The 139,173-nt window shown below is 42.5% G+C and overlaps 2 protein-coding genes across 3 annotated transcripts; one reads left to right on the top strand and one right to left on the bottom strand.

The window, feature by feature from the left end:
- The first annotated feature begins 17,748 nt into the window (after positions 1–17,748).
- On the top strand, positions 17,749–80,973 carry CRMP (Collapsin Response Mediator Protein). The gene is given in 14 exon segments (XM_070104519.1): positions 17,749–17,767; positions 39,169–39,191; positions 39,194–39,236; positions 39,239–39,263; positions 46,471–46,544; positions 46,742–46,852; positions 50,176–50,303; positions 50,817–50,996; positions 52,484–52,597; positions 59,300–59,532; positions 63,410–63,635; positions 65,822–65,932; positions 79,629–79,742; positions 79,744–80,973. Coding segments are annotated over 14 exon segments (1,416 nt in total). The 3' UTR covers positions 79,759–80,973.
- A 4,216-nt stretch (positions 80,974–85,189) lies between these two features.
- fy (fuzzy planar cell polarity protein-like protein) lies at positions 85,190–121,952 on the bottom strand. Of its 2 annotated transcripts, XM_070104423.1 has the most exons (10): positions 121,869–121,952; positions 118,937–119,058; positions 114,556–114,709; positions 111,400–111,522; positions 108,053–108,250; positions 106,495–106,700; positions 103,702–103,882; positions 101,487–101,614; positions 97,840–97,915; positions 85,190–85,217 (listed from the first exon to the last, which is right to left on the bottom strand). In XM_070104423.1, the coding sequence occupies exons 1-9, from the start codon at positions 121,950–121,952 to the stop codon at positions 97,858–97,860; spliced, it is 1,254 nt and encodes a 417-aa protein (XP_069960524.1). In that variant the 3' UTR covers positions 85,190–85,217; positions 97,840–97,857. The 2 variants fall into 2 exon arrangements, with proteins under 2 accessions (XP_069960524.1, XP_069960523.1); XM_070104422.1 differs by lacking the exon at positions 85,190–85,217 and having other exon boundaries at positions 97,447–97,915.
- Positions 121,953–139,173: the final 17,221 nt, after the last annotated feature.

The following is a 139,173-nucleotide window of genomic DNA, read 5'->3' as shown; positions in this document are numbered from 1 at the left end:
TGGTCCAGACCGAGGGACTCACCACCTCATAACTATTACAAGACTGAGGGTCTGACCACAGAGCATAGATGAGTGCGGTGTGCGGATTACAGAGTGTGTGTGTGTGAGGGGGCATCGTTCAATACTCATGTTGTGTACTGTGTAGCCTGGCCACTCTCATAGGACCTCCTCCCCTCTGATGCTGTCTTTCTTCTTCTTTCTCCTCTTCTCCTCCTCTTATCTCTGTCTTTTTCTTCTGTAGATGAAACTGGAGTTGAGAAACCCGTAGAGTTTCTCTCTCTCTGTCTCTCTCTCTCTCTCTCTCTCTCTCTGGGCAATAGTTGACTGGTGTGGGCGGTATCCTTGGGGAGGGGGGAGACAGGAGCTGAGCACCACTAACACAGGATAAGAGGATAGTATCCACAAAGGATAGGATTTATACTACCTTCACGGGGAAGCGCTAAACCTGTAGGGAATGGAAGACAATCGGGTCTTATCCGAGGAAAAGGGAAGCTCCAGTCCCCTAGATCAGGACGAAACAAAAATAGCATATTCGTAAGATAATTGAGTTAGGGTTATAATCCATCGGAGATGAGGGAGGGGAAACTATGATAAAACCTGATAGCTGGCAGGACGTGTCATATATACCAGGAAAATGAAAATTTGTAGCACAGGGACTTAAAGTGGATGTGTGCAGGTGAGTGTGTGTACTCGCCTATTTGTGGTTGCAGGGGGCGAGTCATTGCTCCTGGTCCTACCTCATCGTTGGTCGCTACTAGGTCCACTCTCTTCCTGCTCCATGAGGTTTATCATACCTCTTCCTAAAGTTGTGTATGAATCCTGCCTCCACTACATCACTTTCCAGACTGTTCCACTTCCTGACAACTCTGTGGCTGAAGAAATAATTCCTAACATCCCTGTGACTCATCTGAGTCTTCAACTTCCAGATGTGTCCCCTTGTCGATGTGTCCCCTTGTTGCTGTGTCCCCTTGTTGCTGTGTCTCCTTGTTGCCGTGTCCCCTTGTTGCTGTGTCCCCTTGTTGCTGTGTCCCCTTGTTGCTGTGTCCCCTTGTTGTTGTGTCCCCTTGTTGCTGTGTCCCCTTGTTGCTGTGTCCCCTTGTTGCTGTGTCCCCTTGTTGCTGTGTCCCCTTGTTGCTGTGTCCCCTTGTTGCTGTGTCCCCTTGTTGCTGTGTCCCCTTGTTGCTGTGTCCCCTTGTTGCTGTGTCCCTTTGTTGCTGTGTCCCCTTGTTGCTGTGTCCCCTTGTTGCTGTGTCCCCTTGTTGCTGTGTCCTCTTGTTGCTGTGTCCCCTTGTTGCTGTGTCCCCTTGTTGCTGTGTCCCCTTGTTGCTGTGTCCCCTTGTTGTTGTGTCCCCTTGTTGCTGTGTCCCCTTGTTGCTGTGTCCCCTTGTTGCTGTGTCACATCTCTTAAACATCCTGTCTCTATCCACCTTATCAATTCATCTTAGTATTTCATATGTTATCTTTCCCCCCTATCCTATGTGTGTCAGTGCGTGCCACACATAGGAAAGGAGAGGTGAAGGTGGTTTTAATTGGTATGGGCTTGAACATCCAACAGGCTTCTTTGACCGCGTTAAGTCAGAGTGGAAGCAAGTGGTTTTTATGACTTGACGAGTTGTTGGAGTGTAAGGTAACATTTATGAAGGGATTTAGGGAAATTGGCTAGCAGGACTTGGGAAGGGAGATGGGAAGTACAGTGCCTGTACTCTGAAGGATGAGTGAGGATGTTACAGTCCTGGAGATGGGAAGTACAGTGCCTGTACTCTGAAGGATGAGTGAGGATGTTACAGTCCTGGAGATGGGAAGTACAGTGCCTGTACTCTGAAGGATGAGTGAGGATGTTACAGTCCTGGAGGTGGGAAGTACAGTACCTGTACTCTAAGGGATTAGTGAGGATGTTACAGTCCTGGAGGTGGGAAGTACACTGCCTGTACTCTGAAGGATGAGTGAGGATGTTACACTCCTGGAAGTGGGAAGTACACTGCCTGTACTCTGAAGGATGAGTGAGGGTGTTACAGTCCTGGAGGTGGGAAGTACAGTACCTGTACTCTGAAGGATGAGTGAGGATGTTACAGTCCTGGAAGTGGGAAGTACACTGCCTGTACTCTGAAGGATGAGTGAGGATGTTACAGTCCTGGGGGTGGGAAGTACAGTACCTGTACTCTGAAGGATGAGTGAGGATGTTACAGTCCTGGAGGTGGGAAGTACAGTACCAGCACTCTGAAGGATGAGTGAGGATGTTACAGTCCTGGAGGTGGGAAGTACAGTACCTGTACTCTGAAGGATGAGTGAGGATGTTACAGTCCTGGAAGTGGGAAGTACACTGCCTGTACTCTGAAGGATGAGTGAGGATGTTACAGTCTTGGAGGTGGGAAGTACTGTATCTGTACTCTGAAGGATGAGTGAGGATGTTACACTCCTGGAGGTGGGAAGTACAGTAACTGTACTCTGAAGGATGAGTGAGGATGTTACAGTCCTGGAGGTAGGAAGTACAGTAACTGTACTCTGAAGGATGAGTGAGGATGTTACAGTCCTGGAGGTGGGAAGTACAGTACCAGCACTCTGAAGGATGACTGAGGATGTTACAGTCCTGGAGGTGGGAAGTACAGTACCTGTACTCTGAAGGATGAGTGAGGATGTTACAGTCCTGGAGGTGGGAAGTGCAGTACCAGCACTCTGAAGGATGAGTGAGGATGTTACAGTCCTGGAGGTGGGAAGTACAGTACCTGTACTCTGAAGGATGAGTGAGGATGTTACAGTTCTGGAGGTGGGAAGTACAGTGCCTGTACTCTGAAGGATGAGTGAGGATGTTACAGTCCTGGAGGTGGGAAGTACAGTACCTGTACTCTGAAGGATGAGTGAGGATGACTGAAGGATGCTATGACATTAGTTCTAACATAGCAAGAGGCGGAGCTACATCACACCGAGGGGCGGAGCTACATCACACCGAGGGGCGGAGCTACATCACACCGAGGGGCGGAGCTACATCACACCGAGGGGCGGAGCTACATAACATCACACCGAGGGGCGGAGCTACATAACATCACACCGAGGGGCGGGGCTACATATCATCACACCGAGGGGCGAGGCTACATAACATCACACCGAGGGGCGAGGCTACATAACATCACACCGAGGGGCAGAGCTACATAACATCACACCGAGGGGCGGGGCTACATAACATCACACCGAGGGGCGGGGCTACATGTCATCAGACCGAGGGGCGGGGCTACATATCAGACCGAGGGGCGGAGCTACATATCATCAGACCGAGGGGCGGAGCTACATATCATCACACCGAGGGGCGGAGCTACATATCATCACACCGAGGGGCGGAGCTACATAACATCACACCGAGGGGCGAGGCTACATAACATCACACCGAGGGGCGGGGCTACATAACATCACACCGAGGGGCGAGGCTACATAACATCACACCGAGGGGCGGGGCTACATAACATCACACCGAGGGGCGAGGCTACATAACATCACACCGAGGGGCGGGGCTACATATCATCAGACCGAGGGGCGGGGCTACATATCATCAGACCGAGGGGCGGAGCTACATATCATCACACCGAGGGGCGGAGCAACATGACGTCACACCAAGGGGCGGAGCAACATGACGTCACACCAAGGGGCGGAGCAACATGACGTCACACCAAGGGGCGGAGCAACATGACGTCACACCAAGGGGCGGAGCAACATGACGTCACACCAAGGGGCGGGGCCTGGACGGCCACTACGCTCGTCCAGGGGCGCCACCAAAACACCCGTCAGTTCGTTCGTTCGTCGCAGTGTGTCGCGGAGGGTCGTGCTGGCAGTACGGTTGCGCACGGTCGTCCGCAGCCACATGCGTAGTGCACCTTGCAGACAGCAACAAACTGGTTGCAAGGAGTTAAGTTAGCGCTCCTGACGCTGCCACAACCATCATGAACGGCAACTATGTCAAGAAGATTCCTATCCACCTTCAGGTATGCTAATTATAGCTCAATTATTATTATTACAATCAAGGGGGAAGCGCTAAACCCGGAGGATTATACAGCGCCTGGGGGGGATGTGGAAGGCATTCAGGCTTAATTCGGGGAACTGGAGCATAGATCCAATTCCCTAAATCAAGAGCCCCTCACCAACATCAAGGAACCTTCCTTGAGGGGAATTATAGCTCAAACAACTAATTAGGTAGTTCAGGTCTCACCTAATGACTTAAATAATATATTTAAGATTTATTTACATTATTAATAATTAAAAAATTGTAATAATTATATTAAATATAATTCTACTATTATATTTAATATTTCATAAATTATTATTATCATTATTAGCAGTGGAGAGAGGTAAAGCCGTAGGGGTTATACAGTGGTTAGGGAACGGCAGGTAATAGGTTTGATCCAAGGGAATCATGTCTCTGTTCTATTGTTAAACTCTTCGGGGAAACTACCTTGATGTTGGTGAAGAGCTCTTGATCCAAGGAATTAGATGGAGGGTATGTAGTGGAGGGAGGGAGGGGAGAGTGAAGTATTAATGGAGGTAATGGGAGGACGATGGTAATGGAGGGGTAGTGGAGGAGGCAGTGTAGTGGTCATCGTGATGGAGGAGGTGTGGTACTCGTGGGAGATAGTGAGGGAGAGAGGGAGGGAGGGAGGGAGGGAGAGAGGAAGAGAGAGAGGGAGGGAGAGAGGGAGAGAGAGAGGGAGGGAGAATATTAGATAAAGTAGCAGTTGAAATGTTGAGAATATATAGTCAACTACACCAGCAGTGTACTGCCACCCTTAACTAATGGAAGTACTAGCTTGGTTACTAGCATAGTTACTAGCATAGTTACTAGCATAGTTACTTGTTTAGTTACTAGCATAGTTACTTGCTTAGTTACTAGCTTAGTTACTAGCATAGTTACTTGTTTAGTTACTTGTTTAGTTACTAGCATAGTTACTAGCATAGTTACTTGTTTAGTTACTTGTTTAGTTACTAGCATAGTTACTAGCATAGTTACTTGTTTAGTTACTTGCTTAGTTACTTGCCTAGTTACTAGCTTAGTTACTTGCTTAGTTACTAGCTTAGTTACTAGCATAGTTACTAGCATAGTTACTTGTTTAGTTACTTGCTTAGTTACTTGCTTAGTTACTAGCTTAGTTACTTGCTTAGTTACTAGCTTAGTTACTTGCTTAGTTACTAGCTTAGTTACTAGCTTAGTTACTAGCTTAGTTACTAGCTTAGTTACTAGCTTAGTTACTAGCTTAGTTACTTGCTTAGTTACTAGCATAGTTACTTGTTTAGTTACTTGCTTAGTTACTAGCATAGTTACTTGTTTAGTTACTTGCTTAGTTACTAGCATAGTTACTAGCATAGTTACTAGCTTAGTTACTAGCTTAGTTACTAGCTTAGTTACTAGCTTAGTTACTTGCTTAGTTACTAGCATAGTTACTAGCATAGTTACTTGCTTAGTTACTAGCATAGTTACTAGCTTAGTTACTAGCATAGTTACTAACCTAGTTACTAGCATAGTTACTAGCATAGTTACTAGCATAGTTACTTGTTTAGTTACTTGCTTAGTTACTAGCATAGTTACTAGCATAGTTACTAGCTTAGTTACTAGCTTAGTTACTTGCTTAGTTACTAGCATAGTTACTAGCATAGTTACTAGCTTAGTTACTAGCTTAGTTACTAGCATAGTTACTAGCATAGTTACTAGCATAGTTACTTGTTTAGTTACTTGCTTAGTTACTAGCATAGTTACTAGCATAGTTACTAGCTTAGTTACTAGCATAGTTGTTTAGTTACTTGCTTAGTTACTAGCATAGTTACTAGCATAGTTACTAGCATAGTTACTAGCATAGTTACTAGCATAGTTACTAGCATAGTTACTAGCATAGTTACTAGCATAGTTACTAAGTAAGTGTGTTTAGATACAGATACATATAATCACACTTATGATACAGTATAACTCGGTAAGAATTACTCACTAAGATAACCCAAGAAAGTCAGAGTGTGTGTATATTTACGTATATAAACAGGTGTTTGTGTATATACACTGAGAGGTGTATATCTCAGTAAATATACACTGATAAGTGCATGTTTATCAGTATATATAACACTGGTTTATAATAATAATTAGTATTTTAGGTATTAAAGTATTCTTGACTGGTGGTGTAACAGGTGACCTGCAGCCTTAATGACCCTCGTGTAGTAGATAGACTTTAAACCCCATAACCAACCAACCTTAATGACCCTCGGTAGTAGATAGACTTTAAACCCCATTAACCAACCAACCTTAATGACCCTCGTGTAGTAGATAGACTTTAAACCCATCAACTTTCTCTTATATTCCGCCACACAGGAAGGGTTGGTATACGTGATCCGTACAGATTTAGCTCTCTCTCGTGAATATAACTACTCACTGTGAAGGTAACTAGCAAGACTGGTAATCGCCGATTTATTGCAATAAACTGTACAGTTCTTAACTACAGAACAATAGAACGAATGTTCCTCAAACTTGGTTAAGTAGCATTTGTCTAGTATAGACCAGTAGACCTATGCAGTGCTCCTCCGTATGATGCTAAAGTGTTCTTGATCTTAGGAATGGTGGTGCTGGTGGTGGGTGTAAGGCTGCTGGATGGTGAGGTGGGGAGGGTGTCAGTATGGTAGAGGGTGGGGAGGGTGTCAGTATGGTAGAGGGTGGGGAGGGTGTCAGTATGGTAGAGGGTGGGAGAGGTGTCAGTATGGTAGAGGGTGGGAGAGGTGTCAGTATGGTAAGAGGGTGGAGGTATGAGCATGGTAGAGGTGGAAAAAGGTGTCATATGGTAGAGGGTGGAGAGGGGTTCAGTATGGTAGGGGTGGAGAGGGTGTCAGTATGGTAGAGGGTGGGAGAGGGTGTCGTATGGTAGAGGGTGGGGTGTCAGTATGGTAGAGGGTGGGAGAGGGTGTCATATGGTAGAGGGTGGGAGAGGGCGTCAGTATGGTAGAGGGTGGGGGTGTCAGTATGGTAGAGGGTGGAGAGGTGTCAGTATGGTGAGGGTGGTGTCAGTATGTAGAGGGTGAGGAGGGTGTCAGATGGTAGAGGGTGGAGAGGGTGTCAGTATGGTAAAAAGGGTGGGGGGGTGTCGGGATGGGTAGAGGGGGGGGTGTCAATTTTGGTGAGGGTGGGAGGGGGTCAGTATGGGGAGGGGTATAAGGTAGAGGGTGGGGTGTCAGATGGTAGAGGGGTGGGGGTTCAGTATGGTAAAGGGGGGGGAGGGGCCCCTGGTAGAGGGGGGGAGGGTGTCAGATGGTAAAAGGGGGGGGGTGTCGATGGGGAGGGTGGGAAAATTTCAGTATGGTATAGGGTGGGAGAAGGGGGGGGTTGGTGGGGGGTGGGAGGGTGTCAGATGGTAGAGGGGGAGAGGGGGTCCCGTATGGTATAGGGGGGGGAGATGGTGTCAGTATGGTAGAGGGCGGAGGGGTCAGTATGGAGAGGGGGGGAGGGTTTTAGTATGGTAGAGGGTGGGGAGGGGTGTCAGTATGGAGAGGGTGGGAGAGGGTGTCAGATGGAGAGGGTGGAGAGGGTGTCAGTATGGTAGAGGGGGGGAGAGGGGGGTCAGTTGGGAGGGGGTGGGAGATTTTCAGTATGGTAGAGGGTGGGGGGGGTTCCCCCCAAAGGTGGGGGGTGGGGAGGGTGTCAACATGGGAGAGGGTGGGGAGGGTTCAGATGGAGAAAGGGTTTGGGGGAGGGGGTCAGTTTTGGTAAAGGGGGGGAGAGGGGGGTCAAAGGTATAGGGGGGACCATCCCGGACTCAGGTAAGGGGGCCTGGGACTCTTAAAAATTTAAATTTATCAATTAAAATGCCACTGATATTGACATTCCAGAACACAAAAAAAAAAAAGAGAGAGAAGGCTTGGAGTGATAAATTGTATATTATCATGTTTAAAGCTAAAAGGAGAAACAGGTTAAGTAATTTCTGTGTGTGGCTTCCAGTACAGGTGATTAAAAAAAGCCTGGGTGTGGGGTTAAAAGCTGGGTTGGGGGGGATGCTGGGGTGTGTTGGGGGATGCTGGAATATGGGGGGGATGGAAAGTGGGGGGATTGGGAAAGTGGGTTTTATGCTGGAATTGGGGGGGATTTGGGAAAGTGGGGGGGATGCTGGGGGGGGGGGTGATGCTGGAGTGTGGGGGGGATGCTGGAGTGTGGGGGTGATGTTTGGGGGGGTGATGCTGGAGGTGGGGGGATGCTGGAGGGGGGGGGTGATGGGAATGTGGGGTTTTATGCTGGAATGTGGGGGGGATGCTGGAATGTGGGGGGATGCTGGAATGTGGGGGGGATGCTGGAATGTGGGGGGGATGCTGGGAAAGTGGGGGGGATGCTGGGGTGGGGGGGATTTGGGGGGGGGTGATTTGGGGTGTGTGGGGGGATGCTGGGTGTGGGGGGGATGCTGGAATGTGGGGTGATGCTGGGGTGTGGGGGGGATGCTGGAGTGGGGTGATGCTGGGGGTGTGGGGGGGATGCTGGAGTGTTGGGGGTGCTGGTGTGGGGGATGCTGGAAAAGTGGGGGATTGGGGTGTGGGGGGGATGCTGGAGGGGGGGATGCTGGGGGTGGGTGGGTAAGGGGTGGGGGTGATGCGGGAAAGTGGGGTGATGTGGAATGTGGGGTGATGTTGGGAAAGTGGGGGGATGCTGGAATGTGGGGGTGCTGGAGTTGGGGGGGGATCTTTGGGGGTGGGGGGGATGCTGGAGTGTGGGGGGGATGCTGGAGGTGGGGGGGATGCTGGAGGGGGGGGATGCTGGGGTGTGTGGGGGATGCCAGGTGGGTGATGCTGGAGTGTGTGGGGGATGCTGGAATGTGGGGGTGATGCTGGGGGGGGGATGCTGGAGTGTGGGGGGGATCTTTTGGGGGGGAAGTGGGGTGTGGGGGGGATGCTGGAGGTGGGAGGGTGCTGGGGTGTGGGGTGATGCTGGGGTGTGGGGTTTATGCTGGAGGTGGGGTGTGTGGAGTGGGGTGATGCTGGAGGTGGGGGCTGTGGAGTGTGGGGGGGATGCTGGGGGAGGGGGATTAAGGGAAAGGGGTGGGGTTGGGGGTGATGCTGGGGTGTTTGGGGGGATGCTGGGGGTGGGGGGGATGCTGGGGGGTGTGGGTGATGCCCGGAATGTGGGGGTGATGCTGGAGTGTGGGGGTGATGCTGGAGTGGGGGGTGATGCCCGGAGGGGGGGGGTGATGCTGGGTGGGAGGGGATGCTGGGGGGGGGATGTGCTGGAGGTGGGGGGGTGCTGGAATTTTGGGGTGATGCTGGGTGTGGGGTGATGCTGGGGGGTGGGGGGGTGGGGGGTGGGGTGATGCTGGAGGGGGGGTGATGTTGGGGGTTGGGGGGATTGGAGTGTAAGGGGTGCTGGAGGTGGGGTGATGTTGGGGGTAAAGTTGCTGGGGTGTGGGGTTTTATGCTGGAGTGTGGGGGGGATGCTGAGTGTGGGGGGGATGCTGGAGTGTGTTGGGGTGCTGGGTGTGGGTGATGCTGGGGTGTGTGGGTGATGCTGGAATGGGAGTGATGCCAAAGGGGGGGGTGATGCTGGAGGGGGGGGTGATGCTGGAGTGTGGGGGGGGGTGCTGGAGTGTGGGGGGGGGGGATGCTGGGGTTTGGGGGGATGCTGGAGGTGGGATGATGCTGGAGGTGGGGTGATGCTGGGGTTGGGGTGATGCTGGAAAAGTGGGGGATGCTGGAGTGTGGGGTGATGCTGGGGAGTGATGCTGGAGGGGGGTGATGCTGGAGGGGGTGTGGAGGTGGGGGGGATGGGTTTTGGGGGGTGAAAACTGGAGTGTGGGTGGTGCTGGGAAAGTGGGGGGAAGCATGCTGGGGGGGTGTGGGGTGGGGGTGTTTGGGTGTGGGGGGGGATGCTGGGGGGGGTTGGGGTGTGGGGATGAGCCGGGGGTGGGGGACCAAAGGGGGGGATGCTGGAGGGGGGGTGATGCTGGAGTGTGGGGGGAGTGGAGTGTGGGGGGGATGCTGGAGGGGGGGGGAGCTGGGGGGTGGGGGGGATGCTGGGCCCGGGGGATGCTGGGAAGTGGGAGGATGCCCGGGGTGGGGGTGATGCCGGAGGTGGGGGGATGCTGGAGGTAGGGGGATGCTGGGTTGGGGCTTTTTGTGTGGGGGGGGCTGGAGGTGGGGGGATGCCAAATGTGGGGTTTATGCTGGGTGTGGGGTGATGCTAAGGGGTGGGGGATGCCGGGTGGAGTGGGGTGGGGGATTGGAATGTGGGGTGATGCCGGTGTGGGGGGATGCTGGAGGTGGGGTTTATGCTGGAGTGTGGGGGTGATGCTGGAATGGGGGTGATGCTGGAGTGTGGGGGTGATGCTGGAGTGTGGGGTGATGCTGGAGTGTGGGGGGGATGGTGGAGTGTGGGGGGGATGGTGGAGTGTGGGGGGGATGCTGGAGTGTGGGGGGGATGCTGGGTGGTGGGGGGGATGCAATTGGGGGGGATGCTGGAGGGGGTGATGCTGGAGGGGGGGGTGATGCTGAAGTGTGGGGGTGATGCTGGGGGTGGGGTGATTTCTGGGGTGTGGGGGTTTTATGCTGGAGGTGGGGGTGTTTCTGGAGTGTGGGGGGGGATGCTGGGTGTGGGATGCTGGGAAAGTGGGGGGGGATGCTGGGTGTGGGGGTGATGCTAAGGGGTGGGGGGGATGCTGGAGGGGGGGTGATGCGGAGGGGTGGGGGATGCTGGAATGTGGGGTGATGCTGGAGTGTGGGGAAAAGGGGGGTGGGGGTGGTGGAGGTGGGGGGTGATGCTGGGAGGGGGGGTGATGCTGGAGTGTGGGGGGTGATGCTGGAGTGTGGGGGTGATCTGGAGGGGGGGGGTGATGCTGGGGGGTGGGGGGGGATGCTGGGGTGTGGGGGGAATGCTGGAGTGTGGGGGTGATGCTGGAGTGTGGGGGGGATGTGGGCAGGGGGGGATGGTTGGGGGGGAAAGGGGATGCTTGAGTGTGGGGTGATGCTTGGGTGGGGGTGATGTTGGGGTGTGGGGGATGCTGGAGTGTAAAAGGGTGCTGGAATGTGGGGGTGATGCTGGAATGGGGGGATGCTGGGGGGTGGGGGATGCTGGGGGTAAAGGGTGCTGGAGTGTGGGGGGGATGCTGGTGTGGGGGGATGCTGGAAGTGGGGGGATGCTGGAGTGGGGTGGGTGGGGGGTGATGCTGGAGTGTGGGGGGGATGGTGTGGGGGGGATGCTAGGTTGGGGGGGGTGCTGGGAAAATGTGGGGGGGTGGGGGGGTGGGGGATGCTGGAGTGTGGGGGGGATGCTGGAGTGGGGGTGTGCTGGAGTGTGGGGGGGATGCTGGGGGGGGGGGGTGATGCTGGGTGTGGGGGGGATGCTGGAGGGGGAGGATGCTGGAGGGGGGGGATTTGGGGTGTGGGGGGATGCTGGGGTAGGGTGATGCTGGGTGTGGGGGGATGCGGATGGGGGGTTTTTAGGTTGGGGGGGATGGAATGTGGGGGATGCTGGAGTGTGGGGTGATGCTGGAGGTTGGGGGTGCTGGAGTGTGGGGTTGTCTGGGTGTGGGGGGGATGCTAAAGGGGAAAGGTGCTTATGTGGGGGTGCTGGAGGGGGGGTTTTGCTGGAGGGGGGGTGATGCTGGGAATTTGGGGGGATGCTGGAGGTGGGGTGATGCTGGGGTGGGGTGATGTTTGGGTGTGGGGGGTGATGGTGGGGTGGGGGTGATGGTGGAGTGTGGGGGTGATGCTTTTGGAAGTGTGGGGGGGTGATGCTTGGGGGTGTGGGGTGGGGGGGTGGAAGGGGGGGTGATGCAAATGTGGGGGATGCTGGAGTGTGGGGGGGATGCTGAAATTGGGGGGGGATGCTGGTTGGGAGTGAAACTTTTGGGGTGAAGGTGGAGTGTGGGGTGATGCTGGAATGTGGGGGGGATGCTAAAGGGGGGATCGGGGGTGGGGGTGATGCTGGGGGGGAGTGATGCCCCGGGGTGGGGGTGATGCTGGAAGGGGGGTGCTGGGGGTGGGGGGATGTGTGGAGTTGGGGGGGTGATGCTGGGTGTGGGGGGGATGCTGGAGTGGGGGGGGTGATGCTTGGGGTGGGGTGATGCTGGAGTGTGGGGGGGGGGATGCAGTGTGGGGGTGATGCTGGGGGTGGGGGATGGAGTGGGGGTGATGCTGGGTGGGGTATGCTGGAGTGTGGGGGTAAAGCTGGAGTGTGGGGGGTGATGCTGGGGGGGGGTGTCTTAAATGTGGGGTGATGCTTGAGTGTGGGGGTGATGCTTGAGTGTGGGGGGTGATGTTTTGTGGGGGTTTATAAAGGGGGGATGTGGGAAAGTGGTGATGCTGGGGTGGGGGATGCTGGGTGTGGGGTGATGCCGGTGTGGGGGTGATGCTGGGGGTGGTGTGGAATTGGGGGGATGCTGGGGTGGGGTGATTGGGGGGTATGCTGGGTGTGGGGTGATGCTGGGGTGGGGGGGATGCCGGAGGGGGGTGGGGGTGATTTCTGGAGTGTGGGGGGATGGGGGTGGGGGGATGCTGGAGTGTCGAGGGGCGTGGAGGTGGGGGATGCTGGGGGGGGTGATTTGGGGGTGGGGGGGATGCTGGAGTGTGGGGGATGCTGGGTGTGGGGGGGATGCTGGAGGTGGGGGTGATGGGGGGGGTGTGGGGTGGGGGGGATGCTGGGGTGTGGGGGGTGATGTGGGGAAATTTTATGCTGGAAGGGGGGATGCTGGGTGTGGGGGTGATGCTTTGGGGTGTGGGGGGGGATGCTGGAGTGGGGTGTGCAAAAATGGGGGATGCTGGAAGTGGGAAATGATGCTGGAGTGTGGGGGATGCTGAGGGGTGGGGGGGTGGAGGTGGGGGGATGCTGGGTGGGTGTGGAGTGTGGGGGGGTGCTGGAGGTGGGGGATTGGGGGTGGGGGGGATGCTGGAGTGTGGGGGATGCTGGGGGGGAAGGGGTGCTGGGGGGGGTGATGCTATGTGGGGGGGGATGGGAGGTGGGGGGTGCTGGTGTGGGGGAGAGGGGTTGGGGGTGTGGGGGTGGGGGTGCTTGAGTGTGGGGGTTTATGCTGGAGTGTGGGGGGGATGCTGGGGAAAGTGGGGGTGATGTGGGCGGGGGTGATGCTGGGTGTGGGGTGGGTCCCGGGGTGTGGGGTGATCTGGGGGGGGGGGGATGCGGAATTGGGGGGATGCTGGAGGTGGGGGGGATGCTGGAGTGTGGGGGGGATGCTGGAGGGGGGGATGATGCTGGAGTGTTGGGGGTGCTGGAGTGTGGGGGGGGATGCTGGGTGGGGGTGATGCTGGAAGTGTGGGGGTGATGGAGGTGGGGGGGATGGAGTGTGGGGGGGATGCTGGAGGTGGGGTGATGCTGGAGGTGGGGGGGATGCTTTTGGGTGTGGGGGGGATGCTGGAGTGTGGGGTGATGCTGGGGGGGAGGATGCTGGAGGTGGGGGGGATGCTGGGGTGTTGGGGGTGCTGGGTGTTGGGGGTGGGAGGGAAAGGGTGCTGGAATGTGGGAGGTGCTGGAGGTGGGGGGGGATGGGAGGGGGGGGTGCCGGAGTGTGGGGGGATGCTGGAGGTGGGGTGATGCTGGAAAGTGGGGGGATGCTGGGGTGGGGTGATGCTGGAGTGTGGGGGATGCTGGAGTGTGGGGGGGTGCTGGAGTGGGGGGTGATGCTGGGGGGTGATGCTGGGGGGGTGATGCGGGGTGTGGGGTGATGCTGGGTGGGGGTGATGCTGGAGTGTGGGGGGGATGCTGGAGTGTGGGGGGATGCTGGGGGGTGGGAGTGATGCTGGAGTGTGGGGGTGATGCTGGAGTGTGGGGTGATGGATGTGGGGTGATGCTGGGAGCAGTGGGGAGAGAGAGAGAGAGAAGAAGTCCTTTTCCTACCCTCTTCCCCCACCATTTTCTAAAAACCATGAAGAATGATCCTGTTTACGCCCACTCCTGTCATTCCCCCATCTACGGGACCACTAGTGTAAAAGCTTCCTCTTGACAAAACCCCCTTTTAAAATATCTGTAACTTGAACCCATGGCCAGACAAGGGAAATGCCTAGGGCCCCCCCCTGGGGGTGTCGCCTTAGCCCCGAAACCCTCCCAATTGCATGTAGCCCCCAGAACCATCCCAAATAATTTTTGTAACCCCCAAAAAATTGGGCATGGTTGGCCCCCCAAACATCCAAATCATGCATGTAGCTCCACAGAACCAACCAAGTCATCCCTGTAGCCCCATAGAAAACCAAAAAAGTTTTGTGGGTCCACAGAACCAGCCAAAATTGTGGCCCCCAGGTTCCCGTTTTATGTGGGTCCCGAACCAGGAAAATTTTGTGCCCCAAAAGCCAATCCAAATCATGCATTGGCCCCAAAAAACCCTTCAAGTCATGCATGTAGCCCCAAAAACCCTCCAAGTCATGCATGTAGCTCCACAGAACCAGCCAAGTCATGCATGTAGCCCCATAGAACCTCCAAATTGCATGTGGGCCCCCCAGAACCATCCAAGCCTTTCATGTAGCTCCACAGAACCAGCCAAGCCTGGCCCTGGCCCCCAAGAAAAAGCCCCAAATCATCATGTAAGGGTCCCCAGAACCAGCCAAGCCCTGATGTAGCCCCACAGAACCAGCCAAACCGCTGTAGCCCACAGAAACCAAACCATGCATGTGCCCCACAGAAACAGCCAAGTCATGCATGTAGCCCCACAGAAAGCCAATCTTTAACACATCTTTAAACTGGCAAGACTGTGGCAGACATGACTTCCACACAAAAATGACTTAAAAGACAACAAAAATCCTTTACATCATCTCCATTTCCAGATTTGTTAAGGTTCTTAACTCCCAGATAAAAAACGACACTAGGGAAATTCACCCTTGATTCAGGCCCCACGGGGCGATCGCCCCAAACACCCCCCAGGATACTGGGCCTGGGGCTAACCCAAAAGCACCCTCCGGGTATCTGGGCCACGGGGCGTCGCCCCAAAAGCACCCTCCAGGTATACTCCACGAGGGGCCCTGATTCCTGTATAATCTTAACTAATACAAACATTACTGGTTCCTGATGTAAGAAATATAAACATTATATTTGTAAACTAAGATTATTAAGGGTTCGTTGGTTAATGGTTTAAATCTCATACACGATTGTTATATAGGTGTAATGTGCATGTATACCACCAGCCAAGTACATTTTAACCCCAGAAGGGGATTCAGGAACTCTGGATACATACAGAGATGTATAAAATTATATACCCCCAGCATGGGGTGAACCATACCCCGTGCTGGGGTATATATTTTAGATCTATGATAGTTAAATATATCCTCCTATCTAATATTTAAAAATCTGTGTTCTCGGTGGTAAAACACCTCTGGCCTGGTTTTAATGACTCTACCTGTGGGCGCCAGTGATGGTCACTGTCTGATGCACGGTGTCAATCACCGCAGTGGTTACGTAGTTACAGTAGCTGTAGTGGTTACAATAGCCGACGTAGTCCCTCAGGATGTAATGCGTTTTCTGCAATTTTCTGGACAATAAGACTGTGTGTCTGTGGCAGTATATTCATTTTTTTTTTTGGCCTGGTATTTGAGGTTGTTGCTCGATGATGGAGGATGGAGTAGGGAGGAGGTGATGGAGGAGGTGATGGAGGAGGTGATGGAAGTCATACGTGAGAGGCAGTATGTTACTTGTATGCGGCAGTATGTTATTTGCGTTAGGAAGTATTAGGTGAAAGTTACCGACTAGTTGGAAATACGCAAGCGAGAGAGTGTATGACCGGAATATACCTGTGGGTATACCCCTTTACACTCTCCATGCGTATTTCAGTGTTTGACACAAGTAAGAGTGTATGACGAAAGTGAGGTATGTAATTGCTCAAGTAGCACTGTTGTAGCACTGTTGTAGCACTGTTGTAGCACTGTTAGAATGTAGAGGTGAATAAGCTCAGTGACATCCCGCCTGTCACTACACTACATTTCTCCTCTGCTGTAACCATTCAAGGTGAACACCAGGTTAAGTCTTGCCGGTTCCTCTCACTCATGTTGTGCACTCAACATGTTGATACAAAACTTCAGATACAGTCACCAGTGTTGCTGTCCTCTTCTGCAGTCCTCTGTAAGGGGCCACAATTGTCCCTTCTGCAGTCCTCTGAAGGGCCAGTTGTCCCTTCTGCAGTCTTGTAAGGGCCACAGTTGTCCCCTTCTGCAGTCCTCTGTAAGGGCCACAGTTGTCCCCTTCTGCAGTCCTCTGTAAGGGCCACAGTTGTCCCCTTCTGCAGCCCTTTTAAGGGCCACAGTTGTCCCCTTCTGCAGTCCTCTGAAAGGGGCCCACATTGTCCCTTCTCAGGCCCCTCTGTAAGGGCCCCGTTGTCCCCTTCTTGCAGTCCTCTGTAAGGGCCACAGTTGCCCCCTTCCCCAGTCCTCTGTAAGGGCCACAGTTGTCCCCTTTGCAGTCCTCTGTGGGCCACAGTTGCCCCCTTCTGCAGTCCTCTGAAGGGCCACAGTTGTCCCTGCAGTCCTCTGAAAGGGCCACAGTTGTCCCTTCTGCAGCCCTCTGTAAGGGCCACAGTTGTCCCCTTCTGCAGTCCTCTGTAAGGGCACAGTTGTCCCCTTCTGCAGTCTCTGTGGGGCCACAGTTGTCCTTCCTGCAGTCCTCTGAAGGGCCACAGTTGTCCCCTTCTGCAGTCTCTGTAAGGGCAACGTTGCCCCTTCCAGTCCTCTGTAAGGGCCACAGTTGTCCCCTTCTGCAGTCCTCTGTAGGGCCACAGTTGTCCCCTTCTGCAGTCCTCTGAAAGGGCCAGTTGTCCTTTTCTGCAGCCCTCTGTAGGGCCACAGTTGCCTCTTCTGCAGTCCTCTGTAAGGGCCACGGTTGCCCTCTTCTGCAGTCCTCTGTAGGGCCACAGTTGCCCTCTCTGCAGTCCTCTGAGAGGCCACAGTTCTCCAAGTTAATTTGGGCCTCTAAATGTTCTGTAATCAGTAATTCAGCTATTATCCCCTATTTTCTCTGCTAGTTCCACCCGGTTACTATTTTTTGTGCCATTTATCCCTGTTGTGTACTCACCTATTTGTACTCGCCTGTATGTAGTTTGTGAGGTCGATTCATAGTTCCTGGCCCCCGCCTCTTAGTTGATCACTACTAGGTTCACTCTCTCATTGCTCCATGAGCTTTGAATATATGTGTGTGTGTGTGTGTGTGTGTGTGTGTGTGTGTGTGGTAGTAGTAGTAGTAGTAGTCACTGAGGTTAGACTTAAATGTATCTCAACACAGCTGTCGTGTGTGTCACACACCTGTATTAGTCACCCCCTTACACACACACACACACACACACACACACACACACACACACACACACACACACACACACAGTATATTAGTACAGAAGACATCTTCAGATAGTTTCTAGAGACACGTTGTATACTAGAGGAAAAACTGTATACCAGAAGATTGTACCTGAAGATTCTACCAGAAGATTCTACAGAAGATTCTACCAGAAGATTCTACCAGAAGATTTACCATTGTATCAAAAGACTGTACCAGAGATTGTATCAGGAGTGTATCAGATTGTACCAGAGATTGTACCATTGTACCAGAGATTGTACCAGAGATTGTACACCATAGTCTAGGTTAAGTATCACCTCAGCATTACGTTTAAGAGTCAAAATTTGTCTGGCTCCTTGGTAACCTCACAGACATTGTAATTGATTCTCTTCACTGGAATTGAATGGAAGGAAGGTGGTGGGCAGCAGGGCTTATTGAGGGGTAATTGGATAGTTGTGGGCGGATGGGAGATAGTGGAGAGGGGATAAATGAGGTTTAGAGGAATGGATGAAGAGGTGGATGGTAAATAAGACGGATTATGTGATTTGGTTAAAATGGATGAATCTGGGGTGTGCGGTTTTGTTGTATGGGGTGGGGTAGGGAGGGGTTATTGTATGAGGAATGGTGGTAGGTAGAGTGGGGAGGGGTGAGAGTATTGGAACTGTGTCCACTATTTGTGGTTGCAGGGGGTCGAGTCAACTGGTTGTCAGCCTCGTAATTCCTGTCGACTGGTTGTTGATGGTAATGATAGTGGTAACAGTTGTTGATTATAATAGTGGTAGTAGTTGTTGATGCTTAATGATGGTAGTAATAGCTGCATGACCCTGCGGGTTTACCGCCTAATTTTGATCGCGATAATTTTAAACCAAAATCGTAGTCACATCTCAAAACACACACACACACACACACACACACACACACAATATATATATATATATATATATATATATATATATATATATATATATATATATATATATATATATATATATATATAAGAAATAATTCTGAAAATTTTTAGGACGTTCCTTTAGAGTGGGAGGCCGTGAGCTGTAGGTCGTCTAGCCTATGCCTAAATCTGAGCCTAGGGGAAATGTCACCTTTAAGGCGTATAAAGAATTTTGTATGGGCGTGAGTGTGTCCAGCTGGTGACTCAGACGAGGGAGGGTGAGAGGGGAGGGATGGTGAGAGGGAGAGAGGAAGGACTAGATGGTGAGAGGAGAAGAGAATGTTGGAAGTGAGATAGGGTCAGAGGAAGATAAGAATTGAGGAAGTGTGACAGGGCCAAAAGGAGAAACGAGGAGGAAGAGAGAGAGAGAGAGAGAGAGAGAGAGAGAGAGCGCAGCGGATTAAAGGAAGAGGTGATGGTGAGTGAGGCTGGTGGTTGGTTGGAAGGTAAGGCTGTGTTCCCTTACCTGCTGCTGCTTACTGCTGTTGCTACTACTGCTGCTGTTGCTCCTGGTACTACTACTGCTGTATTGTGCTACTGCTGTTACTTCTGTGTTGCTACTGTCCCTTACTCGAGACATTCAGTACTACCACAGCAGACATTACTCCAGACCACAAGAGACACGCAGTTACACGAGTGTCATCCTGGAGGTGAGTACACGAGGTACTAACCCCAGTAACACTTCCTGACACAAGCCCCACTACCACCACCTGACACAACCCCTCCACCTCCTGACACAACCACTACCACCACCTGACACAACCCCACTACCACCTCTGCTAGCCCCACTACCACCTGACAACCCCACTACCACCACTGACACAACCCCACTACCACCACCTGACACAACCCACTACCACCACCTGACACAACACCACCACCACCTGACACAACCCCTCCACCACCTGACACAGCCCCACTACCACCACCTGACACAACCCCACACCACCTGCTACACACCTGACCAACCCACTACCACCACCTGACACAACCCACTCACCACCTGACACAACCCTACCACCACCTGACACAACCCCTGCCACCACCTGACACAACCCCACTACCACCACCTGACACAACCCACTACCACCTGACACACCTACCACCACCTGCCCCACTACCACCACTGACACAACCCACTACCACACACCCTGCACTACCTCTGGCACTCCACCACCTGACACAACCCCACTACCACCACCTGACTACAGCCCATTACCACCACCTGACACAACCCCATGACCACCTGACACAACCCCACTACCACCTGACAGCCCACTACCATCTGACACAACCCCACTACCACCCTGACACACCCACCACTGACACAACCCACTACCACTGACTAGCCCCACTACACCTCCTGACACAACCCCACTACCACCTGACACACCCACTACCTGACACAGCCCCACTACCACCTCTGACACAACCCACCACCACCTGACACAACCCCACTACCACCACCTGCACAACCCCACTACCACCACCACACAACCCACTACCACCACCTGACACAACCCACTACCACCTGCACAACCACTACACTCTGACCAACCCCTACCACCTGCACAACCCCACTACCACCTCTGCAGCACCCACTCCACCTGGCACAACCCCACTACCACCTGACACCCCACTCCACCTGACCTGCCCACTACCACCACCTGACACAACCCCAACCACCTCCTGACACAACCCTACACCACCTGACACACCCACTACCACCTCCTGACACAACCCCTACCACTTCTGACAGAACCCACTACCACCACCTGACACAACCCCACTACCACCACCTGACACAACCCCTCCACCTGACACAACCACTACCACTTGACACAACCACCACCTCCTGCCTAACCCCACTACCACCACCTGACACAACCCCACTACCACCTCCTGAGACCCCCACTACCACCTCCTGACACAACCCCACTACCACTTCCTGCAGAACCCACTACCACCTGACACAACCCTACCACCACCTGACACAACCCACTACCACCTGACACAACCCACTACCACCACCTGACACACCTACCACCACCTGACACCCCACCACCACCTGACACACCCCTACCCTGACACACCCCACTACCACACCTGACAACCCTACCACCACCTGACACAACCCCACTACACCACCTGACAGAACCCCAGTGGAAATAAGTCACTGACCTATTTGGGTGTTGTGATGGGTACTTTCCACACGTTACTATGTATGATAATGGCACTTATGTGTACCCGAAATGCATGTTTCTGGTTTTATTCTGTACCTAACAATATTAAGGCAGGTGTCCATAAGACACCTGCTGTCCTGCTCACCCATCAGTATAATAGGTACCTGGGTGTTAGTGGACTGGTGTGGGTCCCATCCTGAGTGTTAGTGGACTGGTGTGGGTCACATCCTGTGTGTTAGTGGACTGGTGTAGTCACATCTTGGGTGTTAGTGTACTGGTGTGGTCACATCCTGAGTATTAGTGGACTGGTGTGGGTCACATCCTGAGCGTTAGTGGACTGGTGTGGGTCCATCCTAGGTGTTAGTGGACTGGTGTGGTCACATCCTGAGTGTTAGTGGACTGGTGTGAGTCACATCCTGAGTGTTAGTGGACTGGTGTGAGTCACATCTTGGGTGTTAGTGTACTGGTGTGGGTCACATCCTGAGTAAGTGGACTGGTGTGGGTCACATCCGGGAGTGTTAGTGGACTGGTGTGGGTCACATCCTGGTGTTAGTGGACTGGTGTGGGTCGCATCCTGGGTGTTAGGTGGACTGGTGTGGGTCACATCTTGGGTGTTAGTGGACTGGTGTGGGTCACATCCTGGGTGTTAGTGGACTGGTGTGGGTGCATCCTGGTGTTGTGGACGGTGTGGTCCATCTGGGTGTTAGTGGACTGGTGTGGGTCCATCCTGGTGTTAGTGGACTGGTGTGGGTCACATCTTGGTTTTAGTGGCCCCAGTGGGTAAATCTTGTTATGGACTGGTGTGGGTCCCATCCTGGGTGTTGTGGACGGGTGGGTCCATCCGGGGTGTTGGTTCGGTTTGGGGGGTCGCATCCGGGGTGTTAGTGGACTGGTGGATCACATCCCTTGGGTGTTATGTGTTATCCATCCAGGAAAAACTGCCTAATCCGGAAATATCTTTAACAAGGTTTTCCCTATTAGTATGTCATTTTTGACAGGGTTTTGGGTTATCATTTAAAAATAGACATAGGGGTATAATTACATCTTAAAAAGGGGTTACCTGTATCAAAAATTTTTATCGTTTTTAATGCCCCCCAATTTATTATACTGAAAATTAATGAAAAATCTGGGGGGTCCCGTTAAAAATTTAAAAAAAAAACTGATCTTTTAACCCGGGCGGATTTTGGCTTAAGCGTGGCCCCTAATCCTATGGCCCCTAATCCTGGGGGGAAAAGACTGTACCCACATTGTTTAAAGTTTTGGGCCCTTTTGTATGAAGGCCCCCCAGTTAAAACTGGGGCCCCAAAATTGAGGTCCCCCGTAAATGGTTTATAGCAGTGGTCTGCGGGTATAATTTCGTACCCGTAGGTATCAGGAAGTATCATGGTATCGGTGTTTTTGGTTCTGGTATCCCCACTGTTTAACTTTTATATCGGTAAAAATTTTTTTGATTTCTTGGGACGGGCCACGGGGCGTTGCCCCCGGGAAAAACCTCCAGGCTGCAGGTGGTCCAGTTACAGATCATTATAATAATTGCAGATGCAAGATGCTTTGCATTTTGCATCAGACTCGTCCCCTGGCGGTTGTCAACCTCTGGCCTCCCCACTGAGTGTCCTGGTTTGACCCCCGGCGGTGGAAACATTCACCTTTTTCCTGTTCCAACAAGTAGGTCCCCTGGCTTTGGGTTAATGGTTTATACATGGGGGGGCCCGGGTTGAAAAAAACCCCGGGGAATCAGTCCAAACCCCAGGTCCCCTGGGGGGTCCCCCCTACCCAGGTGAATTTCTGTCAATATTATCTGTCGACCCACCAGTGACCTTCGATCACCAGTGCCCTATAAACCCCATCCATGTCGACCTCACAATGACCTGGGACCTCACCAGTTACCCCATCACCGTGACCTGTGGGCCTCACCGTGACCTATCAACCTCACCGTCACATTCGGCCTCACCAGTCACATGTCGACCCCCCAAATGACCTTGGACCTCAGTTATCTGTCGACCTCCCCCCTGACCTGTGGACCCCCCCAGTTATCTGTGACCTCCCCCGTGACCTTCAACCTCAAGCCCATTGTTCACCGCCCTTGCCTCCCGCCCATGGCCTCCCCGGGGCCCTTCGCCTCCCGGTTATCTGTCGCCTCATGCCTTCGCCTCACCAGTGACCTATCACCTCACCAGTCACATGTCGACCTAAAGTCCTGTGCCCCCAATCACCTGTCACCTCACCAGAAGGATTTGAATAAATTCTTTGAAACCTGAAGGTTGTTAAAAAAGCCTTTGAAACATCTGTATTCTGGAACGTTTCCCCCAGCCAGTGGCTTCATCGTCCAAATGGGAAGTGGGATAAATCCCCTAATAGCCCCGGATGGGGCGATTCCCGTGTTTTTGACCGACAAATTAAATTTAATTATTTTGGTTAATGGAAGTTCAGGAACGTTTCGAATGGAAAAATAATGAAAAACCCAAAAAATTAGCATCGATTATTATTTAAAAACGCCCCGGGGGCCTGGTGGCTAAAGCTCCTTAAAGAGGGGGGTTTGATTCCCCCGGGGATGAAACATTCGACACATTTCCTTACACCTGTTGTCCTGTTCACCTAGCCAAAATGGTACCTGGGTGTTAGTCATGGTTTTGGGGGGGGATCCTGGGGACAAATTAAAGGGCCCCAATGGGAAAAAAGTTAGACAATCCTCGATGACCCCTGCCTTGGGGTTTTCTGGGTGGTAACCCCCCGGGTTAAATCCGAAAAATCTTTCTTTCTTTCTTAAAAAGGGTTATAAACATTGCATCATAATTTATTTTTTTAATTTCGAATAAAATTTTTAATACTAAAACATATAAAATTTCTAAATATATTTTATATTCTATAAAATATATATGGTTTTTTTTATAAAAAATCTGATTTCGTTTAAATTTTAAAATGTCTTTATTTTTAAAAGAAATATGATAAAAATCATATTTTTTTTTTTTATGATTATATTTTCTAGTGTATAAACAACGTAATAACAAAGTCAAAATTTTCTAGAAGATTCATATTTGCTAAAAAAAAAAAATTTTTGGGTCAGTGTTGAAGTGAAGGAGGGGGGCTGCTGGGCCCTGCTCTTCACTTATCTCTTTTTATCCTTATCATCACTTGTTTATATATTTTGTGGTCTCTGGTTTTGAAGACTTGTGAGGTGCACGCCAGATATGGAAGATAAATTTCAATGTTAATGGAGAAATTGAGAAAAATGTGGAATTTTTGGCCTCGGCGCCGATATTGTCAGCCATGTTTGCAAATTTTGAAATTATCCGGAAAAATACATTCCCTAGTCTAATACATGCTTCTACTATAACTAGTATAGATACTAGATTTATCTACACTAGTTACACTAACTACAACGAAAAATTCTGACAAAATAAGTAAAAATTGATTGATTTCCAAATTTCTGATTTTCAACTAGGCTGAAAAATTTTGATTTTTCTTTTTATGTAAGTCAGGATATTTTACATGTTATGACTTTACAAATAATATATATCAGCAAGACTGAGAAACAATGTTGTCAGTCACCAGTTACCTGAGGAGATACAAGAAGTCGTATATACAGGTTATTTAGCCTCTCTGATACAGTATATTCTTGTATATATCCCCTTTTATCCAGTTTTATTCCTGGTAATCTAATATATCTGGGAATCCCATATATCCATATATATTATATCCCTGGTAATTCATTATGTGTATCTGGTAATTCATTACATAAATCCTGTAATCCTTTACATGAATCCCTGGTAATTCTTATATGTATCCCCGGTAATCCATTACATATATACCTGGTAATCCTTTACTGAATCCCCGTAATTATTATGATCCCTAGTAATCCATTACATATATACCTGGGAATCCTTTACATGAATCCCCGGTAATTCATTATATGTATCCCTTAATCCATTTCATATATCCTGGTAATCCTTTACATAAATCCTAGTAATTATTATATGTATCCCGTAATCCCTTACATATATCCCTGGTAATCCCCTTTTCCGATCTGGTAATTCATTATATGTATCCCCGGTAATCCATTACATATATACCTGGTAATCCTTCTGAATCCTGGTAATTCATTATATGTATCTAGTAATCCATTTCATATATCCCCGTAATCCTTTACATAATCCCTGGTAATTCATTATATGTATCCTGTAATCCATTACATATATCCCTGGGAATCCTTTACATGAATCCCTGGTAATTCATTATATGTATCCCGTAATCTATTATATATCCCTTTAATCCATTACATAAATCCTGTAATCCCATACATAAATCCCCGTAATCACATAAATCCCCGGTAATTCATTACATAAATCCCCATAATCCCATAAATCCCTGGTAATCCTTTACAAATTCCTGGTAATCCTTTACAAAATCCTGTAATCCTTTACAATCCCTGGTAATCCGTTACATAAATCCCTGGTAATCCGTTACATAAATCCTGTAATCCATTACATAAATTCCTGGTAATCCATATATCCCTTTTAATCCTAATCCCTCAGGAGGTCCTTGATGCTAGCAGAAGCTCTTGATCAAGGAATTTGAACTTTTCTCCCTTGGATCAAAACTGATTCCCCCAAATCCGTCCCCAGGATTAGCGCTTCCTGTAATAATAACAGATTTTAAACCTAACAAAGCAACTTGCTAGTAGATGAGTTTTAAACCCAACAAACCAGCCCTCGTGTGGTAGATGGCTCCATTTCTCAAAATCAGAAGTCCGTCAGCATCATCAAGGTTCTCTGGCCCTGATGACCCGCCGATATTATAAATATTTTAAGGCAGGTACATATATCGTAGACGCGAGGCATGTTAGCCAGTTAGGCTCGATATTTAAGGTGATACAGCCTACTGCTGTGACAATACTATCCTCATCTCCCAGGGTGCAGACGAGTATTGTACTCGTCTATTTATGGTTGCAGGGGTCGATTCATAGCTCCTGGCCACCTTTTACTCCTATACAGTACCGACACACGATAGACATATTCCCAACACCTAGTTTATTTAGGCACAGGTATACATAAGTAATCATACATGTTAAATAAAACCTGAGTGCTTTCATGTGTTTACACACACACACCACACACACACACACACACACACACACACAGTGAAGAGGCGGGCCAGGAGCTGAGTCTCGACCCTGCAACCACATTAGGTGAGTCACACAGGACCTAGTAGCAATCAGTGAAGAGGCGGGGCCAGGAGCTTGGACTCGACCCTGCAGCCTCAACTAGGTGAGTACACACACACACACAGTGAAGAGGCGGGCCAGGGCTGAGTCTCGACCCTGCAGCACAATTAGGTGAGTACACACAGGACCTAGTAGCAATCAGTGAAGAGGCGGCCAGGAGCTTGGACTCGACCCTGCAACCTCAACTAGGTAGTACCACACACACACACACACACACACACACCACACACACAAAAGTGGTGGGCCCAAACCCAGGCTCCGAGGATCTTAGTGCTTTTGGGGGTTTTTTGAGCTAAACATCCAGTTTGGCCGTCATGAACAACCAAAAATGTCCCAATGTTTGAAAAATAAATAAAGTTAGGGGCCCTGAATTCAACAAAATTTCAAAGTGCCAGTTCTTTGAGTAGGGGCACCTGTTGCCAATTTCTATATACAAAGTAAAAAACAGTATAAAAAAAAAGGAAAAATAGTTGGGGTTGGAAGAAAAAATGTGATGTTCACACAGCGTGAAAAACTGCCAGGGGATATATATTGTACATAAATATATATAACAAGGGGTGGCAGCAGTGGCCCTGGGGGGTAGCGATAACGGGTTGGGTCTCACAAAAAAGAAAGGGTCCAAAAGTGGAGTAAATTAAAAAAGTGATACAAGTGTAATTGGTAATAAACCCAAAGGGAAGAGATAAGTATCAAAAAGTCAGAGGCGGAAGGGCGGTGTCGGTCATCAAAAAATTCCCGGGGGCATCGACATCAGGCATCTGGATGGACCCCCCTCTGATCGGCAAATCAGTCTGTGGGGGGGGAATCAGGTGAAGGCCCGGGGCCTTTTTGGGCACAACCTTTTCCAGGGCGATTATCATCCCAAAAACCCCCTACAGTGTGGAAATAAAATTTGTGGACAGGACTAAGGGGACACACCCCTGACAACATTTGAAAAATTTTTTTAGGCCCAAAAGAAAATAAATCAAAACAAGTTTGGGTCACATGTAGAAAAGGTAGTAAAAAGGGGCTTTTAAACACGCTAGTATTAAAATTATTAGAACTATTCAGTTTAATTTCCATTATATTGGTCAAAAGTGGTTGATTCTGGGACATATAAAAAAGATCCCCCCCCAAAAAACCGGCACAAAATCATGGGGCCGGGGCTGGGCCCATACCACATCGGAGTCCCAACCTGCCTTGGAATCGCCCCCCCCCAAAACAGCCCTCCTCCCACTTTTTTTCCTTTCCCCCCCTATATATATATACTTTTCCTCCTCTCTCTCTCTCCTTCCCCCCCCCTCTCTCTTCTCTTTTCTTTCTCTTTCCTTTCTCTCCTTTTTTTCTCTTTTTCCCCCTTTTTCTTTTTTTCTCTCTCTTTTTTCTTTTTTCTCTTCTTTTTTTTTTCTCTTTTCTCTTTCTCTTCCCCCTTCCCCCTTCTTCCTCTTCTTCTTTCCCTCTTTCCCCCTTTTCTCTCCCCTCTTTCCCTTCTCCCTCTTTTTTTTCTTTTCTTCTGCCCTCTCTTTTTTTTTTTTCTTTTCCTTTCTCTCTCCCCCCTTCCCCCCTTTTCCCCCCCCCCCTTTTCTCCCCTTCTCCCCTCCTTCCCCCTTTTTCCTTTCCCTCCCCTTTCTTTTTTTTCTCCCCCCTTTTCCCCCCTTCCCCCTTTTCCCTCTTTTTTTCCCCCTTTTTTTTCCTTTCCCCTTTTTCTTTCTTTTTTTTTCTTCCTTTTCTTTTTTCTTTTTTTTTTTTTCTTTTTTTTTTTTTCTTCTTTTTTCCTCTTTTTTTTTTTTCCCTTTTCCTCTTTTTTTTTTTTTTTTTTGTTTTTTTTTTTTTAAAAGTTTTGTTTTTTTTTTTTTTTGTTTTTTTTTTTTTTTTTGTTTTTTTTTTTTTTGTTTTTTTTTTTTATTTTTTTTTTTTTTTTTGTTTTTTTTCCCCTTTTTTTTCTTTTTTTTATTTTTTTTCCTCCTCTTCCTTTTCCTTTCCCTCTCTCTCCCCTCTCTTCTTTCTTCCTCCCTTCCCTCCTTCTTCCTCCTTCTCTCCCCTCTCTTTCCCCCTCTTCCTCCCCCTTTTCCTCCCCCCCCTTTTCCCCCCTTTCCCTTCCCCTCTCTCCCCCTCCTCTCTCCCCCCTCTCCCCCTCTCCCTCTTCCCTCCCTCTCTCTCTCCCCCCCCCCTCCTTCTCTCTCCCCCTCCCTCAAAAAAAAAAAAAAAAAAAATTGGGTGGTAGAGGGGAAAAAAGAATCTGGTGAAAACCCCAGGAAAGACTGGGGTTGAGCTAAAAAGGGGGAAGAGTGGGAAGGAAGATTGATTTGGAAAGAAAAGGGGGGCGGATGCTGAAGGGAGGAAGGGGAATACAGGCCTTACGCAGGCTGGATCAGTCTTGAAGAGAAACTGAAAGCCTGAAACAGATTAGAGAAAATGAAAATTTAAAAGGGACATGGAAAATTTAAAAGTGGCGCAAAAAAGGGGGGGTGCCAGACATGCCCAGGAACCCCTATCAGAAGTGGGGGGAAAAAACAACACTGAGTAAAGGGGTCAAAAAATGATAAAATTAAGTCAGGCGCAGACAGGGGTGTGAAAAAGGAGCATCTCAGGGGATATCAGACCCCATAAGGAAGGAAAAAGAAGACCAGAATCAAGCAAGCCCGAAGAAAATGGGTTTTTTATGCAGGGCCCTCCCAACTGCATTAAAAGGGGCCGGAAAGGCCCAAAAAAGGGATGCAATATAAGGGACTGGGGCTGTTGGAAGAAAAAAAAATCCTCAGAAAGCAGAGGGAGCTCAGGGGGAGGGGGAAAAAGGGGGAAGTCATTTTTATTAGGGAAAAACCCAAAAGGGCCCTTTGAAAAATAAAACGGGAAGAAAAAAAGTTGACTCATAAAAACAATGGGGGGGCAATATAAGGTAAAATTTTAAAATTGGGTGGTTTTGATGGAAAGGTCGCCTGAGGAAACCCAAGGAAGAATCAGTTCGATCAGTTCTGCAAGAAAAGCAAGGAAGAAACAAAAAAATAAGAGTATCCTCGGGGGAACACAAAAAAAGACTCCTAAAAGAGGGGAAAAACAGGAGGCAGAAAAAAATGGCAGGACCAGACACAGGGGGAAAACAACCCACAAAATCCCCCAAAACCCCCACCCGCTTTCCCCCGCCCCGGCACCTCTCCCCCCCTCCTGTTCCTCTCCCAAAATTCCCAAAAACCTCCCCCCAAACGCTGCCCCATATGGGTTTTTCCCCCCCCATAACACATCCCCCCCACCCACAAAAAGGCCCCCCACAGGCTCTCCTCCCCCCCCAATATCTTGCATGAACAAGATGAAAAAAAATAAAGGTTTGTAAAAAACGGATGGAATAATGAATAAAATGAAGTGGGAAAGAAAAATCATGAAAAAACCCCAACAATTGAGTCACAGAAACAAAACTGTGAGATTAAAAACAATCTTCCCCAAAAGTATGATCCCGAAAGATAGAAGGGGTAGAGGGGGGGAGGGGGTTACTCTTAAAACACCTGGGGTTTAGGGAAAAAGGAACATGGACGTTGGGGAAAGGCTTTGAGTACAATTCAGTCCGGGGGAACATAAAGTACATTGGGTGATTATAACCCCCCACAGAAACCCGGAGGCCAAAAAGGAGAAAAAAAAAGGGTGATGGTGGAAAATTAGGGGGCAGAAACCACTAGGGAGGCCCCAATTACTGGGTTTGGGGTTTCAACCACAGGGGGTCCCCAAACCCAGCCATGGGGTCCCAAACATGAGCAAAGTGTGGGTTGGTCGAAAAACCCCTTCAAAGCGGGCCCAACCCGAAGGGGGGATGAACAAGACTGGATCTTGTTTCACCTGAGTTCAACTTGAGGAAACATTGAAGGCCCCTTGGGGGCGATCATGTGGGTTTTGATTTTATATGTAGAGTTACAAGTGGGAAAATAAGGGGAAATGAAGGGGGCAAAATTAAAAGGGGATCACAGGGTTTAAAACTTCCCCGGGGGGTTCAGTGGGACAAAAAAGGGAGGGAAAATCAAAACGAGATGATGGAATTGGGAACAAAAATCAAGGCAGAGAAATTTTTTCCCAAGGCAAAATAAAAGGGAAAACCCAAAAAGTCCTTGGTTTGAAGGGGTGAGAAAATAAATGCCGAGAATGGAAAAGTCAGGAGGGATGGAAGAAAAAAAAGGGTGTGAAAACCAGAAAACGTATCGATGGAGGGGGGCCCAAAACAATTTAAAACGGCATAGAAAACAAATCAGAAATCTTTAGCCCATTAGGAAAAGAAACAGTCAGGACAGGGGTAAAGGGGAGGGGAAGAGGGGGGGCCCACAAAAACGTCAAAGGGATGTGGGGGCTCCCGGTTTAAAGTATTTCAGTAAAACAGGGAAGGGTCTGGGGGGCAGACCAGATGGGGGCACCAACAAAAAATCCCCAAAAAGTGTTGAAGCTCATACAGTGAGGAGGGGGTGGAAAACTGTGGGACCCGATATCAAAAGGGAATGGGGGCGGACAACATCTCCCTGGGTTTAGAAAGGACAGATATTTGTGCGTCCATTTTAAAAATCTTCAACACATCCCGGAAACTGGGCAAAACCAGGGGTTTGGAAAACCAAAAGTGTTATTTCAAAAAAAAAAACAAAAAAAAGGCCTAAACTGACCCGTTTTCGTGTTGTTGCAAAATTTTGGGAAATTTCGGAAGTGGTGGGGCACCTGGGCGAACAGGGTATAAATGCCACCAGCAGGGGGGAGAAAATCCTGTTCCCCAAAATTTGGGTTTTTGTAAAAAAAAAGTAAAAAGAGAAGAGGGGGGGTTTATTTATCTCGGACTAAGAAAGGGCCCTTTTAAAAATTCCCCAAGTTGTGCAAGCTGGCATCAAATAAAGGAAGGGGCTGCAATGGATCGAGAAATACAAGGGAACCGAGTCATGGAAAGTAATGATTTTCACATCCCCTTAAAGGCGAAATCCCGGGGGCGTCCCCAGGACCATGCTTTTTTTTATATGTGAACGCAGCGGAAGGGGTTAACTCAAAATGTCCCCGTTTCGATGATGTAAATTTGGGAAAATTAAAACTGATGAGGACCAGGGAGGACCAAAGACCTGGACGATGGAATTGAAATTTTAATTTAACCCCAAATCAAATCTGAAGATGGGGAAGGGGGCAAAGCCAAGAAAAGGGGTTGGCTTAAAGATTTTCAAACCTCACTCAAAAAAAGATCTTGGGGGGGTATAACACCGACATGTCTCGGCCACATAATCGTCCTTTTCGCTTAGGCCCTAAACCTGAGCGCATTACCCAGTAAATTTCAAAACACTGTACCGTGTTTTCGGGGGCCCTACATATCAGCACCTTTTGAACCCGCATTTATAAAACGTCAAAAAAAGAAAGTAAAATTTCAACAGGTTGTTCCCGGCTAAGGGGAATTTTAGAAGAAGATTAAGGAAAACGACGACATAGGGCAGGGGGGTCGGGGGAAAATATAACGACATATAAAATCTCGTGGAATAACAAGTGGAAAAGGGGATGTTTCCCGGAGGGGCACAGAAACAAAGGCCCCAATTGGAAGTTGAAGCACGAGTGAAGATTAAGGAATTTTCTTCAGTCAAAGGTTGTAAGGCGTGGAAAACCTAAAATGACGTAGTGGGGCAGGGAAACCCTACACAGTTTTAAAAGGGGGTTTGATAAAACTCATGGGCAGGGGGAGAGGGTCTATCAACCGGGGAAGAGGCGGGAGGGCAGGACTCGACCCTGCAACCAAATAGGTGAGTACAAATAAATGAAAAACAGTGAAGAGGCGGGGCCAGGGGTGAGTCTATAAAAATCGACGGTGAGAAAAAAAACACACACACACACACACACACACACACACACACACACACACACACACACACACACACACTGCCCTTTTCCCGTTATGTGTGGACCAGGCACACATAAAGGGAAAGCCTGCAATGGGGCAAAAATATCTGACGGGGGGAAAAAACAGTCATGGTGCGACGAGGGGTCAGAGTGGGGGCCTGTGACAAGCGGGGGTTCCCAGGGAATCCCAGGACCTGCTGTTCTTGGTATACGTGAACGACATAACGGAAGGATAGACTCAAAATTCCTTTTTGCAGCGATGTGGTTAAAGAAAATCGAAACGGGCGAGATCACGGGCTACAAAGATCTGGGCGGCTAAAACCCGTCACAACCTCCTTAAATTTTAACCCCGCCAAACAAAATCTGAAAAAGGGGGAAGGGGGAAAAAAGGTTTCCCCTTTTTTAATGGCCCAAAATGCAAACCTCACTAAAAGGAAAAAAATCGGGGGTAGGGAGCAGAGCATTCTCTGGCGATAATGCTGCTGCCTCGGGCGCCTGGAAACACGGATAGCGTTCCGATACCTCAAAGGATTCGTTTAAAACCTGTCCCATCTATCGGCCCCATGGAGTATGCGCCCAGTTTTGGGAAACACACCTAGTCAAGCACCCGAAATTAAAAAATAAAAAGGGTTTTCAACAAGACTGTCCCAGGCTGGGGGTTGTCCTTGAAGAAAAGGGTTTAGGGGGAAAACGGCCTGACGACACTGGAGGCCAGGAGGTCAGGAACATATCGACATATAAAAACTGCCGGAATAGACGAGGTGGACAAGGGGGGGATTTCGGTGGGAACAGAAAGGGGCAATTGGAAGTTGAAAACTCAGATGAATCAAAGGGGTGTTAGGAAGTATTTCTTCAGTCATAGAGTAGTCAGGCCATGGAATAATCTAGAAAGCGATGTGGTGGAGGCAGGAACCATACATAGTTTTAAGGCGAGGTATGATAGAGCTCATGGGGCAGGGAGAGAGGACCTAGTAGCAATCAGCGAAGAGGCGGGCCAGAGCTGTGACTCGACCCCTGCAACCACAAATAGGTGAGTGAAGAGATGGGGCCAGGAGCTGAGTCTCGACCCCTGCAACCACAATTAGGTGAGTACACACAGGACCTAGTAGCAATCAGTGAAGAGGCGGGGCCAGGAGCTTGGACTCGACCCTGCAACCTCGACAGTGAGTACACACACACACACACAGTGAAGAGACGGGCCAGAGGCTGAGTCTCGACCCCTGCAACCACAATTAGGTGAGTACACACAGGACCTAGTAGCAATCAGTGAAGAGGCGGGGCCAGGAGCTGGACTCGACCCCTGCAACCTCAACTAGGTGAGTACACACACACACACCACATGGAAGATATGTGTAAGCTCTTCTCTTGTGTAACAATAATAATTATTTTATTAACATGGCGTCTCCCACCAAGGCAGGGTGGCTGAAAGAAAAACTTTCACCATCATTCACTCCATCACTGTCTTGTCAGAGCGATGTTTTACTACAGTTATAAACTGGAACATTAACACCGTCCTTCAGAGTGCAGGCACTGTACTTCCCATCTCAGGACTCAAGTCCGGCCTGCCAGTGTCACACTCCAACAGCACCTCAGGTCCTAAAACCATTTGTCTCCTAATAATAATTCATTTCAGCATGATACGATGTTTGTACATAGGAGAATGACAGTTGGTGTACCTGCCAGCCCCTATACAGGAAGACAGCCGGGGTCTTGAAGACAGCCAGGGGGTCTGGAAGACAGCCAGGATCTTGAAGACAGCCAGGGGTCTGGAAGACAGCCAGGGATCTTGAATACAGCCAGGGGGTCTGGAAGACAGCCAGGGGATCTTGAATACAGCCAGGGGTCTTGAAGACAGCCAGGGGTCTGAAAGACAGCCAGGGGTCTTGAAGACAGCCAGGGGTCTGGAAGACACCCAGAGATCTTGAAGACAGCCAGGGGGTCTGGAAGCAGCCAGGGGTCTGGAAGACAGCCAGGGATCTTGAAGGACAGCCAGGGGGCCCTGGAGAGACAGCCAGGGTGTATTGTATCCCCTTATATATGCTGGGAGGCAGTTGAACAGTCTTGGGTCCTGACACTTATTGTGTTGTCTCCCAGTGTACTCGTGGTGCCCCTGCTTGTCACTGGGGAATGTTGCACCGCCTGCCCGATCAGATAAGATTTCGTTCGGATTTTTAACCCCGGAGGTTAGCCACCCAGGATAACCCAAGAAAGTCAGTGCGTCATCGAGGACTGTCTAACTTATTTCCATTGGGGTCCTTAATCTTGTCCCAGATGCCACCCACCAGTCCACTAACACCCAGGTACCTATTGCTGCTGGTGAACAGGACAACAGGTGTAAGAAACGTGTCGAAATGTTTCCACCCGCCGGAATCGAACCCGGACCCTCCGTGTGTGAAGCGGGAGCTTTAGCCACCAGGCCACCGGCCACCCTCTGCTTCTTCCGGATCAACCAAATCATCTTCCAGTCCTCCGGTTTAGCTGTGTAACTATAAAACCGATATCTCGGGATCAGTAAAAAATTCATCTCGGTCGTAACATTTCGTAAAAATTTAAGCGCAAACACGCCACTAATTAATCCTCTCCTCTTAGCTAATTTTATATCCGTCTGGGTTTAGCGCTTGCTTTTGATTATATAATAATTATATGATTTTCATGTTTGGTCAGTGTAAATAAACAGTTTTATATCTGTATATATATACACTGAGTGTATATATATACACTGAGGTATGTGTATACACTGAGGTATAGATTTATATACGCTGGGGTATATATCTGCATATATACCCTGGGTATATATCTGCATATATACCCTCGGGTATATATCTGCTTATATACTCTCGGTATATATCTGCATATATACCGTGGGGTATATATCTGCATATATATACACTGGGAGTGTATATCTGCGTATATACACCGAGTTGTATGTGTAGCTATATACACCAGGAGGGATATCTTCATATTCCAAGGTATATATGTAGTTATATACACCGAGAGTGTATATACAGAACTGTCAAGACCTTCAGTATATTTTATTACAATTATATACTGGTGGTGCACAGGTGTAGTAGATAGACTTTAAATCGAACAAACCAGCCATCGTGTAGTCGATAGGCTTTAAACCTAACAAAGACTTTAGTGCCGGTGTTGGAAGAATGCTGACTCAGGGAGTGAGGTGTCTGCTTTAGATTTTAGGCCTGAGGGACCATCAAAGGCATATAATATAGGCCTTGGGTCCACCTTTCCTGAGGACCTATGCATTGGCCTTTTGGGAGTGGGGCAGTGCACAGGTACTGTAACTCGGTTAGAGTGCACAGGTACTGTAACTCGGTTAGAGTGCACAGTACGGTACCTCGGTTAGAGTGCAGGTACGGTACCTCGGTTAGAGTGCACAGGTACTGTAACTCGGTTAGAGTGCACAGGTACTGTAACTCGGTTAGAGTGCTGAGTGCATCCCTCGGTTAGAGTGCACAGGTACTGTAACTCGGTTAGAGTGCACAGGTACTGTGCCCCGGTTAGAGTGCACAGGTACTGTAACTCGGTTAGAGTGCACAGGTACTGTAACTCGGTTAGAGTGCCCGGTATTGTCTGGGTTAGAGTGCACAGGTACTGTAACTCGGCTAAAGTGCACAGGTATTGTAACTGAGGCTAGGTGCACAGGTACTGTAACTCGGCTGAGTGCCTGTACGTAACTCGGTTAGAGTGCACAGGTACTGTAACTGTTAGAGTGCACAGGTACTGTAACTCGGTTAGAGTGCCAGTACTGTAACTCGGTTAGAGTGCAATACTGTAACTAGGTTAGTGCACAGTACTGTAACAAGGTTAGAAATGCACAGGTACTGTAACTAGGTTAGAGTGCACAGGTACTGTAACTAGGTTAGAGTGCACAGGTACTGTAACTAAGGTGCACAGGTACTGTAACTAGGTTAGAGTGCACGGTACTGTAACTAGGTTAGAGTGCACAGGTACTGAACTTTTAGAGGAAAGGAGATGGATCTAAAATTTTCCCCACTAACAGAACAAAAAGAGAGTAGTAGTCAACAGAGAAAGTCCAGGAAGGCTACGGTGGCTCTGTTCCACAAACAGACTCGCCCCCCACCCTTGTTCCTCACCCCATATCCGACATAGAAAGGATGTCAGCCAAAACCCCGTGTTTTCCCCTTTGCAGAACCCCCGAATCTGAAATGACAGTGTTTTCCCATTGCAGACCTGAAAGGGGCTCCAGGCAGACATCAACCAAATTTTTTCAGGGGGCTTGAAAAAATATGAAGTTCAACAGAGAAATTTAAATTACCCCAGATATGGAAAAACATGAAAATTAAATCTTCATCAGGTACAAAAAAAATTCTGGCCACAAAATAGAGCGAAACCAACCCTCAAAGACCCCGGGGGTGATCATGTCGGAGGGTCTCACCTTCAAGGACCATAACATTGTATCAATCCCTCTGCTAGAAAAAAACAGGATGGATTGGAACCCCAAAACTAGGGAGGCCGCCCCTTTATGACACTTTCAGGTCACTTGTTCTATCTAGGCTGGAATATTTCTGCCTCTAAACAGCACCTTTCAAGGCAGGTGAAAATTTCCGACCTAGAAAATGTACAGAGAACTTTTACAAAGGGGCATAACGGGGATAAAACACCCCAATTACTGGGGGGCGCTTGAGGTTTCTAAACCTGTATTCCCCGGAAAAGCAGGAGGGGGAGATACATGATTATATACACCTGGAAAACCCAGAGGGACTAGTACCGAACCTTTTACATGAAAAACCCACTGAAAACAAAAGACTTGGCAGACGATGCACCATCCCCCCAAAGGCAGGGGGGTCACTAGCACGTTAAGAGACCATACAATAAGTGTCAGGGGCCGAGACTGTTCCTGCCTCCCAGCAAAATAGGGTTACCAAAAATGGCAGTCTTCAAGCTGGCACTGGACAAACCCTAAAATCAGTTCCATCGCCGGGCTGTGGCTCTACGTTGGTTTGCGGGAGCCAGAGCAACAGCCTGGTTGATCAGGCGGTTTTACCCGGAGGCCGGGCCCGACCGGGCCCGGGGGCCCCCGAAACTCTCTCCAGGGACTGTAACTGGATGCACAGGTCTGTAAAGGGTTAGGCAATCTTTTAAATGGTTAGAGTGCCATCTGTAACAAGGGTTTGAGTGCCGGGGGCTGTAACTGGTTAGAGTGCACAGGTACTGAACTGGGGTTTGAGGCCGGTATTGTACCAAGGTTGGTGCGGCTGAACCCAAAATGCCAAGGGATGAATAGGGTAAGTGCACAGGGACTGTAACTGGCTAGTGACAGGTCTGCTCGGTTAGAGGCAAAAACTGTAACTCGGGTTTGAGTGCACAGGGTTTTGTAACCCCGGTTAAATGCACAGATACCCAACAGGTTTGCAATCTTAACAAGGTTAGGGAAACTGTAATAGGGAGAGGCGGGTATGTAACAGGTTAGAGGCCCGGGATTAACTTTAGGTGCACGGACAACTCGGTTAGAGGCCGGTCTGTAACTATTAGTGCACAGGTTTTAACAAGGTTAAAGGGACGGTACTGTAACTAGGGTTTGATGCACAGGGCTGTAATGGTTGGTGAAGGTTTTAACGGGAGTGCTTTTTGTAACTGGTTAGAGGGACAGGGACTGTAACTGGGGTTGGTCAGGGACTTAACAGGTTAGAGTGCACAGGGCTGAACTAGGTTAGAGGGGGAGTAACTGGTTAGAGGCCCGGTACTGTAACTAGGTTAATGCCCAGGTCTGTAACTAGGTTAGAGTGCGGGACTGTAACTGGTTAAGGGACAGGTACTGTAACTAGGTTAAGTGCACAGGACTGCTAGGTTGAGTCGGTCTGTAACTGGTTAGGTGCGGTCTGTAACTGGGTTAGGTGCACGGGGCTGTAACTAGGTTGAGTGCCCAGGTACAAACTGGGTTGGTCCCGGTACTGTAACTAGGTTAGTCCCCATACTTAACTAGGTTAGAGTCCCGGTTAACTGGTTAGAGTCCCAAGTCTGTAACTGGTTAGGTGCGGTACTGTAACTAAGGTTAAAAGTGCACAGGTCTTAACAGGTTAGAGTGCGGAGTACTGTAACTAGGTTAATACTTGCTATAATAATGTAAGTAAGTTTAAGTACAGGTACACAAAAGTACAGGTCCTCAAATAATCATACATAGTAACATATATTAAAACCCCCAACCAGAATAACCTAAAAAAAAGTCAAGGTGAAATTTTTCCCAGACTGACATAGGTTATTGTTGTTTTTAATGTATAGGTTATTGATTGTTTTTAATGTATAGGTTATTGATTGTTTTTAAGTGTATAGGTTATTGATTTTTTTAAAATGTATAGGTTATTGATTGTTTTTAAGTGTATGGTTATTGATTTTTTTTTAAGTGTATGGTTATTGATTGTTTTTTTAAAGGGTTATTGATTGTTTTTAAGTGAACAATTGTACTCTTAAAATTAGTAGGGATCCTTCCTACCACTTTCACTGTCGTTTTCCCCTTCCTTACCTGCTTATAGTCCTTGTTGCCTTTTTTTTTGATTATAATAATAATAAACCTTCCTTACCATCCTAAAGCTGAAAATATTTCCTAACATCCTGTGACTTGGAGATAAGCCTCTGACTTTTGGGGTTATTCTAGGTTCTCTACACTATGCTGCTATGTATGATAATCTATGTAACTATATTTTTTATACCGGGAATAAACTTACTTCCAGCAGTGCCTCTGTGTACCTGAGATCTGTCTCTCTAACAGACTCCTCCATGATCCCTCTGTCTTCTATTGTCATCAAGTTTAGCTCCTTGCTTCTCATAGCTCACCCCCTTTACACTTTTGCCAGATCAACCAGGCTGTGATGGATATGTGGGGCTGCAGGCCACCAGCAGCAACAGCCTGGTCGCCCAAAACAAGCACCAGCAAGCCTGGTCCATGGCTGGGCTCAGGAATTAGAAAAAACTCACAACTCATCAAAGTATATCAAAGTTATTCAGTTAAAGGTTGATACTCAAGATGGGCCTGACATAAAATCATGATGGGTTTAAATAATTCCTTACTAAGCCTACAAAAATTACCACAATAGGCCAGTCTTACAATTTTAGGGCATTATTTGGTTAATGTCAACCTCAGATTAAATGTAGATGAATGGTTCGAAAACGACAGTTGATAATTTAGACCTGTGCACTTTGGTTCTTTGGGGAACGTTTCCCACACAGTGGCTTCATAATCCTACAAGGGAACGGAAGAACAGGAGGAGAATGATTGAGGACGGGTTGCCTCTTTCTCCTCCTGTTCTTCAAGATTCTCCTTTGTATGGACTGATAAAATCGCTGTGTGGCTATTCTCAATAAGAACAGAGTGCACACGTGTTTATCAGATAAAATAGTGAAACTTATGTTCACCTCGGGGCCCTTCTCTTCAGGGGGGGACATTGCTCCCCAGTCGTACTCCGTTTCTGGTCTTCTTTCCATCTAGATTTCACAACTTTGCTGGGTTAAATTCTAAGCCCCCCTTTTTTCAGGGTTTGTCAAAGGGTTACCAGACCAATTGGGCATTATTACTCTCGTTTATCTTGCCAATGGGAAGTTGCTTTATTATCCCAGTTTTTTATATTTAGTCTATTATTTCCAAGCTTTATTAGGGCAATATTCTTCCTGAACCCCGGAAAAAGGTTTATTGTACTATCTAAAATACTTTACTAATAATTTTTTCATTTTATTGTAATAAAGTTAGCTGATTACTGCAGTTTGTTTATTTTTTGTGTTGCAGAGTGCCAGAACCGGCTCTTGATCCAAAAGGGGGCAGAGTCGTCAACGATGACATGATGCAAGATGCTGACGGGACATCGAGGATGGTCTTATTAAGTGGCACTTCAAATATTTATCTTTATCATCTTTAATTCCATCGTCATCATTTTCATTATCTTACTATCTTCTTTTACCTATCTTATCTTCATTTTCTCTGCACCATTTATATTATTATTATTTTTAGTTTTTATTTCTGTATTATGAGAACTGTCATATCTGAGTGCCTCTGTAAAGACAGTGATTGGAATGATAGTGAGTGGTTTTTTTTTTTTTTTTTTTTGGGGTTTACCTGCCTTGGTGGGAGATGGCCCACTTGTTAAAAAAAACCATTATAATAACACGGCGTGTTGTTATATTCATATTTACTAGTAATCATAATTTAGTTTTAAGACTGTCCAGAATGTCTTCATAGCAAGGACTTTCTATAGATTTACATATGTCAGTCATCCCAATTGTATAATACATACTGTACGCTATGAAGTAAAGTTTTAAATATATTTATACATACATAACATTGTGGAGGCAACTTTCCTCAACATGAATTCTTCCAGATAGTCTGGAGTTGTCTTACACACTTGTGTTTTTCTCCAGAATGCAACATTAAACATTACTGGCATTGTCTTATACAATTGTGTTTTCTGCAGAATACAACATTCCCGCAGCACTGGAGTTATCTTACATTTGCATTGCAAAATTCCCAGATCGACCCAGGGGAACACCCAGGTACCTCGTTTTACTGCTAAGTGAGCTGGGAGCAGGTGTAAGGCAAACCATCTTCATAATGGCCGAACATCTTATAGCTGGATCATGACATTGTGGAAACTGAAAAAAGCCATTTTGGCAAAATGGGTGTTCGTTGCTGGGTTGGTAGTGCACTCAGCTCCACACTGAGGTCCGTGGTTCGACCCCAGTCGGGGGGAAACATTAGGCGTGTTTCCTTAAGACACCTGCTGTCACTGTTCACCTAGCAGTAGTAGGCCTGGGTTTAGTTGCCTCAGGAAAGTAAAGATAAGTGTTGAGTCACAAGATATAAACAAACCATGGAATGAGTGGGTTTGTACCCCTGGCCAGTCGTTAACCATGACCAGCTGGCTGTGAGTTTAGGTAACTTGCACGTGGGTTCAGACCCCCGCGGCTCCATAATAAGAGTGTATTGGTGAAAGTAGAAGTGTCTGTGATTTACCTGCCATCTTGCATGTTCATGAAACAACAGAAGACTAGAAACCCTGCCAGAGTGACAAATATTTAACAAGCTTCAGTTTGCCAGTTGTATAAGAAGAGATGGTACCTCCTGTGGGTCCATGGTCTACCCTCCTGTAGGTCTGCAGTCTGTCCTCCTGTAGGTCCACAGTCTACCCTCCTGTAGGTTCACAGCCTACCTTGTGAGTCACAGCTTACTTCCTGTAGGTCCACAGCCTGTTCCAGTGCCTGGCCTGGTGACCACATGTAGTCTCCTATTAAAAAATCCAAAATGAGTACAGGTGCTCCTCAGCCGCGATCGTTGGACATGATATTCAACTTTATGATGGTGCGGCAGCGTTACTTTGGAGATGAAACTTAAGATAATTACCCAGCATGAGGAGGCAAGACCCTAACTTGTATTCATTTATTAACTTTTGAATACTGGTAGTATTTAGTTAGTCACAGTAATTATTTATTTATTTATTCAGTGACAGTACTGTAGTTACTTATTTTTTTATCATTCATATTAGACTTACGATATTTTGGCTTATGATATTTTTACTTATCAAATTTTTGTTCACTTTGTTATGGATAAACCATGAAAATCAAGTATTGTGTCTATATTCCACTGAGCAATTCCTGACCTTTGAGATAGAGGAAGATTTATATAGGTATGTATATATACTTTATATAAATCCTTAGGATTAACAAGAAATTCTCTCTGTATAAAGTTGGACTGCACTGTGTGAGTTCTGAAAAGATCTGTATATTTTCTCAAAATAACATTATATATATATACATATATATATATATATATATATATATATATATATATATATATATATATATATATATATATGTATGTAGGTAGTAGGTTGGTAGACAGCAACCACCCAGGGAGGTACTACCGTCCTGCCAAGTGAGTGTAAAACGAAAGCCTGTGATTGTTTTACATGATGGTAGGATTGCTGATGTCTTTTGTCTGTCTCATAAATATGCAAGATTACAGGCATGTCTTGCTACTTCTACTTACACTTAGGTCACACTACACATACATGTACACATTTATTTATACACACTCATCTGAGTTTTCTTTGATTTTATCTTAATAGTTCTTGGTCTTATTAATTTTCCTTTTATATCCATGGGGAAGTGGAATAAGAATCTTTCCTCCGTAAGCCATGCGTGTTGTAAAAGTCAACTAAAATGCCGGGAAACAATGGGCTAGTAACCCCTTTTCCTGTAAAGATTACTAAAAGAATAAGAAGAAGAAAATTGTCAAAGTGGGAAGTCTGAATGTGCGTGGATGTTGTGCAGATGATAAGAAAGAGATGATTGTGGATGTTATGAATGAGAAGCTGGATGTCCTGGCTTTAAGTGAAACAAAGCTGAAGGGGGTGGGAGAGTTTCAGTGGAGAGGAATAAATGGGATTAGGTCAGGGGTTTCAAATAGAGTTAGAGCTAAAGAAGGAGTAGCAATAATGTTGAAGGATAAGCTATGGCAGGAAAAGAGGGACTATAAATGTATTAATTCAAGGATTATGTGGAGTAAAATAAAGATTGGATGTGAAAAGTGGGTTATAATAAGCGTGTATGCACCTGGAGAAGAGAGAAGTGTAGAGGAGAGAGATTTTGGGAAATGTTGAGTGAATGCGTGGGGAGTTTTGAATCAAGTGTGAGAGTAATGGTGGTTGGGGATTTCAATGCTAAAGTGGGTAAAAATGTTATGGAGGGAGTAGTGGTAAATTTGGGGTGCCAGGGGTAAATGTAAATGGGGAGCCTTTAATTGAGCTATGTGTAGAAAGAAATTTGGTAATAAGTAATACATATTTTATGAAAAAGAGGGTAAATAAATATACAAGGTATGATGTAGCACGTAATGAAAGTAGTTTATTAGATTATGTATTGGTGGATAAAAGGTTGATGGGTAGGCTCCAGGATGTACATGTTTATAGAGGGGCAACTGATATATCGGATCATTATTTAGTTGTAGCTACAGTTAGATTAAGAGGTAGATGGGAAAAGGGGAAGGTAGCAACAACAAGTAAGAGGGAGGTGAAAGTGTATAAACTAAGGAAGTTCGGGCGAGATATAAGCGACTATTGGCAGAAAGGTGGGCCAATGCAAAGATGAGTAGTGGGGGGGTTGAAGAGGGTTGGAATAGTTTTAAAAATGCAGTATTAGAATGTGGGGCAGAAGTTTGTGGTTATAGGAGGGTGGGAGCAGGAGGAAAGAGGAGTGATTGGTGGAATGATGAAGTAAAGGGTGTGATAAAAGAGAAAAAGGTAGCTTATGAGAGGTTTTTACAAAGCAGAAGTGTTATAAGAAGAGCAGAGTATATGGAGAGTAAAAGAAAGGTAAAGAGAGTGGTGAGAGAGTGCAAAAGGAGAGCAGATGATAGAGTGGGAGAGGCACTGTCAAGAAATTTTAATGAAAATAAGAAAAAGTTTTGGAGTGAGATTAACAAGTTAAGGAAGACTAGAGAACAAATGGATTTGTCAGTTAAAAATAGGAGTAGGAGAGTTATTAAATGGAGAGTTAGAGGTATTGGGAAGATGGAGGGAATATTTTGAGGAATCTTTTAAATGTTGATGAAGATAGGGAAGCTGTGATTTCGTGTATAGGGCAAGGAGGAATAACATCTTGTAGGAGTGAGGAAGAGCCAGTTGTGAGTGTGGGGGAAGTTCGTGAGGCAGTAGGTAAAATGAAAGGGGGTAAAGCAGCTGGAACTGATGGGATCATGACAGAAATGTTAAAAGCAGGGGGGGATATAGTGTTGGAGTGGTTGGTACTTTTGTTTAATAAATGTATGAAAGAGGGGAAGGTACCTAGGGATTGGCAGAGAGCATGTATAGTCCCTTTATATAAAGGGAAAGGGGACAAAAGAGACTGTAAAAATTATAGAGGAATAAGCTTACTGAGTATACCAGGAAAAGTGTACGGTAGGGTTATAATTGAAAGAATTAGAGGTAAGACAGAATGTAGGATTGCGGATGAGCAAGGAGGTTTCAGAGTGGGTAGGGGATGTGTAGATCAAGTGTTTACATTGAAGCATATAAGTGAACAGTATTTAGATAAGGCTAAAGAGGTCTTTGTGGCATTTATGGATTTGGAAAAGGCGTATGACAAGGTGGATAGGGGGGCAATGTGGCAGATGTTGCAAGTGTATGGTGTAGGAGGTAGGTTACTGAAAGCAGTGAAGAGTTTTTACGAGGATAGTGAGGCTCAAGTTAGAGTATGTAGGAAAGAGGGAAATTATTTCCCAGTAAAAGTAGGCCTTAGACAAGGATGTGTGATGTCACCGTGGTTGTTTAATATACAGTGGACCCCCGGTTAACGATTTTAATCCGTGCAAGAGGGCTCATCGTTATGCGAAATAATCGTTATGCGAATGAATTTTCCCCATAAGAAATAATGGAAATAAAATTAATCCGTGCAAGACGCCCAAAAGTATGAAAAAAATTTTTTTTTACCACATGAAATGTTAATTTTAATACACACAAACTGAAAAAGGCATGCACAATTACATGACACTTACTTTTATTGAAGATCTGGTGATGATTGATGGGATGGGAGGAGGGGAGAGCATTATCTTCTTACTGTTTAGAAGGGGAATCCCCTTCCATTAGGACTTGAGGTAGCAAGTCCTTTTCTGGGGTTACTTCCCTTCTTCTTTTAATGCCACTAGGACCAGCTTGAGAGTCACTGGACCTCTGTCGCACAACAAATCTGTCCATAGAGCTCTGTACCTCCCGTTCCTTCAAGACTTTCCTAAAATGGGCCATAACATTGTCATTGAAATAGTCACAAGCACGGCTTGCAACAGCTGTGTCAGGGTGATTTTCATCTATAAAGGTTTGCAGTTCAACCCACTCTGCACACATTTCCTTAATCTTTGAAGTAGGCACAATGGATTCCACAACTGGCATAGGCTTCTCAGGGTTAGCCCCAAACCCTTCAAAATCTTTCTTAATTTCCATACTAATTCTCACCCTTTTTACCACAGGGTTGGCACTAGAAGCTTTCTTGGGGCCCATGGTCACTTATTTTCCAGAAACAGCACCGAAAATACTGTAATAATACGAAATATTCCGAGTGTATGCTTGGATGTTACCGCGGAGGCTGGCTGGTAAACAATGGGACGGAGCGGCACATGTGAGGCTGGCTGAGGGCACATTGGACGCGTCTCGGACGAAAATCGGTATGCGGGTTTTTAATCGGTATGCGGGGCAAAAATTTTGCGATAAAAGTAATCGTTATGCGGAAAAATCGCTATGCGATGCCATCGTTATGCGGGGGTCCACTGTATTTATAGATGGGGTTGTAAGAGAAGTAAATGCGAGGGTCTTGGCAAGAGGCGTGGAGTTAAAAGATAAAGAATCACACACAAAATGGGAGTTGTCACAGCTGCTCTTTGCTGATGACACTGTGCTCTTGGGAGATTCTGAAGAGAAGTTGCAAAGGTTAGTGGATGAGTTTGGGAATGTGTGTAAAGGTAGAAAGTTGAAAGTGAACATAGAAAAGAGTAAGGTGATGAGGGTAACAAAAAGATTTAGATAAAGAAAGATTGAATATCAGATTGGAGAGGAGAGAGTATGGAAGAGGTGAATGTTTTCAGATACTTGGGAGTGGACGTGTCAGCGGATGGATTTATGAAGGATGAGGTTAATCATAGAATTGATGAGGGAAAAAGAGTGAGTGGTGCACTTGAGGTATCTGTGGAGACAAAGAAACTTTATCCTATGGAGGCAAAGAGGGGAATGTATGAGAGTATAGTAGTACCAACACTCTTATATGGGTGTGAAGCTTGGGTGATAAATGTTGCAGCGAGGAGACGGTTGGAGGCAGTGGAGATGTCATGTTTGAGGGCAATGTGTGGTGTAAATATTATGCAGAAAATTCGGAGTGTGGAAGTTAGGAGAAGGTGCGGGATTAATAAAAGTATTAGTCAGAGGGCAGAAGAGGGGTTGTTGAGGTGGTTCGGTCATTTAGAGAGAATGGATCGAAAGTAGAATGACATGGAAAGCATATAAGTCTGTAGGGGAAGGAAGGCGGGGTAGGGGTCGGCCTAGGAAAGGGTTGGAGAGAGGGGGTAAAGGAGGTTTTGTGGGCAAGGGGCTTGGACTTCCAGCAAGCGTGCGTGAGCATGTTAGATAGGAGTGAATGGAGACGAATGGTACTTGGGACCTGACGATCTGTTGGAGTGTGAGCAGGGTAATATTTAGTGAAGGGATTCAGGGAAACCGGTTATTTTCATATAGTCGGACTTGAGTCCTGGAAATGGGAAGTACAATGCCTGCACTTTAAAGGAGGGGTTTGGGATATTGGCAGTTTGGAGGGATATGTTGTGTATCTTTATATGTGTATGCTTCTAAACTGTTGTATTCTGAGCACCTCTGCAAAAACAGTGATAATGTGCGAGTGTGGTGAAAGTGTTGAATGATGATGAAAGTATTTTCTTTTTGGGGATTTTCTTTCTTTTTTTTGGGTCACCCTGCCTCGGTGGGAGACGGCCGACTTGTTAAAAAAAAAAGAAAACATACATACATATACACAGTTTGCTTTTTGAGTTTTGAGATGGTGGTAGCACCTAATTCACAACTAAAAAAAAAACCAGGCAAGTTCAATCCCAGGCTGGGTGAGACATATGGGCAAGTCTCCAGGCACCTTATACCCTTGTTCACCTAGCAGTTAATGGGTAGCTGGGTTTTATGTGGTTCTTGTAGGTGGCATCTTGGGTAAGGCAAGAGATAGGAGCAAGTTTCCTGGCACCTGCTGCTCCTGTTCACATAGCAGTAAATAGGCACCTGGGCATTAGTCAACTGTAATGTTTGGCTTCCTGAGGGAGGGGGCCAAAGGACCCCAAAGGCAATAAGCCACATGGCTTGGCTTTTTATAGGTTATTAAGGGTTATCATTCTTCCAGGGTTAATAAATCCATCTTTTTTTTTTCACCTCTTACTTTAGGAGTAAAAAAATATCTACACATTTTTTCTATATCCTGTTCAGAATGTTATTGATTGTAATGCCCTCTCGATCACCTTGTTGTATTTGTAATTAATTCTGTATTCCTGTTTTTTCAGACAAGTTGGACTCAATCTCCACACCCCTGGTGGCACACGGGTGGTGGAGGCCAAAGGTCACCTGGTCATGCCAGGTCAGTAAGAGAGGTCAAGTCTTGTACTGGAGTTTAAGTTGACCTGTTGTTTAATATCTCTCACAGTTCTTTATTATCTCTCAAAATTCCTTCTCTCTCACAGTTCCAGTCATGGTATTATGACTTATTGTAAGCTTTAAATTGTTCCAGCTATGGTTATTGGCTCATTGCAAACTTGAGATTGTTTCTTCGAACAGGTGGCATTGACACCCACACTCACATGCAACTGCCATTCATGGGGACATTTGCTGTCGATGATTTCTATACAGGCACTCGTGCTGCCCTGGCTGGCGGCACTACCATGATCAGTAAGTGAAACTCTTAATAATAATAATAATTATAATCTTTTTTTCTGCAGATACATGATACAGTATACAAACCATAGCTGACGTCAGTGACTTACTATTTAGAAAGCCCCTTTTTAGGTAGATCATAAACCATACCCCGGCCAGGATTGAACCCGCGGTCATAGTCTCAAAACTCCAGCCCGTCGCGTTAGCCACTAGACCAGCTAGCCACAATAAGATTCATCCAACTAGGTATATTTTCTACACCATAGGAAGGTTAGCACAGACACCTCTGTGACCACAAATGCAAGTTTTTACAGACGAATCTCCAGCTAGCGTGGCCATGACGAACTCTAGCTCAAGTCCCTTCACTGCAGTCAACATGACTCAAGAAATCGTAATGACACGATTGCAAACAAACCAAACCCCCGGCCGGGATTGAACCCGCGGTCATAGAGTCTCAAAACTCCAGCCCGTCGCGTTAGCCACTAGACAAAAATTAGGTACCTGTAGAACAACCGCTGTGAAAAGAATAGTGAACTTCCAAGTGCTTTCATGATTTCTCACATTATCAGTTCCTTGATAATGTGAGAAATCACGACAGTGCTTCAAAGTTAATTATTCTTTTTACAGTGGTTGTTCTGCATATTATATCACCTGTTTACTGTGATCTTACTACACTGCTAGGTGAACAGTGACACCAGATGTCTTAAAGAAACATATCCTAATGTTTCTACCCATACCAGGGATCAAACCACAGACCTCAATGTGTGAGCTGAGTGCACTACCAACCCAGCTATTATTGCAGTCCAGTATAGCTTAGGACCTGTGAGACACCCATCACACCTGTATTATCATTATGGGGAAATGGGGAGCTCATGATGGTCATACAGCTCCTGGAAAATGAGAGGTAATGAGGTTTGATTCATGTAAGTGGAGAGGAGCTGATGCTTAGCCAGTTAATTGGTCAGCATCTGACAAAGAACCATTAGATGACACTTGTTCTATTTCCTGACAAACTAAACACCACCATCAACATTTTTTGGATGCCTCGATGTGAGCCAGTGCTTCAGGGGAGTGACTTGTGGCATTGTAATTAAGTTTATTTAGGTGGGAAGTACAGTGTCTGTACTCTAAAGGATGGTTTTGGAATACAGTGGTTTACGATATTTTTTCATTCCAGAAGTATGTTCAGGTGCCAGTACTGACCGAATTTGTTCCCATAAGGAATATTGTGAATTAGATTAGTCCATTTCAGGCCCCCAAACATACACGTACAAACGCACTTACATAAATGGTCGCATTGGGAGGCAATCGTAAAGCGGGGGTCCACTGTATTTGCTGTTTAGAGTGACATCTAAACTGTTATATCTATGCGTCTCTGGCAAGACAGCATTAGTATGAGTGATGGTTACAGCGTTTCCTTTTTAGGTCACCTTGCCTTGGTGGGTGACAAGGAATTGGAGCTAGCTTTCCCTTCCTTAAATCAGATCTGATAGCCTCCCGTTCTCCAGGCACTGCATGACTGCTATGGGTCTAGCATATCCCCATAAATAATAATGTCACAGTAAGGAGAGATGGATGTCTTGAGTCAGGTCCCAGGAAGAGTAGGCAGAGTAGTAGGTCAGTGTAGGGATTCATGTTGAAGGTTCAAAATATTTTTGAGGTGTGCATTATTGACATACGCACCAGGAGTGATTAATAGATTTTTTGGAACAGTACACCTGCAGAGCAGCAATTTTTATTACAATATTTTGTACAAGAATGGTATATAATACCAACAAAATGAAATTGAGACACATGTGAAATCTGGGTATCTTTATCGTAGACGTTTTGCCCTCCAGTGGCTTTATCAATACAAATTCTAGGACTTCAAGTTATGTCCTGGAATTTGTATTGATAAAGCCACTGGAGGGTGAAACGTCTACAATAAAGATACCCAGATGTCGCACATGTGTCTCAATTTCGACAATATTTTGCTTTATAGTCATAAGTGTCATAAGAGGCGACTAAAATGCCAGGAGCAAGGGGCTAATAACACCTTCATCTGTATAAATTATTAAATTTAAAAATAAAAACTTTTGTTTTTCTTTTTAGGTCACCCTGCCTCGGTGGGATACGGCCAGTTCATTGAAAAAAAAAATCTTATAAAAGCATTCCTTTTTTTTTTTCAAGAAAAAAAAAAAATTTTCTTTATGTAAAGCTTTATTAAATCTTAATGAATTGATCAAGTTTTATGCATAACAAAATGTTGTTACAACAAAATCTTCCTCTGTCTACACAGTATTTCTTTTACTCCATTCTGTGGGGATCTCGCCTTTGTACTGTATCCAAGTAGACTCATGACTGTTGAACACAAGATACATATCTCTCACACATAGGAGAGACAAGCTTATGACAACATTTTGGTCCACTCGGACCATTTATTAGTTTGTAAATGGTCCAAGTTGAACCAAAATGTCGTCAAAAGTTTCTCTTCTACGTGCGAGGTACTTGTGTATTATTCCAGTTGCGGTATTGTGCCTTTATTGTTCTTTGTTTAATACAAGGTGTGCAGTACCAGTGTAACCACTATGAATTATTATTTTCCTGGGAAGTGGTAAACCCAAAGGGTATGCAGCACCTTAGGAATCAGGTTCAGTTAAAGAAAAGGGAGGGTATGTCCAGTTCCTTGGCTCAAGAGCTGTTTGCCAGGATCAAGGCATCCTCTTGAAGGCATGTGTTTCATCAAATCTAAAGTGGTTGGACCTTATGGTCTGTAGTTGGTACATACAATGCACTCATCATTATTGTGTATTTTGATGGTGATTGTATGGAGTGAGTGGAGAATAGTGGTTTTTGAGAATTAACTTGCTGCTGGTGTGAGCAAAGTAACATCTGTGAGGCAGGGGCAGATCTACCATGAAAGTAATGAAGCTTAAGTTAAGGGCCCCTAATCCCAGAGGGGCCCCAGAAGCCACCTTAGTCCACATTGCTTAAAAATTCTGAGGCCACTGTATGAGAAGGGGCCCCCATAACAGTTCAAGCTTGAGGGCCCCTAAAATGTAGGTCTGCCACTTCTGTGAAGGGATTCAGAGAAATCAGCTAGCTGGATGTGAGCTCTAAAAGCCTGAAGTTTACTGTTTGCTCTGTGAAGGATAGAGAAAGTTTATTGCTTGTTCTCTGAAGGATAGATGAAGAATGTGGGTTGAATGGTCATTTGAATTTTAATATTTATGTATTAGTAGCAAGAAAGCTGTTGAATGAATGTCTTTGACTGTGCTTCTTTCTTTGGATCATTCTAAAATATGGCAAATGGCTATAGTATGTTAAAAACAATGATTTTTTTCAATTTCTACCCACAGTGGATTTTGCTCTGCCTCAGCGTGGAGAGTCACTGGTTGAGGCCTATCACCGCTGGCGTACGTGGGCCGACTCTAAAGTGTGTTGTGACTATTCCCTTCATGTCGGAGTTACATGGTGGTCAGACAAGGTGGGCTTTCGAATATTAACATTATATTCTAAGCTGTCGTATCTAGGCACATCTGCAGACAGTAATTATGTGTGAATGATGGTGGAAGTGTTGAATGATAGTGAAAGTGTTTCTTTCTCTTTTGGGTCACCTTGCCTTGGTGGGAGATGGCCAGCGTGTTGATTAGAAAAAAGTATTCTTTTAACAAGTGGAAAAGAATCTTTCTTCCATAAGCCATGTGTGTTGTAAGAGGCAACTGAAATGACAGGAACAAGGGGCTAGTAACACCTTCTCCTGTATAAATTACTAAATTTGAAAACAAAACTTTTGTTTTTCTTTTTAGGTCACCCTGCCTCAGTGGTATATGGCGAGTTTGTTGAAATAATAATTAAAAATCAATAATAACAACAGTGTCACATTGCTTGAGTTTATTGGGCTATTTTAGGGTAAATCTATGTACTGTAATATGCACTTAGAATTCTAAAAGGATCTTTAACATGCACTTGCAATACCAAAATGATCTTTGACATGCAGGTAGCGGAGGAGATGGAGGAACTGACAGAAGAACACGGGATCAACTCCTTCAAAATGTTCATGGCATACAAAGACACGTGGCAGCTAGGTGACGAAGATCTCCTGAAGTCACTGAAGAGATGCAAGGAACTAGGTGCTCTGGCTCAGGTACATGCTGAAAATGGTGACATCATTAAAGAGGTCAGTATATATGGTGTTATTGATCTAAAAGGTGAATATATCAGTATTCTAGTGTGAACTGTGTAATATAAAAATATTTAAGTATCTCAATCAGTAATTTTTTTGACTAGGTCACTTATCATAGTTAAGGTCAATCATGTGGTTATGGAAGATAAGATAGGATTTGTTGGGATTTTTAACCCAGAGGGTTAGCCACCCAAGATAACCTAAGAAAGTTATTGCATCATCGAGGGACTGTCAGTTTTATTTCCATTGTGGTCCTTCAATCTTGTCCCCCAGGATGCCAGCCACAACAGTTGACTGACTCCCAGGTGCTTACCTGCTGTTCGATGAACAGTGACAGCAGCTATAAGGAAAAATGTCCAATATGTCTACCCGTGCCAGGGATTGAACCCCGGACATTGAGTGTGAGGCAAGCGTATTGCCAGGCTCCTTGATATAGTGTATTTTTTGCATGTGTGATTGAAAACATACATTCAAAATTCAGTAATTCATACTGTGAAGGCCTTTTTACACTTGATTCAATTGTATATGTGCTGTTTCAGTTATATTTATTTGGTATCCACAGTTAACTGTGGCCCAAAATTAACCGTTAATTTTGCTTGATAATAGCCCCAAAGTGCAAAAGTAATGATGTTGGCAGTTCTTCAAAGCCTAATATATGCCATGAAGTGCTTCCCATCAGTGAAAAAGTGCTAATTCTCGACTTAATGTGCATAATTTACCAATTAAACTATCATAGGTATGTATATAAATAAAAAATGACTTGTACATAGCTTGCTACTATCCACAGTATCAGGTATCCAAGGTAGTTCTTGGAATGTATCCCCTGGGGATACAGGGGGGATTACTGTGCTCCTTCCTTGTGACAATAAGAGTAACTCTTATTCTTTTTAGACAACCATATTATAGTCGGTTACTACACACCGAGTAGCAGATTTTGCTACAACATTAAAAATCTTTCAGCTCATCACTGATGGGAGAACACATGGATAGAGTAGCCTTGTAGTTAAAATTTACATGTAATGCAAATTGTATTGGTATACACAATACACATGTACTATTAAACCAGGGAATGGATGGGGTTTGAACCCATGGTATGTGGGTCCTAAAATTTGCAGGCCAGTTTTAGGACTCACTTGTCATGGGTTCAGACCCCACCTGTTCTGTGGTTTGTTTGCAAGTGTGTTGTTGGAATTTCGTGAGACAAATATACTTTATAAGTACATGTATATGTATAGAGTGTCTGCTCTCTAAAGGAGAGGTTTGAAATATTTGCTGTTTCGAGGGACATCTAAACTGTTGTATCTGCGTGCTTCTGGCAAGACAATGATGGTCTGAATGATGGTGAAAGTGTTTCTTTTTTGGGTCATCCTGCCTCAGTGGGAGATGACTAGTGTGTTGAAAAAAAATATTAAGCTTAAGAAATTACTTGATTGTTGGTACTGTAGTTAAAAATAAAGTGGTGGTGGTACTTTTATTTTCAGAATTGTAGGAAACTTCTCTCCATGGGCATCACTGGGCCAGAAGGTCATGAGTTGAGTCGGCCAGAAGAAGTCGAGGCAGAGGCAACCAACAGAGCTTGTGTCTTGGCCAATCAGGTGTGTTTCAAGCAAAATCTGAAATCTTAATGAGGATAATGTATATGGTCTTCCCAAATAATTTCTGCCTTTCCCACACTTATCATAGATGTACAGGTAAAACACTATAAACATTACCTCTCGGTTCACAGCAGGATTAGAACCTACACACTGCATCAAAGTATGTAGTACTTATGCCACTTCAATCTGGATCTAGGTGAGTGGCGTAAGTACTACGTACTCTGATGCAGAGTGTGTAGGTTTGAATCCTGCTGTGAACTGAGAGATAACATTTGTAAATAATTTTGCCCGCTTGCAAATTGTTAAGGTACTATAGTACTATGTATTGTATCATAGTTTATGTAATTTCTACTTTATAAATTCTGCAGACTAGAGAGTAGTTTAATCTTTGTAAAGTTTCTGTTAGTCTCCAAGAAGCACCATCCTAGCCACCAAAAGTTCTTATTGTTATGTTTAGTACACGATCAGGATCACAAATACAGTTGTATAGTTTACGCAGCAGAGGTGATTATTCTACAGTGATCACTTGATTTTATGTGAGTTAACTGTATGAAAATTCACCATTATGTGATGCCACACATTTTTCCATTCTCTATGTGAGACATAAATTTCCTTTATGACATCAGAGCATTTCTCAGACTGTGCACAGCTGTGCCAGAGATTGTCAAGAGGGTTCTTGTAACTACAAGTTAAATATTGATGGACCATGCATAAAGTAAGGCACACTTGTACAACCAAGCACCAAAAGTTTAGATGGTTTGGGGTCCCAATACCATAGTTCTAAAGAGAAAGACACAAATGCAGTAAACAGTAAGTCTGCGACTTACAAACACATTGAGGACTTGCTGAATTGTGTATAATATTCATAATACATGAAGTCGTCAACTTACAAACACATTGGGGGCCTTCTGTAGTGTGTATAATTATGATATGCACAATAATTATAGGTAGTAAGTTGGTAGACTTCACTCCTATCAAACACGCTCACGCATGCCTGCTGGAAGTCCAAGCCCCTCGCACACAAAACCTCCTTTACCCCCTCTCTCGGCCTAGGAAAGGTTGGAGAGAGGGGGGTAAAGGAGGTTTTGTGTGCGAGGGGCTTGGACTTCCAGCAGGCATACGTGAGCGTGTTTGATAGGAGTGAATGGAGACAAATGGTTTTTAATATTTGACGTGCTGTTGGAGTGTGAGCAAAGTAACATTTATGAAGGGGTTCAGGGAAACCGGCAGGCCGGACTTGAGTCCTGGAGATGGGAAGTACAGTGCCTGCACTCTGAAGGAGGGGTGTTAATGTTGCAGTTTAAAAACTGTAGTGTAAAGCACCCTTCTGGCAAGACAGTGATGGAGTGAATGATGGTGAAAGTTTTTCTTTTTCGGGCCACCCTGCCTTGGTGGGAATCGGCCAGTGTGATAAAAAAAAAAAAAAAAAAAAAAAAAGTTGGTAGACAACAACCACCCAGGGAGGTACTACCATCCTGCCAAGTGAGTGTAAAACAAAAGCCTGTAATTGTTTTACATGATGGTAGGGTTGCTGATGTCCTTTTTTCTGTCTCATAAACATGCAAGATTTCAGGTACGTCTTGCTACTTCTACTTACACTTAGGTCACACTACACATACATGTACAAGCATATATATATACACACACTCCTCTGGGTTTTCTTCTATTTTCTTTCTAGTTCTTGTTTATTTCCTCTTATCTCCATGGGGAAGTGGAACAGAATTCTTCCTCTGTAATCCATGTGTGTCATAAGAGGTGACTAAAATGCCAGGAGCAAGGGGCTGGTAACCCCTTCTCTTGTATATATTACTAAATGTAAAAGGAGAAACTTTCGTTTTTCCTTTTGGGCCACCCCGCCTCAGTGGGATACAACCGGTGTGTTGAAAGAAAAGACGAAAGACACTCAATAATGATATTATACACAGTAATGATATAATATTCTACACAGTAATGATATAATATTCTACACAGTAATGATATAATATTATACACAATAATGATATTATACACAATAATGATATACAGAATGCGATCCTTTATTGACTACACAGTCAGTAAAGTGAAACATAGTCAATAAAATATCGCATTATACTGCATTTGTGCCTGTTTTTCCAGCATGTCGGTATTTTATACCATTTATCTCCACCATAGTTCCAAACCTGTTATTCATCTAAGGAAAATTTCGTGGAATGAATTCCTACACAAAACATTAAGGTACAAGTCAACGAGGATCATAATAATACCCGAGAACAACAAAAATATTTCCACTCCAGAGGCAGACTGGCCATACAGGCATTTGGGCAGTGCCCGGCAGGCCGCTGGGCTGGGTAAAAGAAAAATAGTTGAAAAAATAGCCGCTGCATAAAGATTGAAACAAAAATGGAACATGCCATAGCTGAGCAGTGACAACACGCCTCTGTCCTTCAGCAGTTAACGAGCTAACCTGATAGGTTACGGATGCTCGGGCCAGTTCTAAGACCCAATCTGCTTCTGTTCTGCTCTGACAAAGTAAGATTTTACTTTTCGGTGCCTGACTGTATTGTAGAAGTTAACATAATGTATTATAGCTTATCAAAGCTTTATCCCTTGGATGACATTGATAATGGGTTGGGTGAACGTTTTTTAGTGGGTTTGAGAAAGACCTACCAAGTATGGGCCAGTAGGCTTACTGCAGTGTTCCTCCTTTCTTATGTTCTTATTTCTATATCTTTAGTCTTCCAGTAGTTTTAAAATTTATTTGGTTCATCTAACTTGTTTTAATTTTATGTAAAAATCTGTTTGGCTTTTATTTTTTAATTTTCTTTGATTTTATATTAATTTTGTGTTTATCTCATTATTTACATAGAGACTGATTTGTTTGTATCAGTGTGGAGATGTTGCAACTGCAGGATAGTGTGATGTCAGTAGACTTCTGGCAGGAGTGACTGAATAATGGTGTTTTTTTTTTATTTTTATTATCACACCGGCCGATTCCCACCAAGGCAGGGTGGCCCGAAAAAGAAAAACTTTCACCATCATTCACTCCATCACTGTCTTGCCAGAAGGGTGCTTTACACTACAGTTTTTAAACTGCAACATTAACACCCCTCCTTCAGAGTGCAGGCACTGTACTTCCCATCTCCAGGACTCAAGTCCGGCCTGCCGGTTTCCCTGAATCCCTTCATAAATGTTACTTTGCTCACACTCCAACAGCACGTCAAGTATTAAAAACCATTTGTCTCCATTCACTCCTATCAAACACGCTCACGCATGCCTGCTGGAAGTCCAAGCCCCTCGCACACAAAACCTCCTTTACCCCCTCCCTCCAACCCTTCCTAGGCCGACCCCTACCCCGCCTTCCTTCCACTACAGACTGATACACTCTTGAAGTCATTCTGTTTCGCTCCATTCTCTCTACATGTCCGAACCACCTCAACAACCCTTCCTCAGCCCTCTGGACAACAGTTTTGGTAATCCCGCACCTCCTCCTAACTTCCAAACTACGAATTCTCTGCATTATATTCACACCACACATTGGCCTCAGACATGACATCTCCACTGCCTCCAGCCTTCTCCTCGCTGCAACATTCATCACCCACGCTTCACACCCATATAAGAGCGTTGGTAAAACTATACTCTCATACATTCCCCTCTTTGCCTCCAAGGACAAAGTTCTTTGTCTCCACAGACTCCTAAGTGCACCACTCACTCTTTTTCCCTCATCAATTCTATGATTCACCTCATCTTTCATAGACCCATCCGCTGACACGTCCACTCCCAAATATCTGAATACGTTCACCTCCTCCATACTCTCTCCCTCCAATCTGATATTCAATCTTTCATCACCTAATCTTTTTGTTATCCTCATAACCTTACTCTTTCCTGTATTCACCTTTAATTTTCTTCTTTTGCACACCCTACCAAATTCATCCACCAATCTCTGCAACTTCTCTTCAGAATCTCCCAAGAGCACAGTGTCATCGGCAAAGAGCAGCTGTGACAACTCCCACTTTGTGTGTGATTCTTTATCTTTTAACTCCACGCCTCTTGCCAAGACCCTCGCATTTACTTCTCTTACAACCCCATCTATAAATATATTAAACAACCACGGTGACATCACACATCCTTGTCTAAGGCCTACTTTTACTGGGAAAAAATTTCCCTCTTTCCTACATACTCTAACTTGAGCCTCACTATCCTCGTAAAAACTCTTCACTGCTTTCAGTAACCTACCTCCTACACCATACACTTGCAACATCTGCCACATGGCCCCCCTATCCACCCTGTCATACGCCTTTTCCAAATCCATAAATGCCACAAAGACCTCTTTAGCCTTATCTAAATACTGTTCACTTATATGTTTCACTGTAAACACCTGGTCCACACACCCCCTACCTTTCCTAAAGCCTCCTTGTTCATCTGCTATCCTATTCTCCGTCTTACTCTTAATTCTTTCAATTATAACTCTACCATACACTTTACCAGGTACACTCAACAGACTTATCCCCCTATAATTTTTGCACTCTCTTTTATCCCCTTTGCCTTTATACAAAGGAACTATGCATGCTCTCTGCCAATCCCTAGGTACCTTACCCTCTTCCATACATTTATTAAATAATTGCACCAACCACTCCAAAACTATATCCCCACCTGCTTTTAACATTTCTATCTTTATCCCATCAATCCCGGCTGCCTTACCCCCTTTCATTTTACCTACTGCCTCACGAACTTCCCCCACACTCACAACTGGCTCTTCCTCACTCCTACAAGATGTTATTCCTCCTTGCCCTATACACGAAATCACAGCTTCCCTATCTTCATCAACATTTAACAATTCCTCAAAATATTCCTTCCATCTTCCCAATACCTCTACCTCTCCATTTAATAACTCTCCTCTCCTATTTTTAACTGACAAATCCATTTGTTCTCTAGGCTTTCTTAACTTGTTAATCTCACTCCAAAACTTTTTCTTATTTTCAACAAAATGGTGTATGTACTGTATTTCCTTCTTTGGGTCACCCTCCTTAGGCAGGAGGAAACTGTTTGGGTAAAAAAAAAAATGCTTGGATTAGTGTCAGACATTGATGAGCAAGAAGCCAATTGGATAGAAATATTAAACACAGGTGAAAGAAATGTTATATGTTTTGGTCTTCGACATAGACTATCTTCACCTGAAGACAGTCTCTGATTGCCGCTGAAATATACACCTCTCATGTACATCACTGGCAAACTATACAAAAAATATGTGAATAAGACACACTGTGCGGTATATGGTGGATAAAACATCTCAATAATACCATGAACTGCACAAAGGATGGGTTTGAGATATTTGCTGTTGAGAGTGACATCTAAACTGTCATATCTGCATGCCTCTGTCAGACAGTGATAGTGTGAATGATAGTGAGAGAGATGCCTGATGTGTTAAAAAAAATATTAATATGTATATAGGTAATGTAGTTTACATGTAATAAAATATTGTTAGGCACAAGAGAAAGCCAATGACATGCAGTGCATTTCTGGCAGGAAGAGTAGAGTACCTCTAATTTCTTGGGTTGAGAGCCCTTCCCTCTCATCAAGGTGTTTACCTTGACGGATGGGGAAGAGGTTGTGGTGTTGAGGAACATCACTAGAAAATGGGAAGTCACAGCTGGTGTAGCATATAAGTAACTTTAGTACATACCAGTAGGTCAGAAGACTTGTAATTTTTATGGATTTTCAGTTAATTTGGGTAAAATCCAGCTTTCATTCAGCTTTTAAGGCTTGAGTTTCAAGTGGTCATATTTAATATACGGAAGGTGGAATTAAATATAAAATACAAACATAAGCTATATCTAATATTGATAAATGATAATCCTTATTTCCATAAAGTATGTAAGTGATACAGGATTAGCTAACATAATTGGAAAACTCAGTAGAAAGCCTTTGGTTATGCAGAGCATTTTGGTAACCCTTAACATTAACTTATATACAGTCATGTTTAATTATGTAGTGCATAATTAGTGGCTTTGTTTTTTGCCTATTATATTCTTGTTTCTACCCAGGTATCTCCATTATCTGTATACTCATAGAAATATAGCATTATTATTATTAATATAGTGTAAGAAGGAGGGCTGTATGAAGGTGATGGTGTTTAGATGTTTGAGAAGATTGTGTGTGAAGGAACTAGAGGAGGAGGAAGATAGGAGAGAGAAAGAGGGCACAGCAGGAGTGTGTGTACCTGAGACCTGAGGACTGCCACCAGGAGGTCTGGTCAAGGACTGTGCTGTGAGGGCATTGAACCTCAGAATGACCTCCAGGTAGACCTCTGAGTGGAAGATGCCTGCTGCATTTGGTCTTCCAGTGAGCACCTGAGGAGTTCCACAACTTAAATTTCCATACATCTTTTAATTATGCACATAATGGGTAATGTCCTCAACAAAACTGTACCAATAAATAAATTAGAAAAATGTGGTGTGGTAGGAGAAAAAATACTCTAATAACTTATCAGAGAAATCTCAGATTTTTCTCTAGAAACTGCTTTATTTATTGGTATTTCTCAAGAGACTGTAAACAGTGTGTGTGTCCATGGGAGAGCAATCTTGAGAGAAAAATTATGAGAGTGATAGGGAAAAGATTACAGTGTACTGTGAGAGTACTTACCTTTCTTGATCAAGCCATATTTAGTTTTCTATTAGTTGTTTTTTCACTTTTATGATATGTTTCTATTTACTTTTCACTTCTTAGGTTGGATGTCCTCTATATGTAGTGCATGTTATGTCAAAGAGTGCTGCTGATGTAATTTCCAGTAGGCGAAAGCAAGGCAGCATTGTGTTCGGTGAGCCCATTGCTGCCTCACTGGGGACTAATGGTACACACTACTGGCACAAGTGCTGGAGGCACGCAGCTGCTCATGTGATGGGTCCTCCCCTTAGATCTGATCCAGAAACACCCAAATACCTCATGGATCTGTTGGCAAAGTATGTTAATGATTATTATTATTTTTCTTGTATTTTGGCAGTTTTTTTTATTCCTTGTTCATCATTAGCACATCGCTAGGAGAATTTAGGACTATTTTTGTTGTCTCGTTCTAGCTGGAGTAGACAGACTAACCGCACCATTAACTTTGCCTTTATCTCTACCCTATACTATGATCTTCCTTTATAGATTCTTTACCCGTAGTGTCTATCATGGAAAGTCTATTTCAGGTTGGGTGTCCTCTTTATATTTGCAATGTTACGAGCATATCAGCAGCTTCAGCTCTTGGAGAAAATCTTCGAAGAGGCACACTGGTATGGGGTGAGACCATTGTTGCTGCCCTGGGAACTGACGGTTCCCACTACTACAACCCTTGCTGGCAACATGCAGCTGGTCATGTCATGTCACCCCCTCTGCGTAATGACCCCAGAACTCCCAACTTACTCATGGAGCTTTTGAATGCGTAAGACTGTCATTAGAAACCGAGGAATCTTAATTTGCTTGAATTATTTTTAGTTGAATGCTTTTTTTTTATACCCACCTGCTTGTTATCCACACTAGTTAAGTAATAACTACAATATATTGTATTGTGAATTATTCCTACTAAAGTGAACCCCTCCCTCACCCCCCTTCACTATTTTAAAATAAGTACGTAAAATATTTGCACGTCATATTGCAGTAAATATTTGGTCGACATAGTTACACTTAAATAGGTAATTCATTGAGATGTTTATAGTGTTGACAGGAATCAAAATTAACTAGTAGCCTTATTGGTGGTGATTGTCTGTCAGTGGGAGCACACTGTGAGGTGATTAAATAGGTGCATGCACACTGTAAGGTGATACACAGGTCTGTGCAATGTGTGGTGATACACAGTGTGCACACACTGCTTTTTCCCCAGCAACAGTTGGTTTTTGTAGCACTGGACATTGCACTACTGTCATCATTTGATATTTAAGCTCTGCACATCACACCACTACTACCCAGTGTTTAATTCTTCACTCTGCACCACCACTTGGTGTTTAATTCTTCACTCTACACCATCACCACTTTAGTGTTATCCACTGCACTACCACCAATTAACATTTTACCTTCACACTAAACCAGTACCACTTGCATTCCACACTTTGTTTTTCCTATCCAATACACCTCTCATGTATTCATTTATTTCTATATTTTCTTATCCTTCATCATTTTTTCTTCTACTACTAGCATATACAGTGGAGACTCGGTATACGACCTTAACTCATTCCAGAAGGCTGTTCAAATGCCGCTCTGTTTGAGTATCGATCAAGTTCTTCCCAACCAATTTTCTGTTTGTCTAGCTGTTACCACTAATCGGTGTAGGCCCCATGGTGACTTATTTATACAAATTATACTAAAAAACACCAAAATGCGAAGAAACATGAAATAGTTTACAGCGAAGTTCTGGCAGGTCGTATTTGTTTGGTCAAGTGCTGAGCTGGTCGTATACCAAGGTTCCACTATACAGTGGACCCCCGCCTTACAATATAATTTCATTCCAGAAGTGTGTTCAGGTGCCGTTACCGAACGAATTTGTTCCCATAAGGAATATTGTGAATTAGATTAGTCTGTTTCAGACCCCCAAAAATACACGTACAAAAGCACTTGCATAAATACACTTCATAATTGGTCACATTGGAAGCTGATCGTAAGGCAGGTGTCCACTGTACTTGCACATGTTCCAATTTTTTTTTTGCATATAAGTGGTGATTGTTTCGGTGATGTTTTGATAAAATCTGCATGTAAGATTCATCAAGTGTATTTCAAATCTTGCCAAAAAATCTTAAACTTATCCAAATTATTTTAATGTCTCCAGGATTCTGCATGAGTAAATTTACCTCCAAGAAAATTTCCAGTGGGAATTGGAATGAGATGAAATTAGATGAAATTCAAGCATTCGTGCATGTAAATATTAATCGTAATTTTGTTAAAAAATGGGATATGTAACAAAAATTATTTTCCATACTCAGAAATGCATTTAATTCATCAGTTCTGTGTACATTTTATACATGTATACAAAATTGTATCACGAGAGCACTTTGTTGGTATATCCAGTTTGAAGAATTTTACGTCACTGTACTATAGATCCTTACACAATACACAAATAACGGTATTACAGTGGACCCCCGGTTAACGACATTTTTTCATTCCAGAAGTATGTTCAGGTGCCAGTACTGACCGAATTTGTTCCCATAAGGAATATTGTGAAGTAGATTAGTCCATTTCAGACCCCCAAACATACACGCACAAATGCACTTACATAAATACACTTACATAATTGGTTGCATTGGGAGGTGATCGTTAAGCGGGGGTCCACTGTATATACCATTCTTGTACTACTACTACCACCACCTCTTCCTGCCTATATATAGCCGTCCTGCCCCACTTCTGGTTAGTGTGACTTTGTAAATGGTCCAAGTCGGACCGAAACGTCGTCGTAAGCTTCTCTCTTTTATGTGCGGGTTATTTGTGTATCGTTCCAGTCACGGTATTGTGCCTTTTTTGTTATCTATAGATCCTTGTTGAACTTCCCAAAATACAGTGGACCCCCGGTTAACGAACTTTTTTCATTCCAGTAGTATGTTCAGGTGCCAGTACTGACCGAATTTTTTCCCATAAGGAATATTGTGAAGTAGATTAGTCCATTTCAGACCCCCAAACATACACATACAAACGCACTTACATAAATACACTTACATAATTGGTCGCATTTGGAGGTGATCGTTAAGCGGGGGTCCACTGTACTATGAGTTTTATACATGGGAGAAACTTACGACAACGTTTCGGTCCAACTTGGACCATTAACTATTCACACTAACATGGGAAGATAAGGGAGCCAGTATATACGTAACCATTTAATGATCCAAGTCAGACCGTAACATTGCCATACGTTTTTCTTGTATGTGCTGGTTATTTGTGTAGTGTTCCCATCACTGTATTGTGCCTTTTCATTCTTTGAGTTTTATAGGTTAAATGGTTCAAGACCTTCACTGTTGTTGTTGTTGAAAATTTAGCAGCAGTGAACTGAATTGCTTACTGCTGATATTATTTGTACTGTATGTTCAGTGCAGTATATACGTACTTGTATACAGGTTTCCTTTCACTGTACAACATTTCTTTATGTGAATTTAATATGCATTATGCCATTGTAATCAGTAGTTCTGGTTGTGCAGTGTTCATTAACATTATGTGATTGTTGCAGTTTGCAAATTGTATTAGAGATTCTTGTAGAGAATTAAGTGTTGATGAGTTTTTTGAGTTGTGTGGACCACATAGCACTTGCAGCATCTGTATACAGTATATGCGAATGTTTTTTATTTTTTCCTATGAGCTTTTGAAAATGCAGCAGTTGAATTTCATGCTTATAAGCTGTAGCCTTTTTCAGTATAAAATTTAAATACATTCCTGGAATTGTATATATAAAGGAGGGCCATAAGTTTTGAGGTGTGTTGCTGGTGTTCCATCTTACAAGCAAGTTGTCTGTGTAGAAAACATTAGTACAAAGTGCATGTTTATAATTCACACATTTTTGTACTGCAGCTTGGCAGTTGTAAAATTGTAATAAGCTACTAGGTGCCCAGTTTGTAACTGCTGATGTATATAACATGGGGCATTTGTAAGGTGTGGACTCCTGTATATTCTGTCTTTAAGAATACGCCAGAAAAATGTGGCAGATATTTCCGAAAACTGTGAAATACAACTGCTTCTTTTTGGTATTCTTAGAACATAATGCATCACCTGATATGAATGGCCAGCATTTCAGTTAATTACACCGAATGACATATTGTATTTACTTGTATAATATGTAGTTTAACCTTATAATCTTAAACTCTAACCTGACTCTTGTATTTACAGTGGTGACCTTCAGACCACTGGTACAGACAACTGCACCTTCTCAGCTTCCCAGAAAGCTCTAGGCAAGGATGACTTCACCAAGATCCCTAATGGTGTGAATGGCGTAGAAGATCGAATGTCAATCATCTGGGAAAATGGTGTGGTATCAGGGAAAATGGACCCTTGCAGATTTGTAGCAGTCACATCCACAAATGCTGCAAAGATCTTTAATATTTATCCCAAAAAGGCAAGTACTGTACAATACCTTAACACTAATACTAAAGAAGAATAAAAGTTGAACGATTCACTATTAATCAGTTTGGAGAAGCTGCTGTAGATAACATTTCTATCTCTCCTGTGGGTAACACAGGAGAGGACAAACTGATATGTTACCCACAGAATCCTTTCTCAAATGTGAGCACTGAGGCTACTATACTTAATCATTATAACTGCAACAAATTTTATTTTATTCAATATTGGATTATTCTGAATAGCCGAAGTACACTTCATGAAGTATTGGCCAGTATCCATCGTAAACTATACTCATTTGTAGACTTTGGATTGATCCATATTTATGGATCACGTTTGCATGCCTTATGAAGTTTTCCACAATTCATTCAGACCTATTGTATTCATTAGTTGAAAAAATCAAAATTAAAATAATTTTCACTGCACCACCCTAGCAAAAATATTTAAAATTATTATAAGGCAGTACAGTATAATGAAAAAAGTAAAATTGTGGTGATTTTATTCAGTTTATTGTTTGAAGTTCTTTAGGTCTCCAAGATTGTCATAGATATTAATCATGTTACATAAAACTGTTGTAGGTAGTAGGTTGGTAGACAGCAACCACCCAGGGAGGTACTACCGTCCTGCCAAGTGAGTGTGAAACGAAAGCCTGTAATTGTTTTACACGATGGTAGGATTGCTGGTGTTTTTTGTCTGTCTCATAAATATGCAAGATTTCAGGTACGTCTTGCTACTTCTACTTACACTTAGGTCACACTATGCATACATGTACAAGCATATATATACACACCCCTCTGGGTTTTCTTCTATTTTCTTTCTAGTTCTTGTTCTTGTTTATTTCCTCTTACCTCCATGGGGAAGAGGAACAGAATTCTTCCTCCGTAAGCCATGTGTGTTGTAAGAGGCGACTAAAATGCCGGGAGCAAGGGGCTAGTAACCTCTTCTCCTGTATATATTACTAAATGTAAAAGGAGAAACTTTCGTTTTTCCTTTTGGGCCACCCTGCCTCGGTGGGTTACGGCCGGTGTGTTGAAAGAAAGAAGATATAAAACTGTCTCTCTCATATAGCATAATAGCTGCTGTAGATAGATGTAGTTCTGGGTCAGTGTTAGCATGCATGCACACAGTAGCTTAGAAGTGGAAATTTTAATTAGAATTTTTTTTTTCAACAAGTCAGCTGTCTCCCACCAAAGCAGGGTGACCCAAAAAGAAAATACTTTCATCATCATTCAACACTTTCACCTCACTCATACATAATCACTGCTTTTGCAGAGGTGCCCAAATACAGCAGTTTTGAAGCATATATAAAAATATATAACATCCCTCCAAACTGCCAATATCCTAAAACCCCTCTTATTATTATTACTGTAAATAATAAAACAAGACCTAGGTAGTAGGTTAGTAGACAGCAACCACCCAGGGAGGTACTACCATCCTGCCAAGTGAGTGTAAAACGAAAGCCTGTAATTGTTTTACATGATGGTAGGATTGCTGGTGTCCTCTTTTCTGTCTCATGAACATGCAAGATTTCAGGTACGTCTTGCTACTTCTACTTACACTTAGGTCACACTACACATGTACAAGCACATATATACACACCCCTCTGGGTTTTCTTCTATTTTCTTTCTAGTTCTTATTCTTGTTTATTTCCTCTTATCTCTATGGGGAAGTGGAACAGAATTCTTCCTCCCTAAGCAATGCGTGCTGTAAGAGGCAACTAAAATGCCGGGAGCAAGGGGCTAGTAACCCCTTCTCGTGTATAAATTACTAAATTTAAAAAGAGAAACTTTCCTTTTTCTTTTTGGGCCACCCTGCCTTGGTGGGATACACCCAGTTTGTTGAAAGAAGAAAAGAATAAAACAAGAGATAGTTTGTGTTTCTTTGCTTCATCTTCTCCTTGTTGTGTAATGGCTGATGTTCCAAAGAAATAATTATGTGGGAATTGTATCAATATGTACTTTTAGGGTTTTATAAACAAGATATACAAGAATAGTCCCAATTACACCCATATATTGGAGATAATTTTTGGTTGTTATGGATCATTTTAGAGTCCAAACTGGACTGAAGCATTTTCAAGTTTACAGAAAATTTCTAATTTTTAGGTTTATGAATTTTTCCTATCATAGTATTGATTCTTATAACAGAATATAGTATAAACTGACTAACCAATGGTGAATATTGCAGGGTCGCATTGCAGTCGGCTCTGATGCTGATATTGTGGTCTGGAACCCTCATGCCACAAGAGTTATTTCTGCGAAAACACATCACCAAGCTGTGGACTTCAATATTTTTGAGGTATGATATAAAAAGTTATCATTTTCATAGCTAATTATTATGCTTTACTATGGGTATAATGTCAGGTAAATGGACACAGATAATACATATATATACAAGGACACAGGGTATATATATATATATATATATATATATATTTTTTTTTTTTTTTTTTACATCTCCGCTGCCTCCAACCGTCTCCCTGCTGCATTTCCAAAGCTTCACACCCTAAAGAGTGTTGGTACTACTTTTTCATACATTCCTTCTTTGCCTCCATAGAAAACGTTTTGACTCAAATATCCTCACCCCCCACTCCCCTTTTTTCCCCTCATCAATTCTATGTTAACCTCATCCTTCTAAATCCATCCCGACCGCAACTCCCAAGTATCTAAAAAACATTCACTTTTCCATACTCCTCCCCCCAATTTGATATCAATTTTTTTTTATCTAAATCTTTTGACCCTCACACCTTACTCTTTTTATTTCATTTTCAATTTTCTCCCTTTTACACACTTTCCCCAAAACTCATCCACTAACCTTTGCAATTTTTTTTTAAAATCTCCCATAAGCACGTATCATCAGAAAAAATAACTGTGTAAACCCATTTAAATTTGATTCCCCAAAATTTTAATCCCCCCCTCCCAAAACACCCTAGCATTTATTTCCTTTAAACCCCATCTATAAATATATTAAACAACCAGGTGACATTAAAACCCCTTCAAGACCTATTTTTCGGAAGTCCCCCTCTTCTACACCCCCAACCAGCCTCACTTCTCAAAAAATTTTTTACAGCATTTAATAACACCTATTCCATATACTTGCAACATCTCCCAAATTGCTCCTCTATCCACCCCCATCATTTTTTCTAAATCCATAAATGCAAAAAAAATTTCCCCTATTTTTTATCAAATCTGTTCCATATGTTCAGTAAACACCGTCTACATCCCCTACCACTCTAAAAACCCCCTTGCTCATCCCCAATCCCACATTCTGTCTTACCCCTAATTCTTTTAAATTTTAACCCCAAAATTTTCCCGGATACCAGTGTTATTCCCCTATAATTTTTTTTTGTTTTTTTGTCCCCCCTTTCCCCTTTTTATAAAAGGGGCTATACATCTCTCTCCAAACCCATCCTTCCCCCTTTTTAAAATTTATTAAACAAAAACCAACCCCCAACACTATATCCCCCCCGCTTTTAACATTTCTGTAGTCCATCAGTTCAGCCCTTTTTTTTCTTTTACGTAATGCCTCAGACCCCCCCACACTTACATTCTGCTCTTCTTCACTCCTAAAAAATGGGTTTCCCCCGACCAGTGCATGAAATTACTGCCTCTGTTTTTCCTTAACATTTAAAAATTCTCAAAATATTTTTGCCATCACCCTAACCCCCCTCTCCCCCTCTACTAACTCCCCCTTTTTTTAAACAAACCTATTTTCCTAGGCTTTTCTTTTTTAACTACTCCAAAATTTTTTTTTATTTTCATTAAAATTTCTTGAAATGCCTCTCCCCCTCTATCATCTGCCTCCTTTTTCACCCCTCACCCCTCTTTACCTTTCTTTTCTCCAAAACTTTGCCTTCTTTAAAATTTTTTTAAAAACCTTCATAAGCTACCTTTTTCTTTTTTCACACCCTTTATTACATTTCCCCCAATCCCCTCTTTTCCCCCTACCCCCCTATAACCACAAACCCCCCCCATTCTAATACTGCATTTTTTAAAAATATTCCAACCTCTTCAACCCCCATACTCATCTTTATAGCCCCCCTTTCTGCCCCAAAAGTCGCTTTTATCTCCCAAATTCCTCCCTTGGTTTTCATTTCCTTCCCTCTTATTTTTGTTCCACCTTCCCTTTCCATCTACCTCTTACTCTAATTAGCTAAAAAAATAATGATCCATATATCAGTTGCCCCCCTATAAACATGTCATCCTGGAGCCTACCCATCCCCTTTTTCCCCCAATACATAATCTAATAAACTACTTTCATTGACATATACCTTTTATATTTATTTATCCCCTTTTCATAAAAATTTTATTACTTATTAAATTTTTTCACCATAGCCAATTAAAGGCTCCCCCTTTCATTTCCCCCACCCTTTTCTACTCCCTCCATAACATTTTTACCCACTTTAGCATTAAAATCCCCAACCATTTCTCTCATTTATTAAAACCCCCACATTCCTCAACATTTCCCAAAATCTCTCTCTCCTCTCCTTCTCTCTTCTCCCCGGGGCATAAAGCATTATAAAATTTTTCATCCAAAACTTTTTTTTACTCCCATAATCCTTGAATTAAACATTTATGTCCCCTTTTTGCATCCCTTTAACATTATTCCTCCCTTTACTCTAACTCTATTTGAAACCACCCTAATCCCCTTTTTTCCTTCCCTGAAACTCCCACCCCCCCCGCTTTGTTTTACTTAAAGCCAGGACATCACTTCTTTTCATTCATAACATCCACAATCATCCTTTTTTATCATCTGCACAACATCCAGCACATTCAGACTTCCCCCGCAATTTCTTCTTTTATTCTTTTGTAAACTTTGAAAAAGGGTTTCTAGCCCATTTTCCCGGATTTTAGTTGATTTTACAACCCCCAAACCTAGGAGGAAAGATTCTTTTTCCCTTCCCCTGGATAAAAAGGAAAATTAATAAAACCAAGAACTAAGAAAAATCGAAAACTCAGATGAGTGTTATAAATATATATATATATATATATATATATATATATTTTTTTTTATATATATATATATTATATCTAACCCCGGGAAAAGTCCTACTTGAACAATTCAGTATTACGCCTTGTAAAGTAAAAAAAATTTCTGTGTTGACTGTTTGTTCCCAAACAAAACAACTTGCAGAACTTGCTTAAATTGTTTTTTTTTTTTTTGTATTTTGATGTTTTTGTTATCTGTATAAAAAAGTCACCATGGGCCTCAAGATTAGTGATAAAAGCCCAAAAAAACAAGGGGGGAAAAAATTTTTCAGTTTAAACACCCTTTTTTGGACAATTAAGTTCGTACCTTTCCCCTGTATTTACAAAGGGTCCAGTATTTTTTGCGCTTGACAAGTCCAAAAGGCGAATTTGCCGATAAAATCCCACATTAGTTATCTGCCCATTTACCTGATAATTTGTGGAAAATTTTTGCCATTATTAATGGATCAGTTTTTAAAAACTTGTCATTTTTATTCTGTTTTGTAAATCCCAAAAAAATAAATGGTGTAAAGTTATTGTTTTAAAATTTTTCCCCTAAAAAAAAAATGCCAAAGCAAATAATAAAAATACTTTTTTTAGGGCAAAGTTCATGGTATTGCATTATTTATATCCAGGGCCGGTTGTGTGGAGGAAGGAGAAGTTGGCAGTGTCTGGATGGGAAAGTTTTTTTTCCTACCCCATCTCACCCCCCCATTTTTGGAGAGTACGGGAAGACGACAAAAGGCCATGCAGGTAAGTTTTCCAGACAATTTGGTATGTTGGTTAGGTCTCCTTGACTTATGTTGGGGTTTTTCCCTGCCCCATTGCAAGTTGAAAAATTGTGTTAAATTTAAAATATACGATTTTTTGAATGACTATGTCACTGAAAAAACAAATAATCGAACTAACTAAAACCTGTATTAAAAGTAAAAAAAGAATACAGGTTTATCCTGATACCTTTAAAAGATGTTTAAATTTTTCCAAAATTCTCAGCTTTGGCCATTTGCACCACAGTCAAAACATTGTAGTCGAACCTTTGGGAAAAGCGGGAGCACGGGGTTTAATTTTTTTCAAATGTAAAAAAAATCGGGGCCATCTGTGGGGTTTGGGCCCACCATTCCCCTGTTGCTCAACAAATGGCGATGGGCGCATGTCAATACAAGAGGGGGTATACAGGGGGTCAATCGGAGATTTTCTATATTAAGGTCCGACCAGGGGGGGGTGTCAACCCCCATGATTCAACTTCCCCAGGGTTCGGGTTGCTTGCAGGCTCAACTAAAAAAGAACCATTTAATAATCGGTTAAAAAAGAGAATAAACTTTTTAACTAAATCAAATTTTTTTTTAATAGTTTATATCTCAATTTGTTTAAAAATTTTTAAAAGAAACAGCAATAAAATGTTTTTCCCAAAAAACGTTTAAAATGGTTTATTTCATTTTTTCTTCTATTCATTTTTTTTGGGCTAAAAAATCTTTCAATGGGTTATTCTTTGTGAAACTTAGTGTGGTTGCAGAACAAAACAAGAAATGCTGCAGAAACAATTGGGTTTAATTTAAAAAGGTTTAAACTGGGTGAAAATTATGGTGCATCACTGATTGCAGTATTAGTAATTAGTTCTAATTAAACAAAGGGGTACTGAAAAATTATAAAACGGAAAAATTGAATCGTGAGGGAATGAGAGTTGTGTTTGTATAGTTTTGCTCCCCCCGTTTGGTTTTTTGGACTGCTATTTTTTCAACCCCGCTAACCCTTTACATCAGGTTGTTTACCAGTGAAATAGCTCTTCTGTTTATCTTGCTTACATCCGTTTTTTTTCCCTCCCCTGAACCTGGACATTAGTCAATTCAGTCTCCCCTTAGTACTCTTTTTTTTTTTAAACATTGCTCCCAGTGCATTATTTAAGATCTTAATTTTAAAAATAATTTTAAATTTTTTGAAATATTTACATAGTACTTTATCTGGCTTGCATATTCTAAAAATTAATTTTTAAATCATATCTCTAATATTTTAGCGTGTTTAATTGATCATTTCACAAGCATAGGCAGGTATTCTCTTACTAAGAGTACATTTCATAAAAAATGATAAAACACTTATTTCTAAGACACTACACTGGATCCCTTTTTTAAATGGGTGGTAAATGTATACTTAACCAGCAGACTTGACCATACACATGGCCTCGTAAATCAGCTGATGTTTACTGTGGGGTTTTGTTGTTTGATTATAAAAATTTAGAATGGGTATGTACTTGTAATCCAAAAGGGCATTTAACCACTGGTAATCAGCGAGCCAGTTAAATGGGTCATCTGACAAAAGGCCCCCCCCTTTTGAATTTCAGTTTCCTGACAAAACATTACCATCTCAAGAAGAAACGAAAATTTGAATCTGTTTATGATATACGTCCTGGGTTACAACTTGGGGGAAAGGGATTTCTTTCTTTATAAATTTTTATTTTAAAATGTTTTTTTAGATGTTATAACTATTTTGGTTTTTTTTATCTTCAACATATGATATAAATAATTATAATCTTTTTTGCAGATGGCACATTACATTTATGAATACAGATTTTGGACCGCATAGACCAGAATTATGGGGTTTCATTTTTAACAGTGCTAAAACTGAAGGTTTTACAAATTTGAGCTCTATATTTAATTTTTTGTGGTTTTAAAAGTATTTTCTGTTTTTCAAAAGCTTACAGTACACAAAGCATTTTGGGCAGATTTACATCAGGATTGCAGCGGTGTATGAGCCTTGTGCGTTTAGTTGTGATTGTAATACATCAGGATTAAAATTACTTGATCGTTTAAAAGATCCCAAGAAGGATGGTAGTACTGAAACATAGCAGAGCAAATGTCGACATGAAAACAATGACTTGCAAGTGAAACAAATCGCAAGAGTAGACAATGTAAACCAGTAAATGGTAATGCAAAGTCATTATAAGCAGAAACCTTTATTTGGTGGCTTTTCAACCACAGTGGGGCTTTATGAAGAGCAAAGAAATTCACAAAAGTATACCAGTATGTGATGATGCCAGGTCGTGAGAGGTCAGTGGTGATAGGTTAGGTGGTGTTACCAGGACTGGGTTCTGGACATCAGGTTGATGAGTTTTAATTGTTGATCTTAAACAGTGCCAGTGATGGGTTTTGCTACCCACTGTACTGAAATCCTGAGAGAGTTAATTAGCAAAATTCATCATACACACTTCAGGCTCAACACACACAATGCAAAACTCCTCAACCTGATAGCTGACACTCCCACCCCAACCTGACCTCAAACACTTGTGTGCTTTATAAGATAGTGTTTCGTGAATTTCTTTGCATTTGAAACCCCATTGAAGGTGAAACCTCTTATAAAAAAAACCTATCCAATGCTTAAAAGTCTAATTTATCATACAGGGAAACTTGTTGGCAAAAGTGAAGACACTGGTAGCAGAGAATCCTATTTAATACATTTTGACCAGGGCTGGGCTTTATCAGGTACACAGGAATGGATAGATACACTGCCTTATAACAAGCACCATGTCAGGTTTGGAGAAAGGTCAATTATGAAATCATAAAATTGAGATCAGGTGTTGGTGGAAGTACAGGGTGGGGTTAGGGGCTTAGGGTGACAAATTTATTGTATAAATTGTGGGCAATAGTTCCAGCTAACATGTACATTACACTGCTTTGCTCAGGTGGATCACTGCTGATTCTAAAACTACATCTGACCTCTGCCATTCTCATGGTGTAACATTTGGCTTCTTCAGTCCAATACAAAGCAGAGAGGGTAGTTTGAGGTAATCAGTCCTCAGCCTGGAATCAATGTGTTTAGTCTATCACTCTTGTGGAAAGCACAGGATAGGGCCAGAAGTGGTTATCATTGTAGTCAGGCGAGTCGAGCAGGAGGGATCATATGGACCATTACTAGTGTAGAGGTTCATCCTAAGTTGACAGTATTGAAGAATTCCTTGTATCGAGTTCACATGATGTTGCAGTGTCTGACATTTATCACATCTGTCAGACACTGCAACATCATGGGAACTCAATACAAGGAATTCTTCAATACTTGTTCAACCTTTAGATGAAGACCTCTTACACTAGTGGATGGTTCTACTGTGATCCCGCCTCCTCCTGCTTCGACTACCCGTCTACAGTATATAAGCCATTGACTCACAAAATCGTAATGACACGATTGCAAACAAACCATACACGGGTGGGGTTAGAACCCGTAATCAGAGAGTCATAAAACTTCAGATCAACAAGGGTTCTAACCCTGCCCTTGGTATGGTTTATAAGCCACTTCTCTTGCCATATGCTGTACTTTCTACTAGAGTGATGGACTGAACACATCAATTCCAGGCTGAGGGACTGAAGAAGGCACTGTAGTGAAATATTTCCTTAATAAAGATTCCCATATGTTGCATAAGTGTCTCAATCTTCAATTTGTTCTCTTGCCCAGTCCATAATGTGATAAAGTAGGTTGTGATGGACTCACATGTGTTGTTGGTTTTCTCTCTGCAGGTATATTTATGTTATTTGAAGGATGTCTGAGGGTCTCTGCTGGTCTCCCCAATATAAAATTTATTGCAACCACACACAGTATGCTATACACTCCTGCTATGCAAATTGTTCTGGGTTTCTGGGTGATCTCTGATAGTAAGGACTGATATATCCATGTTGGCTCTTCAGAGATCCCCAAAGCCCTAAACCCAGAACTATTTGCACAGCAGGAATATACAGCATATCATGGGGTGGTTGTGATAAATTCTATGTTGGGAGGCTAGCAGACACCCTCAGTAATATAGATATACCTGCAGGAGGGATAAAATTTGTAGTCTGTCACAACTACATTCTCTCATCATAGTCGGGCAAGAGACAAGTGTTACACCTGAGAATGACAGGCAGCTACAGAGTTTTAGAAGCAGCAATGAGCCACCTAACCAAAACCATTGAGAAAACCTGTAGAATGTACATGTTGGTTGGAACTATTATCCACAATTCATGTCTCACCTAACCCTCTCTCTACTTCCCAATACCTCACCTAGACTTGATCTTGCAATTTCCCGAATATGTGTGTGACCCATCTTTCGCAAGCCTGACCTCACGAGGCAGTGTGGCTGCTCACTTTGTATATGTCATAAAGCCCAGTCTTGGGGCAAAACATAGTATTAGCAGGAGTCACTGCTATTAGTGTATTTCCAACAGGTGAAGCAGATACTGCAAAGAAACATTACATTTCATCTAGAACTGATTTCATCAAGTATACAAAAACACAGATACACTGCCTTATAATGTTAATGAGCACCCTAAGGTCAGGCTCAGGAGAGGTCAAAAGTGAGATAAATAACATAATGTTATATGCCAGTGTGTGAGGAGAAGTGAGGTTGGGTCCTTTAGGAAGTATTTTTAATATATAAACGTGTGTACAATGGAAGTGATGAGACCTGCCAGCATGTATATACCTTTTGTTACAGTATTTATTAAATGAATGGCATCTACCAGAATCCTGTGTTTGGTTCTGTCCTGATGCAACTGTAAGATGCTGCCCATCATCCATGTGGGAGTAATGCTTATGACATCATTGAAAAATAAATAAGTATACAAGATATGATGTAGGCTAAATGACAGTAGTTTGTTGGATTATGTACTGGTAGATAAAAGACTTTTCGAGTAGACTTCAGGATGTACATGTTTATAGAGGGGCCACAGATATGTCAGATCACTTTCTAGTTGTAGCTACACTGAGAGTAAAGGTAGATGGGATACAAGGAGAATAGAAGCATCAGGGAAGAGAGAGGTGAAGGTTTATAAACTAAAGAGGAGGCAGTTAGGGTAAGATATAAACAGCTATTGGAGGATAGATGGGCTAATGAGAGCATAGGCAATGGGTCAAGAGGTATGGGGTAGGTTTAAAAATGTAGTGTTAGAGTGTTCAGCAGAAGCTTCGTGGTTACAGGAAAGTGGGTGCGGGAGGGAAGAGGAGCGATTGGTGGAATGATGATGTAAAGAGAGTAGTAAGGAGAAAATTTGCATATGAGAAGTTTTTACAAAGTAGAAGTGATGCAAGGAGGGAAGAGTATATGGAGAAAAAGAGAGCAAATGGAGAGTGGGTGAGATGAGATTAACAAGTTAAGGAAGCCTAGAGAACAAATGGATTTGTCAGTTAAAAATAGGAGAGGAGAGTTATTAAATGGAGAGTTAGAGGGAATATTTTGAGAAATTGTTAAATGTTGATGAAGATAGGGAAGCTGTGATTTTGTGTATAGGGCAAGGAGGAATAACATCTTGTAGGAGTGAGGAAGAGCCAGTTGTAGTGTGGGGGGAAATTTGTGAGGCAGTAGGTAAAATGAAGGATAAAGCAGCCGGGATTGATGGGATAAAGATAGAAATGTTAAAAGCAGGTGGGGATACAGTTTTGGAGTGGTTGGTGCAATTATTTAATAAATGCATGGAAGAGGGTAAGGTACCTAGGGATTGGCAGAGAGCATGCATAGTTCCTTTGTATAAAGGCAAAGGGGATAAAAGAGAGTGCAAAAATTATAGGGGATAAGTCTATTGAGTATACCTGGTAAAGTGTATGGTAGAGTTATTATTGAAAAATTAAGAGTAAGACAGAGAATAGGATAGCAGATGAACAAGGAGGCTTTAGGAAAGGTAGGGTGTGTGGACCAGGTGTTTACAGTGAAATATATAAGTGAACAGTATCTAGATAAGGCTAAAGAGGTCTTTGTGGCATTTATGGATTTGGAAAAGGCGTATGACAGGGTGGATAGGGGCAATGTGGCAGATGTGGTGTAGGAGGTAGGTTACTGAAAGCAGTGAAGAGTTTTTACGAGGATAGTGAGGCTCAAGTTAGAGTATGTAGGAAGAGGAAATTATTTCCAGTAAAAGTAGGCCTTAGACAAGGTGTGTGATGTCACCATGGTTGTTTAATATATTTATAGATGGGGTTGTAAGAGAAGTAAATGCGAGGGTCTTGGCAAGGGGGCGTGGAGTTAAGATAAAGAATCAAACATAAAGTGGGAGTTGCCACAGTTGCTTTTTGCTGATGACACTGTGCTCTTGGGAGATTCTGAAGAGAAGTTGCAGAGATTGGTGGGTGAATTTGGTAGGGGGTGCAAAAGAAGAAAATTAAAAGTGAATACAGGAAAGAGGGTTATGAGGATAACAAAAAAATTAGGTGATGAAAGATTGATATCAGATTGAGAGAGAGAGTTTGGAGGAGGTGAATGTATTCAGATATTTGGGAGTTGACGTGTCAGTGGATGTGTCTATGAAAGATGAGGTGAATCATAGAATTGATGAGGGTAAAAGGGTGAGTGGTGCACTTTAGGAGTCTGTGGAGACAAAGAACTTTGTCCTTTGGGGGCAAAGAGGGGAATGTATGAGGAGTATAGTTTTACCAACGCTCTTATATGGGTGTGAAGCATGGGTGATGAATGTTGCAGCGAGGAGAAGGCTGGAGGCAGTGGAGATGTCATGTCTGAGGGCAATGTGTGGTGTGAATATAATGCAGAGAACTCGTAGTTTGGGAGTTAGGAGGAGGTGCGTGGATTACCAAAACTGTTGTCCAGAGGGCTGAGGAAGGGTTGTTGAGGTGGTTCGGACATGTAGAGAGAATGGAGCGAAACAGAGTGACTTCAAGAGTGTATCAGTCTGTAGTGGAAGGATGGCGGGTAGGGGCGGCCTAGGAAAGGTTGGAGGGAGGGGTAAAGGAGGTTTTGTGTGTGAGGGGCTTGGACTTCCAGCAGGCATGCTGAGCGTGTTTGATAGGAGTGAATGGAGACAAATGGTTTTTAATACTTGACGTGCTGTTGGAGTGTGAGCAAAGTAACATTTATGAAGGGGTTCAGGGAAACTGCAGGCCGGACTTGAGTCCTGGAGATGGGAAGTACAGTGCCTGCACTCTGAAGGAGGGTGTTAATGTTGCAGTTTAAAAACTGTAGTGTAAAGCACCCTTCTGGCAAGACAGTGATGGAGTGAATGATGGTGAAAGTTTTTCTTTTTCGCCACCCTGCCTTGGTGGGAATCGCCAGTGTGATATAATAATAATAAATCATTGAAATCTATACTAGCATACCATGAACCATCATTATATTTTGTCAGACAGCCACATGCAGGATTCTCAGTAGCAGCCATTATTAACTAAAACAAAAGGGTATGTACACATTGGTAGATCCCATCACTTGTATTATACACACATTTATATGTTAAAAGTGTTTTCTATGGACCTTACTGCATGCTTCCCTGCTCATCAGATTATGATTATCCTGTTTCTCTCCAAGACCTCACTTTTGACCTCTCCTGAACCTGACCTCAGGGTGCTCATTTTTCTTATAAGGTTGTATATCTGTGTTTTTGTATACTTGGTTAAGTCAAGTCCTGTACTGAAATATAAAGGTTTCCCTGCACATTTTGTTTCTCACTATCTGTCAGCTTATAGCACCTTAGAAACTACCCATGATTAGTCCTGGTGAACTGTGGAATGTCTAGCATATGGGACAGCAACATATATATATATCTTCCTGTGGGTAAAATACATAATCTCTCTAAATTTTCTCAGTACATGTTAGGCTCTGCATGTGCTATCATTAGTGAAGTCTGCAGAGAATATTGGTGAAGAAAACTGATAGTAAAGCATTTTTCTAATAATTTCTCAGCAGCATTTCATACCTGCTCAAAGTAAGAATACAACTGGTACTCTACATTTGGTTTTGCAGTGATGTAAGAAGTGTATTAGCAATCTTTGTGGCATACTTTGAATTTAACAAGTTACTGTTCATTCCAAGAAATGGAAAGTATTAAGCTCTTTCCTTCTTGAGAGTGAACAGTGTAGCTGGCTCTTCCTGTGTTTCATATGGAAACATTTGGATGTAATCACAAATATGTAGCCCAATAAATGTAAGCAACTAATGGTAAAGGGGAAGATAGAGAAGTGCTCAACATTCAGAGACTCCATTTACAAGTTAACTGGGATAGCTAAACACTAGCTGTCCTAGTTAACTGGTACAGAGAATCTCCAAGCTGAGCATGTCTCTGATATTGTACCTCTGTCATCACTTGGCTATGTTTTTCAGCCACATCACAATAATACCCAGATGCTTCAATCTGAAAACTTCCAGGCTACTTTAGATTGGGGAAAGCCATCTATACAAATCACTGTTAAGGAAGGGAGAGATGAATACCTCTCATTTCTGGATGCCCAAATAATCATCAAGCTTTTAATAAAATTCAACATATACTATAAACCTATTAACAAAAATGACCAGATACATTTCTGACACCACAATAAGTTAAATGCAGTGCTGATAAGATTTTTCATTAATGTATACAGGAAATGAAGCCATAAATTCCTTGAAGAATGACACACTAACAGTTTTCTCCTGCGCTAAAATTCCACACATACTTCATTAAAGATTACAGCTGCAGAGCCAACATATACTAAAAACTCGAGAGAAATATAAAAGATGTATTTTTTACTACAGGAAGATCAGCTATGATTTATCACAGAAGGACTTGGTAGAGTTGATAAAAACTTCACTGTCCTAAGCACGTGTTGACTTCAGATACCTTATACTATCACAAATTTTACCTCACCAAGTCCATAGTGTCACTTACATTTAGGAAAACTATTATTAGAATCCTTAAGGGTATATTTTAAGAGCTGTTTGTTACCTCATTACATAAATCAGAGGATAAACCACGACCATATTTATTTTGCTTTGATTCTAGATAGCAGAACAAAATTTACTTATGTATTTCAAAACTTGCTAGTACAGGAGAATCCAGTGTTCAGACTTTAGATTATTCATATTCTATCAGTCATTTGTAATGATACTTCACTAATATAAGTTATTGAATTTCATGCATTAATTAATCAGATATTAAATGTAGATTATGTACAATATATAAAATGTTATAACACAAAGTCTTTGAATGCATTAAGACATAGTTCTGTATAAGCCTAGTCAAATATCAACACTCTGAGTTAACCGCTTTACCTTAAAACTGACTTCTTCAATATTGATGATCTGAGGCAGCCACCTGGTGTTGTAGGTCGGCAGAGAGATGACGATGTAAAGCCTCGGACTGAGCATCAAGCTTGTGTCTCCACAAAGTGGTACAGCTCTTCGGGTATCTTCTGGTGACTGGCATGCTTATCTAAATTTTAGAAGCAAAGCACAGAAATGCAAAAATGGCTGTCTCACCAGAATGTAGTAGGAGGTGGCACTTGTGACTTAATAAACTACTGTAGATATTTTATAAACAGTAGTAAAATCAATGCTTTGGGAGCACTTTGGTGACAATAAAAGGACAGTTGCCAAATTAGTGCCATAAATAATGACTTAAAATTCACACTGAGCTTAGTGAATAATGGCTACAAGCATAAAATAGTTAACCTTACACCTAATTTTAAACTAACCTTGCTACTAATTAATTTCTTAAACATCTCTTCAATATAGAAAAAAACAATCTAGGGGTAAATTATGAGTCATGCACACCAAGTTAACTGCAACTTTGGGGTTCCCTTGCATCACGCTTTAACCTTTGGGTCAATTTAACTTTATGGAATGCATGTTAAATTAAGGATAGTTACTTTTTCCTGAACGGTGTATTGAATGGGGATAATTCTGGCTGTACCTTGCTTGATAATGCTTGACCTCTGCCTCGTTTCACCTCACTGCTGTAATTACACCGAGTAGCTGTAGACTACCTTAATGTTAAATTTATACTAATTAATCTGTTCATATCTTTAGATTAACAATAAATTAATTGTTTACTAATTAATCTGTTCAGGTCTTTCGAATATTAACAGCAATGTTTTTTTTTTATTAAATTTACATATTTTTACTAATAAAGAGACTATACAGGTCTGTTAAGACTAATGATAATTGCACTAGTAAATAACTTAAGCATATAACATAAAAATGAATACGATCAGTGACTTTAGTACTGTCGAGATGCACAAATGTTTTCTCACAGATCCAAAATACATTTCACTAAAAGGAGATAATATACTGTAATCAAATTCAGTCTTAAACCCTGAAGGAAGATATGATTTCAGTAGTACTAACTGTTTACTTCACAGGTGCACAAGTTAACGATAAGTCTCCTAAACGACCATCAGTGAAAGTAAACAACCCACCTGGAGGGAAGACGTCCCGGCAGCTTCTGGTAGACCAGCCACAGTGATGGTGGAGCCTTGCATCGTTTGTGTTCAAGAATGGCAAATTTTTTTTTTTTTAAATCCATATCTATACAATGTATGAAAGAGGATCAAAGATTATCCATCATTATGATATTTATTTTTTTTATAATGTTCAGTATTAAAGCTTGACCTGTAGAAAGTGAAATAAGCTAAATTTTGTTCAGAAAATGCATACATTCTGAAATAAAAGGATTTTAATGTGCAGTTTAGATCAAATATTTTGTCATGCAGTGCCTATGTACTTTTTTTACTTAAAATTTCAAAGATTGTGAAACACATACTTGGGGCCTCAATGAAATGTTTAATTTCATAAGATATACAGTCTGAGATGAAATAATTAAAGGGAAGTAGATGATACAGAATGTTGCTTGTACAGTACTAGCATGCAGGCTGCCTCTATGAATTAACACTACTGTCAGCCCTTCTTAGATGGTTCATCTTGTTATTTATGGGCTCTTTTAAAGCATTTGCTTGATGCTGGTGTAGGGCTCTTGATCCAAAGAACTGGAGCTATCCTCTCAAATTCAGCGATTATGATTCATTTCCCCAGGTATTATATGACCCTACCCCATGAATTTATAATTACTGGGAAAACCTGGGTGATACATTTCCTGGAAAATGAGAGATTATGAAGCTTGATGCAGGGAAGGGAATGCAACTCATTCCATGGATCAAGAGCCTTCCACCAGCATCAAGACATTCTCTCGTCATCCTTGAGGGGTTATCACGTGAAAGGAAAAGATAAAAGAGCCGTTGACATTTGTTGCCTTATTAGAAGAAACTGATGTGAAGTTTTATAAGATATGCATATCTTACTAAAAGATTTTTCAACCATCTTCATTTGTAGTTTCATATGACTAAAAAAACATCAGAGTATTAAATATTTTAGAATTATAGATACATATTTATATTATAATTAAATTTGAAGTCCTCATTACTTTCAATATTTAGTAACTAGTATTTTTCAATACTTTTTATGGACAAATTATTTATACCCAAGTCTAACATTGACTCAGTATTAGCGCACTGTATTTCATCAGCTGTTTAGTAGTCTTGCACAAACTCTTGATTTATCATTGCAACTTATTCAAATTTGCAGAATTTATTCTTAAGTATTTATACTATTTTGTCTGTGTAGCCATGCTGTGGTATTTATGGCAATGGACAATAAAAGTCATGAACTTGGATATGTTTTAACCTATAAAAATTGTGTAGTATATGTGGAAATTTATCTAAGCCTGGCTGAATGAGTTTCGTCTATTGGGAGGCTAAACTCAGTCTGCCAACTGAGAGACTATGTATGCTAGAAATTTATAACTGGGGGTGCTTAACCTGTAGAAGTCTTACAGTACCTGGGAATGAAATGCTGTATAGTCCTTGTGGCTTAGCGCTTCTTTTGATTATAATAATAATGGGAATGAAAGGTACTCAGGTTTCATCCAAGGATGGGGACAGCTCCAAATTCTTGAATTGTCCTTAAACAGCATCAAGGAGCTTTTCCCAAAGGCATCCAGTAAAGATGACATTATTAGTCATCCTTGTTTTACCAGCCTGGACTGTGAATTTTCAAAATTATTTCTCAGCACTGTGACTCAAGATCTTAGTACTTTCTGTGAAAGAAATAAATTATTAGAAAAGAAAAAGATCTGTCCTCTTTATTTTACTATTATGGGTTGTCCCCTCTTGCCTTATTTCTATGGGCTTCCTAAAACTCAAACATGATATCTCTCACATCCTAAATTATTATTTCTATGATTTTAACCAAGCACTTCATGAACTCTTTGGATTTACTGAAAAATGATCCCTCAAGTGATGATCTCTTGAATCTGTAATCCAGTTCCCAAATACCTTGTCCCCTACATGTGCTGTATAATCCTATGAGTTTAGTGCTCTCCAATAATTATAACTGAAAATGTCATCCAGTTTTAACAATAGCAAACATCCACTCTCAAAATGCTTCTTTGTCTTAAAGTAATTACTGAGGGAAGTGGAATTAACTTTGATCTGATGAGGTCAGGAATTTTGTTTTCACCACCTGATAACGATATTCCAAGTCCGAGATGGTTTGGTCTAGATCAAGTGTGTTGTAGTGGCAGGAGTAGATGTATGATTTTCATCCCCATGAAATAACTTTATGCATTAGATTGTCTTTGGTCATGACTTTATATTATTTAAAAAGGAGAGAAAGATTTTATATTTGATCAACATTTATTTCTCTGAAATCATATATAAAAAATGCATGATTTGTGTATTATATGAAAATAGTTTGATCTAGGCATGCCTAACTGAGCACAAAGTTCCTGAACTTAATTCTTTCATTACAACAATAACAAATATCCTTTTCTTAATTTTCTCTTTCTCTATTTATTATTACATTAATAATGGCAATGATTGACTTTACTATCAGGCTATCAACACTAAATACTTCATAATCTTTACTTCTTTAATATGTTTTGTGAACACACCAATTGTATATGGCAAATGTTTATCACACTAAGAATCATTCATAGAAATGGAGCATTGTGAGCTTGCATAGTGACAAAATTGTATAAAAGAAGTCCACAATTAGCTCAAAATTTGATTTAATCTTGCAAATATATTCATTTTTAATAAAAAAAATCTAATTAAGCTCACATTTGTCTGCAAGGCTGAAATTGTACCACAATGGTTATTATTCTTTATTTTTATATATTTTACATGCAACTAGATATTAAATCTGGGGTAAGAGCGTACAAAATGCCGACACGTGAAGTGTTACCATATTTTATAGAAGAAATCTTTTGCCATGAAACACTACAGTCTGAAGGAACCATTCATGGTAGTAAAACACATCCTTACACTGCACGTGTCTTGTTTCACAGATATTGCATGTTACCCACACATTACGTATTTATTCAAGATGCAACTTGCAAAAATTAAATAAAAATGCAGAGATCCAGTTATAGGTGGACTCTGAGACAAGTGAACTGCAAACTGATGAAAGCGACCAGTTGGAACACAAGGAGAGAATTTACCTTTGCTTTCAATTTTTAACTACAACAGTTCTCCTGTATCCCCAGTGGACATACTCCAAGACCTACCATGGATAGTAGTGACTCTATACATAATAATATAAAAGAAAAGTAATTTTTTTTTTTAACACATCAGTCATTTCTCACTAAGACCCAAAAAGAAAAAAAACTTTCATCATTTAACATTTTCACCATTACTCTGTATAGTCCCCATTTTTTATAGTCACATATCAACTAAATATAATATTTTTTTATAATATATATCACTGAAAACAATATTATGGTCGCTGTATACCTTTTTTTACACACTAGCATCTTCCACTGAAGTAGTGTGACACCATCGTTCACTATCACTGTTCTTGCCAGACACACACATACATGGAACGAAATGTGTGTCCAGTACCCAGCTGATAAACAACCATCCAGAACTTTATCTTTGGAAGTAGATGGCAGCACCTACAGATAAACATCTGTCAGAGACATCAAAGTATATTCACAGGATGCTCAAAAAGATTTAGGCTGCCAGAGTGAAGTCACAACTTGCACAGTCAGTTCATAATTACAATCTATGAGGTGAAAAGAATAACTTAAAATAAAAATATAAAAGCAAAGTATTTGGTGAATATATGCCCAAAAGAAGTAGTACTAAAGAAATGGAAGTGAATGTGGATAGTCCTGGTGACAAGGAAAGACAACAAGAGTGAAAGTATAAATTATGGAGGATAAGTCTGTTGACTATAAAAGCAGGCATGCGTGAGCGTGTTTGATAGGAGTGAATGGAGACAAATGGTTTTTAATATGACGTGCTGTTGGAGTGTGAGCAAAGTAACATTTATGAAGGATTCAGGAACGCAGGCCGGACTTGAGTCCTGGAGATGGGAAGTACAGTGCCTGCACTCTGAAGGAGGGTGTTAATGTTGCAGTTTAAATACTGTAGTGTAAAGCACCCTTCTGGCAAGACAGTGATGGAGTGAATGATGGTGAAAGTTTTTTTTTTCAGCCACCCTGCCTTGGTGGGAATCAGCCAGTGTGATAATAAAAAATAAATAAAATAAGTCTGTTGACTAAGTAAAGCAATTAGTTTTATGGCTTGACATACTGTTAGAGTGTGAGCAAGGTGACATTTACAAAGGATTCAGGAAACCGTTGGCCTAACTTGAGTCCTGGAGGTGAGAAGTGCAGTGCTGCACTCTGAAGGAGGCATGTGACATCAGCATGCTTCTGGCAAAACAACAATTGAGTGAATAATGGTGAATGTGTTTTCTTTTTGGGGACACCCTACCTTGGTAGGAAACAACCACTGAGGTAAAAAAATCTAAGAATGGTACTCTGAAGCTGCAAGGTCACCCTGAAGCTGCAAGGTCACCCTGAAGGAAGGTGTGACACGTCTTGATGCTGACAAAGGACTATGATCCAAGGAACTGAAGCTACCTTTCCTTCTACAGATCAAGCTTCATTACCTCCTATTCCCAAGGTGATGTATAACAAACACTTAGCGCTTCTCTGTGAATACATAACAGAGATACAAGGTTGGCTCTACACTCTTAAAATACACCTGAAAAAATATGAAATAAAATAGAAGTTGAAGATAAATGGTTCAGAGAATAAATGCTAATCTTCAAAGTTACAAGATTCACATCCCCAACTAAACCACTAGAGATGGTGACTAAGGGTAAATATAAGCCAAAATGTTTATACATCCTGTATACATAATATATACACTTTTATTGAATAGCATTTACATTATGCATTATCTAAATTAACAAGAAAAGTCTTCTAATTTATAAAATAAATTTTCATAACACATATATAAATACTTTGTAATTTTGAATTATAGTTGACCTCTTAAATTAGCAAGGATCCTAATTTGTGGAAATTGATTATCCAATGTTGTTAGTGATCAAACATAGATCAACCCATTATTTGTATTTCATTTAAAAAGGGGTTGAAATTTGTGCTGTTTTTTCACAGTTAGTCAGGTCAGAAGGATCTAAGTTTATAATGTTCTGACACCGACTGGCAGTTCAGCTGTACATGCATTGTATTTGATAAAAAATAAAAAAGGATAAAGGCAAAACCTCAGCCTGGGTCCCCATCCATACAGGTGGTGGACTCACTTAGAGGGGGGTTACGGCAAAACCCACATGTAAAAAATATTGTGTCAATATATCTAAAAAGTAAAAAATAACTACTGTTGCGGGAATAAGTAAATAAACAACTACAGTAACTAACTAAATCCGTTTAAAAGAAAAAAAATGTCTACAAGTTATGGTTGCCACCTTCATGTTGGGTGATCATCCAAGTTTATTCCCCAAAAGAATTGCTGTTGCACCATCATAAAGTAAATATCACAAGTTGATCATCATAATCGAGAATTATATTGCCAGCATGTTTTTTTTTTTCCAGTTCATCAAATACCTATAAGCACAACATCAGTAATATTAATATCATAATACATCTACATTAAAAAAATATCCCTATACATAAAATATTTTATCTGGTAAAGGTAATGGTATATAAGCAACATTAAAAAAATTTAACACCTCTATAAAAACTCATCAAAAAAAAAAATTTCCCCTAAAAAAAATTAAAAAAACAGGTTAAGGTTATGAAAAATGATAAAGAACATTAAATACTTGATACATATTTTTTAAATATTTGTATTTTTACAGTTTTCAACCAGTATATGTACTAGTTAATAAAATAAATTTTTTAACAGTTAAAAACAACTGCCGCAAAAATGGGCGGATTTTCAAGAAAATACAAAGCCCTTTAAAAAAGCTATTTAGATAGTGTGATTTTTTGCAAATGCAACTGAAAAGAGCATAAAAAATTGATCATCATATGCTATTCAATTTTGATACAACTGCATTTAAAAAACTCACTATATAGGGGATTTGAATATATACGGGTGCTCCTCACTACACCCAATAGTTCATTCCTGCCCCATACTGCATTAACCATTACATCCAAAATGAATCAAATATAACTTTAAAACTCAGTTATAGCATGATTGCAAACTTTACGCCCCCTTTACTTCACTCCATTATATACAAAAAAAAAAGGCCTGGTTAAAAAAAGTTCTGTAATAATATATGAGAACCATTTTTTCAGTAAAAAGAAGGTTCGATATATATTTTTGGGGACATATGAATCATAAAAGTACTCTCATTGTTTTATACTGATTATTTTATATTATTATAGTCACCCTAGTCTGACTTGCGGGTTTTTAAGCTCATAGCAAACTAAAACTTTAAACGTCATTGTCTTCCCTTTTGCCATTATTTTCCCAAGTCTGGTAATTCATGTCACTTATAAAAGATAACTTTTCATTCCCCTAGCCCTTTTCTAAAAGAGTTAAATGGTGAGATTATAGATTATTAATTGAAATTATTATCCCATACTCTGTTAATGAGAATTTAAACGTAAGTTTGGGGCCTTGTGTATATTTTCATTTATAATTGCTTGTGGTTATTTTAATTCACAAACCCAAAAACCAATGAAGCAAATGTTTGGGAATAAAAAAAAACAAAAAAAAAATGGATTATTTGCCCCCTATTTTAGGTGAAGATTAAGTGAAAAATGGGTTTCTGCCCGAGCTACTTACCCTGAAGTACATATTTTTTTTGATTAAAATTAAGCCCTAAGAGAATTAAGAAAATGGACCCAGAAATTAAGTCATTATTAGATGAATTAACAGAGGCTACTTTTGACACTTTAAAATTGGGGGAAAAACAGAAAAAAACCCCAGCGCAGAGATTTAGGTCCCAAATTTAAAGGATAGATTATTTAAAACCCCGCAATAAATTAGATTCGAAGATAGTTTTATTTCTCAGTTCGGGGAAGTAGAAATCCAGGACAACTGTTAAAAATGAAGTTGAACCAGGGTTTCCCGGGCCCTTTACTCCGTCCAGTCTCAAAGCTCCCCCGTCATTTCCGGTTTTTATCTGGTTGGAACGAACCCCTCAGTCAAATACGGGATAATTTTAGGACTGGTGCTCATCCCAAAATTTCGAGAAGATGCCCAATTCCTCGGTCATTACCTTTTTGGGGAATTTCCCCAACAACTAAAAATAGGATATTACTTTACAAAACTCTCAAATCGGAAAAAGCCCAAACGGGAAGAATTTAGGCGGAAAGGTTTCGTTTGAAAAAAAGCAGAAGGAGTTCCGAAGAAAGAGACGGAAAGCACTGTAACCCGGGTTTGACTTTAAAGCAGCTCTGATGGTACCTGTTTTTTAAAAAAGACTTGATGAAATTTTTTGAAATTTTGAGAATCAGGCACGTTTCAATGGGCTCCCAAAGACAAAAGGGCCCCATTTTGCCCCCCTTATATGGAAAGGCAGTCTTTTACCCCCTTTCCATGAGTTTTATGTCCAGACGACGAGTAAAGAGAACTATTTTGAAACATAGACATGCTCCTATTAGTTACCAAAAGCTTTTCGTCCACGAACGGGAAACAGGAAAACTTATTTAGATTTTTCCCCGGAAAGCAGGGCGTTTTTAACTGGGGGTCGAGCTTCTCGGGCCGACTTTAAAAAATCTTTCACAATTAATGTTACTAGAAGTTTTTATGCAAATTTTCCAGGGGATTCACCAGTATCTTGTTGGCCATCCAACGCGGTTAAAAGGTCGCCCCTGGAGACAACTTAAAAATTTCCCAGAGGTTGGTACAACGAAAGCAGCCAGGTTATCAAACCAGCAACGACCAACCTGGGGCCTTTTAGTAAGGCCCAACCTTTCACTCCCCGCAACAAATAAAAACCCGGGTGAACACCAAATACAATGACCCATCCTATAGACCAGTAGCGGGAAAAAAATTGTTTACTTTCGGCGGGGCATGTCAAAACACAATGCTTTAAGCGTGATAGGGACAGGAAGGGGTCCATCCCAGATTGCCCCACAAATCATATCCCGGGCGATAGGCCTGTCCCAAGAAAAGGAACAGATCCTCCCAGTTGATAAACAGAATATGGGGGTCATTGTCAAACTTTAAGAGCATGGTCCTTACTTTCCAAAAAAAAAGAATTACCCAAACCAGTTGTTGCAATAAATTTTTAGGGGTCGGGTCCTACAACATTGTTAAAAGAAGGCTCATTCCCGCCGGGTCATATCGGGTTTACGCCTGTTGAAACTTATGGTGGCTCCATTCCCAGTACCCTGTGCGTTATATGTCAAACTCCTAACAGGCTGCGCAATCGATGTCTCCCAAATAACTTCCCCATAAAAAACGAGACCTTTGATTGGGAAACATTTGGGGAAAAAGGAATGGAAAGAGCCCACAGTTATGGAAAATCCCAAACCCGGGAAAATTACGCATGGGCCCCGGGAAGGAACCTACCCTTTTCCCCTGAGCGAGCCCGGGGAATGACCAAAAGTCGCTTTTTTCCCCCCTGGTATGGGGGGTCATGGATGACGCCCCGAGGGGTAGGAGAATATTTAACGAAGCTTGAGTTTGAATAGTCCACCCGAACGAATAGTTCCCAATCGGGGGTTTCCAAAAATTTATTTCGAAGGAGGATCTAGTAAGAGAACTCCAAAGACCCTCCTTTAAAGGGCATCAGGAAACTTTGTGTCGGGGAAAAAGCCCAAAAAGTGACAGCTCTTACTATTGGGAGAAGGACTTACTGAAAAAAAAACAGGGTCTCTTTAAAAAATGATCATCTAGTGGTCTTTTTAACTGTTTAGAAATTTAGCATGTAATTTGCTCATGAGTCCTCAAGGTGGACATCTGGGACAAAGAAGACTTTTAGAAAATTTCTAACACTTCATGGCCAAAATGAAGGAAGAAGTGGCGGTATTAAAGAAGCTGTTCCATGTGTCAACAGACAAACCTGCACATAATCCACCACCTCGCCATTGAACCCTATACAAGAAAGGCCTTTTCACGCTGGTGATCGCTGTGTGGGCCCCCACCCAAGACTCAGCAGGGGAACCAGTTCCTGTTCACTATCATGGACACCGCACCAGGTACCCGGAAGATTCCTCCCAGGGGGATTAATGTTCCCCAAAAGTAGAGCATTGATTAAGTTCTTTCTCCCCGGTTTTCCCAAAAGAAGTTAATGATCAAGGGGAATTTCTTAAAATTTTTCCGTGAAGCCTTGGCTCAGTTAGGGTCAAGCGGGTTTCGGACGGCCTATCGACCCCAATCCAAAACGGGGGAAAATTCCATCAAACTTTGAAGATTATGAGAGGTCCTATTTTTTCATTCCAAAAATTTGGGGTGAAAGGGATTCCTACTCTTGTTTGTCCTAAGAGAAAGGGGCAAAAAACGAAGTTTTGCCATTTGAGTTTAAAATTTTTTTTTTTATCCCCCGCCCATTCCCACCAAGGGAGGTGGCAAAAGAAAACTTTACCATCATTCACTCCCTCACTGTCTTCCAGAAGGGGGCTTTAAATACAGTTTTTTAAAATGCAACATTAACACCCCTCCTTCAGAGGCAGGCACTGTACTTCCCATCTCCCGGACCCAACCGCCTGCCGTTTCTGAAACCCTTTTAAAGTTTCTTTTCTCACACTCCAACAGCACGCCAAGATTAAAACCCCTCATTCACTCCCATCAAACACCCCCGCATGCCTGCTGGAAATCCAAGCCCTCGCACACAAACCTCCTTTACCCTCCCTCCAACCCTTCCTAGGCCGACCCACCCCCGCTTTCCTTCCATTTACAGACTGATACACTCTTGAAGTCATTCTGTTTCCTCCATTCTTTTACATGTCCGAACCACCTCAACAACCCTTCTCAGCCCTCTGGACAACAGTTTTGGTAATCCCCACTCCTCCAACTTCCAAACTACAATTCTCTGGGATTATATTCACACCACACATTTCCCTCAGACATGACATTCCACTGCCTCCAGCCTTCTCCCCTGCAACATTCATCACCCCCCGCTCACACCCATATAAGAGCGTTGGTAAAACTATACTCTCATACATTCCCCTCTTTGCCTCCAAGGACAAAGTTCTTTGTCTCCACAGACTCCCAAGTGCACCCCCTCACTTTTTTCCCTCATCAATTCTATGATTCACTCATCTTTCATAAAACCCATCCGCTGACACGCCCCCTCCCAAATATCTGAATACGCTTTACCTCCTCCATACTCTCTCCTCCAATCTGATATTCAATTTTTTCATCACCTAATCTTTTGTTATCCCCATAACCTTACTCTTTCCTGTAATCACCTTTAATTTTCTTCTTTGCACACCCTACCAAATTCATCCACCAATCCTGCAACTTCTCTTCAGAATCTCCCAAGAGCACAGTGTCATCAGCAAAGAGCAGCTGTGACAACTCCCACTTTGTGTGTGATTCTTTATCTTTTAACTCCACGCCCTTGCCAAGACCCTCGTGATTTACTTCTCTACAACCCCATCTATAAATATATTAAACAACCACGGTGACATCACACATCCTTGTCTAAGGCCTACTTTTACTGGGAAAAATTTTCTTTTCCCACATACTCTAATCTGAGCCTCACTATCTCGTAAAACTCTTCACTGCTTTAGTAACCTACCTCCACACCAAAACTTGCAACATCTGCCACATTGCCCCCTATCCACCCTGTCATACGCCTTTTCCAAATCCATAAATGCCACAAAGACCCCTTTAGCCTTATCTAAATACTGTTCACTTATATGTTTCACTGTAAACACCTGGTCCACACCCCTACCTTTTCCCAAAGCCTCCTTGTTCATCTACATCCTATGGGATAAAATTAGAGGACCAGTACAGGTTCTAAAAGAAGTTTTTGGCCCGGGGGAAGAAACCCCAACTTTTGGGAGCCCCCTACCTTAATGAAAAAACGCCGGGAAAAGTTTTAAAAAATTTGGCCCAAAATTTCCACAACCCGAGTAAGATGAAGGGGGGGAAAACCGATCGTCGAACTAAACTTCGTTCATTTAAAACCAAAAGATCGTTCTGGTTCAACGATTTCATCGGGGGGAATGTTTACAGCCCAAATTTAAGGTTTTTGGGGAAATCGTAAATTTTTTAAGTGCGGAACTGGAAAGGCGCCAAGAGGGGGGAACCCAAAACGGACGTACCCACGTTCCCCCAAACAAACCCTATTCAGGAATCGTTTCTCCAATTTCTACTATAACACCTCTAAACCAAAAAGGGGGTTCCCAGAAAATTGGGATGAAAGGGATAGGGCCCCGGTTCTTCTGAACAATTGGAACCCCAAAGAATTTAAATTTCTACTGAAAAACGGAAGTGGAAAAAGGACACAAAAAAAACCCTTTGATTAAGGCAAATCCCCCCAAATTTCCCAATGGGCCCAAAAATTTATCGTTGGGTGACGGGTTCCCTTTTCAGAAAACCCTCCCCAATAAACAACCCCCTTTTACAGAGTGAGTCCCAAGAAAAAAAGGTGAGCAAAGAGGCAGAGGTGAACTTCTTTCCTGCAGGGAAAAACCGAAGCCCTTTGGGCATCCCCATTTAGCCCCCAAACCAGACGGGCCCTCCCAGGTGAGGGATTTTAAAAAGCCAATGCTGTAAAGTACCGAGGGTTTTAAATCAGAATTGATGCCCAAAGACAAGGCCCCAGAGCTAATTTTCAGAAATTGGAATTGTTAAAGGGGGGAAAGGGCAAGCCCTTTGTCCCCCAAGAGCCCAAGAGATTTTCGGTTTTTCACGATACCTGGGGGCCCTATAAAGGATTGCGTTATGCTCTTGGCTTCTGTAATGGGGCCCTGCCCACCCGTGAAGAACATACTTCGGGGGATTGGCCCCGGAGAAACTAAGAGCTTAGTCGTATCAGCAACAATTGGCCCCAACATCTTAGACAGCTTAAAGCCTTGTTTGATCCCTTTGGAAACAAAATTTTTAAGTGAATTTTTTCCAAGTGGGGAGTTTGGCCGGGCAAAACTAAATACTTAGGATTTATTGGGCAAGGTGAAGGGCCTTTTAAGCCAAAAAAGGCCCCCTTAGAATTTCCTACCCATTTTTTTGTTAGTTTTATTTTTTTACCAATCATTTAGTTTCATTGGTACTTGGTTAGTGAATTAAAATAACCACAAGCAATTATAAAAAGAAAAAACTATACAGGAAAACCCCAAACTTTTCGTTTAAATTCTCATTAACTGAGTATGGTATAAAATTTAATTTTAAAAATCTAGTAATCTCACCATTTAACTCTTTTTAAAAAAGGTCTGAAGGAACGAAATAGTTATCTTTCATAAGTGACATGAATTACCCTTCAGGAAACTAATGGGAAAGGGAAGACAATAGACTTGGTTTAAAGTTTTAGTTTAAACTAGGGCTTTTGGAAAAAACCTTTTACCAGTCAGGCGGGGGCTGACCCACTCCCAACTACTCCAAGTATGACCAGCCGGCCCGAAGACCCTCAGGGCAGGCTGGGGGCCGGCCTCACCAACTACTCCATAGTAAAGACTTCGGGTCGGCCCGAAGGCCGGGGTGGCGTCAATTCTAGAAAACCCCCAATTGGTTTTTTACAGTGGGGGTTACACATTGAAACCTAACCTAATAATAATATAATATAATCAATATAATACAATGAATACTTTTGATGATTCATATTCCGATAATAATATATAGTCAACCTGCTTTATCTAGCTAGTAAAAAAGTGGTTCTCATATAATTATTACAGAACTTTTTTTAACCAGGCCTTTTATTTTTGTATATAATGGAGTGAAGTAGGGGTAACACAAACTCACTAAACCGGGGTTCAAGCCCCCACCTGTTCCATGGTTTGCAACATGCAAACATATGGATATGGTTCAAAACCTTGAACCCTGCCCATAGACCTATTTCTAATACATTCTGGATGAGTGTTGTGAGGGAAGTGTAAGTGTGGGCAGCAGCTGTTTTGCCTTCCTCTCTCCCCTCCGTCCTTATCTGACACAACGCACTTTATACGAGGCACTGAGCCGTAAGCAAGTGCCACAAGGCAAAAATCCAGGTTGGTGAATGAATTGATTCCTTAATGTTTTGTCTGTGGGAAAAAGTGTGTTAGGCTGACAACCCCAAACTAATTTGGTAACTTGAAACTCCATACGCTGATCTCACACCCCTGCAATTTCCGTGTCTGAATTATGCTGCTTTTTCTGCTCCACAATCCTCATATTCCTCTCTAACTTTCGACTTGTGAAATATCAGTCTGGGCAAATGGAAAAGAATGGCAGGTGGGGGTAGTGGTGATAGCAGCATTACTGCCCACAATCATTGATCACATAGGAATTTGACTGAGTCACCCAACAAATGTAATATTAAATCCAAAGCCCCTTGACCATTTCTCCCATACAAAATGAGTCCTTCATGCAAGCATGCATAAAGCAAGACTGAGTCAGTAAAATTTGCCTTATGGTGTCCGGGGACACTGTTGGGGAAAAACTGTATAGAGTACAAGGCACCCCCCGGCTTTACAGTTTCACTAACACGGGTTTTCAATTATAGCCAGTCTTCATTTATTCAGACTTCCTACAATAAATATGTTCACTACTCACTATAGCTAAGGCTGAAAATATTTTAACCCTTTCAGGGGCCGTCCCGTAGATCTACGGCTTATGGTGAGTGTCCAAACCGTAGATCTACGCCATGAGCTCAGCTCACTCTGATAAACCTAGAGTGGTAAATTTGGGCCTAGATATGAGAGAATACATCTATGTGGTATGTGTGCACCACATAAAACAGATCCTGCAGCCCCTGTGTATAAGGAAAAAAAAAACTGAAATCATGATTTTTCGATTAAAACAGCAACTTTGCAGTGTTTTTAGATGTTTTTATAGTTGTATTTGCGATTTCTTGGGCTCATTTGATAGAATGGAAGACATATTACAGAAATAAGATGATTTTGATTGGTTTTAGCACTGGAAATGGCTGAAACGAGCTCAAAGTAGCGGAAATGTTAAATTTTTGCCCATATTCAAGAGTAAACAAACGACCTCACACGTCTAATACCCCGTCAGCTGGTGGTCTAATATACATTCACAAAAATGGTATGATATTTATACAATTATTACAGTATTGCATAGCAGTAAATCTTCTATTTTTTGGTGTGAATAAAAATTCATTAAATGTGAAAAAAAATAAAAATGGAATTTATTTGCAAAGCCTCAAAACATGACTAATGAACAGGGGGAAAATGTTAGTTTAGTCCCGGGAAGTTTACATTGTTTATTTCCCCTTTTTTTGAAATTGGAATTTTTTGAATTTTGTGTTAAATTCCAAAAATTTCCGATAAATTTTTTTTGGAAGTTGAAACGGGTTGGGACTTCGTTTTTTTGGCCAATCAAAGAATAGAAGTAATCTGGGAAAAAGCTAAAAATTTTTTGGTTTGGGAATAATGTAATTGGCCTAAAAGGGGAGTCAAAGTCGCAAAATCACGATTCAGAATACCCTTGACACATAAAAAATTCCCGGTTAATTTTAATTTCACAATTTTTTCCAATTAAATTCTTTTTTTTTATTACCTTCACAAAAAGATTTTTACGATTTCATAAGAAAAAAAAAAATTTTTTTTTTGAAAATTTTGGACACGGGTGGGGACTCCAGTTTTGGGGGCCTTTGGCCCCCAAAGGGAAAGGTGGGTAATGTGGAGGTATTTTCCTTTTTTGGCCCCAAAATTAACTCTCACTTAATATATGACAGCTTAAAATGCCATCGGGGTTTTTATATGTTTTTGAAAGTGGAAGGGGGCTCTTTTTTTTACAGCACTACCCTGGACCCAATTTTTACTGTATAAGGGGGGCCCTTTATTTGGTTATTTGAATTACGGGCAGACACTGAGTCATCGTGATAAAAGTGAATTTACAAAACTGAATCTCCCAAAAATCGGGAGGGACCCCAAAAAGCCCCCCAAAAACTTACGATACCGGGTATAGCAAACCAAAAAATTTAGTAGTTTATAAAAAAACATATTACAATATAACATTTCCCGTTTTTTCTTTACTTTCCTTTAAAATTTTCCAAACGGGGATCAACGCCTTTGCATGTGTAGCGCCCGACGTAGATCAAGCTTTTTTTTTTCATGCTTCTAAAAGAGGTCAGAGCGCCACGCATACGAAAGGGAGATCTAAGCTTGGAAGTTTTAAAAGGGGTTAAAAAGCTTTTTTCCAAAAAAATTATACTTCAAATTTTAAAAATGCATCATAATCAATTAGAAAACAAAAACTTTACAAAAAATGGATGAAACCCATATAACATTGGGAAATTGCTTTTAGGATGGAAAAATCTTCCCCATCTCTGATTTTCAATTAGATTTTTGGGGGGAAATGCTAAAAACCCGTGGGATAAGCACCTGGGGAATAGGGGGGAAATCAGGTTTGATCCAAGCAAAAGGGGAGCTCCAATTCCTTGGGTTAACAGCCCCGTGCCAGGATCCAAGTCTTTCCCTTTATAAGTCTAATTTTCCCTTTTTAAATCTAGTTTAATAAATTAAAAAAAAGAGGGGAAAGGGACCTAGGATTGCAGAGAATTATAGTCCCCCTTTTTAAAAGGGGAAAAGGGGGCAAAAGAGACTGTAAAAAATTTTAGAGGAATAATTTCTGAGTATACCGGAAAATGTACGTAGGGTTATAATTGAAAGAATTGAGGTAAGACAGAAAAGTAGGATTGGGTGGATGAGCAAGGGGGTTTTAGGGGTGGGGAGGGGGTGTAGATCAGGTGTTTTTCATTGGGAAACATATATGTGAAAGGGATTTAGATAAAGATAGGGAAGTTTTTTTTGCATTTAGGGATTTAGAAAAGGCTATGATAGAGTGGATAGAGGAGAAAATGTGGCAGATGTTGAAGTATATGGAATAGGTGGTGTTATTAAATGCTGTAAAGAGTTTTAGGGAGGATAGTGAGGCTCGGTTAGGGTGTGTAGAAGAGAGGGGGACTACTCCGGGAAAAGTAGGTCTTAGACAGGGGTGTAATGTCACCATGGTTGTTTAATATATTTATAGATGGGGTTGTAAAAGGAAGTAAATGCTAGGTGTTTGGGGGGAGGGGGATTAAATTATGGGGAATCAAATTCAAAATGGAATTGACACATTACTTTTGCTGATGATACTGTGCTTATGGGAGATTCTAAAGAAAATTGCAAAGGTTAGTGGATGAGTTTGGGAATGTGTGTGGAGAAAGTTGAAAGGAACATAGAAAAGAAGGTGATGAGGGTGTAAAAATGATTTAGATAAAGAAAATTGATATCAAATTGGGGGAGGAGGAGTATGGAAGAAGGGGGAATGTTTCAGATATTTGGGGAGTTGACGGTCGGATGGATTTATGAAGATGAGGTTAACATGAATTGATGGGGGAAAAAAGGTGAGGGGCTTTGAGGCATATGTGGAGTAAAAAACGTTATCTATGGAGGCAAAGAAGGAAAGAAAGATAGTAGTACCAACACTTTATATGGGTGTGAAGCTTGGGTAAAGGGAAGCGAGGAGAGTTGAGGCAGGGATGCCCTGTTTAAGGGCAATGTGTGGAAAAATTTTATGAAAATTGGAGGGGAAATTGGGAGAAGGTGGGAGTTAATAAAAGTATTAGCGAGGGCAGAAGAGGGGGTTGAGGGGTTTGGGCATTTAGGAGAAGGGACCATAGAATGACATGGAAAGAAAAATCAAAGGAAGGAAGGCGGGTAGGGGCCCTAAAGGGGGGAGAGGGGGGTAAAGGAGGTTTTGTGGGAAAGGGGGGTTTGACTTCCAGCAAGCGAGCGGAGGGTTGATAGGAGGAATGGAGACAAGGTACTTGGGCCCTACGATCTGTTGGGGAGAGGGTAATATTTGGGAAGGATTCGGGAAAACCGTTATTTTAATAGTGGGGACGAGTCCTGAAAGGGGAAGTACAATGCCTGCATTTTTTAAAGGAGGGGTGGGATATTGGCATTTTGGGAGGGATTTTTGGTATTTTTTATATGTTTATGCTTCTAGACTGTTGTATTCTGAGCACTCTAAAAAACGGGATAATGTGGTGGTAAAGTGTTGAATGATGATGAAAGTTTTTTCTTTTGGGGATTTTTTTTTTTCCCCCTGCCTCGTGGGAGACGGCCGATTGTTAAAAAAAAAAAAAAAAAAATCTAGTTTTCAAATTGAAATATAATGATAAGGGTTGGGTAAAAAAACAAATTATGTACACAAAGAAAAAAAATCCACAAACTGTGAGGGAAAATACAAAATTACCCACACACAGGGGGACTAAACTTATGAAAACATTTGGTCCATCTTTTACAGGTCAGATCAAACAGTCACAGTCTCAACGAGGGCTATTTGGGAAATTTTTTTTTATTAAAACAAAGTTCCAACAGGGGGGAAAAATCCCCTCATCTTCACCTCATCATGAGACAGTGTTTGGGGGAATGATGGTTTTTTTTGTTTGGGGCCCCCCTTGGGGGACGATGTGTTAAAAAAAAAAAAAGCACAACAGTTGTACTGTTCCGAAGGTAAGGATTGACTTTCATACTGGTGGGCACTCTGATTTAAAAAATAGACAAACTCACTGTCTCCCATTTCCCAGGAATTTTATAACCTATGATTTAGCATTTCCAGAATTATAATTATGACAATAATACAACCTTTCCATGACATTCTGCATTAAAAAAATGAAACATACACATTCTTCCAGCAGCCGGGCTTGAGTCCTGGGGGTGGGAAGACAGTGCCGATTTTAAAAATGGGTGGGGGGACAGTTGCACCATCCTCACCCATTCTTCCATTTCTGCAAGCTTGTGGCAAAACAGCAACTGACTGACAGTAATCATGCTTTCTCTTTGGGTTGCCCTGCCTTTGGCAAGAGATAGCCACTGACATAAAAAAAAATATAAATATAATTTTGACTATTTCATGCCATTGTACTTTCTTAATCAATATTTAGGTTTTCACTGTTCAAGTCTGTAATTCAGTTTTACATTTTCCAGATATATTAGGCACTGCTTTTAAGACACACGTGATACTAGCACTCAGATGTGAAAAACTTTTTTATCTTCATATGGAAGACTAGCACAGTAATATTACCATACATCTATGACTTAGAAATATTATAAAAATATAGTTTAAGTAGTAATTTGTACTATATAATAAAACTGGAATACAATAATAATTTACCCAGTTACGGTGATGTTGTCAGATCTTCGGCACTTTACCTTTTGTGAAAACTGCTAATGTTCTAATGCTTACTTGTCTGAAAACAAAAATAAATGTCAATTGTTACTAATGGCACTGTTGTGTGGTAGTGGTGGTGACTGGTAGCGGCGTGTGGTGGTAGTGGCATGTGGTGGTAGTGGCATGTGGTGGTAGTGGCATGTGATTATAAAGGCAGTGTACACTCTTAAAATTTAGGTTCACCTTGCTGTTCATCTCCTGCCAAGGCAGGATGACCCAACAAAAAAACACACTCACCATCATTCATTCACTCACTTGCTGTCCTGCCAGAAGTGTGGTAACATTACAATCCAGATGACCATCTGACTGCACTATCCTCATCCCTTCCTTCAGAGTGTTAGAGCTGCCCTTTCCACCTCCAAGACTCAAGTCCAGCAAGCCACTTTCACTGAATCTCTTCACACTCCAACATGTACATTATAAACCAGGGAATTAGAACTACCTCTCATTTTCTTCAAATCAAAACTGATTACCTCCAAATTTTAACATTTCCCAATGAAAATAACAAGAATGATGGCTGTAGGTAGGATACCTGGAGAGAGTTCCGGGGGTCAACGCCCCCGCGGCCCGGTCTGTGACCAGGCCTCCTGGTGGATCAGAGCCTGATCAACCAGGCTGTTGCTGCTGGCTGCACGCAAACCAACGTACGAGCCACAGCCCGGCTGGTCAGGAACCGACTTTAGGTGCTTGTCCAGTGCCAGCTTGAAGACTGCCAGGGGTCTGTTGGTAATCCCCCTTATGTATGCTGGGAGGCAGTTGAACAGTCTCGGGCCCCTGACACTTATTGTATGGTCTCTTAACGTGCTAGTGACACCCCTGCTTTTCATTGGGGGGATGTTGCATCGTCTGCCAAGTCTTTTGCTTTCGTAGTGAGTGATTTTCGTGTGCAAGTTCGGTACTAGTCCCTCTAGGATTTTCCAGGTGTATATAATCATGTATCTCTCCCGCCTGCGTTCCAGGGAATACAGTTTTAGGAACCTCAAGCGCTCCCAGTAACTGAGGTGCTTTATCTCCGTTATGCGCGCCGTAAAGGTTCTCTGTACATTTTCTAGGTCAGCAATTTCACCTGCCTTGAAAGGTGCTGTTAGTGTGCAGCAATATTCCAGCCTAGATAGAACAAGTGACCTGAAGAGTGTCATCATGGGCTTGGCCTCCCTAGTTTTGAAGGTTCTCATTATCCATCCTGTCATTTTTCTAGCAGATGCGATTGATACAATGTTATGGTCCTTGAAGGTGAGATCCTCCGACATGATCACTCCCAGGTCTTTGATGTTGGTGTTTCGCTCTATTTTGTGGCCAGAATTTGTTTTGTACTCTGATGAAGATTTAATTTCGTGTTTACCATATCTGAGTAATTGAAATTTCTCATCATTGAACTTCATATTGTTTTCTGCAGCCCACTGAAAGATTCGGTTGATGTCCGCCTGGAGCCTTGCAGTGTCTGCAATGGAAGACACTGTCATGCAGATTCGGGTGTCATCTGCAAAGGAAGACACGGTGCTGTGGCTGACATCCTTGTCTATGTCGGATATGAGGATGAGGAACAAGATGGGAGCGAGTACTGTGCCTTGTGGAACAGAGCTTTTCACCGTAGCTGCCTCGAACTTTACTCTGTTGACGACTACTCTCTGTGTTCTGTTAGTGAGAAAATTATAGATCCATCGACCGACTTTTCCTGTTATTCCTTTAGCACGCATTTTGTGCGCTATTACGCCATGGTCACACTTGTCGAAGGCTTTTGCAAAGTCTGTATATATTACATCTGCATTCTTTTTATCTTCAGTGCATCTAGGACCTTGTCGTAGTGATCCAATAGTTGAGACAGACAGGAGCGACCTGTTCTAAACCCACGTTGCCCTGGGTTGTGTAACTGATGGGTTTCTAGATGGGTGGTGATCTTGCTTCTTAGGACTCTTTCAAAGATTTTTATGATATGGGATGTTAGTGCTATCGGTCTGTAGTTCTTTGCTGTTGCTTTACTGCCCCCTTTGTGGAGTGGGGCTATGTCTGTTGTTTTTAGTAACTGTGGGACGACCCCCGTGTCCATGCTCCCTCTCCATAGGATGGAAAAGGCTCGTGATAGGGGCTTCTTGCAGTTCTTGATGAACACGGAGTTCCATGAGTCTGGCCCTGGGGCAGAGTGCATGGGCATGTCATTTATCGCCTGTTCGAAGTCATTTGGCGTCAGGATAACATCGGATAGGCTTGTGTTAACCAAATTTTGTGGCTCTCGCATAAAAAATTCATTTTGATCTTCGACTCTCAGTCTGGTTAGCGGCTTGCTAAAAACCGAGTCATATTGGGACTTGAGTAGCTCACTCATTTCCTTGCTGTCATCTGTGTAGGACCCATCTTGTTTAAGTAGGGGCCCAATACTGGACGTTGTTCTCGACTTTGATTTGGCATAGGAGAAGAAATACTTTGGGTTTCTTTCGATTTCATTTATGGCTTTTAGTTCTTCCCGCGATTCCCGACTCCTATGAGATTCCTTTAGCTTAAGTTCGATGCTTGCTATTTCTCTGACCAGTGTCTCCCTACGCATTTCAGATATATTGACCTCTTTCAGCAGCTCTGTTATTCTTTTCCGTCGCCTGTAAAGGGAGCGCCTGTCTCTTTCTATTTTACATCTACTCCTCCTTTTTCTTAGAGGAATAAGCCTTGTGCATACATCGAGTGCCAGCAAGTTAATCTGTTCTAGGTATAAGTTGGGGTCTGTGTTGCTTAGTATATCTTCCCAGCTTATATCGGTTAGGACTTGTTTTACTTGGTCCCACTTTATGTTTTTGTTATTGAAGTTGAATTTGGTGAATGCTCCCTCGTGACTAGTCTCATTATGTCGGTCTGGGGCTCCACGCATACAAGTCTGAACCTCAATTATGTTGTGATCTGAGTATATTGTTTTTGATATGGTGACATTTCTTATCAGATCATCATTGTCAGTGAAGATGAGGTCTAGTGTATTCTCCAGTCTAGTAGGCTCTATTATTTGCTAGTTTAAATTTAATTTTGTGCAGATTTAAAAGCTCGTGTGAGTGTGAGTTTTCATCAGAGCTGCCTCCTGGTGTTATTACTGCAACAATATTATTTGCTATATTCCTCCATTTTAGGTGCCTTAAGTTGAAATCCCCCAGGAGCAAGATGTTGGGTGCAGGAGCTGGATAGGGAAAGACTTTGAAATTTAGGAGCTTGAGCATTCAGCAGGCATGTGTAAGCGTATTAGATATGACTGAATGGCAACAGGTAGTGTTTAATGAGACGTGTTGTGAGAAAGGCAACATTTATGAAGGGTTCAGAGAAACTGGTTAGCCAGACTTGAGTCTTGAAAGTGAAAAGTACAGTGCCTGCACTCTGAAGGAGGGGTAGGGATAGGGATATTGCAGAAAGGTAAACCAAAAAAACAGCAACTGAATGAATGATGATCAATGTGTTTTCTTTGGGCCACCCTGCCTTGGGGGATGAGACAGCCACCAAGTCAAAAAAAATTAATATTTCACAGTCTTTTAATACTCACCTTACTTCTTTCTCAAAAATCAACAATGTTTCAACCACTGATAACCACCAGTAATATCTGGCACTCCTTGCTGTCTCACCTTGCTATATGAATTGGGAGAGCCGGTGGAAACAGTACTAAGAGATGGTATGGGGACGACTGAAGAATGTACACTTTGTAGTTGTCCGTGGAGACGTAAGACTCGAGAGGAACGTGATCTGGGTGCAGCTGTAGGTGAAGAAATACATTAAAGTCATTTGTTTACAAGAAGAAACACTTTCATAAAAGTTTTCTCCCTTTTCTTCTTCTTTCAACAAACCGGCCATATCCCACCGAGGCAGGGTGCCCCAAAAAGAAAAACACAAGTTTCTCTTTTTAGCTTTAGTAATATATACAGGAGAAGGGGTTACTAGCCCCTTGCTCCCAGCATTTTAGTCACCTCTTACGGCATGCATGGCTTACCAAGGAAGAATTTTGTTCCACTGCCCCATGGAGATAAAGAGGAAATAAACAAGAAAGAGAACAACTAATACAAAAATAGTGTAGTGTGACCTAAGTTTAAGTAGAAGTAGCAAGATGTACCTGAAATCTTGCATGTTCATGAGACAGAAAAAAGATACCAGCAATCCTAACATCATGTAAAATAATTACAGGTTTCTGTTTCACTCACTTGGCAGGATGGTAGTACCTTCCTGGGTCTCTCACCCTACTACCTTGGAGATATATATATACTTTCTTTCTTTCAACACACCAGCCGTATCCCACCGAGGCAGGGTGGCCCAAAAGGAAAAACGAAAGTTTCTCCTTTTACATTTAGTAATATATACAGGAGAAGGGGTTACTAGCCCCTTGCCCCTGGCATTTTAGTCGCCCCTTACAACACGCATGGCTTACGGAGGAAGAATTCTGTTCCACTTCCCCATGGAGATAAGAGGAAATAAACAAGAATAAGAACTAGAAAGAAAATAGAAGAAAACCCAGAGGGGTGTGTATATATGTGCTTGTACATGTGTAGTGTGACCTAAGTGTAAGTAGAAGTAGCAAGACGTACCTGAAATCTTGCATGTTCATGAGACAGAAAAATGGACACCAGCAATCTTACCATCATGTAAAACAATTACAGGCTTTCGTTTTACACTCGCTTGGCAGGACAGTAGTACCTCCCTGGGTGGTTGCTGTCTACCAACCTACTGCCTAGGAGATATATATGCATCATGCTTAATTTAAGGGTTAAACACCAACCCTTATGCATTTGTGCAAGAAAGGTATAAAATACTGACAATATGAAAGTTAAGACACATGTGCAACATCTGGATATCTTTATTGTAGACGTTTCACCATCCAGTGGCTTTATCAATACAGATTCCAGGACATAATAAGAAGACAGTAGGACTGATTACCTCATCTTTTGTATATAGTTCTACTGTCTTCTAATTATGTCCTAGAATCTGTATTGATAAAGCCACTGGATGGTGAAACGTCTACAATAAAGATATCCAGATGTTGCACATGTGTCTTAAACCTTATGCATTTGTCAAACATCATTGAAGGTATTAAGAAGCATCATCATATACAGACACTATGTTGTATCAACTTAATACACTATTAAAGTGTTTTAACACTCCATCTGTCTTACACTGAAGTAGGGTGACCTGACAAAGGAAACTCTCATACTAAAACAAAGTCTGAATGCAAGCTCTACTCATTTTTCCTCTCATTCAGTAGTCTTAATAACATTAAACACTACACATACCTGTCCTCTTAAATTACTTTATAAATGTAATTCATCCAACTAAGACTTGTACTGGAAAAAAATACATCATTGCTCATATATTCAAAGCAAAAATATTAATATCCAGCAAGATAGTGAGAGTGAATGATGGTGAAAGTGTTTTTTTTTTCTCTAGGGTCACCCTGCCCAGGTGGGAGACAACCAGCACATTAGAAAATTATTTTTCACAAATAGCTCACATTTATGAAATTTTATACAATGTTTCATCCCCATCTATAACCAGTATCAGGTCACTTTACAAACTTGAAAAACAGCAATATATAAACTACATGTGGCAACTACCAAAGATAATTACCCTTACTGAATGAATCTAAAACTTGTAGGGTCTAAAACACTTTTCTCCAAGTAGTGGGTTAACAGATAATTGTTCCAACAATGATAATGAATAAAAACATGTGCAACACCTGGGTATCTTTATTTTGGAGATGTTTCACCAACCCAGGTGTTGCACATGTATATAATTCCTTAACCAGCAGGCACAGTAAATTATTAATGGTGCAACTGCAACTTTGTTTATCATTACCCTTGATGGGAAGTCCTCTGGTGGCATGGCAGGAGGCTGAAGTAAAGGCCCGACAACACTTCTATAAACAGAGCGTAGTGCAGCAACTTTTCTATTGACACTTAAGCATCTGGATCTTGACTCTTCACTAAGATGGACACAGCTAACACATTTCTTGTGGTCATAATTAACTAGTATCAGCCTGTAAAATTGAAAACTTGGTAAAAAAAACCTAATGAACATCTGAATATTTTTTTTTGCCAATTTGTCATCCTTTAACCCGTAAACAGTCCGAACGTATATAGTATACGTTCTCTACCGTAGTGCCCCAACTTTGAGAAAAAAAAAATTGTTTTTTAATAGGAAAAAAGAGCATATGGTACCCAGGCATCCCCAATTATTTTAATATGGTGCACAGTGAGTGCACACACCTATTCTCTCATGTCTAGGCGACTCAGGCTTATTGTGGCAATGTTGAATGCTTGACAAAAACAAAAAAAATGTATATACAGTGGACCCCCGGTTTGCGATATTATTTCATTCAAGAAGTATGTTCAGGTGCCAGTACTGACCGAATTTGTTCCCATAAGGAATATTGTGAATTAGATTAGTCCATTTCAGACCCCCAAACATACACATACAAACACACTTACATAAATACACTTGCATAATTGGTCGCATTGGGAGCTGATCGTAAACCGGGGGTCCACTGTATACGTTTGGGGCACTAGCGGTAAAAACGTGTATATATACGTCTGGACCGTTTACGGGTTAAGAACATAAAAAAGTGCTGCAGGAGGCTTACTGACCCATGCTAGGCAGATCTAACTCACACCCACTCATGTATTTATAATGATGTTGGTAGAATTACCAACAATATGTAAAGTGAAAGGACCCAAGTACAACTAATGTGACATTTTATCGTGGCAATGTTTCACTCTCCAGGTTTGTCAAGCCACAACAAAATGTTGCACTAGTTGTACTTGTGTCCCTTTATCTAACACACTGATGCCCTCGTCTAACCTATTTTTAAAGTTCTTTTTTTTTTTTTAAACGAATCGGCCATTTCCCACCGAGGCAGGGTGATCCAAAAAGAAAGAATAAAGAAACTTTCATCCAACACTCTCACTATCACCCGTACATAATCAATGTCTTTGCAGAGGCACTCAGATATGACATTTTAGATGTCCCTCCAAACTGCCAATATCCCAAACCCCTTTTTAAAGTTACCCAGCTGTAATTCCTGAACATACCTGTGACCAGTTTTGAGGGTTCTTCTACCCTCAAAACCCAACCTGGTCACCCAGGCTGTTAGTGTTAGTAGCCCACAAGACTATAAAGCCATTACAACCAGGAGAATCATGTACCTGCCTATGATAGCTGTTTTCTCAGTAGCCTGGAACCTAACCTGCTGTATCAGTGGAGCCCTACAGTAGCCTGGAACCTAAGCTGCTGTACAAGTGGAGCCTACCTGTACATGCTATAGCTCTATAATAAAACAACCATAACAAAATATCCAGACTTCACACACCATGTACTCAAACTGAAAATGTCCTCATTTAGACAATGATTAAAATTACAAGTATATTATTGTACTCAAGTTATTTAAGCATCACATCCACTTAATTATATGTACACAAACAACTGTTATTAAACTATTATTATTGAAAAAGATTTGCTATAAAAGCTTATTATCAAATATAGTCTCACTGGCAAGAAATTTATAAAAAATCATGATAAGTTATCCAAACAATTTACAAATTAATTTACCTAGGAAGAGATAGTGTATCTTTTCAAAGAATATTTAGTATTGTTATAATACAGTAGTACTGGAGAGTGGGACATAAATCCAAAATATAAATTCGTAGTTTGGAAGTTAGGAGGAGGTGCGGGATTACCAAAACTGTTGTCCTGAGGGCTGAGGAAGGGTTGTTGAGGTGGTTCGGACATGTAGAGAGAATGGAGCAAAACAGTGACTTCAAGAGTGTATCAGTCTGTAGTGGAAGGAAGGCGGGGTAGGGGTTGGCCTAGGAAAGGTTGGAGGGAGGGGGTAAAGGAGGTTTTGTGTGCGAGGGGCTTGGACTTCCAGTGGGCATGCGTGAGCGTGTTTGATAGGAGTGAATGGAGACAAATGGTTTTTAATACTTGACGTGCTGTTGGAGTGTGAGCAAAGTAACATTTATGAAGGGGTTCAGGTCCGGCAGGCCGGACTTGAGTCCTGGAGATGGGAAGTACAGTGCCTGCACTCTGAAGGAGGGGTGTTAATGTTGCAGTTTAAAAACTGTAGTGTAAAGCACCCTTCTGGCAAGACAGTGATGGAGTGAATGATGGTGAAAATTTTTCTTTTTCGGGCCACCCTGCCTTGGTGGCCACCCTGCCTTGGTGGGAATCGGCCAGTGTGTTAATAAAAAAAAATAAAAAGAAGAAACTTTGTGTCTTCTTTTTTTGGGTCCTCCGGCCTTGGTGGGAGACAGTTGAGTTAAAAAAAAAATAGAGGTATACGTGTTTCAAATGTAGTGAACTTTCCAAGGTGAATCTAGGAAATCAAAGACATACTTGCATATGCTAGGGAGGAAGGTAGTGTGTGATTACCTCAAACTCCTGATCTTCACCCATTCTTCTCTGTATTGTACTGAGGAAGCCACTGGCTGGCATAACATTTCCACAATAAAGATACCTAAGTGTTGCACAAGTGTCAAACTCATCAATAAAGTATGACCCATGGAAAGGAAGCACTTATTCCTTGGATAAAAAACTCTGGCATCGATGCACCTCCACACAGAGGAGAAGCAGCAACAAAACAGCACAAATTACCCTATAATAGCATTATCAAGATGGGAGAGAAGACTAGGTGAAATGTTGCAAGGCAATAATGAGGAGAGTGCCTCCAGTGTCTGGTACGAGGGCGCCCAGAAGGACGAGGCTGCACGCATCATCTCTGTCAGCGTGGGTGTTGGACCACACAGCGTTACCACTGATATAAGACCCGTAAGTCGTATCACAAGCATCCTGAAGGGAACGTGAAAAGTATAAGATACATTAGCTTGACCTGGCATACACTGAACATGCTGGCTGTCTCCTACCGAGGCAGTGACCAAAAAAAAAAAAAATACTTTCACCATCATTCACACTATCACTGTCTTGCCAAAGGCATGCAGATACAAGAGTTCAGATGTCCCTCCAAACAGCAAATATCCCAAACCCGTGGCAAAGCTTAAACTGGCTGAGAGTTTTTTCATGGGACCTATTTTTTGGGAAAGGCATATGACCTGTAAATTGAAAACTAAAATAGAATTTTGGTCAAAATATGCTCAATAGGTTATCCAAAGGCACATCTCTCTACTTTCCAATCATTTTTTTCTGTCAATGTTAACCACACTAGTGATATTAGAGAGAGACGTTGACGATGAGACATCTATAAATAAATATACCCAGATGTTGCACACGCAATTTTTCAAATTCGTATATTGTTCGGGGCTGGGAGATAATCAGGTTTGATCTAAGGTAAGAGAGGGTAGCTCAAATTCCTTAGATCAAGAGCCCTTTACCAGTATCAACTTGAAGATTCAACGAACTAAATTTTTGCAAAATTTGTCCGTACTAAAGTAATCAGATTTATTAATACTATACCTTGATAGCACAACAAAGGGAAGTATTGTACTATTGCTGAGCATCATGGCCTACTATTTAATATTAAATATTATCATTATAATCAAAAAGAAGCACTAAGCCTACAAGGGTCATACAGCGCAGTAATACACCTACCATCCAACTTACGACCGAGTTCGGTTCCGAGAAACCGGTCGTAAGTCGAAATGGTCGCGTCGAACTTTACTACTGAATATCAACATCACATTTTTGTAATGACTTTATTTTATTGTTTTATTTTGGTATTTCATGTTTTACTTTACTTTTTATGTTGTTAGTATTGTATTTTATACTGTAAGGTTTAGGATAAACACTGTGTACAACACAAATAGTTGTTTATTTCCCAGAAATTTGGCAAAAAAAAAAAACACGGTCGTAAGTCGAGTGGTCATAAGTCGGATGGTAGGTGTATTAAAATAACCTAATAGTTTTTCACACAAATAACCCGACCAAAATGTCATTATCTTTTCTCTATGTATTGTTCCGATTATGATACTGTGCCTTTTTGTTCTTTCGAATAGTATTTTGGTATCGGCGACTTTTCATTTTTATTTTCTATTCCAATTTTCCAAAGCATATGTGGCAGGTTGGTTTATTAATGTAAAGATCTCAACAAGTCTGGCAGAAACAGCACAGATGCTCCTTGCTTTATGATGGTTCAACTTACGATATTTCAACTTTACGTAACCCCATCGTAAGTCCAGGAGCACCTGAAGTGACTTACATTAGGACTTTTATTGGGGAGGTAGATGGGTAGGTCACGTGCAACAGTGAATGTATTGGAGGCGACCAGGAGGGGCAAGAGAACCAACTCTGTGTGGGACAGCGACCAAAAGTTGCGAGTGCCACACAAGACGTGCCCTTGCATCATCACGCACCCATATGTCGAGTCCGCTCCCTCGGCAAATTTTTCAAGTTCATTCTATAGGTAGAAAAAATGGAAGCTCAATTAGCTATTAACTACTGTGAAAAATAGTATGGTGATATGACAAGATGTAGAAAAAAACACTTATTTACAGTTCGGGACATTATTGCCATCACCTCTGATGAGTTCCAAGATTTTTTCTACTCCTGGAGTCTGGCCATAGGCCAGGCTCATCTGGTGCTTGCCTGGTCAACTAGGCTGTTGCTGATGGTGGTCTGCTGCCCCACATATCCATTACAGCCTGGTTGATCTGGCACCTGGTGAAGATACTTGTCCAGTTTCCTTTCGAAGACTACTACATTTGTCCCAACTATTTCTGATATCTTCTGGGAAGATGTTGAATAGTCTTGAGGTCAGGAATGTTGATACAGTGTTCCCTTATTGTGCCCACTGCACCCCTGCTTTTCATTGGGTCTGTTTTGCACTTCCTGCCATATCTCTCACCCCCAGACAAAATATTTCTTCTAATAAATATCCTGAACTGTACCTAAGTGTCTTTTTCCACATTAACTACAATATTTACAAATTATCAAATACAGTGATAACAATAATACACAATTATAAAGAAATCTGTGGATTAGATAAAACTTAATGCATTTGTAAAGTGATGCAAAACAAAAAAAATATTTCAATATTACTGTCAATACAGTTATTACTTCTCTTACTTTATTTTTTTTTTTTTAACCTCAGCCATCTCCCACTAAAAAGAAAAAAGGTAACAGTGACCACTGTTCATACATGCTGTTCATTAAATAACAAAAAAAGGCACAATACCGTGACTGGAACGATACACAAATAACCTGCACATAGAAGAGAGAAGCTTACGACGACGTTTCGGTCCGACTTGGACCGTTTACAAAGTCACACTAACCAGAAGTCCTGCTCCACTTCTGGTTAGTGTGACTTTGTAAATGGTCCAAGTCACACCGAAACGTCGTCGTAAGCTTCTCTCTTCTATGTGCGGGTTATTTGTGTATACTGTTCATTTCTTGTTAATTTTAAGTTAATTTTAAGCCTGCCCATAATGCTCTGCATACAAGGGGCTTTTGGCATGTACACCCAACTACTATAATTCCTTGTACAACTATGTATTATGTCCAAATAAACTATATGAATATGAATACAATGTCTGTCTTCCCAGAAGTGTGCTGACATCACATTTCAGACTGCCCTCTGATAGTTCAGAGTGCAAGCAATGTACTTTCCACCTCCAGGACTCAAGTCCAGCTAACCAGTTTCCCTGAATCCCTTCATGAATATTACTTTGCTTACACTCCAACAGAATGTCTATTAATAAACTACTCATCTCTATTCACTTCTAGAATGATAACACAAACCTGCTGGATGCTCAAGCCCTGAAAACGCAAAGCATCCTATATCCTCTCCCTCCAACAATGACCCCAACTCCCTCCTGCCTTCCACCCCAGATTCATACATTCTATCACTCTCTGTCCTCTCTAAATGTCCAAACCACCTCAACAACCCCTCCTCCAACCTCTAAATTATACCCTTATTTATTTATTTATTTATTTATTTAGTAATTTTAGCATACATACAGAGGTACAAAAAAATACAGGTAAGAGCAGCATGCCAAAGCCACTTATATGCATAGCATTACGGGCTGGCTTAAAATTAACTTAAGATTAACTAAGCAATGATGAAATCAGTGATAAAACATTATTGTAAACAGATAACTATAAAGCACAAATGAGTATTACAAAGACAGGTCATATGGTTGCATGCATTGCTGTACATTCAGTCAAATGGAGTATTCTGTTAGGTAGTGTATTTAAAAAAATAACAAAGTTAGATTGGGTCCTAGGTTTAACATTTGTGTGATATAATTGTGAGTAACATTTAGGATATACAATTTACATGGTTCAGTTATTCAGTATTTATTTGGTTTTGAGTGAGTAAGTGAACTTTGAGAAGAGACTTGAATTTATAAACAGGTAGTGTTTCTTTTATATTTACAGGTAATGAATTCCAGATTTTAGGGCCTTTTATGTGCATTGAGTTTTTGCATAGCGTGAGATGGACACGAGGAACATCAAAGAGTGATCTGTGCCTTGTGTTATGGTCATGTGTTCTGTTGAGGTTGGCAAGGAGATGTTTGAGGGGAGGGTTAATATCAGAGTTAAGTGTTCTATGTATGTAATAGGTGCAATAATAAGTATGGATGTTTTGTATGGTGAGTAGGTCGAGTGTTTTGAATATTGGTGGAGTGTGCTGCCTGTAGTGAGAATTTGTTATCATTCTAACTGCAGCCTTTTGTTGGGTAATTAGTGGTCTGAGATGGTTAGTTGTTGTTGAGCCCCATGCACAAATTCCATAGGTGAGATAGGGGTAAATAAGAGAGTGATAAAGGGCCAGGAGGGCTGACTGTGGAACATAGTACCGTATCTTCGATAGTATGCCTACAGTCTTGGAAATTTTCTTAGAAATTTGTTGTATATGTGTGTGAAATTTGAGTCTATTATCAAGGTGGATTCCTAAGAATTTTCCCTGTTAGCTTTGTGATAGGTGATCCATTTATCGTTATGTTAAGAGGTACATCTGTAGCTCTGTTACCAAACTGAATGAAGTAGGTTTTGTCAATGTTTAGTGTAAGTTTGTTAGTCCTCATCCAGGTAGATATTTTCTGTAATTCGGTGTTTACAGTATTGGCTAGCGTGACTGGGCTCGGGTGAGAGAAGACGTATGTAGTGTCATCTGCAAAAAGTGTGGGTTTGAGTAATTGCGAAGCATTTGGTAGGTCATTTATGTATAGGAGAAAGAGAAGAGGGCCAAGGACACTTCCCTGTGGGACACCAACTGTAATTGGTTGTGCGGAAGAGCTTGCCCCATTAGCGTACACATATTGGCTTCTGTTGCCGAGGTATGACTTGAGGTAGTTGAGGGAGTGCCCTCTTATACCATAATGTGACAATTTTACGTGGAGCAAGTCATGGTCAACTGTATCAAAAGCTTTACATAAGTCAATGAAGATCCCCAGTGGGACTTCTTTTTTCTCTATTGCAGTGTATATATGTTCTAGCATGTGTATATTAGCATCATTAGTATTTTTATTAGGCCTGAATCCAATTTCTACACTCTAAATTCTCTGCATAATTGCATTAAGCATAATTTTCAACTTAGTTTCTGACCTGCAAATTATGTTGCTCTGAGGGTATAAGGCACTCTGCACAGCCTGTCAAGTGGGAGAAACCATGGTGATCCTCACAACCCATTGCTCGGGACAGCAACTCATCCAGCAATACATAGCATGGCTGCAACATGAAACACATCAGATCACATTGTAGATCAACAAGACATATGCAACACTTGGGTATCTTTATTGCATAAATGTTTTGCCTACACAACAGGCTTCTCCAGTTGAATACTGGCAAATGTAACACTGGAGGTAGAAGCAGTAGTTTGAAGTGATCAGTCCCAAAGTCTACGTAGGTGGTCAGGTGTGCAAGCAAAACATTTTATCAATGAAAATACCTAGGTGTTACACATGTGTCTTATTCATCAACTTGTCACCATTGTATACCAATAATAAACGGTACTGTAATATTAAGTTCTGGAGAATGATTATTAAATTATTATATTAGTAATAATATAATAATTTAATAATCAGCCGGGATTGATGGGATAAAGATAGAAATGTTAAAAGCAGGTGGGGATATAGTTTTGGAGTGGTTGGTGCAATTATTTAATAAATGTATGGAAGAGGGTAAGGTACCTAGGGATTGGCAGAGAGCATGCATAGTTCCTTTGTATAAAGGCAAAGGGGATAAAAGAGAGTGCAAAAATTATAGGGGGATAAGTCTGTTGAGTGTACCTGGTAAAGTGTATGGTAGAGTTATAATTGAAAGAATTAAGAGTAAGACGGAGAATAGGATAGCAGATGAACAAGGAGGCTTTAGGAAAGGTAGGGGGTGTGTGGACCAGGTGTTTACAGTGAAACATATAAGTGAACAGTATTTAGATAAGGCTAAAGAGGTCTTTGTGGCATTTATGGATTTGGAAAAGGCGTATGACAGGGTGGATAGGGGGGCAATGTGGCAGATGTTGCAAGTGTATGGTGTAGGAGGTAGGTTACTGAAAGCAGTGAAGAGTTTTTACGAGGATAGTGAGGCTCAAGTTAGAGTATGTAGGAAAGAGGGAAATTTTTTCCCAGTAAAAGTAGGCCTTAGACAAGGATGTGTGATGTCACCGTGGTTGTTTAATATATTTATAGATGGGGTTGTAAGAGAAGTAAATGCGAGGGTCTTGGCAAGAGGCGTGGAGTTAAAAGATAAAGAATCACACACAAAGTGGGAGTTGTCACAGCTGCTCTTTGCTGATGACACTGTGCTCTTGGGAGATTCTGAAGAGAAGTTGCAGAGATTGGTGGATGAATTTGGTAGGGTGTGCAAAAGAAGAAAATTAAAGGTGAATACAGGAAAGAGTAAGGTTATGAGGATAACAAAAAGATTAGGTGATGAAAGATTGAATATCAGATTGGAGGGAGAGAGTATGGAGGAGGTGAACGTATTCAGATATTTGGGAGTGGACGTGTCAGCGGATGGGTCTATGAAAGATGAGGTGAATCATAGAATTGATGAGGGAAAAAGAGTGAGTGGTGCACTTAGGAGTCTGTGGAGACAAAGAACTTTGTCCTTGGAGGCAAAGAGGGGAATGTATGAGAGTATAGTTTTACCAACGCTCTTATATGGGTGTGAAGCGTGGGTGATGAATGTTGCAGCGAGGAGAAGGCTGGAGGCAGTGGAGATGTCATGTCTGAGGGCAATGTGTGGTGTGAATATAATGCAGAGAATTAGTAGTTTGGAAGTTAGGAGGAGGTGCGGGATTACCAAAACTGTTGTCCAGAGGGCTGAGGAAGGGTTGTTGAGGTGGTTCGGACATGTAGAGAGAATGGAGCGAAACAGAATGACTTCAAGAGTGTATCAGTCTGTAGTGGAAGGAAGGCGGGGTAGGGGTCGGCCTAGGAAGGGTTGGAGGGAGGGGGTAAAGGAGGTTTTGTGTGTGAGGGGCTTGGACTTCCAGCAGGCATGCGTGAGCGTGTTTGATAGGAGTGAATGGAGACAAATGGTTTTTAATACTTGACGTGCTGTTGGAGTGTGAGCAAAGTAACATTTATGAAGGGATTCAGGGAAACCGGCAGGCCGGACTTGAGTTCTGGAGATGGGAAGTACAGTGCCTGCACTCTGAAGGAGGGGTGTTAATGTTGCAGTTTAAAAACTGTAGTGTAAAGCACCCTTCTGGCAAGACAGTGATGGAGTGAATGATGGTGAAAGTTTTTCTTTTTCGGGCCACCCTGCCTTGGTGGGAATCGGCCGGTGTGATAATAAAAAAAAAAAAAAAAAAATAATTAGTAATAATAATAATATCCCAGTTGATCAGGTCCTGATCCACCATGAGGTCTGGTCATGGGCCAGGCCGTGGGGGCACTGACCCCCAAACCCCCTCCAGGTATAGGAGAAAGACACTTATAATGTTTTGGTTCAACTTGGACCATTTAACAAGTCCCAGCATGTGATTAGTTAGTGGTCCAAGTTGAGCCAAAACACCATCAGGAGTTTCTTTCTCTCATGTACGGGTTATTTGTGTATTGTTCCAGTCATGGTATTGTGACTTTTTGTTCTTTATTATTATTACATTCTTGGGTAAACACTGAACCTGTAGGGGTTATATAGCACTTGATGAATGGGAGGCAATCAAGTTCGATCCAAGGAACGTAAAGGTTCCTTTAATTCCCTACATCAAGAAGCCTTCACTGGCATCATGGCACTGAAGGATGAGATTTACTAAGCATGAATCAATGCACTATACAGTCTGCAAATAAAGACACTTCACTGGTTGGGAACCCCCTACCAAGCCAATGTAGTTACTCATTCAATAGCTAGCCAGAGCTTACAGTGTTTAACCTGACTGATCTAAAAATCTTTAGGCACCATTTTAACTTTAATCCAAACAAAGTATACAAGATTCTCACCAATTTGAAGCTAGTGCACTCGGCTCGCACACTGAGGACCATGGTTCAATTCCAGGTATGGGTGGAAACATTGGATGTATTTCCTTAAGACACTTGCTGTCCCTGTTCACCCATCAGTAAATAGGTACACGGTACCTGGGTGTTAGTCGACTAGTGTGGGTCACATCAGCAGGAAAAAATTACCCTAATTTGCCCAAAATGCTCTCCATATTCAGAGGCTTTCTATATAGTAGTATGTCACTGATGTCAGCTATGGTCTGTATAAGTTGTATCATGTATTGGTAGAAATAAAGATTATTGTTATTATTAAACTTACCCTGATGTCTCTCTTTAGTCGTTCAACATTGGTTGCTGATGTTAATGTTTCGAGCCCAAGAAGAAGAACTAGGGATGCAAACATTAAGTCCAATAAGGAGCCATCGCAACTGTCACCAACTGTTTCACTTCCTCGTATTAAAATTAGTCTGATACTATAGGGGGAAAAAAAATAGAATAAGTGTACACTGATGTTGCATCTGGTCCAAATTTCTGACTGACTGACCCACATGGGAAAAACATACAATGAATTTTACACATTATTATCAAGATACCTGCTTGAGAAGTACAGTACCAGTAAAGCATACAAAGAAGGAATGCACACAACTTCTGCTGGTACCAATTTCTAAGTGACTCCTGCTCTTAGTATTCTAAATTTATGTATATGTAGGTTGGTAGACAGCAACCGCCCAGAGAGGTACTACCGTCCTGCCAAGTGATTGTAAAACGAAAGCCTGTAATTGTTTTACATGATGGTAGGATTGCTGGTGTCTTTTTCTGTCTCAAACATGCAAGATTTCAGGTACATCTTGCTACTTCTACTTACACTTAGGTCACACTACACATACATGTACAAGCATATATATACACACCCCTCTGGGTTTTCTGCTATTTTCTTTCTAGTTCTTGTTCTTGTTTATTTCCTCTTATCTCCATGGGGAAGTGGAACAGAATTCTTCCTCCGTACGCCATGCGTGTTGTAAGAGGCGACTAAAATGCCGGGAGCAAGGGGCTAGTAACCCCTTCTCCTGTATAAATTACTAAATTTGAAAAGAGAAACTTTTGTTTTGATGCTTGAGTGAACACTAACCTTCGCTCTCATTCAAATATTTTATGATTATTTAATTGTGTTTAGTGCTTGTGGGACTGTGAAATAAGCTGCCATGGGCTCAAAGAAACTTGCTAGTGATACCCCTGTGGTAAAGAAAGTGAGAAACATTATAGATGTGAAGAAGGAAATAATACAGAAGTATGAGAGTGGTGCGAGACTTGTTGAGCTTGCCAGGATGTACAGAGGACTGAGGACAGTTATTTTGTGAGACAGAAACAGAGGACTGTGGACAGTTATTTTGTGAGACAGGGATCCAGTGACTCAAGCTGGTCCTAGTGGCATTAAAAGACAGAGAAGGGAAGCAACCCCAGAGAGGGCTTTGATACCCAAAGTCCTCATGGAGGGGGATTCCCCTTCCAAACACTAACCCCAACTCCCTCTCTCCTCCTCTCTATCTTCCAGATGCCATCACCAATCTTCAATAAAGTAAAAAATGTTATTTTCTATGTTCATTTAAATTTATTAATACATAATTGAACACTATATTTGTTGTGTATGTAAAACTATAATTAATCTCTATAAAATGTACTTTTGTTTAATAAATGTATGAAAGAGGGGAAGGTACCTAGGGATTGGCGGAGAGCATGCATAGTCCCTTCATATAAAGGGAAGGGGGACAAAAGAGATTGTAAAAATTATAGAGGAATAAGTTTATTGAGTACACCAGGAAAAGTGTACGGTAGGGTTATAATTGAAAGAATTAGAGGCAAGACATAATGTAGGATTGCGGATGAGCAAGGAGGTTTCAGAGTGGGTAGGGGATGTGTAGATCAAGTGTTTACATTGAAGCATATATGTGAACAGTATTTAGATAAAGGTAGGGAAGTTTTTATTGCATTTATGGATTTAGAAAAGGCATATGATAGAGTGGATAGGGGAGCAATGTGGCAGATGTTGCAAGTATATGGAATAGGTGGTAAGTTACTAAATGCTGTAAAGAGTTTTTATGAGGATAGTGAGGCTCAGGTTAGGGTGTGTAGAAGAGAGGGAGACTACTTCCTGGTAAAAGTAGGTCTTAGACAGGGATGTGTAATGTCACCATGGTTGTTTAATATATTTATAGATGGGGTTGTAAAAGAAGTAAATGCTAGGGTGTTCGGGAGAGGGGTGGGATTAAATTATGGGGAATCAAATTCAAAATGGGAATTAACACAGTTACTTTTTGCTGATGATACTGTGCTTATGGGAGATTCTAAAGAAAAATTGCAAAGGTTAGTGGATGAGTTTGGGAATGTGTGTAAAGGTAGAAAGTTGAAAGTGAACATAGAAAAGAGTAAGGTGATGAGGGTATCAAATGATTTAGATAAAGAAAAATTGGATATCAAATTGGGGAGGAGTATGGAAGAAGTGAATGTTCTCAGATACTTGGGAGTTGACGTGTCGGCGGATGGATTTATGAAGGATGAGGTTAATCATAGAATTGATGAGGGAAAAAAGGTGAGTGGTGCATTGAGGTACATGTGGAGTCAAAAAATGTTATCTATGGAGGCAAAGAAGGGAATGTATGAAAGTATAGTAGTACCAACACTCTTATATGGGTGTGAAGCTTGGGTGGTAAATGCAGAAGCGAGGAGACGGTTGGAGGCAGTGGAGATGTCCTGTCTAAGGGCAATGTGTGGTGTAAATATTATGCAGAAAATTCGGAGTGTGGAAATTAGGAGAAGGTGTGGAGTTAATAAAAGTATTAGTCAGAGGGCAGAAGAGGGGTTGTTGAGGTGGTTTGGTCATTTAGAGAGAATGGATCAAAGTAGAATGACATGGAAAGCATATAAATCTATAGGGGAAGGAAGGCGGGGTAGGGGTCGTCCTCGAAAGGGTTGGAGAGAGGGGGTAAAGGAGGTTTTGTGGGCAAGGGGCTTGGACTTCCAGCAAGTGTGTGTGAGCGTGTTAGATAGGAGTGAATGGAGACGAATGGTACTTGGGACTTGACGATCTGTTGGAGTGTGAGCAGGGTAATATTTAGTGAAGGGATTCAGGGAAACCGGTTATTTTCATATAGTCGGACTTGAGTCCTGGAAATGGGAAGTACAATGCCTGCGCTTTAAAGGAGGGGTTCGGGATATTGGCAGTTTGGAGGGATATGTTGTGTATCTTTATAGGTATATACTTCTAAACTGTTGTATTCTGAGCACGTCTGCAAAAACAGTGATAATGTGTGAGTGTGGTGAAAGTGTTGAATGATGATGAAAGCATTTTCTTTTTGGGGATTTTCTTTCTTTTTTGGGTCACCCTGCCTCGGTGGGTCACCCTGCCTCGGTGGGTCATCCTGCCTCGGTGGGTCACCCTGCCTCGGTGGGTCATCCTGCCTCGGTGGGTCACCCTGCCTCGGTGGGTCACCCTGCCTCGGAGGGAGACGGCCGACTTGTTGAGAGAGAGAGAGAAAAAAAAAAAAAAAAAAAAAAAAAAAAAAAAGTATTTTTGTGTGTGTATATTTTTGGGTTTCTGGAACGGATTAATTGTATTTCCATTATTTCTTATGGGAAATATTGCTTCGCTTTTCAGACTTTTTGAATTTAGAACTAACTCCTGGAACAGATTAAGTTCAATATTTGAGGTTCCACTGTATAGTACTATGTTCCATGAAACTAGTGTTAGTTTTTAGCTTGCCTAAAATTCATGTCTGCATAAATAACTTATTACAACTGTAACCAGAAATAAATATGTAAATATTTCATTTTTAATATAACTTGTTCAGCTATCAAAACTTTGTGGCCCAGTCCCTGGACCCATTATGTACCTCTGTAGTATTTTGACTACCACCCACACCATGGGCATTGGATGGACAATTTTTTTTTTTTTTTCAACAAGTCGGCCGTCTCCCACCGAGGCAGGGTGACCCAAAAAAGAAAATCCCCAATAAATAAATAAATAAAGCTATTAAATTAAAACTAACTGAAATGCTCTAGATAACCAGGGACTTGCCATTAATACTGTTAAATATTTTCCAATTTTGTAAAAAAAATGCATCATGGAAATAAAGTATTTACAGTAGAGTCTCTTATAAAGTTTATACAGCATGATTTTTCTCTAATGTGACTGAAGAAGCATGACCAAACTTGAATGTCATGTATCATGGAGGCATCATCATTTGCTATTAAATTTTGAATAGACTTTTATCAGTCATATATACAAAAAACACACACACTATGTAGAATAAAAAAAAAACTCAGTCTTCACAGGTAAAACATACCTATCATAAGTCTTCACAGGTATAATACCAGTATATTAATGGAAAACAAACCTATCATAAGTCTTCACAGGTATAATACCAGTATATTAATGGATAACAAACCTATCATAAGTCTTCACAGGTATAATACCAGTATATTAATGGATAACAAACCTATCATAAGTCTTCACAGGTATAATACCAGTATATTAATGGATAACAAACCTATCATAAGTCTTCACAGGTATAATACCAGTATATTAATGGATAACAAACCTATCATATATCTTCACAGGTATAATACAAGTTTATTAATGAATAACAGACTGATCATGATACATCTTCACAGGTATGATACAAGTTTATTAATGGATAACATACCTATCATGATATGTCTTCCATATGAGGTTAGCATTGTGTGTCCTTGTGGTGCAGAGAGTCACTCCATGAGACTCTCCAAATACGTGAATTCCATTTAAAGATCCAATTAAGGCATAAGCTGGCTGAAACAAAATTAATCATTTAATGGACTGACCTAAATTTTATTTTCAACTGCAGGTTTTCAAAAAAAAAGTTGATGCCCACATAAAAGTATATAGCTCAGGAAATTAATTATAATAGCTACTCTACTTTTCATTAAATATTTGACTGGAAAAATTAGGGCACTATTTAAAATTATAAATTTAATTAGGCTAGTCAATTTATTTGGCCTTCGCTATTATTATTATTATTACAATCAGAACTAAGCGCTACATACACAAGGGTCATACTGTATTAACCTAGAATATTATCATATTCAGCAACATGAGCTTAATGAGGATAACAAGATTATATGAAACTGTTTTAATATATACAGTGATACCTCAAGTTTCGTACTGCTTCCAACTCAAACAATTATGTATTTTTGGGGGTCTGAAATGGACTAATCTAATTTCCATTATTCCTTATGGGAACAAATTCTTTAGGTAACGGCACTCGAACAGCCTTCTGGAACTTATTATGTACGAAACTCTGGGTACCACTGTATGTGCAATGGGTCCCCCATTCTAATTTTAAACCCTGATGTTGGAGAGTCTTCAGTCTTGTGACTGAAATTAGTAGGTAGTGGGTACACCAGCACCCTAAAGTTCAACTTTGATTAAACATTATTATTATTATTATTATTATTATTATGTGAAAAAATAATTTGTAAAACTGACAAGTTGATTAACCCATAAACGGTCCAAGCAGATCTACGTTCACATGTGTAGTGCTACAAAAGTAGATTACGTTTTTTTTACATATTTTCACATATTTTTACACATTTTCAAATGCAAAAAAACAAAAAGAAGATCTACTTTTTTTACATACTTTCAAATGTTGAAAAAACGTATATATACGTTTGATCCGTTTACGGGTTAACAAGACACTTGTGCAATATTTGGGTATCTTCATATTGGAAAAGATTCACCACCCAGTAGTTTCTTCAGTCCCAGCCCGAGGGACTGATTACCTCAAACTCCTCCTCATCTTCCACCTTTCTCTGCAGTGGACCGATGGTGCCACTGGGTGGCAAAACATTTTCAGAATACAGATGCCCATATGTTGCATTAATGTTTCATTTATCATTATTATATTTAGGGAGAAGCATTAAACCAGTAGGGGCCATACAGCACCTGGGAAAATAAGAAGTAATCGGCAATTAGATACGATACATGAAGGGGTAATAGGTGTCGGGGGTAGCTCCAATTCCTTGAATGAAGAGCACTTCACCAGCATCTGAGCAGCTTCCCCCATCCCCTGGGTTCAATCCCTGACCAGGTGGAAACATTAGGCACGTTTCCTTACACCTGCTGTCACTGTTCACCTAGCAGTAAGTAGGTACCTGAGTGTTAGGCACTCCCTACCCCCAGGTTATCCTGGATGACTAACACTCCCTACCCCAGGTAGGGGTAGTGATAAGCTGAAGAATTAGACATGTACAACATCTGGGTATCTTCATTGCAGACGTTTCGCCCTCCAGTGCCTTTATCAATACAAAAGTGCAATTATCATACATAGATATATATGTATAAATTACATAACAGGATAACCCCCAAGTGACTTACAGTGGTACCTTGAGTTACAAACTTAATTCGTTCCAGAAGGCTGTTCGAGTGCCGATACAGAATGAATTTGTTCCCATAAGGAATAATGTAAATTAGATTTCTCAGTTTCAGACCCCCAAAAATACACTTGCCAAAATACACTCACATAATTATTTGAGTTGGGATTATTATTATTATTATTATTATTATTATAATCAAGGGGGAAGCGCTAAACCTGGAGGATTATACAGCGCCTGGGGGGGATGTGGAAGGCATTCAGGCTTAATTCGGGGAACTTGAGCACAGATCCAATTCCCTAAATCAAGAGCCCCTCACCAACATCAAGGAACCTTCCTTGAGGGGAGAGAATTGGGAGCTGTAAGTAACTATTTGGGAATCTTGTAATAATATCTTATTTCTCTGACTTGGGTTATCCTAAGTAATCTACACACGTTGCTATGTATGATAATTTATATAACTGTATTTATGTGTACCTGTACCTGAATAAATGTACTTAAATTCAAGGACGTAAGTTCTACCGTCTTCCAATTACGCCCTTATATTTACATTAATAAAGCCACTGGAAGGTGAAACGCGCAGGTGTTGTACGTGTGTTTAATTCTTCAATTTATGTGTACCTGTATCTAAATGTATTTATGTGTAGTTCTTAAATAATGTGTAAGTCTTACGATCAATCGACTCAAATGCATCGAATAATTAAGTGATTTTGTGTTACTATTGTATTAAACTACATTTTTTGTATGTCTCATAAATAATAATTAATTTATAATATACTAAAAAATAAATTAATATATAATATATTAAATAATAATATGCTAAATAATAAATTTACTAATAATATATAAATATATAAATAATAAATTATATATTAAATATGTATAATAAAAATAGTGCAATAATAAATTTATATAACTCAAAAGCACTAAATCCGCAAGGGCCACACACCACCCGTTTTAAAAAAAGGTGATCAACTTTGATCCATGGAAGTGGAGGAGCATCATTATTATCAAAGCCAAGCGCTAAACCCACTAGGAGTGGAGGAATAGCTCTAATTCCCTGGATCAAGACCCTTAAGTTAACACACGTTCATTCAGAAATACACAAATAGTTCAGTGTAGTGCGTGTAGATAGACACTGCTTATTTTCCCTCCCCAGCGTCACTAAATCCCCCACTAGACAGTACCCATGCCCCAGGGGAGCTTATAATGGGGTATGGGGGCACGTACAGGCTTGCCGTGGCCGGTGTGACGTACAAATAAAGGAACACCACTGGTGGCTGAGAGACCCACTAGTGTACACGAGGCCGCCATCTTGGTGTTTATTACTGACTCTCAGGGATCACAACTCTACATGCAAACACACAAGCAAACATGCAAACACACAAGCAAACAAACACACAAGCAAACACACAAGCAAACATGCAAACATACAAACACACAAGCAAACATGCAAACATACAAACACACAAGCAAACATGCAAACACACAAGCAAACATGCAAACACAAGGAAACATGCAAACACACAAGCAAACATACAAACACACAAGCAAACATGCAAACACACAAGCAAACATACAAACACACAAGCAAACATGCAAACACACAAGCAAACATACAAACACACATGCAAACACAAGGAAACATGCAAACACACAAGCAAACATGCAAACACACAAGCAAACATGCATGCAAACATGCAAACACACAAGCAAACATGCAAACACACAAGCAAACATGCATGTAAACATGCAAACATACAAGCAAACATGCAAACACACAAGCAAACATGCAAACACCCAAGCAAACATGCATGCAAACATGCAAACACAAGCAAACATGCATGCAAACATGCAAACATAAGCAAACATGCAAACACACAAGCAAACACTCGGGGATCACAACTCTACAACACAAGCAAACATGCTTGTGGCAACGTCTCGCTTTCTAGGAGCTTTATCAAGCCATTACAAACAATACATGTATGTATAATGTTGGCCAAGACCAGGGTCCTGGCACGGGTCTTAATCTTGAGATGACCCGTCTTTGGCTCCCGAAGAATTGATTCTTCACCGTTGCAGCATAAGTTGCTCAGGCACTGTTCTGGACAGTTCAGTTAGTGTGCCTCATAAGCAACTGTGTTGTAGTACTGAGATTACTTCATCTCTGTTGTTTCCTGAGCTAGGGACTGGGCTCTGTCCGCTCTGGGAATCTGCAAATTCATGGCATCCACGGTCTCCTCCTCAGGAGTGTGCTGACCATCTGCCGGAATATGCTTTGTTTTCCCGTCGAGTTGATTGTGTTGCAAATATTATCCGTGAATGTCTTGATGAGTGTTAGGAGGTCCTCCCTGTTGAGGGCCTGCGTTGTAGGTGGGTTCGAAGCAGTGGATATTATCTGGGCTGTTGTGATTTGTGGGGACTGAGGGTTGTATTTCTTCACTGTGCACACTGTGGCCTGTTCCTGTGTCCCAAGTTTGGTGCAGCCATAGCCAGGGAAACATGCATAGTGGCTGTGCCTGGTAAGGAGTGCCTGTGTTGCCGTGTTATGGCCTGTGGGGGCTGGTGTAGTGCCGTGTGCTGATTGCGTTGCCCAGAAGTTCCCTGATGGTGCCGCTTGTTCTTTATGCTTTTGTTTCTTCGGTGAGGTAGTGAGGGAGGATACTCCTGTCCATGACGCCTGGTTGAGTCTTCAATTCAATTCAAAGTTTATTCTCTATAAAGATTACAATGTTGAATTTACAGAATTCAAGGGACGGAAATTCCTGGGCATTGAGTTGGGTTGCCTGATGAGAGTTCTGCAGTATGGCAGGATTCTCTGCACCCATCGTCTGCTGAGGGTGATGCTCTGCCGTAGCCTGCTGTCTCGTCGTTGGCGTCTTCCAGGCCTCACGAATTCTAGTGAGCCTCTCGGGGCATCGAAGGTTCCCGGCATGGTGTTTCTGCCTGCAGTTCAGGCATCGTGGAGTGGGTGGCGAAGCATTCTTCAGCTTGGTGATGCATTCCTCGGTAGGGTGGGGCTGGCTGCAGACACCGCAGATTACTCTGTTCGGACAGAGTGCACACAGGTGTCCGTAACGCTGGCACTTGAAACAGCAAACTAGTTCTGCCGTGAAGGTCCTGACATCGTATCTGCCCCAAGAACCGAGGTCCAGCTGGGATGGCAGCGGTCATACATGCTGAATGAGGACCTGCCGGGTTGGTGCGTTGCCTGCCGACTTTGCCTCGAGACGTTGAGCTGACACCACACTGGGGTGAGCTGCTACTGCCTCGATGGGCATCATCAGCGGGTACCGCATCACTACACCCTTGGTGATCTGCCGAGAATCCAGTTCCTCCAGGGTGAAGGAGCGGTGTGTCTCCGCGACTCTCCGAGTCAGTATTGGTTCTCCCCTCAGATTGAACCATATCTTGAACCTCAGTTTGTGCCGTGTTTCCAGGTGTGTAACCACGCCATAGTGGGTTTTGTGTTCCCCATAAGCCTTTACCTTGAATCTGGAAGGTGATTTGAGCTGGTTTACCTGCTCCTTGGAGGGACGGCGTGTCTTACTGTTCACGTTGATCCATCCTTCCGTATTCTCTGGCTGCATGGTTAGGCTTGTCAGAACTGGAGACTTTTCCTCTGATGACACGGAGTGGTCTCGCAACTTCTTCGCTAGGATTGCGCCCCACATTTTTAAATCCGAGTCGTCCATTTTTATATCCAAGTCATCTGTCGTGTCCCTGGAACATCGTGACCTCAATAAAATTGAGAAAAATAAAATCAGACGTCTTCTTCGAAACCTAACATTTTTTTTTCGAAAACTCTTGTTTATAAATCATTTTAGTTCATTTCTTATTTGTAATTCAATTTAATTTCCATGTTGAAGGCCCCCCCCCCCAAGCCTAAAGTGCCCCGGCTCACCCCCCCCCCCAGGTCTAAATCCGGCCCTGATCAAAACTAAGCACTAAACCCACAAGTTTAAGTTTAATATGTTTATTATGCACCCCATACCCATCCTGTGGGCGGTAGTCAAAAGATTACAGAGGTACATAATGGGTCCAGGGACTGGGCCTCAAAGTTTTGATAGCTGAGCAAGTCACAGAGAGATGTGAAATATGTAAGTCCATCATCAAGGAGACGGTTTTCAACACAAGTCCATGGACATTCTTCATTAGAATTTTTTTTTATATTTTATTGAAAAACGCAATACATAGTTATACATGTAGACAATGTAAGCAATGAAACGTATCCATTATATATAACAAAAGAAAACTCCACATTCCCTACCGTAGCACTAAACTTATACATAAGAACTAAACTAAAGACAGCCCACAGCTTCATATACAGGTGGGTTTATTACATCCAAAATTGCAACCATAAACACAATATGCAATATAACCCAAAGAATGTCACAGGTATTGACATTTTACATAAAACTGTATGTACGAAGACATTCTCAATTATCCAAAAATTCTTTACACACTTATTATTGTTGTATATTAAACTTCATATCAAATACATAATACGTAACACCTCAATAATTACGAAACAAATAAAGGTTAGAAAATAACAATCTCCACACCTCACCACAGAAAAACTAAACACAGTATAATATAACAAATGATTCATCCCACCTCACTTCCATACACTACATTCATCCCACCTCACTTCCATACACTACATTCATCCCACCTCACTTCCATACACTACATTCGTCCCACCTCACTTCCATACACTACATTCATCACCACAAGCGAACTTACACAATCACGTATATTTAGTAATATTTTTCAAATATAATTTCCAGTTTTAAGTAACAAACTTCTTCTACTATATAATGAAATATACATAGTCATTACTATTAAACATTAACTTAAACTAGACTATATTCTTATTCTACAGACCGCAGCATTACTTGCCTCACCATCCTAACCCTACTTAACACATTGTACATGAACACGTCCTTATATACCCATCACTCGTCAATAATATTCATTGAACTTCACCGAATACCAATATACAACCCATACTGAGTACATGAAATTCTCTCTTACATACTGCTATATACACTTGATGTATGATAAAAATCACACACATTACATTATCTCATTATTAGCAGTACATTTGGTACACAGACATATTTATCACGCCCTCATGTCCGTTGCTTAATACAACCACCAATCCTGTTAATACATTACAACATATTTCAAATTTAACTTATCCATAACATACATCAGTATACCATTCTGAGTATGACCGTATACTTTTCACATGCACACAAAATATTGCTCATTTCCATATCCATAAAAATCTTAACTTTTCCCTTACAAACCACCACAAACTTACTTAAAACACACTCCACAACTACGCTGCCTTTTTACACCATATCATGGAACTCCTCATACATTCCCAAATTCTGAGACGAGCCCGATGCAACCCCTGAAAATCCAAACACAACCCCCCCCCCCCTTTTTTTTTTTTTTTTTTTTTTTTTTTTTCTTACTCCGCCAACAAACCTCTGACATTCATACTTCGATATCCTTCAGGAAAAACCCTTTCCCATCTACTTCCATATATCCCCCTATTACGACTAAGTGTTTTGTACATTGTTGCAGCCAATACCTTCTTTCGCACCATCCAATCCCCATTACCCCTCATGGCCCATGATACGAAAACAAAATCAGTTATGATGTACACCAAAGCACGCTGCACAGACTCTTCCACACCTCCCACATCTAAACTCAATGCCCTTAATACCGATATCCCTCCCCCACCCACCCTCCTCAAAATCCCACCCATCCACTCCCGTATACACTCCAAATTTTTACAAAAATATACTACATGAAAAGCTGTCTCCCTATCCCCACACACCCTACATACGTCCTCCACCATCAACCCTCTCTCCCGAAGCACCACACCAGACGGCAGTATTCCATGAAGGAAACGAAACATTACCTCTCTCACTCTTGGTCTTATGCGCACCAACCGCAACCTTACCCAAATGTCTCCCCATGCATACATTGGGTATATGCCCTCAACATTTGCAATCACCCTCACCCCTACAGCACGCTCCAGAACACCTACCCGTATCCTAGACGGATCTCTAACATACAATAAAGCTCACAGCACATCCTCACACTCTCTCATCTCTGATCCTACCCACCACCTTCGTGCCTCCTCATATAATGCTTGCACACCCTTCCCCACACGACCTTCCACTCGGAGAAACCCCCTCTTCAAATATATACACTTAACCCTTAATCTTATATCTATTAAACCCAATCCACCTTTGTCGACCGGTAGCATAATAACACTTCTACCCAACCAATCACACCCAGAACCCCATATATATCGAAAAACCTTTTTTAGCATTCTAGTTATGTCCGGTCCTGCCAACGGATATACTGCTGCCACATGCCAGACCATACTATATAACATCACATTCACCACTATTACACGTTGATGTATCGTCAAATGCAAGGGTCTCAAAACATTTAACCTACCCACCAACCTATCCACTGCCCTCCCAGAATTAAGCATCTGTGCCTCCCCGGCGTTGCCCATATAAATTATCCCACACACCTTTAGTCTATCCACCACACACCAACGCACAGCTGTTTCCCATCGCGCCCTCCCTACCCAATTCCCTAAGACCAACAATTTCGATTTCTCCACATTCACTTTTAAACCTGTAACACCTTCAAAACCACCAATTACATCCTCCACCTCATGTAAACTTTCCTCCCTGCTCATTAGAATTGTTGTATCATCCACATACCCTATTATTCCCATCCCACCATTCTCCACACCACGTACCACCCCTAAACATCGCCCCACTGCCCTATAAAAAGGGTCCTGTATACAAGCAAACAACAGTTGAGACAGAGGACAACCCTGCCTTATGCCTCTACCCATTGAAACCCACTCACCCAATTTCCCATTCACCTGCACACGTACACCTACCCTATTATACAAAGTCTCAATCCAACGTACCATCTCTTCCCCAAAACCCTGCCTCCGTAAGATATGCCACAGTGCCTTTCGTTCTACGCAATCATACGCAGCCTGCCAATCCAATGCTAAGACACCTCCCCCCCTTTCATTCTCCCCCTCCATACTTTCCACAAAATCTTTTATTATTCCATGTCCCTCATACATCGTCCTTCCCGGCACCCCATACTGACCTCTCGCAACAACTCTATCTATCACGCACTTCAGCCTGTTCCCCAAGATTTTTGCGAATATCTTATAATCAGCACATAACAACGACAACGCCCTGTAGTTCTGCACTGTAGTAGGGCCTTCCCCTTTTGGGATCAAAACTACTACTGCGGTACGCTGCAACTCACCCATCCTCCCCTCACTTTTCATCACATTCATCAGGTTCACTAAAAAATCCTTCAACACACTCCAATGCTTCACATAGAATTCACAAGGTAACCCATCTATACCTGGCGCTTTACCTCTCGCCATATTCTCCAAAGCTCTCCATACCTCCCCCTCTTCAATATCCCCTCCCAATGCCATACGATCACTTCCACTCAGCACACAAGATACATTCTCTCCCAATCTCTCCAAATCCTCACCGTTCACTCCTACACTCCGCAAATATTTTCCAAACCAACTATCCATAAAACCACTCATACCCTCAGTAGTTCTCAACTCCTGACCCTTCGTATACCCACCTAAGTTCTCGTGTACTACCAGCTTATCAATTTCCATTGCCAACCTGCGTCTCCGCTGTCCCCGTAACACACAGGCTGACGGCCTGTCACCCCAAATCGCCTCCTCTAACCCACCTTGCACCCTCGCCTCATCAAATCTCTCATTGTGCATATCCCTTATCTGCCACTTTAATGCTTCAATTTCCTCCATTGGATACACACCTGTCACAGCACCCCTCTGATAACAACCCTGCAACCGCCCCTCTAAATACTGTTGAAGCCCATATGTCATCCATGCCTCATTCTTTCCCCTTCGCACATAATATTGCCTGATCCTCGTCTTCGCAACCCCATCCCACCACCCCAATAAATCGCTTGCACTCTTACCCCCACCCCATAAGTCCTCCCACATACTGTCAAAATCCCCTCCCTCCACCCCCTCACCCAGTAGTCGTACATTCAGCTTCCAGTACCCCAAATATCTCTTAGGCAAACCGTCCCAATTTAAATCAGCATAAACCGCCCTATGATCTGAATAAACGACATTCACCGTCTGCACCCGCGTCACCCTCACTCCCCTTGTCACATACAACCTATCTAATCGTGCAGCATATCCCTTTCTATGAAAAGTGTGCTCTATCTCGCAATCCCCTCCATCAACTATATCCCTCAATCCCACACCTCTCAATAGATCCCCTAAACCTGCCAAAAAACACCCTGCCCCTCTCGGTTCCACATCCTTCCTGCGCACCACACAGTTCCAGTCGCCACCAACTATTGTCACTGACGGTAATGACCGCAAATAATATACCAATACGTTATTCACAAATTCATTCTTTACCCTTACATCATTCTCAGCCGGCACATACACACAAACGACTGCCATCCGCTCACCTCTCCACCACCCATCTATTCTTAACACACGACCCCCCCCCCTTCACTCCTAAGAACAACAAACGGGCTCGTCTCTCGGATCAGGATTCCCACCCCTCCCTTCATTCGCTCCGAATACATCACAAACACTCTGTACCCATCCACCTCCAATTCCTTTCCCAGCTTGAAATTATGTTCCTGCACAAAAACAATGTCTATAGCATAACGTCTTAAAAATCCCTTTACCCACAGACGCTTCTCACTCGCACACAATCCATTAATATTCACTGTCATGCACCGGAAACCTACTTATGTGATTTCACCCTCTGCCCCTTTTCACCTTTCACTGACACGCTTTCAGCGTGTCTGCTTCGTCCACTTTTCTCTCCACTGCCCACTGGTGGCTTCCCCTGATCCAACACCTTACCAGGCGTACCTTTAGCACTCCCACGCACCACATCAACCCACGGCTTTTTCCCCGGTCTCTGTGCCGGGGTTAAAACATCATCCGAGTCGGAATATGTCGCCGCCCTCTTACGGTTGACACACTCTGCATCCATTTCTAACTCACTGGATGCCTCCCTGTGAATCTCAGCAGTCACCTCAATCACTTCCACCACTCCTGGCGAGTCAACTGCCATGTTCGCCAATCGTCCAAGTTCCTCATCTTCAATCTGCACAGTACTCCTCACCATACTCAAGTGATCCTCAGAAACCTGCTTCTCAAAGGATTTTTCCTGCACGTTCACCATTAGGCCTCCCTCTACCCGCACGTCACCAATCTGCACAGTCTTCCCGTTCTCCAAGGCAGATGCCTCACTTCCCACTAACTGTGACAGTGATGGGCTGGTACCCACCAGTGGCAGCTCACGCTCCACTTCCTCACTCCAGGAAGTGCCACTTCCATGTACAGGTGCCTCATCAGCATGACCCACCTCTGGTTCTGGCTCTTTCACCATCTCACTACCTAGGTCCTTTCTCCGCTGCCATCTCCCACACTGGGCCGCCATATGGTCATATGCACCACATAACCTACACGTCTTCTGCTGCCCAGCGTAGTACACCATTACCTGTGTCCTAAATGCGTCCAGTATGACGTAAGACGGGATGGCATGCCTCAACTCCATCTTGATCGTGAACGTACCATCCGGCAAGCCGGCATACGCCCCATCCGTCCATTTACCAGCCATAGCCAGGTGTACAGGTCCATACTGTTCAAATACATACCGCAGATCATTCTCGTCCGCCTCAAATGGCACATTTCGGATTTTCACCCATGTGTAATGCTTAGACACGTCGATTAGGCGAACACGTATCGCTGAATTAACATCCACGCTCCTGTCCTGGTACTTGTCAACCAGCCGTTCATACACTCCAGCTGAACTCAGCTTGACGAAAATACGATAGGCACCATTTAGTGCCACACCATACAGTTCTTGATCCGCAACACCATAGGTGTCACGGATAATTTGCGGTAAAAGCACTTGTGCAGACTGAGGCGTTATTGCACCACGCAATAATTCAATGCACACCGTGTGCAAACGCCTTCTCACAGACTGCGCCATGTTGTGAAAATATGTCTCCTCCAATGGCCAGCAGAGGGCAGTAGTCACACGTCCGCACTCTGCGCAGGTCAAGCGGCGAATGATGACTTCATTAGAATTACGAGTATGTGGCAAACGAGTCTTTGGGCTCATGTCCAGGGCGTTTCAAATACCAAGGTTCAAGCTAAGTTAACACATTAACAAGACTGTTAGTACCTTAGTAATTAACAAGTGACAACCATCCCCCTACAGTGGCGTCGCTAGGGTTGGTGTCACCCACATGAAATCAAAGGGTGGGGGGATGGGGGAGTAAATTCCAGTTATATCACTACTGCATGACCAGTTACGTCACTACTGCATGACCAGTTACGTCACTACTGCATGACCAGTTATGTCACTACTGCATGACCAGTGACTAATGTTTAACAATGAGAACGTTTAAAGGCCATAAACCGAACAGAATACTTCTCAACTTTATTAACGATAATGTGGAAAATACTGTATACATTTTCCAGAAATTCAGTATTTATATGTAAATAGATGGCCATACTGTATTTAATAATATTTGTCATAGAAAACAGAAAGCCTGCGTCTGAGCAGACAAGACTCGCCATCTTGGTTTTGAATTTGGATTACAAACGTTGGTGTAATGGGAAGAATTTTTCGTGCTCTAGAGGTTAAAATTGTGTTGACACCTCTCAAATAGGAGGCGAAATTGGTGGATGTGCATTCCTGCATAACTTGAGATATCAGACGACTGGACAAGACAGCTCCAGGAACCTCAGATAAGCTCTCTAGATTTGTGTATAATTCTGGCCAGTGTTTTCATAAATTTAGTTAGTGAGGTTTTTCTGAGTATGATACAACTTAACCCTTTATCCAGTACATTATTATTATTATAATCAAAAAGAAGCGCTAAGCCACAAGGGCTATACAGCGCTGCAGGGTAGGGAAGGAAGCAAGGGAATTGGATGGCAGAAGGGAGGGGGGATGATCAGCAGGTTACAGAAAACAGCGGGGCAGGGGATAGTACGGGGGTAGAGGGTAGCAAGAGATACAAGTAGAAAGGGCTGAAAGTATCAAAATTTGTGGAGTAAGTCAGTCGTTGTCAAAAAGTCAATGAGAGAGTCCGGATGAAAGGTGGGTCCATCAGCGAGAAGGGAAGGTAAAGAGAGAGCAGCGGGGCGAAGACGACGACAGAGGTAAATTCTGCGTGCTCGTTGATAAAGTGGGCAGTCCAACAGAATGTGGCTGACTGATAATGGAGCTTGGCAATTCTCACAGAGAGGAGCAAGACGCCTCTCCATGAGATATCCATGAGTAAGACGAGTATGGCCAATGCGAAGACGGGAGAGAGTAGTCTCCCAACCTCGACACTGGTGATAAGAAGACGGCCAGTAACCTATACTCGGTTTAATAGACTGAAGTTTGTTGCCGAGCATAGTAGACCAACGTTGTTGCCAACGGGTGTGAAGGTGGGAAGATATTACAGCAAAATAGTCCGTACATGGAATACCTCTATAAGAAACTGGTAGGTCATGTACTGCTGACCGCGCAGCAGTGTCTGCCTGTTCATTGCCCTGTACGTCAACATGACCAGGGACCCAACAAAAAACAATATCTTTATGCTTAGTAAAGATGCGGCGTAGCCAAAGTTGGATACGGAGGACTAAGGGGTGAGGTGTATCAAATTTTTGTATAGCCTGTAAAGCACTAAGGGAGTCTGAGACAACCACAAATGATGACACAGGCATAGATGCAATACGGATAAGTGCTGTAAGGATGGCATATAATTCAGCAGTAAAAATACTAGCTGAAGATAGTAAATGCCCTTGTACGACGCTGTCCGGAAACACTGCTGCGAATCCTACGCCGTCAGAAGACTTAGAGCCATCTGTGTACACAGCAATGGCATGAGAATGAGAGTGAAAGTGGTCAAGAAAAAGAGAGCGGGAAGCGACCGTAGACAGTTGGGCTTTCGAGCAAGGGAGGGAGAAAGAACAGACTCGAACAGCTGGAACTTCCCAGGGGGGTAGGGAAAAGTGTGATGCTACATGTACATAGAAAGGTGGTAGTTGAAGAGAAGACAAGAGCGAATGAAGGCGAAGAGAGAAGGGACGGAGTAAGCAGGGGCGGCGAACAAATAAAGAATGTCTACTAATATCAGTGACCATTCTATAAATGGAAGGATTGCGGAGATCATGAGAGCGTACATAGTAGCGCAGGCAATGGGCATCACGGCGATCGGATAAGGATGGAACGTTCGCTTCTGCATAGAGGCTTTCGACAGGGGAAGAGCGAAAAGCACCAAGGCATAAACGTAATCCTTGGTGATGAATGGGGTTAAGGCTAGAGAGAGTAGCAGGAGATGCCGCTGAATAGATCTGGTCACCATAATCAAGTTTCGATAAAATAAGGGTGGAATGTAGGTGAAGGAGGGTTCGACGATCAGCTCCCCACGAAAGATGAGCAAGGGTTTTAAGAAGGTTCAGCCGGCTGTGACAAGTTGCCTTCAGAGAGGTAATGTGAGGTTTCCAGGATAACCTACGATCAAAGAGGAGGCCCAGAAACTTGACTGTATCACGTTCAGGGATACGTGAGCCATAGAGGTACAAAGGATGATCAGAGATGACAGAGCGTCTAGTGAAAGTGATTTGGTGGGTTTTAGTGCTGGAAAATTTAAACCCATGTGTGGTGGCCCAATTGGAAACACGGTCGACTGCATGCTGGAGAGAAACTGTAAGGAGGTGACAGTCAGCGCCTGCACAGGCAATAGCGAAGTCATCAACATAGAGTGATGACCAAATATTTGATGGAAGACTAGAGGCCAAATCATTAATAGCAAGGAGAAAAAGTGTTGTGCTCAGAACACATCCCTGGGGGACACCTTCAGCTTGGATAAAGTCCGGGGAGAGCACATTATTAACCCGAACACGGAAATGCCTGTCAGTTAAAAAGTTCTTAAGGAAGGATGGTAGATTGCCTCGAAGGCCTAAGGAGTGGGCTTGGGCTAAAATATTATACCTCCAAGTTGTGTCATATGCCTTCTCAAGATCAAAAAATATGGCAATAACTGAGTGGTTATTCGCAAAGGCATTACGAACATACGTATCCAAGCGCAGTAAGGGGTCTATGGTAGAACGTCCCTTACGAAAGCCATATTGACGAGTGGAGAGACTGTTGTGTGTCTCTAAATACCACACTAAACGTCTATTTACTAGACGTTCCATTACTTTGCAAACTGCACTGGTAAGAGCAATGGGACGATAGTGGGAGGTTTCATGTCCCGTAGTGCCTGGTTTGCGGAAAGGGAGAACAATGGCGGATTTCCACAGCTGTGGAAGAACTCCTTGTGACCAAATAAGATTGTAAAGGCGTAATAGGACTGCAAGGGCTGACTGATGTAAATGTTGTAGCATACGAATATGAATGTCGTCGGGCCCAGCTGCCGATGATCGACAAGCTGAGAGTGTTGCCTCCAGTTCTTGAAGTGTAAAAGGCACATTATACTGTTCTTCTCTGAGAGAAGAAAAGTCCAAGGGTGCTAACTCTCTGGCAGACTTTGAGGAAAGAAATGAGGGGCATAGATGGAGTCCCTGAGAAATACGGACCAGATGATTGCCAATTTCATTGGCAACATCTAGTGGGTTTGCTATATCAACACCGGCAACCCGCAGAACAGGAGCCGGGTCAGGAGAATATTTACCACTCAGTTTTCGTACTTTTTTCCAGACTGCACTCATAGAGGAAGCAGAGGTGATGGTGGAGACATAATCTCGCCAGCAAGTGCGTTTAGCGTCACGGATGACACGGCGAGCGATCGCACGCTTCTGTTTAAAATCAAGGAGTCGCTCTGTGGTTCTATTGTACCGGTACCTGCCCCATGCAGCGCGTTTCAAACGTACTGCACGAGCACAAGCAGGAGACCACCAAGGCACGCATTTCTGAGAATGCCTGCTCGAAGTTTGGGGTATAGAATGAGAAGCTGCGGTGAAAACGGAGGATGAGAAGAGGTGTAAAAGCTCATCGATGGAGGACGAAGAAGGAACCTCTTTAAAAACAGTCAGGTGTGAGTAAAGGTTCCAATTTGCCCGATTAAATTGCCAGCGTGGGGTGCGAAGAGGTGGCGAATATGAAGGGGAAGTAAGAATGATTGGGAAATGATCACTGTCATGTAAGTCCGGGAGAACAGACCAAGTAAAGTCTAATGCGGCGGAGGAAGAGCAAACTGAGAGATCGATGCAAGAGAGAGTATGAGTCCGAGGATCAAAATGGGTGTGAGTACCTGTATTTAAAACATGGAGGGGGTGGGTGGCAAGAAAAGCCTCTAACTGAATTCCACGGGAATCACAGTGAGACCCTCCCCAGAGGAAATGGTGGGCATTAAAATCACCAAGTAACAGAATTGGTGGCGGTAATGACGAAACAAGGAAGGCAAAATCCGGAATAGATAATGCCCGAGAAGGAGAGAGATATAAAGAACAGAGCGTATACCACCTATGTAAGTGGATACGGGCTGCTGTGTAATGCAGCGAAGTATGAACAAATAGCTGATGGTACGGAATATCAGTGCGGAGAAGAAGGGCACTTTCATTAAAGGTCCCATCAGGAAAAGGATCTGAAGAATACAATAAATTATAGCCTGAGATGTGAGAAATAACAGCAGAGTGTAATTTTGGTTCCTGTAAGCAAACACCAACAGGGGCAAACTGGGAGAGTAACATCTGAAGCTCACCCCGATTACCCCTGAGGCCACGTATATTCCACTGTAAAAAGGCCATGAATGGCAATGATAAAGATACTTGAAATCCGCAGGTAAGGGTTCCTACGGACTAGGAGGGTTAGAAAAGTCCACATGCGGAGGCAGTGGAAAATGTTCAAGCAGCGAAGGAACGGTGCGCTGTGAAGAAAGGAGTTGCGCAGATGGAGCAGAGGAGAGAGAAAGAGCGGAAGGTGGATCAGTGTCCATTGATGGTTTGGTCTCTGCAATATATTCAGAGATTGCTTCAAGTGTTTCAGAATTCAGAGATGTCGTATGGGAGACAATATTGGGAATGGTAGGGGGAGGATGAGTAAAGATTGGAACTGTATTGGACTGTACCAAGGTAGGGGGGGGCGAAAGGGTGGAGGGAACTGGAGAAGCGTGGCAGGGGACAGAAGAGACAGGAACCTGGGAGGTGGCAGAAGAGGAAGAAACTTGGGAGGGAACAGGGGAGGAAGGTACATTACGAGGAGGAGGGTGAACCTCTGCACTTGTAACTGAGCCAGTGAGAGGGGAAGAACTAGGGACAGAGACAGGGAGGGTAAAATGAGGAGGTGGAAGATGGGTAGGAGGTGTTACCGGACCTTTTTTTGACTTTTGAGAAGTAGAGGGACGATTGGGAAGAGGTGTCGTACGAGGTCTCGTCGATACTGAGGCTTGTAAGAGAGAACTCGAAGAAGCGAGATTAGACTGAGGCGTTGAAGTAGGGACGTCTGAGCCGAGGACAGCAAAAGGATTAGATACAGGAGTGATTATGGGAGAGGTAACCACAGAGGTGGGTGTAGAAGATGGGATACCAGAAGTGGGGGGACGTTTTGAAACACGGGAATAAGAAACACGTGGGAGTCTCCCTTGGAGGCGGAGATGAGAAACTGCCATGGCATAAGGGAGACCTTCTGTCTCTTTGAGGTAACGGATTTCCCGCTCGTTTAAATAGACCTGACAACGGCGAGAGTACGAAGGGTGAGCCTCATGACAGTTAAGGCAAGAGGGAGATCGATTGCAAGACGTATTAGAATGGTCATCGGCACCACAGACTGGGCATTCGGCGATAGATCTGCAATATTTCGCTGGATGGCCAAATCGCCAGCAATTTCTACACTGTTGTGGTGTAGGGATCACCTTTCGAACTTGTAACCGATGTCCTGCTATATAAACTGAGGATGGGAGTTCTCGGCTGTCAAAAGTTAAACGAGCCACATTGCTAGGGTATCGTCTCCGCCCACGGGCAGGAAGAACGTAAGTGTCTACCTTGAGGATTGGGAGATCTTGGAGTTCCAGCTGTTCTAGAATGTCGGTGCCACATGTCTGGAAATTTTGTTGAACTATGGTATGGGGCAGAATAACGGTACCACTACAAGAATTGAGGGAATGATGTTTTTCAAGGGTGACAGGAACAGTATCTATATGGGAAAGACGAGAGAGCTCACGAGCCTGGGTAGCATTCTGTACGGTAATGATGCGCGTACCGCTCTTAAGAGCATGAAAAGAAATATCTTTACCAACATGGCGTAGGAGTGCCTTGCCAATACTATGGTCAGAAAGATAGGCAGTAGAGGAAGTTGGTCGTAAAGTGAAGAATTTAGTCCACTGTTCAGTCTGAAACTGAGCGTGGAAAGGTAGTGAAGGACGTGTCGATCTTTTCTGAGAAGAACGAGAAGGTGAAGGTGGAGAAGTATCATCAGCAGGTAATTGTCGTTGACGTTTAGGCGTGGGACCAGAGTTGGTCCGACGTGGAACGGGTCGGCGATTTGAAAATTGCCGCACCGTAGAGGGAGAGGCCGGAAGCATAGTCAGAGGAGAGCGAAGGTCTGATAAATCGAAGGAGTCAGTCGAGGCCTCAGTACCTGAAGCAGGTGAGGAAACAGCACCGGCAATAGGTACAGAGGCATGAGGAATGTCTGAAGAGTGGTCCAAAGACGAGGCGGGGTCAGAACGGGGTGCGGTATCAAGAAGGGGCCCGGGGGTACCAGGTTCATGGACTAGGGCTGCCATGGTTAGGTTACTTCTTTCTTTTTGTTTTTAAGAAAAAAAAAGAAAGAAGAAAAGAAAATAAAAATAAAAAAAAGAAAAAAAAAGGGGGGACCGGGGAGGGATAGTTCCTAGGAGGAATGAAAGGGCCAGAAATCTCCCTCCGCGCCCAAGAGGACTCGACACCGCTAGTAGCGCAGATGCAGCATGGAACCCGTGCCATACCCTACCCTTCATGCCAGTAAACCAGCAATCTGGGATAGCAACCTCACATCTGCCGAGCTACCTCGGTGGACAAAAGAGAGGGCGGCCGGATATCCGCCACAAAGCATACCTCCTTCAGCCACCACCCCCGGAATCCGAAAGGTGGCTTCCAGAGATACACCCGTCGCCCAAAAGACACCCAAAGCTACTCCGGGATACCGGAGAGGGATCGGGACATCCCTAGGCAATCCAGATTCCACGGCAAACTACGCCACCGCCAAGAAACCTCAACGGAATGGGATCGACCCCGGTGTCCTTTCCTCTACCTAGGAACTAGCGTGCCTGTGGGAGAAATCCCAAAGGACAAAAAGAGGAAGGGCAAAAGGGAGGAGTGGGGAGGAGGAGGAGGAAAGGAAAAAGGGGAGGATGGGGAGGATGGGATAGGGGAGGGGAGATTGGGGGGTAATTAGGTTCGGTCTGAGGAAGAAGACCGATAGGTCTAATTCCTCAGACCAAGAGCCTCTTCACCACGCCAAGGAGCCCCCCTTGAAGAGGAACCGGAACATTGAGAACATCTTCAACACTCGATAAACTTAAGAGCACTAATTAAAATGTAATAAAAAAAAGTTTTCTTTATCACAGTAAAGAAATGTTCAAGAATCACACACACACACAAAGGTGTTCAAAGAACACAAAAGCCCCAACTGCTGTATTTGTCAGCAGGAGACAACATTCACACTACTCGGAGCTTTAAGCTCGGGGAAAAAAAAAATGTATACCTACCCCAACCCTACTAACAATAGTAGTAATGAGACTCGTAGTCTCATTACTGCCATTATTAGTAGTTTGAGGTATGATACATTCTTGAAATTTCATGGCAAATGTACATGGCTGTCCTCTGTCGCAACAACACTCCAGTGAAGATAGACAAGAGGTGATCACAGGCTTGTCTTGTCAGAGCTGTATAGTCCTTGTGGCTTAGCGCTTCTTTTTGATTATAATAATAATTGTCTTGTCAGGTTGCTGTAATTAAAAAAGTTAGTTCCCTCCAATATACACAACCTAGCCAAACCTACTCCTAATATAGACGTCTATTTATCGTCTAAAGTTGGGGGGAGGGGAATCTTGATTTTAACAACTTTCACTACTCTCCTCTAAATCTAACCTGATCGACTTGTATAGACCTGTCACTTGAATGTAAATAGGGGAAGGGGGGTTAAACTATTTCACATACGTGCAAATTTACCAAAAAAAAATTCCCATAGCTAGATATATTATCCATAGGGGTTATACAGAGTTTTGATCCAGCATTCACCCAAGCTAAGTACCTGATGAACGCGAGGGTGCTTGCAACTGCTTGTATCAAGATGACCTTCAAGGGGTGTCTTTGTACTAGTGAAGGTATTAAATTTAACAATGAAGGTAGGATCATTAACTAAGACAACATTGTATGCCTCCTACACTTCCATGACCCTCATAGCACACTAGATTAGATAACCCGTAGTGTTGGTTGTTAATCAGTTGGAGACCTGCC

The sequence above is a fragment of the Cherax quadricarinatus genome, chromosome 92 (genome assembly GCF_038502225.1).
Source record: "Cherax quadricarinatus isolate ZL_2023a chromosome 92, ASM3850222v1, whole genome shotgun sequence".
Lineage (NCBI taxonomy): Eukaryota > Metazoa > Arthropoda > Malacostraca > Decapoda > Parastacidae > Cherax > Cherax quadricarinatus.
This window is presented reverse-complemented; position numbering and strand designations above follow the sequence as displayed.

What these genes read in the sequence shown, in the direction of transcription:
- fy (XM_070104423.1), bottom strand. Translation starts at nt 121,952, where the DNA reads ATGGCGGCCTCGTGTACACTAGTGGGTCTCTCAGCCACCAGTGGTGTT. An exon ending in ACACCGGCCACGGCAAGCCT is followed by an intron (nt 119,059 to 121,868) that starts GTACGTGCCCCC and finishes ATTTTGTTTCAG; the next exon opens with CCAGCTTATGCCTTAATTGG. An exon ending in CAGAGGACTTCCCATCAAGG is followed by an intron (nt 101,615 to 103,701) that starts GTAATGATAAAC and finishes CTTCACCTACAG; the next exon opens with CTGCACCCAGATCACGTTCC.